General features: G+C 37.4%; 2 protein-coding genes and 1 pseudogene across 11 annotated transcripts in view; all 3 read right to left on the reverse strand.

Annotated features, from left to right (window-relative positions):
* Positions 1 to 6,916: 6,916 nt before the first annotated feature.
* On the reverse strand, positions 6,917 to 93,444 carry IPO8 (importin 8). 2 transcript variants are annotated; one of them, XM_030322090.2, is made up of 25 exons: positions 93,085 to 93,444; positions 86,787 to 86,868; positions 79,732 to 79,888; positions 76,280 to 76,438; positions 75,127 to 75,283; positions 71,594 to 71,683; positions 69,944 to 70,038; positions 69,007 to 69,091; positions 66,580 to 66,714; positions 64,666 to 64,765; positions 61,579 to 61,655; positions 61,175 to 61,291; positions 60,654 to 60,743; positions 59,048 to 59,213; positions 57,714 to 57,874; positions 56,755 to 56,880; positions 53,247 to 53,313; positions 49,407 to 49,532; positions 48,634 to 48,731; positions 45,562 to 45,657; positions 26,685 to 26,905; positions 22,403 to 22,608; positions 19,141 to 19,344; positions 18,463 to 18,579; positions 6,917 to 8,863 (listed from the first exon to the last, which is right to left on the reverse strand). In XM_030322090.2, the coding sequence occupies exons 1-25, from the start codon at positions 93,166 to 93,168 to the stop codon at positions 8,766 to 8,768; spliced, it is 3,114 nt and encodes a 1,037-aa protein (XP_030177950.1). In that variant the 5' UTR covers positions 93,169 to 93,444; the 3' UTR covers positions 6,917 to 8,765. The 2 variants fall into 2 exon arrangements, with proteins under 2 accessions (XP_030177950.1, XP_030177951.1); XM_030322091.1 differs by lacking the exon at positions 71,594 to 71,683 and having other exon boundaries at positions 93,085 to 93,366.
* LOC115518550 lies at positions 23,180 to 25,687 on the reverse strand (annotated as a pseudogene).
* Positions 93,445 to 104,982: 11,538 nt separating the features above from the next.
* The window catches only part of CAPRIN2 (caprin family member 2), a 45,379-nt gene continuing 6,182 nt past the window's right edge, over positions 104,983 to 144,179 (reverse strand). The window contains exons 4-19 of one of the 9 annotated variants that reach the window (XM_030322096.1): positions 137,518 to 137,604; positions 132,798 to 133,036; positions 131,214 to 131,296; positions 128,862 to 129,029; positions 127,530 to 127,573; positions 125,947 to 126,621; positions 123,341 to 123,463; positions 121,439 to 121,520; positions 120,367 to 120,422; positions 117,269 to 117,373; positions 114,791 to 114,937; positions 112,111 to 112,279; positions 110,528 to 110,710; positions 109,664 to 109,764; positions 107,072 to 107,135; positions 104,983 to 105,902 (exon numbers count right to left, since the gene is read on the reverse strand). In XM_030322096.1, coding sequence (XP_030177956.1) covers positions 105,334 to 105,902; positions 107,072 to 107,135; positions 109,664 to 109,764; positions 110,528 to 110,710; positions 112,111 to 112,279; positions 114,791 to 114,937; positions 117,269 to 117,373; positions 120,367 to 120,422; positions 121,439 to 121,520; positions 123,341 to 123,463; positions 125,947 to 126,621; positions 127,530 to 127,573; positions 128,862 to 129,029; positions 131,214 to 131,296; positions 132,798 to 133,036; positions 137,518 to 137,604 — 2,895 coding nt within the window. In that variant the 3' untranslated portion in view covers positions 104,983 to 105,333. Of the gene's footprint in view, positions 105,947 to 107,071; positions 107,136 to 109,663; positions 109,765 to 110,527; positions 110,711 to 112,110; positions 112,280 to 114,790; positions 114,938 to 117,268; positions 117,374 to 120,366; positions 120,423 to 121,438; positions 121,521 to 123,340; positions 123,464 to 125,946; positions 126,622 to 127,529; positions 127,574 to 128,861; positions 129,030 to 131,213; positions 131,297 to 132,797; positions 133,037 to 137,517; positions 137,605 to 144,179 lie in introns of all 9 variants that reach the window. The other 8 variants (XM_030322093.1, XM_036064190.1, XM_032593943.1 and 5 more) reach the window with 8 other exon arrangements.

Below are 144,179 nucleotides of genomic sequence, written 5' to 3' on the forward strand. Positions count from 1 at the left end.
TGAATTGCTTTCATGTATTTAGCTCTTGTAAATAATGGTGCAATAAACACAGGAGTCCATGTATCTTTTCAGATTATTGCTTTCATATTAACTGGGTCAATACCCAGTCGTGAAATTACTGGATCATATGGTTATTTTATTTTCAATTTTTTGAGGAACCTCCATACTGCTTTCTACAGTGACTGCACCAGTTTGCATTCCTACCAACAGTGCATGAGGGTACCTTTCTCTACTCATCCTTACCAGCACTAGTTGTTTCTTCTGTGTTTTGTTTTGTTTTGTTTTGCTTTGTTCTGTTTTGTTTTAGCCATTCTGATAGATATGAGGTGATATCTCATTGTGGTTTTTATTTGCATTTCTCTGATGATGAGTGATATTGAGCATGTTTTCATGTGTCTATTGGCTATTTGGATGTCTTCTTTGGATAAATGTCTGTTATGTCTTCTGCCCATTTTTTAATTGAGTTGTTTGGTTTTGAGGTGTTGAGTTGTAGACTTTTTTTATATATTTTTTACACTAAACTCTTGTCAGATATATCATTTACAAATCTCTTCGTCCATTCAGTAGGTTGTCTTTTAGTTTTGTTGGTTGTTTCCTTTGCTGTACAGAAACTTTTTATTTTGATGAGCTCTTAATAGTTTATTTTTGCTTTCATTTTCCTTGCCATAAGACACATGTCTAGAAAAATATCGTTACAGCCAATGTCAGAGAAATTATTGTCTGTGCTCTCTTTGAGCAGTTTTATGGTTTCAGGACTCACATTTAGGTCTTTAATCCATGTTGAGGTTATCTTTGTGTGTGATACAAGAAAATGGTCCAGGGTGCCTGGGTGGCTCAGTCAGTTAAGCTTCCAACTCTTGATTTCAGCTCAGGTCATGATCTCATGGAGCCTGCTTGGGATTCTTTCTTTCCCTGTCTCTCTGCCCCTCTTCCCCCGCAAAAATAAATAAACTTGAAAAAAAAAATGGTCCCATTTCGTTCTTCTGCATTTAGCTGTCCAGTTTTCCCAACACCATTTCCCATCGCATATTCTTGCCACCTTTGTAGTAGATCAATTGACCATATAATCATGGGTTTATTTCTGGACTCTCTATTCTGTTCTAGTGATTTATGTGTCTATTTTTGTGGTGATACCACACCATTTTGATTACTATAGCTTTCTAGTATGTCTTGGAAACTAGAATTGTGATGCCTCTAGTTTTGATTTAGCTATTAGTGGTCTTTTGTGTTTCCATACAAATTTTAGGATTCTTTGTTCTACTATTGTGAAAAATTTTATTGGTATTTTCATAGAGATTGCATTAAATTTCTGTAGATTACTTTGAGTATTAACAATATTTTAATATTTGTTTTCCCAATCCATGAGCATGGAATATCTTTCCATTTGTGTGTGTCATCTTCAATCTCTTTCATTAACGTTTTATACTTTTCAGAGTACAGATCTTTCACTTCCTTAGTTTAGTCTTAGGTATTTTACTCTTTTTAGTGCAATTATAAATGGGATGATTTTCTTAATTTCTTCTTCTGCTACTTCATTATTAGTGTACACAAATGCAATGAATTTCTGTATATTGATTTTGGATTCTGCAACCTTACTTAATTCATTTATCAGTTCTAGTAGTTTTTTGATGGAGTCCTTAGGGTTTTCTATATATAGTCTCCTGTCATCTGCAAATAGTGAAAGTTTTACTTCTTCCTCACCAGTTTCAATACATTTTATTCCTTTTTCTTAACCGACTGAGCCACCCAGGCACCCCGATTTTATTCCTTTTTCTTGTATGAATGCTGTGGCTAGAACCTCCAGCACTCTCCTGAATAAAAATAGTGAGAATGGACATTCTTGTCTTGTTCCTGATCTTAGGGGAAAAGCTCTCAATTTTTCACCATTGAGTATGATGTTAGCCGTGGGTTTTTCATATGTAGTCTTTATTATGTTGAGCTACTTTCCCTCTAAACCTACTTTGTTGAGGACTTCTATCTTAAATGGATGTTGTACTCTGTCAACTGCTGTTTCAGCATCTATTGAAATGATCATATGGTTTTTATCATCTCTTATTGATGATGTATCATGTTGATAGATTTGCAAATATTGAATTACACTTGTATCCCAGAAATAAATCCCACTTGATCATAGTGAATGATTTAGTGTATTATTGGATTTGGTATGCTAATATTTTGTTGAGGATGTTTGCATCAATGTTGATCAGAGATATTGGCCTATAGTTCTTTTTTTTTAATAGTGTCTTTAGTTGGTTTTGGTATCAAAGTAATGCTGGCCTCATAGAATGAATTTGGAAGCTGCCCTTCCTCTTATATTTTTTGGAATAGTTTGAGAAGAAAAGGTATTAACTCTTTTTTAGATGTTCAGTAGAATTAATCTGTGAAGCCATCTGGTCCTGGACTGTTGCTTGTTGGGAATTTTCTTATTACTAACTCAATTTCATTCTGGTAATCAGTCTGTTCACATATTCTATCTCTTCCTGTTTCAGGAAGGTTGTTTGGGAGGTTGTATGTTTCTAGAAATTTATCCATTTCTTGTAAGTTGTCCAGTTTGTTGCCATTTTTCATAATAGTCTCTTAAAATTCTTTGTATTTCTGTAGTGTTAGGTGATATTTCTCCTCTTTAATTTCTGATTTTGTTTATTTTAGTTCTCTCTCTCTCTCTTTTTTTGGATGAGTTTGGCTGAAGTTGTTTCAATTTTGTTGATCCTTTCAAAGAACCAGCCCCTGGCTCCGTTGATTAGTTCTATTGGGTGTTGTTGTTGTTGTTTCTATTTCATTTATTTCTGCCCAACCTATTATTTCCTTCCTTCTGCTTGTTTGGGGACTTGTTTGCTCTTTTTCTTGTTCCCTCAGGTGTAAGATTAGGTTGTTTATTTAAGATTTTTCTTCTTTCTTGAGATATTGTTATAATCTCTCTTAGAAAAGCTTTTACTGCATCCTGAATGAATGAATGTGGACCATTGTGTTTTCATTTTCATTTGTTTCCATGTATTTTTTCATTTCCTCTTTGATTTTTTTTGGTTGACCCATTTATTGTTTAATAGCATGATATTTAACCTCCATGTATTTGTGTTCTTTCCAGATTTTTTGTTTGGTCAATTTCTAGTTTCATAGCATTGTGTTCAGAAGAGATGCATGGTATAACTTCTATCTTTTAAAATTTGTTGAGACTTGCTTTGTGGCCTAATACATGATCTATTGTGGAGAATGTTTCATGTACACTTGAAAAGAATGTGTATTCTATTGTTTAGGATGGAATGTTCTGAATATATGTTAAATCCATCTGGTCCAGTGTGTCATTTAAAGGCATTGTTTCCTTGTTGATTTTCTGTTTGGATGATCTGTCCATTGTTGTAAGTGGAGTGTTAAAGTCCCCTACTATTACTTACTTTGTTTGTTAATAGCTGCTTTATATATTTGGGAGCTTTCATGTTGGGTGCATAAATATTTGAAATTGTTATATCCTCTTGTTGGATTAGTGCCTTTATGATTATGTAGGGTTCTTCTTTGTCTCTTGTAAAGGTCTTTGTTTTAAGGTCTATTTTCTCCAATATAAGTATTGCTACCCTTGCTTTCTTTTCACTTCCATTTGCACGAGAATTGTTTTTCCATCTCTTCACTTTCAGTCTGCATGTATGTTTAGGTCTGAAATGAGTCTCTTGTAGGCAGCATATATATGGGTCTTGCTTTTTTATCCGCTCAGTCACCCTTTGTCTTTTGATATGAGCATTTATTTGATCCATTTACATTCAAAGTAATTATTGAGAGGCATGTACTTATTACCATTTTGTTACTTTAAGTTGTTTTTGTAGTTCTTCTTCTCTTCTCTTGCCCTCTTCTCTTGTGGTTTGCTGGCATTCTTTAGTGGTATACTTGGATTCCTTTCTCTTTATTTTTTGCATATCTATTACTGGTTTTTGATTTCTGGTTTCCATTAGGTTTATATATAATATCTTATACATATAGGTGTCTATGCTAAGCTAATGGTCACTTAAGTTTGAACTCATTCTAAAAGCACATAAAGTTTTACTCCTCTCTCTCTCTCTCTCTCTCTCTCTCTCTCTCTCTCTCTGTCTCTCATGTTTTAGGCACATCATGTCATACTTTAAATCCTTTTATTTTATGAATCCTTGACTGATTTTTATAGATATACTTGATTTTACTGATTGGACTTGTGCTTTCTATTTTTCCTACTCCTGCCTATGGTCTTCCCTTTCCACTCAAAGAATCCCCTTTCAGATTTCCTCTAAGGTTTACTGGCGGTGAATTCCTTTAACTTTTGTTTTTGTAGAAAACTCTTGATCTCTCCTTCCATTCTGAATTATAGCCTTGCCAGATAAGGTATTCTTGGTTGTAGGTTATTTTCTTTCAACACTTCGAATAAATCATGCCACTCCCATCTGGTCAGCAAAGTTTCTGCTGAAAAACCACCTGATAGTCCTTAAGGGGTTTTCTTTCCTGTAACTGTTTTCTCCTGCTGCTTTTAAAATTCTCTTTATCACTACTTTTTGCCATTTTAATTACTATGTGTCATGGTGTGGACCTCCTTGGGTTGATTTTGTTGGGTGCTCTCTGTGCCTCCTGGATCTGAATTTCTGTTTCCCTCCCCAGATTGACGAAGTTTTTAGCTCTTAGTTCTTCAAATAAATTTTCTGCCCCTTTCCCTCTCTTCTTCTGGGATCCCTATAATGTAAATGTTATGCTAGATAGTGTCATTGAGTCCCCTTAATCTAGTCCCATTTTTTCTTTTTTCTTCCTCCTGTTCATCATGATTGCTCTCCATCCATTACTCTGTTCTCCAGGTCATTGATCCGTTCTGCTTTCTCTGGTCTTATTCCAATTTTTCATTTCAGTTATTGAGATTTTCATCTCTGTTTGGTTCTCTTTTATGTTTTCTGTCTCTTCGTTGAGGGTGTCACTGAGGTCCTCCACTCTTTCCTCAAATCTGATGAGAATCTTTATGGCCACTACTTTAAATTCTCTATCAGGCATATTACTTATTTCTGTTTGTGTAGCTTTCTTGCTGTGATTTTGTCCTATTCTTTCATTTGGAACAAATCATCTGTCTCATTTTGTCTAACTCTCTGGGTCTGTTTCTGGGTGTTAGAAAAATTAGCTATGTCTCCTACTCCTCAAAGTATTGCCCTTATGAAAAAGAGGCCCTGTGGTGCCCTGCAGTGCAGAGACCCCACTTACAGAAACAGGTGCTTCAGGGGCGGCGTCTCCTATATGCGTTGCATGCACCCTATTGTGGCTGAGCTGCATTTGCTTTCAGTCTAGTCCGCAATGGCTGTCACTGACTATTGTGGGTAGGGTTTGGTCCCTGTGTCAATGGGCCAGTACGGGGAATACCTTGGGCTTGAGTTGAGCCAGACCAGGTGTTTGCCAGAGCTGCAGTAGCACCCAATTGCAGGGCACTCTCCCTATGTTGAACCCTGAGATGTTCACTGCTGGGTAGGGCCTGCAGTCAGACCACATATCTTCACACAGTCACTGCTGGCACATTTGGACTGGTATGTATGGTTTTCCTCACCCTTCCTCAGGGCAGGAGTCATTTCGGAGTGGTGCTGGCCGGGGCTGCTTTCATACTATCAAGCTTGTGGCACTGCTTCGGATGGACTTCTGAGTGTGGTTTGGGGGGAGATGGGTGCACTTGTTAGCAAAGCTAGATGGAGAGTGTCCAACCTGCTACGCTGGTTGCTGCAGGTATCTAGCCTAGGGGGCAGAAGAGAGAAATGGTGCTTGCTAGCTCTTTTGTTCTTGGAGAAATGTAAGATCCCTGCCCCTCCAGCACACATTCTGAGATTAGTAAATATATCTTCCTGTATATCCCAGGCATTTTTAAAACTGCTGCTTCTATGCCATATCTCAGTAGGGTTGTTTGCTATGCTGTCTCTTTAAGGGTGAGGACTCAGTTTCCTCTTGCCCTCTTGCTCTGAGCAAAGCCTGATGATTTTTAAAGTTCCCAGTGTCGGGGCGCCTGGGTGGCTCAGTCGGTTAAGCGTACAACTTCAGCTCAGGTCACAATCTCAAGGTCTGTGAGTTCGACCCCCGCGTCAGGCTCTGGGCTGATGATGGCCCAGAGCCTGGAGCCTGCTTCCGATTCTGTGTCTCCCTCTCTCTCTGCCCCTCCCCCGTTCATGCTCTGTCTCTGTCTCAAAAATAAACATTAAAAAAAAAATTTTTTTTAAGGTTCCCAGTGTTGAGCCCCATTGATCATAAAAACTCATAAAGTCCTTCTGGCTTTCAAAGGCAAAAATTATGGGGATTCATCTTCCCATGGTGGATCCCCCCATGCCTGGGGTGCTGGATGTAGAGTCTGCTAGTCTCTTCTATCCATGCCTGAGGTGTGCCTCCCTCCCCTCCTCAGTTTTGAGGGGGGGGTTTTGTTTCTAACTGCATTGCTGCCTTTCCTACACTCTGAAGTGGCCTCTTCTCTACATTAAGCAGTGAAAGTCTGTTCTGCGAGTCTTTGGGTCATTTTCTGGGTTTACACTGATGGGGATTTTAAGTGTATTCATGGTAGTAAGTGAGGTAAGGATCTTTCTACTCTGCCATCTTCCCTGGAAGTCCCCGTTCCGCTCAACTTTGACCTCTCCTAATCTGATGACAGTCTATCAGAAAATGGCTCTCTTTCCAGCACCTTTTTTCTTTTCCTTCAAAGTCCTGCTGTGGCTTAATGGCCTTAGCTTTTTCAGAGTTTGTATCTTTCTCCCCGGGATACCACAATTTATGAGATGGGCTCTAGCTCCCAACCGCTCCCCAGGCTCCCCAGCCTCGCCGCTCCTGATGAGCCCTTGTTACCCTCCCAGGCCAACAGTTACCTTGCTCCACCTGCCCCCAAATAAGGATTTTTATCACCTGCTTAAAGCACCTCCACATTTCAGAAGATTTCACACAGAGGGGTTCAGAATCCTGGGAATCAGTCCATGTTTTATTTTACAGTACATTCATATAAGTTCCTGCATTTCCAAGGTAACCAGATCACATTCAGGTTAGCACTGCTGGTAACAAAATTATACAACTACCCTGGCTTCAAAAACAAGATAGGATGATACACATTAATATCTGTTTCCCTTTAATACTGTAGAAGACAATACCTCACAAAAATAAAATCACATGCCTTTTACAATCCAGTGTGAAGGCATATTTATGTTAAAAGAAACCATTTTAGACATGTGGAGAAGAGTTTCAAAGCTTAAGATATCTAAAATGTCCCCCCAGTGCCATCTGTCTCTTCTGTCAGCTGGCACATTCAATATCAATGCCTTGGGAAGAGAGGGACAGAGGAAAGCAAGGGACCATTTAGCTCTGAAACTCATGGCTTCTTAGGCTACTTCTGTAAAAACTACTTAAATAACCTAAAATGCTAAAAAGAGTTAATATTAACAAGGGATGGTAATATAGGAAGCACCTGGAGAAAATTCCTCCAGTAACTGAGGGGAAATAGAAGCTGCAGACATTTCACAAAAATGGAAAACTGTATCACATCCAGTAATACATTAAGTTTGGAAAATACACTTTCACTTTACTGTACGAAAAGACTATGATCCATGTTCTAGTCTTGAATCTGTTCATAAAAAGAGCCACAGCCTCCATCTGCAATATTTTCTGTAGGCATCATTACCATCGAAGAGTGACCAATATCCCAACCCTTGAAGAATATAACAAGCCAAACTGAGCTATAATAAAGGCTAGAATGAATTAGGTAGGAGAAAATTCAGATGTGTGAGAAGTAGAAGTTAAATTCATTTGGGTCATTTTTTCTAGATAAAAAAGGTTAGAAAATGTTTTGGACCCAGGTCCAACATAGCTGGAATGATAAGTTGTTGAAAATGCAAGCCCCCATCCAGAAACCACGTGCTTAATGTAGCACCCTTCTCCCAGAAGTTCAATGTGCTTTTGTATTACCAATTCATTACATAATGAAGTACATGATTCAGAATATACTTGGACTTATTGTTAATTCCAGTGACTAAAGAGTTCCTGCCACTTGCTGCCAAGAAATTTTTGAGTCCTTCACTTATTAGGTTATAAATGGAATTTATACTCATATTTTCTGACCCCAATAGAAACACCACCCCTTTCAAGGCTCAAATATATGATGGAAGAGGGAATAAGACAGTAAGAAAGCCTCAAAACATACAATGAAAAACCAGAGCCAGTGCATGTTACAACCCCTGAAGACAGCCCCCAGCAGCAGGGTGAGCAAGGGGAGCAGTGATGTTTTTGAAACCAGAGTGACTTGTAACTAACTGCCTAACAGTAAAATCACACAGTAAAATGCAGAATAAGTCAACAAATAGCCAAGGTTTACATTATATCTAGAAATATGTTTTATGCTTTAAAAAAAATTGCAATGCACTCCAAAAAAATTTTTCAGATAATTCATGTACAACAGAAGGCACTGTTATCCGCATAAATCCATTGATTCTGCATGGCAAAAACCTGAGACGTGCAATTCAATCCTTTAAATCCACCTTGGTCATTCATCCTTTGGAGAATATGATTTGTCCTTTTCAGTCCACTGATTTTGTTCTTCTTTAATTTCATACATTACAGTAGCTGCTTAGAATATATATTTCAGGGTGAGAAAGGTCAAAGGGGAAGAGGGAGTGGATAAATGTGCTGCCCAATGTCAGTTATCCGGCACAGCAGCAGGGTGCTGAAAAGCAGCTCACTGTCTTCCTCCCCTTGACCTTCACATTCCCCCGGTGAAGGAAAATATAGTGATGACATTCGGTAGGCTGATGTTCCTTCTTTCAGTTGTTGCTGGGCACAGTCCCAAAGTTAAATGCGGAGAGGACTCCTTTGTTTTCAAACGTGAAGCCTCCCTGTTGTTCAATCTTCTTCTTGGCCTCTAGTATTTGTCAAGAGAAAGGGAGGGGACAAAATTAGAGTATTTAAGGTGACAAAGTTGGAAATAACCTAAAATGAGCTAGATTTATTTATACTTAGCATTGTGAAGGACTGTGACTTACGATATTAGTTATCCTGCCCAACCAAGCATTAGCCTTTTTTGGTTTTAATTCTAGTGTAGTTAATATACAGTGTTATATTAGTTTCCGGTGTATAATATGGTGATTTAACACTTCCACACAACACTCACTGCTCATCAAGGTAAGTATATTCCTGAACTCTTTCACCTATTTTGCCCACTCCCCCCCCTTCCCCCCCCCCCCGCACCTCCCCTCTGGTAACCATCTGTTTGTTCTCTTTAGTTACGAGTGGGTTTTTTGGTTTGTCTTTTTTTCCCCTTTGTCCATGTGTTTCTTAAATTTCGCATATGAGTGAAATCATATGGCATTTATCCTTCTCTGACTGGCTTATCTTGCTTGGCATTATACTCTCTAGATCCATCCGTATTGTTGCAAATGACAGAATTTCATTCTTATTTATAGCTGAATAATATTCCATTGTACATATACACAATTTCTTTATCCATTCACCTATTGATGGACACCTGGGCTGCTTCTATCAATTGGCTATTGTAAATAATAATAGCAATAAACACAGGGATGTGTGTGTGTGTGTGTATATATATATACACATACATATATACATATATATACACTCATACATATATACACACATACATATATATACACACATACATGTACACATACATGTACATATACATATCTTTGATTAGTGTTTTTGTGTTCCTTATAGCTAACTACCCAGTAGTGCAATTACTGGATCATATGGTAGTTCTATTTTTCACTTTTTGAGGAACCTCCATACTGTCTCCCACAGTGGCTGCACCAATTTGCATTCCCATCAACAGTGCACAGGGTTTCCTTTTTCTCTATATCCTTGACAACACTTGTTGTTTCTTGTGTTTTTTATTCTAGCCAGTCTAATAGGTGTAAGGTGATCTCTCATCATGCTTTTGATTTGCATTTCTCTGATGATGAGTGATGTTGAGCATCTTTTTACATTGTCTGTTGGCCATCTGGATATCTTCTTTGGACAAATGTCTGTTCAAGTGTTCTGACCATTTTTTAAATGGATTGTTTTCTGGGTGTTATGTTGTATGAATAATTTACACTAACCATTTACTGGACTGTCATTTGCAAATCTCTTTCCCATTCAGTAGGCTTTTAGTTTTGTTGGTTGTTTCCTTTGCTGTGCAGAAGTTTTTATCATGATGTAATCCCAACAGTTTATTTTTGCTTTTGTTTCCCTTACCTCAGGAAACTGATCTAGAGAGACGTTGGTATAGCTGATGTCAGAAAAATTACTGCCTGTGCTCTCTTCTGTAAGTTTATGGTTCCAGGTCTCCCATTTATGTCCTTAATATATTTTGAGTTTATTTTTGTATATGGTGTAAGAAAGTGGTCCACTTCTCCCAAAACCATTGAAGAGACTCTGTTCTATTGCATATTCTTGCCTCCTTTGTCACAGATTTACTGGCCATATAATTATGCGTTTATTTATGAGCTTTCCGTTCTTCATCTTGATCTGTGTGTCTATTTTTGTGCCAGTACCATACTGTCTTGATTACTACAGCTTTGTAATATACCTTGGAATCTAGGATTGTGATACCTCCAGTTTTTTCTTTTTCAAGACTGCTTTATTTGGGGTCTTCTGTGGTTCCACACAAATTTTAAGACTGTTTGTTCTAGGGGCACATGGGTGGCTCATTTGGTAAGCGTCTGACTTCAGCTCCGGTCATGATCTCACAGTTCACAAGATTGAGCCCTGCATCGGGCTCTATGCTGACAACTCAGAGCCTGGAGCCTGCTTCAGATTCTGCGTCTCCCTCTCTTTCTGCACCTCCCCTGCTCCCTTTCTCTCAAAAATAAATATAACATTAAAAATAATTTTAAAAAAAGATGGTTCTAGTTCTGTGAAAACTACTGTTGGTACTTTGATAGGGATTGCCTTAAATCTGTAGATTGCTTTGAGTAGTATGGACTTTTTAACAACATTCTTCCAATGTTTTATACTTTTCAAACTATAGGTCTTTTACCTTCTTGGTTAAGTTTATTCCTAGGTATTTTACTCTTTTTGGTGTGATTGTAAATGGGATTGTTTTAATTTCTCTGACATTTCATTATTAGTGTATACAAATGCATGTTGATTTTGTATCCCACGACCTTAATGAACTCATTTATCAGTTCTAGTAGTTCTTCAATGGAGTCTTTAAGTTTTCTATGTATACAATCCCATGTTATCTGCAAATAGTGAAAGTTTTACTACCTCCTTATGAATTTGGATGCCTTTATCCCTTTTTGTCTCAAGCTGTGGCTAGAACTTCCAGTACTATGTTGAATAAAAGTGGTGAGAGTGGACATCCTTGTCTTGTTCCTGATCTTAGAAGAAAAACTGTTTTTCACCATTCAGTCTGATGTTAGCTGTGGGTTTTTCACATGTAGTCTTTATTATATTGAGCTATGTTCCATCTACCACTTTGTTGAATGTTATTATCATGAATGGATGTTGTACTTTGTCAAATGTTTTTTCTGCATCTACTGAAATGATCATATGGTTTTTATACTTTATCTTATTAATGTGATATATCACATTGGTTGATTTGCAAGTATCGAACCACTCTTGCATCCTGGGAATAAATCTCACTTGATTGTGATGAATGATTTTTTTTTAACATAGTGTTGGATTTAGTGTGCTAATATTTTGTTGAGGATTGTTGAAATCTGTCTTCACCAGAGATATTGGCCTGGTAGTTCTTTTTGTGGTATCTTTATCTGGTTTTGGTATCAAAGTAATGCTGGCCTCATGGAATGAATTTGGAAGTTTTGCCTCCTCATTTCTTTGAAAAGTTTAAGAAGAATAGGTATTAACTCTTCTTTAAATGTGTGGTAGAATTCACCTGTGAAGTCATGTGGTCCTGGACTTTTGTTTGCTGGGAGTCTTTTGATTGCTGATTCAATTTCATTGCCAGTAACTGATCTGTTCAAATAGTCTATCTCTTCCTGGTTCAGTTTTGGGAGAACTGGTTCAGTACTGGCAATGTTTCTAAGAAGTTACCCATTTCTTATAGGTTGTCCAATTCATTGGCATATAATTTTTCACAATATTCTCTTACAATCCTTTGTATTTCTGTGGTGTTACTTCTCCTCTTTCATTTCTGATTTTGAGTCCTTTCTCTCTCTGATGGGTACAGCTAAAGGTTTGTTAATTTTTGTTGATCTTTTCACAGAACCAGCTCCTGGTTTTATTGATCTATTGTTTTTCAGTTTCTATATCATTTATTTCTGCTCTAATCATTATTATTTCCTTCCTTCTGCTAGTTTGGGGATTTGTTATTTTTTTTTTCTTGTTTCCTCGGGTGTAAGGTTAAGATTTTTCTTGTTTCTTAAAGTAGATTGGTATCATGATTATCTTCTCTGTTGAGAATGACGTTTGCTGCTCCCAACAATCTTTGACCACTGTGTTTTCATTTTCATTTGTCTCCATGTATCTTTTTATTTCTTCTTTGATTTCTTGGTTGACTCATTCATTATTTAGTAGCATGTTATTTAATCTCCATGTACTTGTGTTCTTTCCAGGTTTTTTCTTGTGGTTCATTTCTACTTTCATAGCATACTGCTCAGAAAAGATGCATATGACTTCAATCTTTTTGAATTTGTCAAAACTTGTTTTGTGGCCTGATACGTGATCTACTGTGGAGAATGTTTGATGTGCAGTTGAAAAAATGTGTATTCTGCCGTTTTAGGACAGAAGGTTCTGAATATATCTGTTAAATCCATCTGATCCAGTATGTCCTTCAAAGCCATTATTTCCATCTTGATTTCCTGTTTGGATATCTCTTCTTTGATATGGGGGGGGGGGGGTCTTGGAGTCCCTTCCTATTACTGTATTACTATCAGTTAATAACAAATAAAGGAACTAATTGTTTCATGTATTTGTGTGTTCCCATGTTGAGTGCATAAATATTTACAACTGTTTTATCTTCTTATTGTTCCCTTTAAAATTATGTAGGGTCCTTTCTTTGTCTCTTGTTAAGTCTTTGTTTTAACATCTATTTTGCCCAATATAAATATTGCTACCCTGGCTTTCTTTTTGCTTCCATTTGCATGATAACTGTTTTTCCTTCAGTCTGCACATGCCTTTGGGTCTGAAATGAGTCTCTTGAAGGCAATATATAGATGGGTCTTGTTTTTTCATCTGTTCCATCACTCTCAGTCTTTGACTAGAGAATTTATTCCATTTATTTTTTTAGGGTTTTTTTTAATGTTTTATTTTTGAGACAGAGACAGAGCATGAGCAGGGGAGGGGCAGAGAGAGAGCAAGACACAGAATCCGAAGCAGGCTCCAGGCCCTGGGCTCTCAGCACAGAGCCCGATGCAAGGCTCAAACTCACAAACCACGAGATCATGACCTGAGCCGAAGTCGGACACTTAACCGACTGAGCCACCCAGGTGCCCCTAGTCCATTTGAAGTAATTATTTATAGGTATGTATTTATTGCCATTTTGTGACTTGTTTTGTGGTTATTTTTGTAGTTCTTCTCCATTCCTTTCTTCCCTTGCTCTCTTCCCTCCCCATAAGCTGGCTTTCTTTAGTGATATACTTGGATTCCTTTCTCTTTATTTTTTGCATATTACTGGTTTTGATTTGTGGTTACCATTAGGTTTGTATATAACATCTGCTATATATAGCAGTCTATGTTAAGTTGATGGTCACTTAAGTTTGAAACCATTCTTTAGTCCTGTCCTTCCCCCCCCCCCACCCGCATATATTAGGTATATGGTGTCATACTTTATATCCTTTTGTGAGTCTTTTACTGGTATTTACAGATATAGTTATTTTTACTTCTTTTGTGTGCTTTCTACTTTTATTACTCATGGTTTTTGTTTTCCACTAAAAGAGTCCCCTTTAACATTTCTTGTAGTGCTGGTTTAGTGGTCATGAATTTCTTTAACTTTTGTTTGGGAACCTCTTTATCTCGCCTTCTATTCTGCATGATAGCCTTGCTGGATAGAATATTATTGGTGGCAGATTTTTTTCCTTCCAGCACTCTAAATATATCTTGTCGCTCGCATCTGGCCCGCAAAATTTCTGCTGAAAAATCCACTGATAGCCTTGTACATAACTTTCTCCTTCTCTGTTCCTGCTTTTAAAATTCTCTTTGTCACTACTTTTTGCCATCTTAATTACTATGTATCTTGGAATGGACCTCCTTTGGTTGTTTTTGTTGGGAAATCTCTGTACCTCCTGGATCTGGATTTGTTTTCTTCCCCAGATTGGGGAAGCTTTCAGCTATTATTTCTTCAAATGAACTTTCTGCCCCCTTTTCTCTCTTCTTCTGGCATCCCTATTAATGTGAATGTTATCAAACCTGATGGAGTCACTGAGTTCCCTAAATCTATTCTCATTTTGCATAATTTGTCTTCCTCTCACCCGCTCACCTTAATTTCCATTATTCTGTCCTCCAGGTCACCGATCCATTCTGTTTCCTCTAGTCTACTATTTATTCCACTTACTGTAATTTTAATTTCAATTATCATGTTCTTCATCTCTGGTTCTTTTTCACTGTTTTCTCTTTGTTAAAAATCCTCCACTGTTACTTCAAGTCCAGCAAGTATCTTTATGACCATTACTTTAATTTCTCTATCAAGCATATTACTTATCTGTTTGGCTTAGGTGTCTTGCTATTGTTTTTTCCTTTTCTTTCATTTGGGACATATTTCTCTGTCTCATTTTGTGTAACTTTCTGTGTTTCTCTGTGTTAGGAAATTCAGCTACATCTCTTGCTCTTGAAAGTAGTGGGTAGAGCATGGCATGCAGTTTTAACAAGGTGGTGCTGGTCCTCTGCCAGAGGGGATGTGTCTCTGCCCCGGAGACCATGGCTGGCCAGACCGATCTGCAAAGCATGCAAAGGCAGGGTGCACAGTGTGTGTGTGTTAGTTTTTTTTAAATTTACATCTAAGTTAGTTAGCACATAGCACAACGATTTCAGGGGTAGATTCCTTAATGCCTCTTACCCATTTAGCCCATCCCCCCTCCCACAACCCCTCCAGTAACCCTCTGTTTGTTCTCCATATTTAAGAGTCTCTTATGTTGTGTCCCCCTCCCTGTTTTTATATTATTTTTGCTTCTCTTCCCTTGTGTTCATCTGTTTTGCATCTTAAAGTCTTCATATGAATGAAGTCATATGATATTTGTCTTTCTCTAATTTCGCCTAGCATAATACCCTCTAGTTCCATCCACGTAGTTGCAATTGGCAAGATTTCATTCTTCTTGATTGCTGAGTAATACTCCATTGTGTGTGTGTGTGTGTGTGTGTGTACACACACACACACACACACACACACACACACCCCTCATCTTCTTTATCCATTTATCCATCGATGGACATTTGGGCTCTTTCCGTACTTCGGTTTTTGTCAATAGTGCTGCTATAAACAGTGGGGTGCATGCGTCCCTTCGAAACAGCACACCTGTATCCCTTGGATAAATACCTAGCAGTGCAATTTCTGGGTTGTAGGGTAGTTCTATTTTTGGATTTTTGAGGAACCTCCATCCTGTTTTCCAGGGTGGCTGCACCAGTTTGCATTCCCACCAGCAGTGCAAAAGAAATCCTCTTTCTCTGCATCCTTGCCAATATATGATGTTGCCTGAGTTGTTAATGTTAGCCATTCTGACAGGTGTGAGGTGGTATCTCATGGTGGTTTTGATCTGTATTTCCCGGATGATGAGTGATGTTGAGCATTTTTTCATGTGTCTGGATGTCTCTGGAGAAGTGTCTATTCATGCCTTTTGCCCATTTCTTCACTGGATTGTTTTTGGGGTGTTGAGTTTGATAAGTTCTTTATAGATTTTGGACACTGGGGCGCCTGGGTGGCTCAGTCAGTTAAGCGTCTGACTTCGGCTCAGGTCATGGTTTCACGGTTTGTGGGTTCGAATCCTGCACCGGGCTCTGTGCTGACAGCTCAGAGCCTACAGCCTGCTTCGAATTCTGTGTCTCCCTCTCTCTCTGCCCCTCCCCTGCTCATACTCTGTTTCTGTCTCTCAAAAATAAATATTTTAAAAAATTATAGATTTTGGATGCTAACCCTTTGTCTGATATGTCCTTTGCAAATATCTTCTCCCATTCCATTGGTTGCCTTTTAGTTTTGATGATTGTTTCCTTCGCTGTGCAGAAGCTTTTTATTTTGATGAGGTTCCAATAGTTCATTTTTGCTTTTGTTTTCCTTTGCTCTGGAGACGTGTTGAGTAAGAAGTTGCTGTGGCCAAGATCAAAGAGGCTTTTGCCTGCTTTCTCCTCAAGGATTTTCCTGTCTTACATTTAGGTCTTTTATCCCCTTAGTTTGAGTTTATTTTTGTGTATGGTGTAAAAAAGTGGTCCAGGTTCACTTAACAGCATGTTGCTGTCCAGTTTCCCCAGCAACATTTGCTGAAGTGACAGTCTTTTTTTCCATTGGATATTCTTTCCTGCTTTGTCAAAGATTAGTTAGCCATACATTTGTGGGTCCATTTCTGGGTTTTCTATTCTGTTCCATTGATCTGAGTGTCTGCTTTTGTGCCAGATCTGTTCGTGTTATCTTGATGATTACAGCTTTATAATACAGCTTAAAGTCCGGGATTGTGATGCCTCCTGCTTTGGTTTTCTTTTATCAAGATTGCTTTGGCTATTCAGGGTCTTTTCTGGTTCCATACAAATTTTAGGATTGTTTGTTCTAGCTCTGTGAAGAATGCTGGTGTTATTTTGATAGGTATTGCAATGAATATGTAGATTGCTTTGGGTAGTGTTAACATTTTAACAATATTTGTTCTTCCTATCCAGGAACATGGAATCTTTTTCCATTTTTTTGTGTCTTCTTCAATTTCTTTCATAAGCTTTCTATAGTTTTCAGTGTATAGATTTTTCACCTCTTTGGTTAGATTCCTAGGTATTTTATAGTTTTTGGTGCAGGGTGCACAATTTTAATAAGGTTCTTGCGTCCTCCACAGGTAACCAGCTGCCACTGCTGGGACTGAGACCCCACAATGCGCACAGTAGAGAGGCATGGTGTTGGCAGTTTGCAATGGTCTTCTAGGGAAGGGGGCCCACAGCACCAGAACTGAGGCAGGCCCAGCTAAAAAGGGTGGGGCATAGTATAAACAAGTTAGGTAGTGAATGCCGGCTCCAGGCTGGTTCCTGCAGGTGTCTGAGTGTTTATGCCGGAAGGCAAGGAAGGGAAATGGCACCCACCAGCTCCTTGTTCCTGGAGGAGTCTTCCAGCAATCTCAGTCTCTCTGGGACACACAAATGCCCTCTTGTATGCCCTGGGCATTTTTCAAAGTACTGCTTCTATGCTGTGTTTCTGCAGGCTGTTGGCTGTGCTGTGTCTTTAAAGGGATGAGGACTCAGTTTCCTATCACCCTCCAGACTCTCCCAGAACTGAACCTGCTGACTGTCAGAACTCATGAAATTTGGTCCCTCTGGTTTCCAAAGCCAAACGTTATAGGGATTCATCTTCCCATGTAAGCTCGAACCATGATGGTCTGTTCTCTCTCTTCTCCACACCTGCGGATCCCTCCCTCCAGTGGACAGACCCGTAGTCCATTTAGCTTCCCACTGCATCTCCACTCTTCTATCCTCTCTGATGTGGACTCTTCTCTACATTTAGTTGTAGAGTTTGTGCTGCCGTCTCTGGGTCATTTTCTGGGTTATTTACCCTGATGTGAGCGTTACCTAGTTGTATCTGTGGGGTGACGTGAGCTCAGGATCCACCCATTCCACCACCTTCCCTGGAAGTCCCTGAGTATCAGCTTTTAATAGGGCTATGTCAGTAAGTAGTTATGTTACTATTACAGAAAAACTGCTAAAAATGAACAAAATGGAAAAACTTTACCTCCCCCAACTTCCAGGAAAAATGACAAAATGAAAAGGTGCAAAGTGGTTTTTTTAATAGTTCTATAGGCTACTGCTGACAGTGTACCCAGAATTCTCCTGATACCGACTCTGTGCAGGGCTGACAAGAGAACTCTATGCAGAAGAACTTAGGTTCTAAATTCCAGGTGCCTATTCCATGTTTTGCACTAAAGTATTTTTGTAATTACAATTTTTTTTCCACTGATTTTCTAGGAGTGACCATAATAATGTCTGCATAGAACAATTTCTCCAAGTCAAAAACTGAAAATCAACAATCACTACCACGTAAATCCCAGCAAAAGAAATGAAGAGTGTTTCTTTTCCAGGAAGACAAGCTCCTTATAAGAATTCATGAAGCGAACTGGCTCCAAAACAGAGGGTAAGTACATGAATACCACCACCACTAAAAGACACCTATTAATGCACAGGGTTTTGCAGAGCTAAGATATCATGATCAGTGATTTAAAAAAAAAATCATACAATAATAATTATCTTGAAAGGCTGGCCTCTAACAATTTTTAAAACAGTCTTTATGTGCCACAAGGCTCATTAAGAAGGTAAGAAGGTTGCTCATTAATAAGACTGACTACTGGCACGCTGATGCCCTCCAATCTGGGAATGCAGCTGGCTGACCTGCTACTGTCCTCCGGTGCTCTGCCAGGGTATACACCTCCTGCAGCGCCCTCCTCTGGTCCTCACTGAGCGGTGCCATCAGCAGCTGGTACCAGGCAGCATCCCGATTCTGCACAGCTGTTGCATTTGGGGAGTGTGTAGAAGAAGAAAAAGATAAGAGTCTAGTGAAAATTATCATTACAGAGAACAAAAGTACAGGATCAAATTACGATGAAATGATTGCAGAAAGTAAGAGACAAACTTATTCCAGCAAGGATTATTTCTGAGTACCCACTCCATATCTAACCATGTGTGGCTATCAGAGGAAGGTTAGGACATTGCAAATCTCTGTGTTGCCCCAGTTCTCGACCTCCTTCACCATCTCTTCCTCCTGGGGTTTTACTATGCTCCCTAAAATCCAGATCTTGGCAAACACCTCTATTCACATGCTACCATGTTCCGCCAGATTTTCCCCGTACCTGCAGTTTCGGCTTCACTCCCACACCAAGAACTCAAGTTAGTGCTTGAGGAAAAACCATGCTCTAAGCCTCCCAGATTTTTCCATTTGGACATCTCACCACAACTAAAACCAAACTTAACATCTAAACTGATTTTGGACAATTCCCAAAACAATTTTTAAACCGAAGGAAATAAAGAATTTAGAGAAAATATCTAAAAATTTAGGGAGTAAAGACATACTTAGCAGAGCTTGTGTAAAAATTTGATATTCATCCACACTATTGTCAAGGTCAAGTGGAGTGCTGAATCCCTCAAGGGCAGTTTCTTCCAACACTTCTTCATCCCAATCATCCTCCTCCTCCTCCTCATCTTCACCTCTTCCGTTATTCGACTGCATAGCTTGAGCGGTTACATTCGTCTCCTCTTCATCACTTGAAATCTCCTCTGGCAATCCATTAATTATTTAAAAAGAATCAGAACACAAAAGGACAAAACATAAAATTCTACAGAACAAAAATTATAAAATGACATTCTGGAAATGGAAAAACTACTGCCTATTTTTACATGAAATTCTAAAAATAAAACTTTATAGCTTGTTAAATTGAAAATGACTTTAGAGGCACCTGGGTGGCTCAGTCAGTTAAGCATCCAACTTCAACTCAGGTCATGATCTCATAGTTCATGAGTTCTAGCCCCGCATCAGGCTCTGTGCTGACAGCTCAGAGCCTGCAGCCTGCTTCAGATTCTTTGTCTCCTCCTCTCTCTGCCCCTCCCTGCTCGCACTCTCTCTCTCTCTCAAAACTAAATAAACATTTAAAAAAAAAATGACTTTATACTCCTCACTGAAAACAATTTCCAAGTAACCCTAAATCTATAGTCCACTGGACATTACTGTTTTGCTATGGCTGTCTCATATTCATTTATATAAAGATGCTAATTAATCAGAGTCCCAAGTTTTTTGTCAAAAAAAAAAAATTGTGCAGTCAGTACATTTTTTTTAATGTTTATTTTTGAGAGATTGAGAGTGCAGGCGGGGGAGAGGCAGAGAGAGAGGGAGATACAGCATCCAAAGCAGGCTCCAGGCTCTAAGCTGTCAGCACACAGCCTGATACAGGGCTCCAACTCACGAACCGCAAGATCATGACCTGAGCCGAAGTCGGACACTTAACTGACTGGGCCCCCGGTGCCCCAGTGCATGTGTTTTAAGTAACAATGAGTTCCCATTGAGAATTTGGGTCTCTCAACAGTTAATTCAGTTGATTACAAACTACTCAGAAGTGTTCAAATGAGGTCATTTCTGCTAATAGAAACATAAAAATACAGAAATAAAGAAAAAATAGCTACATGTGTGTTGAAAAGTGGAAAGCTGAATTGCATATCACCATGGATTCTATTTTCAGGGCTGATCTGTTCTAAGCAGTTAGCCCAATATTATAAATAACTGGAAGATAGTAAATGCAGAACAAAATCAACCCAAGACAGAAAAACCTAGAGTAAAACCCAAACCAGGCAGTATTATTCCAAAACTATTTCTATAAAACATACCACACTAAAGCACCTGAATTAAATGGCAAAGTAGTTTTAGGGATAAGGCAAGAAACAGAAGTTTTGATCATGCATACACACGTATATATATGTATATATGACACATATATATGACAAAAATAGCAAGAAATACCTTTCCTAATTAGTCATTCTATACTTCAGCACAAATTGAACAGGAAAGTCTGGAAAATTACCAGAAATTTTTTCTCACGTCATATTAGTTATAAGCCAACAGTTTACAAAACAAAAAATTAGAACTGAAAAAAAGAATTCTATAATTGTTGGCCTATACTTAGCAAAAGAATAAAAACCCTTCTAGTAAAGAAGTCCTACATAGAATTCAGGAAAGCAAATTAGATCAGAAGTTGTGCTCTATGTTAGGAGTTAGAGAAGAGTACCATTCCTCATACCCAAACTAGGATGATGCGAATTAAATGCAAAATGTTTAAATCTACACTTGTATGTTTTACATGAAACATTCTGATTTTTCTCATTTAAAGAAATTCTGGTTTTTTTAATTTTTATTTTATTTTATTTTATTTTTTTAACGTTTATTTTTGAGACAGAGACAGAGCATGAATGGGGGAGGGTCAGAGAGAGGGAGACACAGAATCTGAAACAGGCTCCAGGCTCTGAGCCATCAGCACAGAGCCCGACGCGGGGCTCGAACTCACGGACCGCGAGATCATGACCCGAGCCGAAGTTGGCCGCTTAACCGACTGAGCCACCCAGGCGCCCCTAAAGAAATTCTGTTTTTAACAGATATTGTAAGTTTCTCAAATTCCACATATGAGTGAAAACATAATAGAAGACCATGGGGGAAGGGAAGGAAACAAAAAAAAGTTACAAATGGAGAGGGAGACAAACATAAGAGACTCCTAAATACAGAGCACAAACTGAAGGTTGATGGAAGCAGGGGAATGGGGAAAATGGGTGATGGGCACTGAAGAGGGCACTTGTTGGGATGAGCACAGGGTGTTGTATGTAAGAGATGAATCAAGGGAATCTACTCGTGAAGCCAAGAGCACACTGCTAGCTAATTTGACAGTAAATTATATGAAGGAAGGGAGGGGAAGGGAAGGGGAAGAAATTCTGCTTTTAACTGGAAGAGGGAAAAAAAACTCCATTTGGAGTTGGATTAGGTTACTTCCTGCACCCAAGCAAGTAGTTTTGCAATTATCATCAAATAAAGATCTAATATCCTTGACTCTAACAATCTTATTCTGTCAATTAAGCAAATAACCTTCATTTATGTACTTTACTCCAAATTTAATAATACGTAAACCATAAGTTTCTCCCAATTACAATTTTTAAGAACCATTAAAAAAAAACATCAGGCATTCTATTAATCTGTTATACTGATACTTCCCTTAACTAATGGTTCATTGAATTCATGCTGCCGACTTCACAGAGACTATTGGCACAAACAAGAAAATGAAATACTGGTTCCTAACTCATTGTCAAAACTATTTGATTCTGTTATAAATGTATCTGAATTTCTCAGAGTTTAACAACATTCATTAAGCTCAATAATTATTTAAATGTCAAAAAATTAACAGATTTAAATTTACATTACAGGATATGTCAACCAAACCCAAAATATTTGTTAAATGTGCAACAAGCCAAAGAATGTAACTGAATGATTCCAAATAGACTAAAATTCAGAGAAAATGCATGCTCAAATCAAAATCAATTCTAGGGGCGCCTGGGTGGCGTAGTCGGTTAAGCGTCCGACTTCAGCCAGGTCACGATCTCGCGGTCCGTGAGTTCGAGCCCCGCGTCAGGCTCTGGGCTGATGGCTCAGAGCCTGGAGCCTGTTTCCGATTCTGTGTCTCCCTCTCTCTCTGCCCCTCCCCCCGTTCATGCTCTGTCTCTCTCTGTCTCAAAAATAAATAAACGTTAAAAAAAAAAAAATTCAAAATCAATTCTAGCATTCATTACAATTAGAAGACTTTACCGTTTTCTTCCATATCAGCCTTCTCTGCTTTTGAGCGATCTTCCTGGTTTACCAGTTGTCTGGTAGCACAAACCTGCTTTAGGCCAAGGAAAAGGAAAAGAATTGAGGGTACAATCTGTCCCACCACAGCATCTACTGCAGGAGGTCGATTTTGCAATTCCAAAAGGATACTCAGTCCTATTATACACATCTTCCGGTCATGATGCCTACAAATCACAAAGAAAAAAATGTACTCATGAGAAATGGGGACAACTGAAGATTCTACAAGAACAAATGGCCAAGGTGATTTTTAAGGTTCACTCAATGGAATTATACAGAGGGATCCCCCATCTTGTACTACGTGAAATCCTATATAAACCAAGTTTTGTAAACCAACTATCATCAAAGAGCTATAAAAGTCTGTAATCAATATGGTGAATCTTACTATAGTATCAATTTCTAACTGATTTAAATGCTTTATCTGTGCCTTGGCATAACAAGTTCTATTAAAGCAGGAATACCTGTATTTGACAGCATAAAATTGCTATCCAATGGAAAAAAGGAAAAATTCAGACTGTGTCTTCATTAGATTGGTCTACAAGGTTTCTCAGCACACACACTCTACCCCCAGTGCCAAAAGCTATTCAGAAACTCAGCATATAATAAGCAAGCTAAACTTAATGACTATAAGTACATCAATTAAATATACTCTGCTATAACATAGCATAAGGAAAATTTGATTCTGAAGGGAAAAAAAATTTTTAATGTTTATTTTTGAGAGAGAGGGAGAGACAAAGCACGAGCAGGGGAGGGGCAGAGGGAGAGAGGGAGGCTGAATCCAAAGCAGATGAAATGATGAATATATTATAAGCTACTATTATTCGCATTGCTCTTTTTTTTCCCCCCAAGCTGGGCGAACACCTCTATTAAGATCCTGAGCAAACACATGGCCTGGCCCCTCAGGAAACAGGGTGGCTTAGGTGAAGAGGCAGACGGTGCCATTGGCCCCTGAGAAAACCCACAGCTGGGGCCAGGGCGGAAAGCCACATCCAGTACACCCAGGTCTTGGCTCAGCACGTGTCCCCACAGCACCTTCACAGGCACCAGCAGTTGGTTCTGCAGCAGGTCACTGGCAGACAATGACACTCCCGTGGTCAGAGCTAGATGTGAAGACCTGGTACCAGGTGTGGAAGGCCACAGCCCTTGGGTCCTCCTGTGGTGCCTCACCACCCTGTACGGCTCACCAGAAAGGTCCAGATCAAACCACACCAGCTTGCTGTCATAGCTCCCACAGATGACCTTGTCCCCTGCAGGGTGCACTGCCAGGCTGGACACCCACTTACAGTTCGGTCTCAGCTTCTGGGTGAGCTCCTGGCACAGGAGATAGTAAAGGCAGATGCTGCACTGGAAAGTCACTAACACAAAGGACGGGACAGAGTAGAAGGCCACCCACGGTACTTGGTCATGGCTGCAGAAGGGGGTCTGCCTGCAGCGCCAGCTCAGCTAGTGGATCAGCACCTGTGTGTGGCCTGCAGGGGCCAGGACCACAGCCAAGAAGTCCCCACACCCATGCCAGGTCAACAGAGTCACAGGCTTCCCATGGCGGATGTGCAGCCACAGGTCCCCCCTGGCGTTTCTCCTCTGGGGCCTCCAGCCAGTAGGCAGGCTGAACGGCCGGCATCTCAGGTGGGATGAAGGCACACAGCAGCTGGTCCTCGCTGCCCACCACCAGCTGGGCCCCCAAGGCCAGGATCAGTAGCAGCACCAAGTCCTCTACAGCCCCAGCCACCAGGCAGATGGTGGGGTGAGTGTTCCGGCCAATACTCCTCAGCATACCCACAACGGGCACGGTCCTCGTGCAGCGGGCGGCAGCCACCTCCCAGAGTCATAGTAAGCCATCGTCGGAGCCTGAAGCCAGCCACTGGCCCTCTCCAGGATGACACTAAGGTGGTGGACAAGGTTGCTGGGGCCTCTAGAGACCAGGACCTGACAGGCGAGGAAAGGCTGCGGGTCCTGCGGCTGGGACAGTTTGGGGACGAGGTCTTCAGGGTTCACATTCACCCTCACCTTGCACTGCCGTGGACACAGTAGAGGTCAAGGCAGCATGTGAAGCATTCCTGAAAGAAACAGCTATACACAGGCACACCCCGCAGGTTTGGAAATTTGCGTGGCAGGAAGGTGGGCTTCCTCTCACCTGGCTCCCATTGCTCCCACACCTCTTCGCTGGGCAGATACGCAGGAGGTGGGCCGTAGAACTCAGTGTGACCCTGAGGACCAGCTTGGGAGTGTGTATGCGTATCTTGTGCCCATCTGGCCCAACATCGGGGTCTTCCACACCCACAGATTACTGAAGCTAGGGGTGGGGTTCTGGGGCCCGTGAAGCTGCATCTGGCCCATCTTAATGGCATATGCCCCAAGTGAGAGACCCTCTCCTTCTCCACCAGGGATGGGATGAAGCTGTGCTTGTCAGCAGGTCAGCTGGTTACTGAGTGGAGCACCAGGTCCCCAGTGAAGAAGTCCATAGCCAGCTCATACAGATCGAAGCTCATGTCCCCCAACTGGCCCCTCTGCAGCCACCATGCCAGGGCCACCTGCTCATCGGTCAGCCATAAGTTGTGCCCTGTCATCCAGTCCTGCACCATGCACTGGTAGTCACGATCATCCATTTTGTGCAGAACCTGGTCCAGCTTGCCACGAGTACGCAGGGACTTGTAGCTGTGCCTGCCATCCATGCCCAATGCCCATGCCCACCATGTTCCAGATGTCCTCTGTCCTTGGGGAAGAGGTCCCGGCCTGCACCTGTGGCCCAGTGGTCTTCTCCATCACTGCTGATCCTATCTTCTCCCTCTGCCGAGTCATCTTCACTCCTGTCACTGCTAGAATCTTCCAAGCCTGAGAACGTGCTCTCTGTCAGAGAAGTGACAATCTCTGCCATCCTGGAGGCTAGGAGGAGGGGCACAGATCAAAGAGAACTCCACCAGCTCCAACTCCAGCTCTGGCTCCAGTGGCCGCTTCCCAGGCCGTGCCTGTGTCACCGCCACACGCCTGCCACACTACCCAGCCGGTCCCAGCCCACTGCATTGCCTGACTCAAGTTACTAAAGCCAAAGGAGTATATCATAACAGGAACTGCACTGGACCTGAGGATGCCCCCCAATAGGGGTGCACATTAGGTGTCAAGAGGATCACAGCAGGAAAGATGATTATCAAGTAGGACTCTAAAGAATCCAAGGAAGCATAAGCCAAGCCTGTCCAGTCTGTGCAATAGTAGAAATGGCGTTTCTATCTTTGGAAAACTGCTTCTAGATGCTAATAAAGAGAGAAGCATTCCAACTGCATAACTGTGAGTGACAAAGCCTCTGCTCCCTAAATCTTTGTCAGAGAAAACTTCAAGCACAATTTTTTAAAGTATGTTCTTCCCTTCAAGTCTTTAATAAAAAATCTAAATCAATGACAAATTCCAGTATCCTACAAGTAGAAAAACTAGAATACACGCAGCAGCTTGTTAGTATCTTCCCCCACACCTGTTCTGCCATGCTAATTCACACCTCTATCACTTGGCAGTGTCCTGACTACTCCTACTGGAATTCTCCTTCCTCAGCATTTCTCAATGATATCATTTCTAAATGTTCTCTTACAAAACTTAAAAAACAAAACACTAGTTGTATCTAATGTTTTAAACAAATTAATTGCAATCTAGCTCAAATTCTAGCATAACAATCACTAATAGGTGTGGGGTCACTTGAGGTGGGCAGGTACCTACTACTCGGCATCTCATTTTGCTTATGTTTGAGAAGTAGGAGAGTGCTTCACATGAAGACAAACTCTCGCACCAGGGAAGCACCCAAGCTACAACGAACAATCCTTCTTTCTGACCTCACATTTGAGAACAAGCTCCCTTGAGATCTGCAGAGTTCCAATATCCAATAACCTGCGCCAGTATATCTTTACCAGACTGGCATTTTCCTTAGAAACCTGACCCCATTTAGAATGTTTTTACCTATACACACTTAATAGTCATGGAACCTGATGGACACTTAGTTCTCATTGCCTAAAGATCTAATGCTATCACGCAAGTAAAAAACAACTAGGGACAGACTATACCTAATTTTCAGAGCCTGCATTCTTTCCACTAGATTATACTACTGAAACACAGTTTAATTCTCTAAAAATTAAAATTTATGTTTACAATGCACTAAAAATAATCCTTAAAAATGAAAATTACCTCTTTATATGCTATTTTACATTTTTAAAATCAATGTTCCAGAAACAGAAATGTAGAGTAAAATCCAAAAGACACATACCCAAGAAAACAATCCGTATCGTTCATCCACTGATTTATAAACTGTACAGTTAACGGTCCAGGATTGTGAGGCAACTGAATTTGTTCTAAAGTATGTAGCAGCAAATCAGGGTTGTAGTACAAGGCAGCAATGGCAACCTGAAGACACATGGTGCGGAGCTCACTAGTTTTCACTCCTCGGGTTAGTCTCTCCAAAACAAGTTGAACAAAGAGAGGAATGCACTAGAGAAAACAATAAAGAAGAGAGTCAGCCATACACAGAGAAACCAGGTAACTTTTATAGAAAGCAGTATGTTGGTAGAGAGTATTCTCAAATAAGATACCCTTAAGGACAATTAAACCTTTGCTTACCTTGTTCTTATGGTATTAAACAAATTTATATTCTCATAAAGCCCAGAGATTAAATGGCCAAAAAGAGGTCCTAGAGCAGTGAGAGGAAGTCTCCTTCCCTTCTCTTTTTTAATGTTTATTTATTTATTTTGAAAGACAGAGTGAAGGAAGGGCAGAGGGAAAGGGAAAATCACAAGCAGTCTCCGTGCTGTCAGCGCAGAGCCTGATATGGGGCTCAATCTCACAAACTATGATCGTGACCTGAGCCTAAACCGAGTCAGACACTTAATCAACTGGGCCACCCAGATGCCCCAACAAGTCTCCTTCCTTTTTGAGTGCAGATTACAGTGAAGACTATCCCACAAGAATCCACACTCAAACGATGGCAACAATCCAAATATAGACCCAGCCACTTCCACATTTAAGGTAAAATGACTAGGTTGGAATTTTTGTGAAATCAGATTAAATGGGACTTAGAAAATAAATAAGCATGACATGACCAGAATTTCTCTTGAGAAAGAAAATTCCTAAGTCACAGAATGTAAAGTACAGCATGGTGACTACATTTTCATAATGCTGTATTACAGCCACCTGGGTGGCTCAGTCAGTTAAGCATCTGACTTCAGCTCAGGTCATGATCTCACAGTTCATGAGTTTGAGCCCTGCTTTGGTTGAGCCCTGCTTCTCTCTCTCTCTCTCTCTCTCTGCCCCTTGTGGGATTCTCTCCCCCCCCCCACCCCTCCCTCACTTGCTCGCTCTCTCTCAAAAAACAATAGTAATGCTGTATTACATATTTGAAAGTTGCTAAGAGTAGATATTAACAGATCTTACCACAAAGAAAAACAATTTGTAACTGTGTATGGTGCTGGATATAACTAGACTTATGTGATCATTTTACAACATATATAAATATCAAATCATTGTGTTATATTATCTCAATAAAATAAAAATAAGAAAATTCCTATTAATAGAAGACTGAAGAAAAAATGGTAGACTTCGCATTTGAAAATGAAGGCAATTCTACCATTGATGAACCACTTTCATTAGAAGTATTTCCTTTTTTTTAAAAATTTTTAATGTTTTTATTTATTCTTGAGAGAGAGAGAGAGAGAGAGAGAGAGAGAGAGGGAAAGAGTGTGAGTGGTGGAGGGGCAGAGAGGGAAACACAGAATCTGAAGCAGGTTTCGGGCTCCAAGCTGTCAGCACAGAGCCCACTTCAGATCCTCTGTCCTCTCTCTCTCTCTACCCCTCCACCACTCACACGCTCTCTCTTGCTCACTCTCAAAAAAAATAAATACACAAAAAAAAATTTTTTTAAACTAGTTCCTAATAGTTATTTTCACTAAAAGGGATGGGCTGAAATGATTTGTGTAAAATAAAATCCTGAGGTGTTAATTAAGCTCATTTTAAAATTAAACTTCAGCAGAAAAAAATAAAAAATAAAAAATAAATAAAATTAAACTTTAATCCTCAGGGAGGATTGGAGGACTAGGCAGAGCACAGAGGTGGTTGAGGGCAGTGAAGACACTCTGTATGTTACTAGAATGGCGGTTACATATCATTATACATCTGTCCAAACCCATGAAATATACAACACCAAGAATGAAGCCTAGTGTCCAGCGTGGGCTCTGGGTGATAACGATGCATTATCAACGTAGGCACATCGACCATAACCAATGTACCACCCTCGTGTATATGTTGATAATGGAGGACACTATGCATGTGTGGGTAAGGGGTATATGGGATATCTCTGTTCCATCTGCTCAATTTTGCTGTGAACCTGTAACTGCTCTAAATAATACTCTATTAAACAACAAAGTTTCACATAGAAATTTACGAGTTAAATTTAATTTTTTTTTGTGGTCCAAGTTATAAATATATTAGGAGCAGCAGAATACTAACTAGCCTTATTTAGGAGGATACATAAAAGTACCATGTATAGTTATGTGTTTTAGGTTTTTTTTTTTTTTTCTTAATTTTTTTTTTTTTCTAACGTTTTTATTTATTTTTGGGACAGAGAGAGACCGAGCATGAACGGGGGAGGGGCAGAGAGAGAGGGAGACACAGAATCGGAAACAGGCTCCAGGCTCCGAGCCATCAGCCCAGAGCCCGACGCGGGGCTCGAACTCACAGACCGCGAGATCGTGACCTGGCTGAAGTCGGACGCTTAACCGACTGCGCCACCCAGGCGCCCCTGTGTTTTAGTTTTAAGATTGAGATTTTAGGGACGCCTGGGTGGCTCAGTCTAGGTTAAGTGTCCAACTCCCGATTTTGGTTCAGGTCATGATCCCACAGTCGTGACATCAAGCCCCATGTTTGGCTCCCCACTGATTGTGGAGCCTGCTTGGGATTCTCTCTCCCTATCTGCCCCTCCCCTGCTCATTCTCATTCTCTCTCTCTCAAAATAAATAAACGTTAAAAAAAAAATTGAGATTTTATAAAGGGATGACTAGTTTGATGTTTGATTAACCCTACTGGTTTCTTCTCAAATTCCAATACAGAGCATTCAAATAGCACAACACATGTAGGATGTAGGCTACATTAAAAATTATTACTATGGGAGAAAGGGGAACCCTCTTACAGTGTTGGTGGGAATGAAAACTGGTGCAGCCACTTGTGGAAAACAGTATGAAGGTTCCCCAAAAAGTTAAAAATACAATTACTCTATGATCTAGTAATCATACTACTGGGTATTTACCCAAAAAACAAAAACACTAATTCAAAGGGATACATGCACCCCTGCTTATTGCACCATTATTTACAATAGCCAAATTATGGAAGCAGCCCAAGTGTCTATCAGTTGATGAATGGATAAAGATGTGGTGTGTGTATATATATGTATACATACATACACATACACACACACACACACACACACACACACACACAAATAGAATATTCTGCCATAAAAAAGAATGAAATCTTGCCACTTGTAATGACATAGATGGAACTAGAGAGTATAATGCTCAGCAAAATAAGTCAGTAAGAGAAAGACAAATACCATATGATTTCACTCATAGTGGAATTTAAGAAACAAAACAAATGAGCAAAGGAAAAAGGGAGAGAGGCAAACCAAGAACAGAGTCAAATATAGAGAACAAACTGATGGTTACCAGAGGGGAGGTGAGTGGGGGGATGGGTTAAACAGGTGATGGGAATTAAGGAGGGCACTTTTTTTTTTTTTGTCCAATAACTCTTTATTTTTTTTTTCACTATATGAAATTTATTGTCAAATTGGTTTCCATACAACACCCAGTGCTCATCCCAAAAGGTGCCCTCCTCAATACCCATCACCCAAACTCCCCTCCCTCCCACCCCCCATCAACCCTCAGTTTGTTCTCAGTTTTTAAGAGTCTCTTATGCTTTGGCTCTCTCCCACTCTAACCTCTTTTTTTTTTTTTTCCTTCCCCTCCCCCATGGGTTTCTGTTAAGTTTCTCAGGATCCACATAAGAGTGAAACCATATGGTATCTGTCTTTCTCTGTACGGCTTATTTCACTTAGCATCACACTCTCCAGTTCCATCCATGTTGCTACAAAGGGCCGTATTTCATTCTTTCTCATTGCCACGTAGTACTCCATTGTGTATATAAACCACAATTTCTTTATCCATTTATCAGTTGATGGACATTTAGGCTCTTTCCATAATTTGGCTATTGTTGAGAGTGCTGCTATAAACATTGGGGTACAAGTGCCCCTATGCATCAGTACTCCTGTATCCCTTGGGTAAATTCCTAGCAGTGCTACTGCTGGGTCATAGGGTAGGTCTATTCTTAATTTTTTGAGGAACTTCCACACTGTTTTCCAGAGTGGCTGTACCAGTTTGCATTCCCACCAACAGTGCAAGAGGGTAAGGAGGGCACTTGTAATGAGCACAGCGTGTTGCATGGAAGTGCTGAATCACTATATTGTACACCTGAAACTAACATTACGCTGTGAAAAATTTTAAATTAAAAAATTTTTAAATTATTATGGTAAAATAATTATAGTAAATCAATGAAGCCATAAGAAAATGTAAACTAAACTTGAAAAGCTCTTCTTGAGATACTTTAATAATAAAGTTTCATTTTAACAAATGTTTACTATTACTTGCAAAGCCATTAAGAATACAAAGAAACTCTGAGGTTTTAAAACTAATAAAACTAAAATTATCCTTTTCCACTAATACACCATCAATTGTGGGGACTGATTATGCAGAATACTTCTATATACTACTATGGAGTGATCTACAGGATGGATATATCATTATGTGAAGAAGGTAAGATGGGAAAAAAAATATGTACAGTATGCGGCTGTTTAAAAGGTGAGGAAAGAAAAAGGTGAGGAAGGAAGAATGAATACACCTCTTTGCTTACCTTTTATTTTATCTTAAATGTTTAGTTTTGAGAGAGAGAGACAGAGCACAAGCATAGCAGGGGCAGAGAGACAGGGAGACCCAGAATGCACAGCAGGCTTCAGGCTCTAAGCTCCGAGCTGTCAGCACAGAGCCCGACACAGGGCTCGAACCCACAAACCGTGAGATCATGACCTGAGCCAAACAAAGTCAGACACTTAACAGAGTGAGCCACCCAGGTGCCCCGGCTTACTTTTTAAAATGAAAGGATAACTAGACACTGGGGGTGGGCAGACAGGGAGAGAGAATAAGGGGAGAGGGGAGAGGGATGGAAGCCAGACTTCTCTGAATACACCTTGTTTCATAAATTAGATTTCAGAATTATGTACATGTTTTATATAGTTAGAAAAAAATTAAAGCAATTCCTAAAAGTTAAAATAAAATGAAATAAATGAATCAAACAGCGATTATTTTAAATGACTTTAAAATTTATGATCTGACTATATTTTGGCTATATATATTCCTAGCATCTGGACATACCCTGGAGATAAAAACAGCCAGTAAAAAATTTTAAACTGTTAATAATCATCATATGTTAGAGATAATGTTGGTATAATTACTCTGAGACTGTACGTCCATATTAGTGGGATAAAGAAAGTGAATACTTATGATGAGAACCAGGATTTCGGGTATGGCAGATACAGATTCAGATCAATCAGGTTAAGTAAAAATAACACAGTCCTGAATTTGAACTGGAAATGTCTGTGTGTGCTAATGATAAGTAAATCTTAAAATGATACAATATGTATTTCTTGGCTCTCTTTGGAAATAATGACCAACTCATTAACAATAAATATCCCTTGTGTTTATAGTCTTAAATACCATTTCCCAAGGTAGGGCAGGACATGTACAAGATGAACCTGGAACATCTAGTCATACCAGACAGCAAGAAAACTACTAAACACTACTGGAGTCACTTAAGGTGGGCATGTATGCTCCCAACTGGCCCAAGTTTAAGCAACTTTGTATACCTGAAATACATGGAAATACATCAAACAAATTTGAACCTGTAAGTTCATAATAATATTTAAAAAGAAAAAAAAAATCAAAACACCTCACTGGTCATCTTTGAAGAATGTTAGGAAACAAACTTATTATCTTGAATCATAGAAAATAAAAGGAAATACTCAAACTGTTCCTCAGAGTAACCCCAATAATTGACGAAAAAACATTTCATAGAAATATTTCAGCTAATAAATGAAAAAGAAATGACAGAATAATCACCACCAACAGCAGTAACATCATAAGATGAGAGACAACCAGACATTCTGTGCCTCCTGGTAGAAATAGAAACCACCATCTATGAAGCATTCTTCCCAAAAGTATCACAAATGCATCTGACCAAATCTCTAGATCTAACTACCAAGTTACAGGAAATAAGAAGAATGTAATTTCAAGGCAATACAGCCGTGCAGCTCTACTTAAGTGCACCAGAACTGTAGCTTCCCTAACATTCAAGATTCCCTAGTGACCCTAACTTTCTGACATAGGAATACCAACTTTCCAATCCCTCTGGAACCCAGTTTTAGGAGCAAAAACCCACTGTATTATACTAGAATTTTTTATTTGCTAACTTCAAATGGATCTATCCAGCTAAAAGCATTTTTCTTTCAGCTTCAGGTATACAATTTAGTGATTTAACACTTACATACAACATCCAGTGTTCATCACAAGTACCCTCCTTATTCCCCATCAACCATTTAACTTATCTCCCTACCCACCTCCCCTCTGGTAACCATCAGTTTGTTCTCTATATTCAGGAATCTGTTTCTTGGTTTGCTTCTCTTTTTTTCCCATGTTTATTTGTTTTGTTTCTTAAATTCCAAACATGAGTAAAATCATATGCTATTTGTCCTTCTCTTACTGACTTATTTTGCTTAGCATAACACTCTCTAGCCCCATCCATATCATTGCAAATGGCAAGATTTCACTCTTCTTTTTATGGCTAATATTCCATCATCATCATCATATATATATATGTATATGTATATATGTGTATATATATATGTGTATATATGTGTATATATATATGTATATATATATGTGTGTATATATGTGTATATATATATATGCGTGTGTATACACACACACACACACACACACACACACACACCACATCTTCTTTATCCATTCATCAGTCGATGGGAATTTGGAGTCGATGGGCATTTGGGCTCTTTCCATTGGGCTATTGTTGATAATGCTACTATAAACACTGGGGTGCATGTATCCTTGCTTCCAATTAGTATTTTTGGATCCTTTGTGTAAATACCTAGTAGAGCAATTGCTGGACCGTAGGGTAGTTCTATTTTCAATAAAAGCAATTCTTTAATTCAACTTTTTATTACCTATCAGACTCCTCCAAATGAAATTTCAACTTGTTCCACTTTCCACAACCTCTCCTACTTTACTGAAAAGATAAAGCTATTGGATTTAAGCTTCCACACCCCTTCTTTCTACCTCAAGACATCTCTCGAGCATTATTCAAACAGCACTTTCACAACATTAGATGTTCCTTGAGTTTGGAAAACAAAAACATTCCAGAGTTAAATTAATTTGGAATACACAGATACTAACACACTCTTAGACACATTTTCAGATAAAGGCACAAGAAGTCAAGCAATAATGAAATCTGTTGAATATTGTTTTATCTAGTATTTCCTAGACTTATCTGACCATTGAATACTTTTTTGTAATGAACACCTACTAATACCATTAAATGGTCACAGTTTGAGTAATATCATCACTCTATTCCCATCTACTGGTATCCATACAATCTGTAACTGTGGGAAAAGTCATCTTTATAACTTTCGAAGGAAAATCTGTGCTCTCAAGCTTTTCCCTGGCCTCCTCATCTAACACCTTGTTTTTTCAGGTGTTTTCTATGCAATGTTTGCAATGGCACCCACTATAAATCTTATTCTAGGTTTCTCTTTCCAATGCTTCTCACCTAGAACAGAAGTAGTACCCTCAGACTGCAAGTAGCAATAGCCTCCTTGCTCCTCTTCACAGCCAGTGTATGCAGAAGACCAGTTTAGATTAAGGCTACTGCTAGCAAACTCATTATTCTAAGTCCCTAACTTTGATCATGTCATTTCTCTGCTCAATGGATTCTCTGTTCAATTGCTTACAGCAAGGGTTGGTAAACTTACAGTAGATATTTAATAATACTTTCAACTTTGCAGGCTATATACAGTCTCTGTTGCCCACTTTTTTTTTCTTTAAACATCCCTTCAAAAATGTAAAAACCACTCTTCATTCCTAGGCCATACATACAGGTCACAGGCTGGATTTGGCCCACAGGCCATAGCTTCCCTACTTCTGGCTTAGAGGAGAGATTCTGAACTCTTTGGTATGGGTATATTCCACACCTTCCAGGCATGATTATATTCTACTGCTGAGGACTTTCCAAAAGCCAGTCAACAGAACTGAACCCTTCTCTACTTTCACTCAAGTTCCGTTCTTTACTATCTCCTTGTTCTGTTGACATCATAATGTCTTTCTACCTCACCTACATCACCTAAAACAGTACTCGTTGAAGGAGAAAATGAGCCTTCAAAAATACATGTAAAACTTTATCAACCCGGAAAGGAGGCTGGAGGGTCACTCTTCTCAAAAATAATGGAGAACTTGGTGGTAAGCAGCAAATAAGAGGAGGCTGGTGGTTCCTCCTAATTAAAATAAAAAGATAAACCATAAGCTAGAAGTTCACATGAGAAAAACAGGAAAGAGACAGTCAAGAAGAATCCTCCTGGGGTCAGAACTAACTCAAACATGGGCTTTGAAAACCTCAAAACAGCCATTATAAATGTTTAAAAAATAAAACATTTTCTTAATGTTTATTTATTTTTGAGAAAGAGAGCATGAGCAGGAGGAGGGTAGAGGGAATGGGAGACACAGAATCCAAAGCAGGTTTCAGGCTTGAACCCACAGACCACAAGATCATGACCTGAGCTGAAGTCGGATGCTAAACTGAGTCACCCAGACACTCCTAAAAGAAAACATCTTTATTTTTTTTTTTAATTTTTTTTTTAATTTTTTTTTTTAACATTTATTTATTTTTGAGACAGAGAGAGACAGAGCATGAACGGGGGAGGGTCAGAGAGAGGGAGACACAGAATCTGAAACAGGCTCCAGGCTCTGAGCTGTCAGCACAGAGCCCGACGCAGGGCTCGAACTCACGGACCGCGAGATCGTGACCTGAGCTGAAGTCGGACGCTTAACCGACTGAGCCACCCAGGTGCCCCAAGAAAACATCTTTAAAATATAGGAAGCTATGATGACCGTGTCTCATCAAAGAGAAAATATCTATTAGGACATGCAAATTGCAAAAAAGAATCAAATGGAAATTCTAGAGTTAAAAAATGCTATAGGGGCACTTGACTCAGACAGTAGAGTATGTAGCTCTTGATCATGGGGTTCTAAGTTCAAGCCCCACGTTGAGCATGGAGCTCACTTAAAAAAAAAAAATGAAAAATTAATTAGAAGGGCTCAACAATAGATCTGAACTGGCAGAAGAGAGAATAAGCAAACCTGAAGATAGATTGAAAAAGAGTATGTAATCCAAACACCAGAAAAAGACAGAATAAAGAAAAATTATCAGAGCCTCAAAGAAATGTGGAACACCATTAAGCACACCAATGTATATGTAGAGGGAGAATCAGAAGGAGAGAAGAGAGAAAAAGAAGAAAAAATACTTGAAGAAATAATGGCTGGAAACATTCCCAGTCTGATAAAAAACAATCTATATATCCAAGAAAGTCAACAAATCCAAGTAAGATAAATACAAAGACATTTCATAGTAAAAATGGTAAAAGACAAAGAGAAAACATTTATAGCAGCATGAGAAAAAACATACATAGCGACCAAGTACAAGATTAATCAATGTTAATCAATGTTTCTTATCAGAAACAATGGAGACCAGAAGGCAGGGTGATGGTATATTCAAATTGCTGAAAAAAAAAAAACCAAGAATTCAGTAAAACTGTCTATCAAAACTGAAAGTAAAATAAAATACTCTCAGAAAACAACAGAGAATTCACTGCTATCAGACCTTACCCTGAACTTACTAAAGGAAGTTCAAGCTAAAAGCAAGTGACCCAGAAGGTTATTCAAAGACACACACGCGCACACACACACACAAGCTCCCGTAAATGTAATTATGTAATTTTCAAAAATAGAAAAACACTATTTCTTTGACTTTCTCCTCTTAAATGTTTTAAAAATGAAATGCAATTAAAAAAAAAGAAAAATAGAAAAGAAAAAGCAATTGCATAAAATAACATTTTAAAATTGTATTGCTGGGACTATACAATATAGAAATGTAATATATTCAATATTAACAATACAAAGGAAATAGGAGAAACATTTTACTGGAGAAAGCAAATGACACCAGATGGTAACTCCAATCCAAAGGAACAAATGAAAAGAATTGAGAAATGGTAAATAAGAGAGTTAATATGACAAACTCTATAAACATATACTTGGCTTGCCTTTCTTAGCTTAACATAAAATTACAAAAAATAACTATTTCTAGGTTTATAACATATATAAATGTAATATATATAACAGTAATAGTATAAAAAGGAGGAAGAAGAGATAGAGCTATATAGGAGTAATGCATCTATTTCTCACTAAAATTATGTTAACCTAAATCTGAAGTAGATTCAAATAAGATGTATATAGTAAGCCCTAGAGCAACCACTAAGAAAAAAAAATTTTTTGAGAGAGAGAGCACATGTGCACACAAGCTGTGGAGAGCCAGGGGGAGAGGGAGAGAGAGAATCTTAAGCAAGCTACACGCCCAACAAGAAGCCTGATGCTGGGTCTGGTCTCACAACCAGGAGATCATGACCTGAGCTAAAATCAAGAATTGGATGCTTAACCGACTGAGCTTCCCAAGCACCCGGAAAATTTTTTAAATAGTGAAAAAAAAATTAAAGAAATTAAAATGTGACATTAGAAAATATTTACTTAGGGCACCTAAGTGGCTCAGTCAGTTAAGCATCTGCCTTCAGCTCAGCTCATGATCTCAAGGTTCGTGAGTTCAAGCCCCACATCAGGCTCTGTGCTAACAGCTCAGACCCTGGAGCCGGCTTCAGATTCTGTGTCTCCCTCTCTCTGTCCCTCCACTCAAGCTCTGTTTCTCAAAAATAAATTTTTTTAAAAAAAAATTTTTTTTAAGAAAATATTTAACTATTTCAAAAGAAAGCAGTAAAAAAAGAACAGGGGAAAAATGAGATATATAAAATAAAAAATGACAGACTAAATCCATGCATAACAATAACATTAAATACTAATAGATTAAACAATCAAAAGAGAATGTCAAATTGGATTTAAAAAAACAAGATTCATCTATATGCTATCTACAGGAAACACACTTTAGATTCAAAAATATAGGGGCGCCTGGGTGGCGCAGTCGGTTAAGTGTCCGACTTCAGCCAGGTCACGATCTCGCGGTCCGTGAGTTCGAGCCCCGCGTCGGGCTCTGGGCTGATGGCTCAGAGCCTGGAGCCTGTTTCCGATTCTGTGTCTCCCTCTCTCTCTGCCCCTCCCCCGTTCATGCTCTGTCTCTCTCTGTCCCAAAAATAAGTAAACGTTGAAAAAATATATATATATAAATAGCTTAAAAGTAAAAAGATGAAAAAAGATATGCAAACAGCAACCATAAGAAAGTCGGAGTGGCTATACTACTATTAGACAATATAGACATTAAAACAAAAAAAAATGTTACTAGAGACAAAGAGAAACATTTTTATTGAAAAAGGGGTGAACTCAGGAAGATATAGCATTTATAAACATACATGTACCTAAAAACAGAGCTCTAAAATATCTGAAGCAAAAACTGACAGAAAAAAAGGGAGAAATAGACAAATTCAACAACAGTTGGAGACTTAACTTTCAATGATGGATAGAACAATAATGGATGAGGGATACCTGGGTGACTCAGTCCATTAGGCATCTGACTCTTGGTTTCAGCTCAGGTCATGATCTCACAGTTCATGAATTCAAGCCCTCATTTAGGCTCTACCAACAGCGCAGAGTCTGCTTGGGATTCTCTCTCTCTGCCCCTCCCCCACTTGTGCTCTCGCTCGCTCGCTCTCTCTCTCTCAAAATAAACATGAAAAAAATTTTTTTTAAATAAAGAACAACGATGGATGAGTAGGCATGCCCAAGTGGCACAGTCGGTTGAGAAACCAACTCTTGATTTCAGCTCAGGTATGATCTCAGGATTGTGGGACTGAGAACCACATCAGGCTCCATACTTAGCATGGAGCCTACTTAAGATTCATTCATTCATTCATTCATTCATTCTCTCTCTCTCTCTCTCTCTCTCCCCCCTCTCCCTCACCCTCTCTAAAATAAAATAAAAATATTTTTTAAAAATAATGGATAAGTAGAAGATCAGCAAGTAGATAAGACACTTAAGCAACATTATAAATCAACTAGATCTAACAAAAATCTATACAACATTCCACCCAACAAAAGCAGAATACATATTATTCTTAAATGCAATGGAACAGTATCAGGACAAACTATATTTGGGGCCATAAAACAAGTCCCAATACATTTAAAAAGAATGAAATTATAGAAAGTATGTTCTCTAATCACAATGGAGTAAAATTAGAAATAATAACAGAGGGGTACTTGGGTGGCTCAGTCAACTGGTCAAACATCCAACTTTAGCTCAGGTTGTGATCTCACAGTTCATGAGTTCAAATCCCACACTGGACTCTCTGCTGTCAGCACAGAGATCAGATCCCCTGTCCCCTTCTGATCCCCTGTCCCCCTCTCTCTCTGCTCCCCACCAGCTTGTGAGCGTGCGCCCATGTGCTCTCTCTCTCAAAAATAAACATTAAAAAAAAAATCAATAACAGAATTTGGGAAATTCACAAATACTTGCAAATTAACACACTCCTAAATAACCAGTGGGTCCAGAATAAACCACCAAAAAAATGAGAACATATTTTGAGTTAAATGAATATAGCTAAAACAGCACTTAGAGGAAATTTTATAGTTGCAGATGTATTTAAAAAATAATTCAAGGGGCGCCTGGGTGGCGCAGTCGGTTAAGCGTCCGACTTCAGCCAGGTCACGATCTCGCGGTCCGTGAGTTCGAGCCCCGCGTCGGGCTCTGGGCTGATGGCTCGGAGCCTGGAGCCTGTTTCCGATTCTGTGTCTCCCTCTCTCTCTGCCCCTCCCTCGTTCATGCTCTGTCTCTCTCTGTCCCAAAAATAAATAAACGTTGAAAAAAAAAAAATTTAAAAAAAAAAAAAAATAATTCAAGGGGCGCCTGGGTGGCGCAGTCGGTTAAGCGTCCGACTTCAGCCAGGTCACGATCTCGCGGTCTGTGAGTTCGAGCCCCGCGTCAGGCTCTGGGCTGATGGCTCAGAGCCTGGAGCCTGTTTCCGATTCTGTGTCTCCTTCTCTCTCTGCCCCTCCCCCGTTCATGCTCTGTCTCTCTCTGTCCCAAAAATAAATAAACGTTGAAAAAAAAAATTTTTTTTTAAAAATAATTCAAATCATAACATAACCTTCCACCTTAAGATACTGGAAATAGGGATACCTGACCAGCTCAGTTGGTTAAGGGTCCAACTCTTGATCTTGGCTCAGGTCATGATCTCACAGTTTGTGAGTTTGAGCCCCAAGTGCAGAACCTGCTTAGGATTCTGTCTCTCCCTCTCTCTGTCCCTCCCCCACTTGTGCACACACATGTGTTCTCTCTCTCTCAAAATAAATAAATAAACTTAAAAAAATAAGATACTAGAAATAAAAGAGCAAACTAAACTCAAAGCAAATGGAAGAGAATAAATGGTAAAGATTAGACCAGAAACTAATGAAATAGAAAACAGAAAAACAATAGTGAGCAAAACCATAAATTGGTTCTTTGAAAAGATCGACAAAATTGGAAAACCTTTATTTAGCTCAACTGACCAAAAGATAAAAAAGAGAGAGAGAAGACACTAATTACCAAGACTGGGAACATACTACCAACCTACAGAAATAAAAAAAATATGAACTTCATGCCAACAAATTAGTTAACATAAATTACACCAACAAATTCCTAGAAAGATGCAAACTACTGAAATTAACTCAAAAATAAATAGAAATATGAATACACCTATAATAAAGGTGTAGAAAAAGCCATTTGACAAAATTCAACATGCTTCATGATAAAAATAGTCAACAAAGTACAAACAAACAGGAACTCCCTCAACCTGATAAAAAGCGTCTATGAAAAACCCACAGCTAACATCAGACTTAATGGTGAAAGGAATGTTTCCCCCTAAGATTAGGAACAACACCTCTCCTTTCACCACATCTGTTCAACATTGCACTAGAGGTTCTAGCCAAGGCAATTAGGCGAGAAAAAAAAAAAGCACCCAGACTGGTAATCCTAAAAAGTTTACTGAAACATTAATCTAATAAACAAGCTTGGCAAGGTTGCAGGATACACAATAAATACATATTTTTAAAATGTATTTCTAAACATGGGCAATTAAACTTGAAAATGAAATTAAGAAAATAATTCCATTTACAATAGCATTAAAAAGACTAAACTATGAATATTTTAACAAAAGAACTGCAAAACTTATACTGTGACAACTAAACATTTTTAGAAGAAATTTGACCTAAACATAAGGAAAGAGATCCCATGTTCAGGGGATAAAAGACTAAGTATTCTTAAAATGGCAATATTTCCCAGATCTACAATGATTCTACAGATTCAGCACAATGCCTCTCACAATACCAGCTGACTTCTTTGCTGAAATTGACAAGCTGCCCTAAATTTCACATGGAAACTCAAGGAACCCAGAATAGTCACAACAGTCTTGCAAAAGAACAAAACTGGAAGACTAGAACTTCCTAATTTCAAAATTTAATAAAGATAGTGTAGTCCTGGCTTAAAGAAAAAAAAAAAATCAATCAAATAGAATGAGAATACAGAAATGAACCCTCACCTTTATAGTCAATTCATTTGACAAGGGTGCTAAGACAATGCAATAGGAAAAGAATAGTTTTTTCAACAAATAGTACTGAGACAACTTGCTATCCACATGCAGAATAATCAATTAACTCCTTTCTCATACCACACAGAAAATTTAACTCAAAACGAATTAAAGAGCTAAATGTTGCAGCTAAAACCATAAAACTTTTCGAAGAGAACACAAGGAAATCTCTGTGAACTTATATTTAGCAACAGGTTCTTAAATATACCACCAACCACAAGCAACAAAAGAAAAATTAGATAAACTGGGCATCATCAAAATTAAAAACTGCTTCAAAGGACACCATCAAGAAAGTGGTAACACAACTGGGGTGCCTGGGGGGCTCAGTTGGTTGAGCTTCCAACTTCAGCTCAGGTCAGGATCTCACAGTTCGTGAGTTCAAGCCCCTCTGCGCTGACAGTGCAGTGCGTGGGATTCTCTCTTTCTCCCTCTCTTTCTGACTCTCCCCCACTTGCATGCTCTCTATCTCAAAATAAATCAAACTTAAAAAAAAAAGATTTAAGACAGTGGTAACACAATCCACAAATTGGGAGAAAATTTTTGCAAACTGTACATCTGACAATGGACTTGAATTTAGAATATTTAAATAACCCCCATAACTCAATAATAAACAAATAACCTAATTAAAATGGGCCAAGAATCTGAATAGACATTTCTCAAAAAAAAAAAAAAAAAAAAAAAAGATATACAAATGGCCATAGGAAAAGATACTCAACATCATTAGCCATCAAGCAAATGCAAATCAAAACTGTGATATACTACTTCACACCTACAAGGATGGCTATAAGAAAAAAAAAAAAACTGATCAAGAAAACAAGAGCAACAAAGCAAGAATTGATGAGGATACAGACAAATTGGAATCCTCCTCATTCACTGCTGGTAGGAATGGGAAATGATGCAGCTGCTTTGGAAAAAGTTTGGCAGTTCTTCAAACAATTAAACAAAGAACCGCCACTCCTAGATATATTCCAAGATAAATGAAAGTACGTCCACACAAAAATCTGCATAGAAATGTGCATACCATTATTCACAGTAGACAAAAAGTGGGAATAATCAGGGGCGCCTGGCTGGCTCAGTCAGTAGGGCATGTGACTTCTGATCTCAGAGTCATGACTTCAAGCCCCTCATTGGGGATGGAGCTGACTTAAAAAAAAAAAAAAAGTGGATATAATCCAAGAATCCACCAACTAATGAATGGCTAAAATAAATGTGATATATCCACACAATGGAATATTTGGCAATAAAAAGAAATGAAGTACTAGTACGCATGCTACCACATGGATGAACCTTTAAACCATTATGCTAAGTGAGAAAAGTCATTCACAAAGGACCACATGATTCTGTTTATATGAAATGTCTAGAATAGACAAATCTCTGAAATAAGAAAGCGGAAAAATGGTTGCCTAGGCTAGGGGGCGGGGGGGGGGGGGGTAGGTGTTAAGGGGAAATGAGGAGTTCTTTGGGAGATAGTGATGGAATGCTCTAAAACTGACCGAAGTAACCATAAAATACCTAGGAATAAACCTAACCAAAGAGGTGAAAAATCTATACACTGAAAAGTATAGAAAGCTTATGAAAGAAATTGAAGAAGACACAAAAAAATGGAAAAACATTCCATGCTCCTGGATAGGAAGAGCAAATATTGTTAAAATGTCAATACTACCCAAAGCAATCTACATATTCAATGCAATACGTATCAAAACAACACCAGCACTCTTCAAAGAGCTAGAATAAACAATTCTTAAATTTGTATGGAACCAGAAAAGACCCCAAATAGCCAAAGCAATCCTGAAAAAGAAAACCAAAGCTGGAGGCATCACAATTCCAGACTTCAAGCTGTATTGCAAAGCTGTAATCATCAAGACAGTATGATACTGGCACAAGAACAGACACTCAGATCAATGGAACAGAATAGAGAACCCAGAAATGGAACCACAAATGTATGGCCAACTAATCTTTGACAAAGCAGGAAAGAATATCCAATGGAATAAAGACAGTCTCTTCAGTAAGTGGTGCTGGGAAAACTGGACAGCGACACACAGAAAAATGAACCTGGACCACTTTCTCACACCATACACAAAAATAAACTCAAAATGGATGAAAGACCTAAATGTAAGACAGGAAAATCCTAGAGGAAAAATCAGGCAACAACCTCTTTGGCCTTGGCCACAGCAATTTTTTACTTGACATGTCTCTGGAGGCAAGGGAAAGAAAAGCAAAAATAAACTATTGGGACCTCATCAAGATAAAAAGCTTCTGCACGGCGAAGGAAATAATCAGCAAAACTAAAAGGCAACCAATGGAACAAGAGAAGATATTTGCAAATGACATATCAGATAAAAGGTTAGATCCAAAATCTATAAAGAACTTATCAAACTCAACACCCCAAAAACAAATAATCCAGTGAAAAAATGGGCAAAAGACATGAATAGACACCTTTCCAAAAAAGACATCCAGATGGCTGACACACACATGAAAAAATGCTCAACATCACTAATCATCAGGGAAATACAAATCAAAACCACAATGAGATACCACCTCACACCTGTCAGAATAGCTAACATTAACAGCTCAGGCAACAACAGATATTGGCAAGGATGCAGACAAAGAGGAACCCTTTTGCACCACTGGTGGGAATGCAAACTGGTGCAGCCACTCTAGAAAACATTATAGAGGTTCCTCAAAATATTAAAAATAGAACTACCCTACAATCAATCCAGCAATTACATTACTAGGTATTTATCCAAGGGATACAGGTATGCTGTTTCAAAAGGGCACATACACCAACGTTTATAGCAGCACTACTGACAATAGCCAAAGTATGGAAAGAGCTCAAATGTCCATAAACAGATGAAAAGATAAAGAAGATGTGGTATGTATATACACAGTGTATATTACTCAGCAGTCAAAAAAAGAATGAAATCTTGCCATTTGCAACAGTGTGGATGGAACTACAGTGTATTATGTTAAGCAAAATAAGTCAGAGAAAGACATAGCATATGATTTCACTCATATGTGGAACTTAAGATACAAAACAGACGAACATAAGGGAAGGGATGTAAAATAATATAAAAACAGAGAGGGGGACAAACCATAAGAGAACAAACTGAGGGTTGCTGGAGGGGTATTGGGGATGGGGATGGGCTAAATGGGCAAGGGGCATTAAGGAGGACAGTTGCTGGGATGAGCACTGGGTGTTATAAGTAAGTGATGAATCACTAAATTCTATTCTTGAAATCATTATTACACCATTTATATTAACTAACTTGGATTTAAATTTTAAAATTAATTAATTAAAAAATAAAACTGACTATATGAATAGTTGCATGATTCTGTGAATATATTAAAATACACTGAATCCACTGTAAATGAGTGAATTATACGGTATGTGAATTATAGCTCAGTAAAGCTGTTACCAAAAAATACATGGAGCAAACATTACAGAACTGAAAGAAAAAAAGACAACTCCACAATTTTACTTGAAGACTTTTTTTCTCAGTATCTATCATACCATGATTACACCAAATATCAAATTAATCTTTGTTGAAAATTTATAATACTTTTTTAAAAATTTTATTTTGAGGGAGAGAGAAAGAGAGCAGGGGAGGGGCAGAGAGAGAGAGAGAGAGGAGAATCCCAAGCAGGCTCAGTGCTGTCACCCCAGAGCCCAATGTGGGGCTCAAACTCACAAACCGAGCTGAAATCAAGAGTCGGACACTGAGCCACCGGGCGCCCCTATAATACTTTTTAAATCAGTAAAAGAAACTTTTTCTTTTTTGTACAGTATCTTCATTTCTGGTTAAAAGAACAAATCTGAGAATATTTCAATAGAATCTAAAAAAACAAAGGGAAAATGCAAATCTCTGGGAAACCAATTAAGTAGAATTTACATATTCATCTCCTTCATGATTCGCTTGATAGCCTCTTAAATTATTACATATTTTTCTGTTTATTTCTTTCTCTGCTAGAATGCAAGGTGCAATTTTCAAATTGCATGGGTATTTTTCCTTGCCATTTAAATAGGATTTGTACCAGGAAGCACAAACTTCAGGCTATCTTTTTAATTTTCCATCATATAATATAAACAAAATGTCAATCAGGTAAAATTTCAGTATAAACATCAAGTACAAACTTTCCATACATGTATTACCTGATCAATTCCCTTTCCTTTGCACTGAAGAATGATGACTTCAAGGAGTTTGGCTGCATGACATTCCGCATCTTCTCCTGCATCTCCACATAGTACCTACAGTAATCACAATTTAGCTTAGCAGTGAATGGCACTGCAGAGAATTTAATCAAGTGTACATGAAGCAAATAGCTCATAAAAATTCACACATTAGAATCGCAGCTTTGCTTTCTAAGTTTGCCCATCCAAAAGAAGGAAGGTCAAAATAAAGTACATCTATCTTCTTTATCTATTCTAATTCCTTTTAAGAAGAAAGAATTCACCTATTTAACTTTGGATTAATAAAGTGAAGCTATAGGAATTAACTTCAGATAAACGAAGCTTCCCTTAAAGGCAACAAAACAACAAACCAATAAAATGAAATGAAAAGAAATTTTAAAACCTTACTTTTAAACAATGAAACAAACCCTGTAGTTTCTGTTTCTTTTGAGTTCTTGTCCATATATACTCACTTTTTTCAAAATAATAACCATAATTTGATATCACACACCTTTTAATTTCTCCATTTGGACTTTAAACTACAAACATTTTCCATCGATGTTATAATCACTTAAGTATTACAGTAGATAAATGTAACAGTTTACTAGATATTCCTCTATTGTCAATGCTGTATTTTCACTATTATAAACAATTCTACAATGCACGTGTTCATACATAAAATTTGGAATATAATTGCCTTATAATAAGGTTCCCAGAAGAGACATTCGCAGAGTAGAGGCAAGCTTATGTTGGAAATTAAGAAATATAAAAAAATTAATAAATGTTAAAACACAAGCTATAAGAAAAAGAACAGACTTAACCCAAAGAAGAGGAGACAGAAATTAAAAATACAAACAATACAAATAACAGAAACAAAAAACAGATTCAATGAATAAAGACAACAAAGCAGACAGCTTTTGTCAAAATTATTCTTAAAAAGAACAAAATTTTAAAAATATTAGAAATGATAGTTGCAAACAAAATACTTAAGCTATTTGTTTAAACAAAAGACAAGAAAGACACAAATACAGATAAAGGAGAGATTAAAAATAAGTAAATATTATGGAGAACATTATATTCCTTATATATTTGAAAACTCAGGTTAATTGGATAATTTCCTAGGCAAATACAATTTAAGAAAACTGAATTAAAAAGAAATTCCAGGTAAAGAAGACAGATTGAACATTCCCATTTAATTTTATTACTTCCCAAAAGACTATTAAAATGACAGTAAAGAGATTTTAGAGGCATAAATCCACAAAGACAGAGAAAAGGAAAAAGTAGATAGCTATAAAATTTTGGAAGCTGGAAAACAGATGGATCAGTGAGCTGAATCCTAAGCAGGTAGCTGGCAACACCAAGAACCAACACTATTTACATAAAATTTAAAATTTACCTCTAGGGCAATGTATTGAGATCTAGATTCTAAATGTAAATGGGCTCTGGAACCAAAATGCTTGGTTCAAATTCCAGCACTGCCACTTATTATCTGTGTTTTCAAACAAACTTATTAACCTCTGTGTCTTACTGTTCCCATCATGGCGTACAATACAGAAAGAATAAATAAATCACTCCTTTTTCCCCAAATTGTATTTGCTTGGTTTTTTGTTTGTTGGTTGGCTGGTTGGTTGTTGGTTGGTTTTGGTCCCCACCTCCAAAAGGAGAAGAAACAAAATATGTTTAGTAATTTAAAAAATGGGCTCTGGAGCCAGACCACCTGGGTTCAAATATGGCTCCAACAAAGAGTAGCTCCGTGACTTAGGACAATGTACTAAACCTCAGGCACGATGCAAAAAATTATACCTTGGTCTCCTCTTTGACCAAAAGGTGATACCTTCCTCATAATATTGTAAAGATAAAATAAGTTAATATGTATAAAATGCTGAGGAAATACCTGGTATACAGGAAGAGTCCAGTAAGTATTAGTTATTACTAAAAACCAAGAATAGGACATATATTTTAACTAGTTGGTAAGTCTAAGGACATTACTGTGAGCATCACTTTTATCCCAGCAGCTATAATACAGAGCAGCTGTACTAATGGGTGTAGGACTGTAATGTTTTCTGCTTGCTGCTTTCTCTTTCCCTTTCCCTCAATAGCACTTGTCTACACTACTTAGGGGAAAATACTAAGCACTGCCAAGTGATTATGATTTAATAAGCTAGGTTATTACAGAGCTAAAGGAGTCTTTAAAAATCATGACTCTACTCCTTTCATTTATATGTGATGAAACTTAGTGACCTCCCAAAATCTCCCAGGCTCTTTACAACCGAACTGAGACTTTAATCAGATGTGCTGATTGTCAGCTCAGAGCTCTTAACATATCTTGGTACACATCTCTTTTAGTGAGAAAGACGGGTTGTAGACTAGATACTTTAGTCCCAACTCCAAGGCCAAACTTAGATATTTGGCAGCTTTATGCAACATAAAGTTTTATATTTATGTGTATACAAATATTCACCTAAAGGAGAAAGGAAAACATTATTTATACTCATCAATGATTCCTAGATACAACCAATAGAGGGCAAAATCTAACCTGTGACAAAGACAACACAGTAGACATGTTTGCATGTGAATCTAACAGTAGCCAGTATATGGCTGATAAATCAACCTGTATTGAGCTAAATGATGCTGTTTTTCCAACTATTCCAATTTTTTGTCTTATTTATAATCAAAATATATACATCTAGTTGTTTCCAATATACACATTCAATTTAAAAAAATCAAGACTGACAAACTGTGTGCTTATTTTCTTAGCACTTTTCTTTCATCAAGTAGTAAGTTTGCATTTTTGAAGGAAAAACAAACAAAATTATTTACCCTGACCATTATAAAGTACACAGCTATAAAAGTGGCAAGCATTCTTAAGCACAACACAAATATAAAATTTTCAAGTAATAATTCCAAGCTCTATTAGAAAATACAAAATGGCAAATATATGTTGATGAAGGCAATACAGAACTAAAGGTGTAAGAAACAAATTGAGAGCGACCAGCAGTAAAACACTCAAACATTACTAAGAACCACTACAACAACTGATTAGGACACGCTTACCTTTCTACACATTGTAAAAAGTATTTCTAAATGCTTTGGATTAGATAATAAAGTATTTGTATCTATTGTCACATAATTATGCAGGAGAGGCATCATATCTGGAAAAAAAGAATTCAAAATCCCAATGAGACTTGAGTAACAGGAGTAGAAATAAATGATCCCACGGAAGCTATATTTCTATAGCACCCACATATTACCATCTTCCTTCACAGCCACAAATGCTAGTAAGGAAAGTGACAGATCTGCCCTATTTATAGATGAGGAAAATGTGGATCAGGAAGATTAAAATGCTCACCATTTATTATAGTGATTGTTCTGAATGTTTGTCCTTTACTCTAAAGGACTCATCACCACTTCACAAAGTATGTATTTTCTTGCTTATCTGTGTGTTCCCCACCTTCCCTCTGGTTCCCCCCAACCAGAATGGAAGCGTCAAAAGAGCAATGCTGTCTATTTTGTTCACTGCTATACCGCTATACTTAGAACAGTGCTTGAAATATAGATAGTATTCAGAAAATACTAACTGAATTAATGTATGGACATTTGTTCTGACTGCAAACTAATTTGAGATACAACAGGAAACAGGCTCCTTCCTACTGCCTGTATCCCTAACTCTGGAAAACACTGCTCTAACAGCACCACCCTTTACTCCACAGAGAAATAACAACTGTTTTCTGATTAGTACCGGAATCGTATGTGTCTTTATGTCATGTGTCAAAGGAAATAATGTTCAGACACAGAAAAGAAAAAATGTTACATGGCCAAAGGCATACCTGTAAAGTATTCAAAACAATCCTGCTGAAACACCTCATATAATATACCTAGCAGCTGCCACATTTGAGGGGAAATGCCATGGCAGGTTAAACTGTAGGCCAGTGAAAGAATTTCTTCATAGAATTCTAGAAGGAAGAAAATCTCTAGTTAGAATGCTAGAAAACAGCAAAAATTAAAACACAAAGACGGGAGGATTGAGACTATCTACCTGCATACATTCCTCGGCACCTAACATACTTGAGCACCCCTTTCTCAGCATTCCCATATTTGCCACCTTCCATCTGACCCCTACCCAACAGGACAGGGCAAAGATTTGTTTTTACTAAATTTCCCTAGAATACTGGAAATACATATTTTCTTGATACTGTGTACTAAAATATAGTTATACTTCTAAAGCTATATTAGAAATGGGTACAAGAAGGAATTGTATACCTCTTGTGCACAGTACTGTTAACTTACAAATAATTAATGTTCTTTGGAAAGCTTAATTAAGCTAGGCTACAATATCTTCTGGTCTCACATATTTTTACAAACTATGTTCTGGACCGTATTTTGTCAATTTACAAATCATGTAATACTTGTGCAGTATTTTAAAATTTATCTCAAGTCAGTGATATCCACTATAAAGTAGAAGAGTCCAAAGAGAATATTGTATTTGCATATATATTGCAAATATATTTGCATATATATGTATATATGTATGTATTTGCATATATATTTCTTATTGCTCTCAGTCAAAAGTACATCATATCTAAACATACAATCAGAAAATGCAAATCTCAATAGAAAATTTTTCAAATAATTCCCACCATGTTCATCACTGAGCAAAAGTCTTTTAAGTTCAAAGATTTTTTCCCTCTTATTTATTTTAATTTTCAATGTTTATTTATTTTTGAGAAAGAGAGGCACAGCATGAGCAGAGAGAGAGGGAGACACAGATCCAAAGCAGGCTCCAGGCTCTGAGCTGTCAGCACAGAGCCTGACGTGGGGCTTGAATTCAGGAGCTGTGAGATTATGACCTGAGCCAAAGTAGGATGCTCAACCCACTGAGCCACACAGGCGCCCCTCCTATTTAAAAGGAACTAATATTCACTCTGGAAGCTTGGAGGTTTTTTCTGTAATATAATTTTTTTAATGTTTATTTTTGAGAGAGAGAGAGAGATGGGGACAGAGGATCCAAAGCAGGCTCCATGCTGACAGCAGCGAACCCAATGTGGGGCCCGAAACCACAAACCTAACACTGAGATCATAACCTAAGCAGAAGTCGGACATTCAACCAACTGAGCCAGCCAGGTGACCCTGTAGCATTATTTAAAACAATATACATGGGGAGCCTGGGTGGCTCAGTTAAGAGTCCAACTTCAGCTCAGGTCATGATTTCAAGGTTTGTGAGTTCAAGCCCTGCCTTGGGCTCTCCTCACCTGCTTCAGATCCTCTATCTTTCTCTGCCCCTCCCCCACTCGTTCTCTCTCTCTCTCTCTCTCTCTCTCTCAAAAAATAAATATTAAAAACAAACAAACAATATATTCAAAAGCTGATAAGACAGTTGCCTTACCAAGAACAAAATAAAATGTAATTACAGATATTGGGAAAGAACTTTTACATAAGACAATCACTTGAAAAACAGCATTATCTGAATATGAAACATCTGAAAGTTCTGTTCATCATTACCCCACACCTTGGAGAAAAGGAGAGCAAACGCCTCTTCCTAACTTTATAAAGGCTCAAGACAGAAAAGGAGCCCAATATTTCCTTGCACACGCTCAGCACGTGTGCACAACCCGATACTCAGATGCTGAAGACCAGGACTCTGAAACTTGACAGAGAAACTAGAAGGCACAAAGCTGTTGCTGATTACTTTTTGCAGCTGTGCTGGAGGCTGAACTGTGGTGGGCAGCAATCTAGGACCCAGTGTGGACAAAGACAGCACTGACTTTCTCAGCAGACCACTTCTATGGCACAATCATGCTGGCTCCAGCCAATTCCAGCCTTCCCACGGATTCAGTGAGCTACCAAACATCCTTCCACTACATTCCATTTATGCTTGAATTCGCCAAAAGTTATTTCAATCATTCTCAATCAAGAAGACTCTTAGGGTGGGATGATTATACTAACTTTCACTTCCGGCATAAGATAAAGCAGATAAAGCAGTAATAGCTAAACCTAGGTTTTAATAATAAATGAAATCTTATAAGTAAATTAGCAATGAAAACAGGCAATGGAGAAAAGGAAAGTAGGACAATGGAAAGAGACTGGACCACGGACACAAACAAAGTCAGGCTGCTGTGGTGGGGGTCCCAGAAAAACAGATTCGGCCCATGACATCTTACAGAACTATTTTTTTTAAATTTTTTTTAACGTTTTTATTTATTTTTGAGACAGAGAGAGAGCGTGAACAGGGGAGGGGCAGAGAGAGAGGGAGACACAGAATCTGAAACAGGCTCCAGGCTCTGAGCAGTCAGCACAGAGCCCGACACGGGGCTCGAACTCACGGACCGTGAGATCATGACTTGAGCCGAAGTCGGACGCTTAACCAACCAAGCCACCCAGGCGCCCCCTATTTTTTTTTTTTTTTTAATCTAAGATCCTGCATGGCCAAATATTGGTTCAAAAAGGGTCATTAACATTACATCACAACTAAAAACACAAGAAAAGACCACCTGTCACCTTAAAGCTAGGAATGAGATACTAGACAGGCAACTGGAGCCATGGCTTTCTCATCTGTTCACTACACCCAAAAATAGGCCCCTTTCCTTAACATCCTGACATTTCAATTGCTCAAATCAAATAGCTGGTATAGACAGATGAAAAAGTTAGTATAAACTATTTCTCTTTATCTTACTTCACAGTGTCACTCCTCCAGATCGCTTTACTTTAAATGGAGAATTTTTGGTTACAATCTCTTCCATGAATAAAGACATAAATGAATATGTTCTTTTTTTGCTTATCAGAATCTCTAGGGTTATGGTCCAGAAATCTTCATTTGAACTAGCTCCTTGGTGATTCTTATGCATACCAAAGTTTGAGAACTACAGCTTTATAGCAATGATTTCAAAAGTAAGGGGTATGTACCCTAGGCAGTGTACTGAAATGGGAAATAATACATAGATATATGTATATAATATATACATAGTATAAAAATGTGTGTGTATATATGTATATAATGTGTATTAGAACACTTTATATAGACATTTAATCCCATCCTTCTACATTTCTGTTTTTATATATGTAAATGTGGTTTCATAACATATATATTGCCTATAACTTGTATTCAAATATCATTCACATATATTAGAAATGCATGCTCAATTTTCTATCAATGGTGTGAGTGAGAAAAATTTTAGAGACAACTGCTCTTAAGCAGTAACACGCTTTTCTTTCAGCTTTCTGTCTGCACACTATATAGGCTGCAACACTCTCCAGGGAACAGGACTGGGGGCTGCCACCTGCAAAGTGCTTGGATACTGGAAAAACAGCCTCTTCTACAAATTCCCATCTAATGTAACATCCTGATTCTATTAGTTACTGGTTCTATTCAGAAGTTGGGCTCTATAATAGATAACGGAACAATAATTATTTCATACTTCTGAAAAGACATAGATCTATCATTTCACGTTTTTCAATTCCAAGACTAGGAATTAATTGGATGTATTAAATTTTTCTCTAAATGAAAATACAGATATATAATACTCGAAAGTACATCCAAAAAACAGAAGAAAATGAAAGCTTCTCTCCCTCAAAATTGTCCATACTGTTGAATCTGAAGGGCTAAAAATGCACTTTAAGTTTACCAAGTTAAAAAATATCAATTAACTTTTTTACTCTACCTTTGAACTTACCAATTACATGTTTCTGTAAAACGAGATCAATGATCCGCAGACAGATGTTCTCTAACTGCTGAGTAACCTAAAGACAAATTTAAACATTTAGTTTAAAATCCATCGTGATAACTGGGGTGCCTGGGTGGCTCAGCTGGTTGACCATCTGACTTCCGGTCAGGTCATGATCTCACAGTTTTTGAGTTCGAGCCCCACATCAAGCTTGCTGCTGTCGGCACACAGCCCGCTTAGGATCCTCTGCCCCCTGTCTTTGTCCCTCCCCAACTTGTGCTCTCTCAAAAATAAATAAACATTAAAATAAATAAAAATAAAATAAAAGATAAAATAAAATCCACCATGATAACTCTTACTCTATAAATACTAACCCAGTAAAAACATCAACAAAACTTTTTTGGAGGGTTAAGTTGACAATTCTGAATTTCAAGTGAAAAAAATAACCAAGAAATTCTGAAAAGTAGACAAATGATGGAAGTGAGAGTTAAATCCATAATAAAATTATAAATTAAATTAGTTCCTAACCTCATATTTTACAACAAAGTAAGTTCCTAGTGAATGAAAGATTTCAACGTGAAAACTTGGGCCACAGAAATACGAGAAGAAATGAAAAGAAGTTGTGTATAATCCTGAAGATGGAAAATGGCTCAAAGCCCAAAAATCAGAAACAAATATATTGAGCCATTTGATTTCAAAAATTAAAAATATCTGCATAGTGTAGGGAAAAGTCAAAGATGAATGAAAAATTGAGGGAATTATTTTCAAATGGTATCACAGACAAATATCAAATTGGCTCCCGTGAAATCAAGTCAAGAGGAAAAAAAGGCAAAGGTCATGAAAAAGAAATACAAACAGACTTTAAGCTTATAACAAGATATTAACTCTCATACATGAGAAAGGTACAAATTCTAAGCCCAAGATTACCATTTTTCACCTATCAAACTGGCAATGATCAAAAAGTATTAGCTGGGAAGAGAGGCACTGCTATACATTGATTTGAGCAGTGTAATGTGGCCAAGTTAGCAATTATCTCTCAAGATCCTTTGACCCAGCAAGTCCACTTCAAGGAATCTGTCCTCCAGACATATTATTACCTGTGCAAATGACATGTAACAGGCCATTCACTGCAGCAATGTTTGTGATTAGTAATAACCAAAGGTCCGTTTAGGAAGGGACAGTTAAATGATATTCATTAATGAGGGACTGGTTGAATAAACTGACACATAAAGAAAGATTATGCAACTACTAAAAATACTAACTTTAGTGGCTAATAATTATGGAAGGATCACCAAGACATAATTCAAAAATGGCAGATAAAAACTGTATACTATCATTTTCATAAAAGAAAAAAATACACGCTCATTTTTTTTTACTTAGACGTTATAAGAGAAAATATCTCTGGAAGGGTACAAAAACCTAGGAGAGGAACTACCTCCTCCACAGAGGAGAATGACATCTGCGGAGCTGAGTGAGAAGGTGAAATTTCACTGAATACCTTTTCATGTCTTTTGAATTTTTCAACACAGGTTGTACTAAATATTTTTTAAATAAGCAAAAATTAAACTCCATCATGGGTTACATTGTCCATCTAAGTATCCTATTTCAACTTTTGAGCATATTCTTTGAATATTCAGCTTTAAAGTACTCTGTTAAAGTTCAAATGATCCAAAATCTCCAGTTTGAAAATTTGTCAATATATTTAAATCATTAAAGAAAACTGCATATACGTAAACATCTGGTTTAGATTTCTAATTTTGTTCTGCATATACTCAGTGTGCATGTATTCATACACATGTGATTTTTCCTTTTAAGGAAAGACTTTTCTCAGAGTTTGCTTTTAATAAGCCAAAGTTCAAAATCCCAAGACAGGCAGTCAGGAGACCAAGATTCTACTCCTTGTTTTGCCTCTAATTATCTATGACCTTCGTAAAGCCACTCACTGAAGGCTTCACATTTTTTTCATAGGTAAGGAAGCTGGATTGGATTAGTGCTTCTCAATTTTAAACCATGCCTCCTTTGATAATCACAGTAAGTTCACATGCTCCTTTAACTTTATCTGAAATGCAAAATTAGTATCAAGAGTAAAAATATTAAAACAAAAAGGTAAAGTACTGTTTTGTTTTCAAACTAATCCTGCTGCTCATTTTACTACTGCCCATCTTCGACACACACATATTTTAGAAAACTGGATTAGGAGATTTCTAAGGTCTCCAAATTTAAAAATACAAGTTCTGCATATAAGGCAAAAGAATTATCCTTAAGTATGCTTGTTGTAATTTGAAACATCTCGCTGTTCCTGAATGGCCCATCCAGTTTTAACAAGAATACAAAAATAAAATAATGAATATGGGAATAAAAATTCACATTAAGCCTTTTTAGGTGAAGGAGGCCTGCCCAGGAGAAGAATATCGAACTGTTTTTAAGAATCCAGTAATTTTCCACTGGTGTGTGATAAACACAGGATAAATCAACAGCCACGGGGTTTAACAATGCTATTTAAAGAACCACCACCTGCTTCCTAAGTCCCACTGTATGAAACAGGAGCTGCCGCCATTGCTGAGCAAGTCAGCCTAAGCTCACAGAAGGAACCAACTCAAATCTGAGAGGCAATGTAATACTTGGGGAGGAGGGTGGCAGGTTTCAGGTGGAGATAAATGGATATATTATCAGAATAATCTGACTGCAAACCCAAAACTCTATGGCCATGAGCAAGACTCCTGATACTACATAAACTTGTTTTCCACTTCTGCAAAAGGACACTACCATTACCAGCTCTAGTGATCTCATGGTGACACTAGTAAAATCCTATCAGTGAACAGAGGGGAAAGCACCTAATAACTATCTGCACAAATTCTTCTCCCAATATTGTTCTGGAATTCAGTTTAAGAAAGATGATGTTTTAAGTTCTTCTTCCCTTCCATTCTCATGATGTTTGTTACATTTGAATTTTGTTCCACTACTTAATATCTGCCACTGTGATTGAATGGCTATCACTCTCTACAAGAAGACTAGACTGTGGGTTCCAAGAGGCAGAGTTCATGTCTTATTCAATTTGATATTCCCCCAAAATCTAGCCTGGAACATAGATGTGATGAACTAAACTCAGTTTAATAATACAGAAATGTCCTATATACCTTACAACAACATGTAATATTTCCCCCCTCAATCATTTTAATATGGCCTTTGAAAATTTGAAGGTAATTTTTAAAATCTAACAACATGTATAATAGCAATTTTAACGTTTATTTATTTTGAGAGAGAGAGAGAACAGAGAAGGCGCAGAGAGAGAGAGGGAGGCAGAGAATCCCAAGCAGGCTCTGCAGCTGTCAGCACAGCTGACATGGGGCTCGAACTCATGAACCATGGATCATGACCTGAGCCAAAACCAAGAGTCAGACACTTAATCAACTGAGCCACCCAGATGCCCCTAAATACCAACTTTAAAGTCATGCCCATTGATCATATAAATTTCAGTTAATGGTACTATAATGACATAATAAAACACAAATTCCACCTCTTTATGATCTTCTACAACTGTCAAGATAGTATCAATAGTATGTAAAATTCCCATCGCCATTACTGTTTTGTCTTCGATTTCTTCATATTCATCACTTTGAAGAACTTTGCCAAATATCTCAGCCTATGAACATAACATAAACATATTCAACAATTAGTAATGTTATACCTACCCCTCGTTGTTGTTGTAAGTTAATAAAAGGGCAGTGGCACTCATCTAGACGTCAGCATTGCTCAAACATAAGTTACACACTTTACCAAGTAAATCAATGATAGACTATCATGTTTTAAGTACAGCCAACTTTTCCTCATCTAGTCACTAGAGTGGAATATACATTAGTTATAACAATTAGCTATTATTTAACTTGTGGTTGTCATTAAACAAATAAACCCAAAGTCTAAGAAAACTGAAATCTAGCAATAGTCAAGTGAAAAATTTGATAGAAGGTAGAAGACAAAGTTAAGAAATCACCTAGAAAATGAAACAAAAAAGACAGACAGACATGGAAGACAAGAGGAAAAAAGGTAAGAAAATTAAAGACTCGGTCCTGATCCAATATTCCTTATCAGAACTATAGAATAGAAAAAAAAAAATGGTAGGGAGAAATTAATCAAATAAGTAATGCAAAAATTGCCCAAAACTGAAGGAAATGAGTTTCCAGATTCAAAACCCACAAAATGAAAATTTAAAAAGCTCACAAAGTACATCATTGTAAAATCTCAGAATATTACAGATGAAATGATCCCAATGTTATTAGATTTAAGTCTAATTAAATATAGAAATTAACAACTGTCAGAATTACTAGAGCAAACATTTTTATATTAACATTTCAATTACATATAAAACTGAACTCCAAATTTTGGAATTCAATTTACTTAGATTAGTCAAGGCTTTTATTTTTATTATTCAAGGCTGAATTTACTTTCAAACTAACATAAAACTTTGCCCATTCTTACCAAATGTTGGGTCATATCAACAGCAATTGAAGCTACTTCTTGACTATATTCACATATCATCTTCTGGATAACATTAGTAACATCATCATTTTCTGTCTCTCTAACAATGTGCAACAGCTCCTGCATGATAGGCCTTACGTGTGGCTTCATATATTCCTTAGCTAATGCAATAAAACAAACAAAATGAGTAAAAAAATTAGGTATTCAAAATTGGCGATAGGAATTAACTTGGTCACAAGGTTAAGTGACACAGGGTAATAGGCTCTTGACAGATACTTGCTTTATGGTATAAGATACAAAGCTGTACCAGGGCACCTGGGTGGTTCAGTCAGTTAAGCGTCTGACTCTTGGTTTCGGCTCAGGTCATGATCTCACAGTTTGTGAGTTCAAGTCCTGCATCAGGCTCTGCACTGAAGCACAGAGACTGCTTGGGATTCTTTGTCTCCCTCTCTCTCTGTCCCTCCCCACAGCACATTCTCTGTTTCTCTCAAAATAGAAAAAATTTTTTAAAAGCTATACCAAAATAATCTTCACTAACACATCCACTTCCCCTTAATTAGAGGTAATCAATCCTACAGAGGAAAGAACTGTCCTGCCCAAAATGCCAAGACCCTTCATTGAGAAATTCTAATTATACAAATGTTCTATCATCAGGATGACTTACAGAACATGTATATATCAAGATATAAGTATAAAAAATCATGTACATAAAAACTATGCCGAATACCTCCTCCCACACGTCCTTGTATAATATTCAGTCTTCCCACTGAAACACTGTTGAACAGAAGTAAATTAGATTCATGTACTTCATAAAACTGAATTTACTTCCCAAGGTTTACTTGAACTTTGAACAGAATATTCTTCTGAACAAACGAGTTATCTGTGTTATCACTCACCAGAAATTCCACTTGCTACTTTCAAAACTAGTAGAATCAGAGTCCTAGAGCTGAAAGGTTTCTTGAGGCCATTTAGTTCAATCCCCTGAATTTAAATATATGGAAAGCTAACCCTTGACAGATGGTATGCCTCTACACAGGCTTACACAGCAACCTAGTAGCACCATCAAAATTAGACACCAGGTCTCCTGATTCCCAGCCTACCCCAGCGGCCAATAACCATCAACTTATTTCCTAATCCAAAATTTTTCTGGAGACCAGTCAACAGGAACTCCTGAAAAGGGCAAGGATAAACTGCTATAAAATTCTGAGGGAACAAAAGCTCAGAAATCTAAACCTTGCACCTGAAGACTCAGAGAAATCATCCTTAAGGATAAGAAGAAAGGATTTCAAAAAATAAAATAACATAAACCCTTTAAAAGATATTTTTGGCTTTACCTTGTATCTGGTTAGAAATTAATGACTGAAGAGCAAGGGCAGCTTCAACTTTGACAGGCATCTCCTTATCTTCAATCAGGCTCTTCTTTGCCAGTTCGACTGCATTTCTCAGATTGAGCTCATTATGAAACTTCAAAGAACTAAACGCATGAAGTACCCAACAGGACTATAAGAAGAAATTAAGTAGGAAACTGTTAGGATTGTGGCATTCTATAATAAAGTCATGCACATAAGAACTTCTTAGTAAAATATCATTAACTCTACCAAGTACTGTTTGTTTTTGGAGGGTAGCATATTACCCATAGTTTTTAACTTCTGGACTTCCCACTCTTTTTATTTAAAAAGGCAGTTGTTACTTCTAAATTATCTATACGCAATTTTTCACAGGGAAAAGAAAATGGGCCTAACTGAAGCATCTCTGAAAAAAGAAATCCTGTTTATGCTTAATAAATATTATGAGTCATAACTAATGTGTTATTTATATGTAAGAGCTACTACAAACCAACGTTTAACTTTCATTTGCTGGTCTTCCCAGCAAACAAATGAAATATTATTTTCCCTTACTCATGTAAGGACTTAGCAAACTTTTTTGCTCATATAAGGTATGAAGAATTTTAAATCTTATATAGATTACCAAACTTTAAACTATTAGACCACAGAATCATATTATTACTTTAATTCTCCATGTACATAAAACACAATTAACGGTAATTTGTTTTACTGCTAAAAGACTTTTAGAAAGAGAATTACAATTCACACAGCCTGTCAAAGGTTACAGCCTACCTATAAAAACACTTGTATGCCCTCCATACCTCTAACCTACATGTGCCCAAATACTTCTCCAGTGAATGTTGCCATCTGTTTATAAAAAGGCTTTAGTGTGTAAGACATTGTTAACGTATGTTCTTTATAGCAAGACATTTTTTGTGTTGATGTAATTATAAAGATAAACACTAGGCTCTCGAATTAAAGTTCTATTTTTATTTCTCCATAAAAGATATTGATTCTAGAAGTCATATACACTTAGAACACAAATAAGTTTATGTGAATTATTATCTTCCCCATTTTTCTAAGGCATATCGACCTAATATACTATCTGTACTAATTAAGGTTTTAGCCAAACTAGAATTTCAGGCTGTTTTGGACACTGAAAATTAATCAGTTTACAAATTTACACTGTACTATTGCTATAACATTATCCCTCTCACTCCATGTTTTATGAATGCAGCAAGTGGGGCTAGAGTGAAAATTTAAAGCAGCTGGAATTAGAATCCATAAATCCTTTATTTATTAGTTTGTTCTTTATTCAGCTTATGTGACCATAAGGGACAGTCTGACTGACTTCATTTTGTTCCAATACATGGTAAAAGGTCAATTTATCCAAAAACATTTAGTTCAAAAAATATCTTACAAATGAACATTTTTTAAAGTTTATTTTTCTTAAAAAAAAAAAGAAAAGTTTATTTTTCTTAATAATCCCTATACCCATCGTGAAGCTCGATCTCACAACCCCAAGATCAAGAATCATATGCTCCTCTAACTAAGCCAGCCAGGTGTCCCACAAATGAACATTTTAAGAAACACAATGGAAATATGGAAAACTTACTCTAGCTCGAAGATATCCCAGGTTAGACAATAATAGTGGAAATACATGATTCTGTAGCAACAACTCCATTTGGTCCTTGAATAAACTCTTCTGTTAGGAGATAGATATGAAGTTTTAACTTATCAATGCCTTTTTCATATATAAAAATCACAACCAAATAAAGTGTTTATTATGACTTATGCTTAGTATACTTCTATGTGTAATTTTATAAAATTATTTGACCTACATATTGTATGTTTTAAAACAAGAAATAGTACCTTACAAAATAATTTGATACTGATTGACTTTTGCAGCAATAACACTAAAGTCATATTGCATCCTTTTTTAATTTAGCAACAGTTTCATGCTGAAAAACTGACAAAGTAAAATTTTTGTTTTAATCAAAGAAACAGGTGACAGAGAAAAGGATGTTTACAGTCAAATCAATTATGCAGAAGCAGTCACAAGTTTTAAATTATTCATAACTGTCATATCCTCTCATTTGCCTATGCTCAAGTAAATTATATTTTGAGTAGTTGAACCTTCAATAAAATATCAGCAAGGGAACCAATCACATGCAGGGCTCCATCTTTCTTCCTAGGGTCAAAGTTCGGGTCTGTCAGGATTTGATAACAGAATGCCATCATTTTTGGTAACACCTATAGAAACAGAAGAATCTGTTTTAGTCTACGTGAGCTTTCACTGCCCAACTTCTATAGTATTAAATAGGATGTACAAATTTTCAAAACTAAAGCCATTTTACTGTGTTTTATCAAGCAATTATAATTAAGAAAACAACCCTTTTCCCTTACTAGGACAGAAAAATATTCCTAAAGTGATAGGTTATAATGAATAATATAATTTGTCAAATACTAGGGGTATAACAGAGTGTCAAATCCACACAGTGCACCTCTCCATCTTGGATTTAAAAAGAATTACTGCATACCTCTTTTCTTTTCTTTGCAGCAGTATATAATAGAGTCTGGGCTGCTGTGGTGGGAGAAGCATAATCTTCAAAAATATCTAAGATTTTAAAAGGTTAAACCACATTAGTAAAAATATAATTACTTATTATAGATTTTAAACCTGACTGACCACTATTCCAAAACAAAAAAATAAAACAGTCCACATATGACACTGGTTTATAGCATAAAAAAAGTTAAAGGTGTATCGGTGCTCCCATGCACAACAATTATTTATCAAACTCTGTAGGCTGTCCTTTTAAACAAGCATATTAAAGAGGATAATACATGGCTGGCATATCTGTTTCACAGAAAAAGTGCTTTCTATCAAAAAACAACAACAGTTTATTTAGTGCTTACTATGTGCCAGCACTGTTCTAGGCTCTGGGGACACAAAGATCAAACAAACAGGGCCCTCACAGAGCTCACATGGTGGAAAAAAAAGAAACCAATTATACACATATACACACATACACACATAATAAGTCAGGCTCAGAACAAATTTACAACAGGATAAGGAGAAAGAGAGTGATGGAGTATGGAGAGTGAGGGAAATGGGGTGTCAGGGAAACCATCTTTAATTCTGTTAGGGCAACACTCAAGCAGAAATTGAATGAATGAGGGAGAAAACTCTACATGGAATTCTAAAGAGAAAGCTCTCCAAGCCAAGGAACCACAAGTGTAAAAGCCTTGATGGACTGCTAGGCCAGCGCTCAGCTCTGTCAACAGGTAGATTTAGCAGGTATTCAATGGGCATTTATTGAATACACACCTATTTAAAACACACTGTTTAATGTCAAGAAAAATTTCACAAATTTCAGAATAGGTAGTTATAGATAAAAATCTGAAAACTTGAAAAGTATCTTATATGCCCATATTTCAATATATAAAAAAAAAAATCTAAGTCTTTGCCAAAATATAAAATACAAATGTAATAATACTAATAACTATCACTTATTGAGTGCCAGGCACTATACCAATGAGATTACCTACTGTACCAGGCACTTACTTCTTTGGCAGGCACTATGCTAAGATTTTACAACCATCTAATATTCTACTCTAAGCAGTTAAATAAGTTAATAAACTATTATCCTGCTTAATCTTCCCAACACTATTAGCATTGCTGATTTTATAGCTGAAAACACTGCATCTCAGAGAGGGTAAGTAACTTGCCCACAGTCACACAATAAGTGGCCAAGTGGGGCACCTGGGTGGCTCAGTCGGTTAAGCGTCTGACTTTGGCTCAGGTCATGATCTCACAGCTCATGAGTTCCAGCCCGGCATCCGGCTCTGTGCTGACAGCTCAGAGCCTGGAGCCTGCTTCAGATTCTGTGTCTCCCTCTCTCTCTGCCCCTCCCCTGCTCATCCTCTGTCTCCTTCTCTCAAAAATAAATAAACATTAAAAAAATTTTTAATAAAATTTAGAAATAAGTGACCAAGCCAGCGTCACACCCATACTGTCGTAACATCAAGAACCTGTGAGCTCTCATAGTTTTTACCAAATCTAAAAACATTATTAGTATCAGTCAATGCATTTAGATAAGAATAATTTGTTCATGTAAATAACTATAAATGACAAAAATGTAAAAAGAAAATTACATGATTCTGTAATTATTCTTTCCTATAGCTATCCAAAAGTAAAATATATGTATCCAAAATATATGCATCCAATATATCCAAAAGTAAAAAAATAGTAGGCACTATGTTCTAGTACACAAAAGAAGATTATTTTTCAAAAAATACTTCAGTTAGTCTTGAATTGTCCATATTATTTTAATCAATAAAATGTAAATTCTATCAATCAACACTCACAGCTCTTAAGTATTATATTTCTAAAAACTGAGATACTATCTCATTCAACATGAAAAGTGAAATAATGATAGCTTCCTGAACACTAAACAAATACTCTGCACATTAGAAAAACACACAGGTATTAAAGAAAAACTAAACACTAAAAGAATATCTTGAAGAAGACAGAAGAAAGATAGGCTAATCACTCTGTTCCAGAAAACAAAAGCGTTAGGAAGGAGAAATAAATCATGCATATGTGAAATGACTTTCAAAAGGAAATGGTAGAATGGAGGGATAAAGCAGATGGTAAATACTGTTCCTCATTCATTTGTTTTTCCCATACTTTGTCTCCAAGACAAGAGGCACTCCCTCACTCAATAGACCAAACAATACTAAGTACAAAGCACTGTAAAAACAATATAACCCAATAATTTAGCATCTATACCAGCAGACTGAACTCAAGTAGCCAGAGACACCGGGCCGAACAAGGGAAAAGCACCGTGTTGTCACTATCTTCATCATGACTTGGGCAGGGCTAATTTTATCAATTATTTATTTCAACATTTACTGAAGGTAGACTAGAGCCAAATACTAGTAGAGGAATGGAGAGGTGTAGGAGGGATGGAGAATGCAACATAAAGCAAATAAACAAGATAAAGTCCCTGCCCTCAAATGGCTCTAAGCTGCAGGAGAAACAGGTATTCAAACAACATTTTTCTATGTTAAGTGACAGTGTTCCATGAAGCAACTCATTTAAACCAGGGTAAAAGGGAATGAACTCAGGCAACCTACACAACTCAATAACTTCCAGAAAGATCCAAGCAAAAAGAACCTCCAGAGAATGGGACCACACAGTGGTAATCTCACTCTCTTCTAGAATACTTAGCCACTAAGATAAAGAAGCATACTAAATTGGAATGCTCCTAAAATATGCAGAAATCCAAACGATCCAGACTAAGAACAACCCAATCTACAAATGGGTATTCCCAAAGGTAGAGATAGGGATGGTCCCTCCAGATCAGCATCAAAACAGAAAACGTTGTAGCTGGCTCCATGACTGCTTCAGCACCCCTAAGAGGGGTGAACAAAACAGTTCCATCTTCTACATGCAAAGGCCTCAAGTCCACTGGCTCAAGAGAACATCAAACTCCTCAGAGTTTATCATGTAAAGCAGAACTTTGGGAATTTAATACAGCAATAAAATCTGCTTAAAAATATAAATTAAGTTATATTACTCTACATATCAAGGGACTAATGAGGAATAAAATCATCTCGATTACCAAATTTCATTCTTATATATTCATATGGATCTTCTTGCCACAGTTCTTCATCCTCATCTTTATAACACATCACAGAAAAAATCACATCTTCAGAGATATTCTAAGAAGAGAAAAAAAAAAACAACAAATGGCTATAGGCTATTCAAATTTGGGGAATATTAATAATGTATTTACTGATAGCCTTTCTGATGTTCATTTTCCAAACTGTTAATCTTTGTGTTCAGCCTGTGTTGGCTGAGGGGAAAGCAGGAAAGCAAGAGCCTGGGGGTGTGGGGCAGACAGAATTAAACGTAAGATTGTTTTTAAACAACTGATTAAAATATAAAGAGATGAATGGAAATGCTATTCTTGGAAGCAAAAGCAGGGATAATAAAGTTTTACTAACAGATCAATATTAAACACACCTTAATTCTTTAAGGAAGAGAGATAATTATCAAGCCAAGATTATATTTATTATTGTATTTCTTATTGTGAACATTCTTACATTTCCATTTTGGTCCTAAATGTCAACATGTCAGCAATATTAAAATTTCTTTTCCTCTTCCACTTTCAAAAACCTAATTTCCTACTCTAGAAATGCAGGTTTCAGTCAGAAAAAAAAATCTTATCTGCTGCTAATGCTCTACTAAGCCCATTTAACAATTATATATGTAGAAATAGGATCATCTCTTCTCACTTATTCCAAATTAAATTCTGGGAGAAAAAAATTCAACCAAGAGACTGGACTTTTCTTATTCCTATACAATGGCTATGTAAAAATAAGGCCAAAGGCATCAAGAAAAAAAATCCACTCTTACTTTATAAGAACATAGTATATAAAATGAAATCAGTACCATTATTAACTGCAAAGAAATTATCACTATTTGATCAACAGGATTAGACAAATATTATTAAGAGGTCTACAGAAAACAAAAGATATTATATTTATAAAACCAGTAATAAGGTAATACTAAGCAAATTCCATCCTGGACACCAAAGGCAAAGTAAAGAAATGTGTTTTCCTTTTTAGGAACTATCACAGAGATTACAGAATTTAAGAATTCACAGTTTGAGAGAAAAAAAAAAATTCAGTTCCTAACATCCCTGAATTACCTAAAATTATCTACATACATATAAGAATTTATTCATTAATGGCTCATAATTTTTGATTCTCATTTGTTCTTTAAATAATGAGGCTGAATTCTATCTTTAAGTAAACAATTGATATAAAAACAGAAAACTATAACTTCTGCTACAGAACTTAAGCCAAAAAGAAAAATAAAAACCTCATTAGCTTCTATCTACAAAAGAAAATGATCATGCTTCAGGCTTCATCTACTGCAAAATAATACTACCTTAGTACAGCCCTGGTGACTCTTTTCAAAATGCTATTGCATACAATACCACATCTGATCCTAGTGACCTTTAGATGAGAGGGATAGAGGGGCGCCTGGGTGGCTCAGTCAGTTGAGTGTCTGACTTTGGCTCAGGTCATGATCTCATGGTTCGTGAGGTCAAGCCCCGCGTTGGGCTCTGTGCTGACAGCTCAGAGCCTGGAGCCTGCTTCAGATTCTATGTCTCCCCTCTCTCTCTCTGCCCCTCCTCCACTCATGCTGTCTCTCTTTCAAAAATAAATAAAAACATTAAAAAAAAGAAGATAAGAAGGATAGAAAAACACTAGCCAACTGAACAGAGGAGAAACTGAGGCCACATGAGACTCCAAGAAAGACCAAATGAATCCAGGTCTTAATTAAACTCGAAAGCTTCACTCTTCTCAAATACTTAAATTTCCAAGCCCTTCCTATCAAATATAAGACTGCACACATTTGAAATTAATAGAAATAAAAATATATTAAATATGACATACAGGATTAGTGTCTAGAAAACCTAACTTAACCAGAGAATAATTTTGGAGAGCTATTCCCTGACACTGACCTGTATGTGTGGCTTCATCTGCTTCCAGGTGACAGAATGAACAATCCCTTGATTGAGATAGTTGAATGCTTGCTGAAGAACACGGGGGGCTACATACTCTTTCTGTCTATATTGGTCTAAAATTTTTAGTAGTACCTACAGGTAAATGGGAAAGAAAGTATAGGAGAACATAAATAATTTTAAGGTTAAAGGGAGGGGCATTTTAGGCATGACATAAAACCCAGAATCCACAAAAATAAAAATAAACTGATTTTTAGAGAAACTAATATTTTGTGAGAAAACTTGTGGGCAGTTTTAATTAGATGGATCCAAGTTACACTGAACTAAAGGGTGTCTCACTGGGATTTCCAGCCTTTTGTCCTACTTCTAACCTGTGGAACAACGCAGAACAAGTCACAAGTCTATGCTCTATTCCATGTAACTAAGCTCTTCAAATAAGTTAAGACTCCGGTTAAGAGAAATAATAACAGACTTCACAAAATGAACACTGAAAACATCTGTACAGCAAGAGATACCATTAACAGATTTTAATTATTTGATAAAGCTGCATTTCAAATTGGAAGAGAAAACAGTAAGTTATCCAGAAAACAGTATCAGGACAACTGATTAGCCCGACGAAAAAAAAAACAAATTGGCTCCCTAACTAAACCCCATCCCAAAATTAATTCCAGATGGGGAACTATTTCAACAACAAAAACGAAAGCATAGAATGCCTAGAAGAAAATACCGAAGAATTTTATTTTATAATCCCACACCACAGAAAGTCTTTGCAAATATAACACAAAACTGAAAAGTTTTTGTTTTTTTTTTTTAAATTGTTTCTAAGGAAGGAACCATGCCCAAAGTGGCTTATGACTATCCCAAGGGCCTGCCCATCAGAGGTAGCACTACGACAAAATCCAAATCTTCCAATTCCTGGTCCCAGAGCACTTCAGGATAGCAAGCTTAAACCTAAAGTGCTAAATAAATAGAGTTCTTTCAAAACATGTACAGAATTGATGAACTCAGAACATAAATTCAGCTCAAGTTATGTAAAATTAGGTTTATAAGCATTGTAAGAAGTCCCACCATCGCCTAGATGCCCTTTCTGCAATGCAGGCCAAAAGGGGATGCTATGGAACACGGGTCTTCCTAGACAGTTTGGCTCACCCAAAGAAACAACAGCAAAGGAGACAACAGTTTTTAATAAGGAAATAATTTTTAAATACTAGGAATACACATCTTAAATAACCAACGTACAAATAGTTTATGACATGGATGCAGTGCCATCAAATCTGAATGTGTATGTACATACAAAACATACACCCATTTACATGACACTGGAAAAACTCGGCCAAACACACTTCAAGAAGGCATCAACTTCAAGATGGTTAATGAGTTTAACTGCAGTGGAAATAATAGAAGACAGAACTGCCTGGCTTCCTGATTATCCTAGTTTCCATACTGAACGGCTGAACAGATAATTTTATTCATTATTCACTAATATTCCCTACAGACTGTCTTGTGGGCCAACAAAATAATTTGTGAGAAAATTACAGCCATAGCTTTCCTGAATTGTTGCAAGGTACTTTTTAGAAATGATAATCTATAAAATGATAGTAGACAAAACGATCATCTATAAAAGGAAGTATTCCATCTATGATGACAGGTTTGAGGCAGTTAGCTTGATATCACTGACAATAAAGAAGACTAATATGCATAGATTTATAAAAATCTAGAAACACCCTCTATATCATTAAAGCCTTTTACTATGTCTGATTAATCTTTGCTTCCTCACTGTAGTCCTGAAACAGCCAGTGCTTGAATAGTTATTAAATTTTATTTGTTGAAATATAAACAAAAATGTGATTCAAATGGCAATACAGATCAACCAATCTTCATGCCCAAATGTCCTGTGTACGTTTTAAATATTAATATCAATTTGGATTATTTCTCAAGAACTCCTAATTTGCACTGTAGAGAATGGTTCCTCAACTTCCACAAAAATGTGTAAGTTCTCAACCAAAGATCTTAATTTCTGAACTCAAGCTCTCTTGAAATGAATCAATTCATTACATAAATCTTCTGATATAAAAGTTTAGAACAAAGAGGGGAGATCAAACGAACAGAGAATAAGAAACCCATAAGAGGTCCAAGAGTTAACAGAAGAACCCAATCTAAGCACTGGTCACTGTGACATCAGTATCAATAAACTTAAAAGCTTTGAATCTAGCATCTAGGAGTTTGGAAGGACACTTCTTATGGAAGCTGCCCTAGGACGTTTGGTTCTAAAACTGATTGCACTATATTAGATTCCCAGATCTGCCATTTTATCCCCTATAAATATATAATGTATTAATATGTTCATAATCTACTTTTAAATGAACAGAAATGACAACTATTTTCAGGAGTAACTGTCCTTCTATTTAAAAAGCATATGTTTATTACCTGCTGAATTCCCACTGCATAGGTTTTCAAAAAGAATTCAGAAAATTCAAAGTATTCTTTTGTGACATTTCCTGGGCTTCCATATCTTAAAACACAAAGAGAAAATGTTTAAATGCTGTAAATTTTTAAAACAAGAGCATGCTCACTAGTTTAAATACCATCCCTTGTTGAAAGATCTATGCTATGTGGGCAGAAAACTAACACTTGCCCCTTTTCCACAAGCCCCAAGATGAAATCATAATAAGCTTGTACTTGGATTCTGGGCCATACTTAAAATTTCAGACAGAAGCTTCCACCTACTTAACCAAGAGTTCCTAAAGGGCAAATATTACAAATAAAAATATTATATATGACTCTTTTTTCTTTTTCAAAAAATGCGTCAATAATTAAACTTCACTAACTTTCTTATGGAACTAAGTAGCCATGCACCTTCTTGTACAATTCCTAGGTATTTCCAATGAACTAAAAAAATGTCATGCCCATTCTTTTTTTACAGAAGAACAGAAAGACCAGAGAAGACTGCCCACATCATTATAATCTCAAAGCCAATAATCACAGTTAGGCCTACCTTAAAACAAACAAAGGGTGACTTCTTTTTGCCCACTGTGGCTTTAAAGACTAACAGAGAGGGGCACCTGGGTGACTCAGTTGGTTAAACATCTGACTTTGGCTCAGGTCATGATCTCATGGTTCTTGAGTTTCAGCCCTGAGTCGGGCTCTGTGCTGACAGCTTGGAGCCTGGAGCCTGCTTCAGATTCTGTATCCTGCCCTCTCTTTGCCCCTCCCCCTACTCGCTCGCTCACTCTCTCGCTCTCTCAAAAATAAAAAACAAGGCTAACAGTGATATACTGTGAAGCATCAAGGGACCTATCGAGCTTTATTATATTCAGTACTGAGGTATTGACCATAAGATCACAAATCTAGTAAACAGAATTACCGTTCAAAGAGACGAGCTACAATATGTAGTGCCCATTTCTTACACTTCCACCAGACTAGTTCTGGTCTATCATCCTCATCAATCTGCAGAGTCTCCTAAGGGGACAAAAACACCCAGATTAAATTCCTGCATGGTAAAGGGGTTTATGTAAATAACAAAAGCAAAATAAATCTTATTATAAATTAATATTATAGTGAGTTAAGGTTGCCATACAAATGCAAATTCTTACTTGCGGATTGCTAGGTAGGAATTAAATAAGCAAAGCAAATTTCAACTAACTAATGCTATTGTTCACATTTATCTCCTACCTTCAAAAGGCCCAAATAAATGTAAAACAAAATACACAACACCATGTCCCTTGAGGAAACTCTGGGATGACAGAAAGGTTTTATATCTTGATCTGGGAAATAGTGATGCAGGTAAATGTTTGTCAAAATTCACTGATCTGTTACCTAAATTTTGTATATTTTGTATATAAATTAAACCTCAATATAATCTGTCCCAAGATATGGATAAAAGAAAGAATATTGCATATTTGAAGACAAGCTTACGTTTAAAAATGTGTAATTTAATTTAGTTATTTTGACTAGTTATTAAGTTGACTAGTGAAATACAGCATCACTGTTATTACAGATAAAAATGATACACTGTCAATGTTAAAAAAAAAAAAAAAAGAACTAAAATAAAGAAAAAAAAGGGGGGGGGGGGGGCCTGGGGGGCTCAATTGGTTAAGCAGCTGACTTCGGCTCAGGTCATGATCTCAACAGTTCCTGGGTTCAATCCCCGCATCGGGTTCTGTGCTGACAGCTCAGAGCCTGGAGCCTGTTTCAGATTCTGTGTCTCCCTCTCTCTGACCCTCCCCCATTCATGCTCTCTCTCTGTCTCAAAAATAAATAAACGTTAAAATAAATAAACAAACAAACAAATAAATAAATAAATAAATGTTTAAAAAAAAAATTAAAAAAAAAGAGACACCATCTTTCATCTACCAAACTGGCAACCTTAGAATTTAACATGACAGACATTCTCAGTCCCTACTTAATCAAGTATAATCCAGGACAATGCTTCTAGAAAGCATTTTGTAAGATCTGTCAAAGTCTTAAACACTTCTAGGAGTTTATCCAAAGAAAATAATAGTGTATGTACATAAAAATTTAACTACATACATCCTTATAGTTAAAACACCAACACCCTAAAGCCACCTAAATGTCCAGCAAATGAAGCATTCAACAAAAATGACAATATAAAAACATTCATAATAAAAAATATTTACAAGAGATTTTAAATGAAAAATGAATTTCAAAACAGTACCTACCTATGCCATTTTTATAAATAAAATGTGGCCATATATAGATCCAGAGGGAAGAAAAGGCCGGAAAAATAAATACCAAGTTTTAAAAATGGTTTCTCTCCTTCAAAATAAACTTAATTTTAAAAATTAAAAAAAAAATGGTTCTTATCGTCTTTAGTAGGATTAAATATATTTTATTAATTTTGCTTATCTGAACTTTATAAAAATAAGTATTACTATTTTTATGAGAATAGTAATTGTTTTTACAAATAGCAGGCTAAGATAATCAATTGGCCCACCACAAATATCCCAAACCCAAGTTTTCCCAATTTTTCTGAAGAACAGAAGCCCTTCCTTACAGGAGGAACTGTCCTGTCAATAATAGTTCGAAAGATCTCCATCCACGCTGTCATGGTCTGGTTAGTCACCAGTTGAAGAGGCAATGCATACTGAAAGCAAAAGAATGATGTCATCAAACAATAATTCTTCCCCTCCGAAAAAAGCCACAATTTCACCTATATTGGAAGGCTGAAATACATCCAACGGTTAACATTTGACCATGAAAATGGTAATTTCATATGGTTCAACGTAAATTTAACTTAGATATAAGCATATATACATAAACTAAAATTTTGAAAATCTAGAAGTATACATGTCATGATTTGTTTCTCTGCAACCTTTTTAAATGAAAAAAAAAAAACTTTATTACAGTAAGGTCTCATTTATTCAGCATGAGATTCTAGATAAGTGATTTTTACCATTTGCCCCTTTGTGTATCAAGCTTTTCCTTTTAACCACTTTTTTCCCCAGCTTTATTGAGATATAATTGACATATACCATTGTGTAAGCTTAAGATACACAATGTGATTATCTGATGCACATATATATTTTTTTTTAATTGATTACCAAAATAAGGTTAACACCTCCATCACCTCACACAATTACCTTTTTTGTGGTGAGAACTCATTTTAACCACTTAAATGAAAATCTTTACCTCATGACACACTTTGTTCAATTACTTTCCTCTACGCTGCAGCATAACACCATAGCTACTCTATAACCACACTGTGAGTTACAGGAGGCAAGGCACAGTGCCTCTGCATCCATGCATTTTCGAAACCTCTACACGTTAAGAACACAGTGACAGGTAAGAGGCAGTCTCTGTCCTCACAATGCTTACACTCTAGTTAGGGAAAACACACATATAAACAAGGAATTACAATATGGTATGATATATAATCCAGATATAAAACAGTACAACATTGTTAAAGGCACACATGGAAGGATCGCCTCATCCAGGCTGGTGGGATCAGGGACATCTTTCTAGAAGTGATACACAAGCTGAGACCTGGAGAAAGAGCACAAACTGCCCAGGGCATAAAGGACAAGAGTGTTCCTGTATTTTTGTACAGCATTTCAGAGGCTGAAGGCATGACGTTCTCATGAAGCTGAAAGAAGTTCGGTATGGCTAGAGTGTAAAGTACAAAGGTAAGAATGGTAAAAGATAAGGTGGAGCCAGAAGGGTTTTATAAGCCATGTTAGGAAGTTCCCAGCTTAAGTGCAATGGGGAATGGTTTGGGCCTGAGATAGGGAGCAGAGGAGGAGCGGATTCAGCATTAGTGGGAGAGTGACGAGGAGTTCACTTCTGGACAAACTGAATTCTGAAGTATGTATGGAATATCCACATGCCCTGTACACAACGTTTAATAAATGCTACTTAGACAAAGTCAACTTAATTGTATCATACTCCTTAAAATAAATTTTTCTGCCTCTTCCCAAATTATCAGACATTAACTTTCTCCATACATTATCCTTGTATGGTACCTCTTAAAGCTGCCTGAATTTTTGCTTCCAGGATTCCCAGAGGGAGCATATTACTGTAGTAGCATAAAATAGATTACCAAAGTGATTAAAAATGTTGAGGGTTTGCATTGGTTTTTTTAGGTTTGTAGCAGCAAATGTTGAGAGAAAACATTCTAGACTTTGCCCTCTTAGCAAATCAAACAGAGGTGGAGGCTTTAGGAAAATCATTTCATCAGCCTCTTACTTCCTGATTCCTACTATGCTTCTTTAGATGGGAAAGGGAAGTCCAGCCTCTGTATAAATGGGATGTTCCTCTATCTAACAGCAGCACATCTCACAGAATAAAAAATATTTCCCTCAGAGTAGAGTGCTTCTCCCAAGGAAAATTTCTGAACAGTGTTTTAATAAATAGCCAAAGGTACCATATATCTTCCTTCTCTATTAGTTTTAAAAAAGGGCAGGGGTGGGGGGGGGCAGAATATAGTTTCCAAGTATCCTAGTTTCTTCTCTCTTTTCAGATACACTTCCTCCTCCCTTCCATCTCCCCACAAAAGGCTAAGCTGGGAAAAAAAAAAAAAAAAAAAAAAAACCTACATCAGATCATTCTCTATTAAAAGTTTAAGAGATGCTGGAGTGCCTGGGTGGCTCAGTCAGTTAAGCGACTCAGGTCATGATCTCACAGCTCGTGAGTTCAAGCCCCATGTTGGGCTCTGTGCTGACAGTTCAGAGCCTGGAGCTTGCTTCAGATTCTGTGTCTCCCTCTCTCTCTCTGCCCCTCCCTCACTCACTCTGTCTCTCTCTGAAAAATAAATAAAAACATTTAAAAAAATTTTTTAAGTTTAAAAGATTCATCTAAAAATATAAATTGTTATTAAAGTGAAATATTCTGAAATACTACAAAAGTACTTAATTAAGTGGCATATGGAGCCAAGAACAAAACCAACTATCTTGGCTCTCTAGCTCAACAACACTACCCTCTTGCCATGACTAACTAAAAAGTCATGTTAGAGGAGTCTAGGTGGCTCAGTTGGTCAAGCATATGATTCTTGATTTTGGCTCAGGTCATGATCTCAGTCATGAGATCAAGCCCTGTGTCGGGCTCCACGCTGAGTGTGGAGCCTGCTTAGGATTCTCTCTCTCTCTCTATGCCCCTTTTCCACCCCACGCTCACTCTCTCAAAATAAATAAACTTTAAAAAAAAAAAAAAAGGCATGTTAACAGAGATATGACTCATTCATCTTCAAACACTTTAGAGCCTGACAATTATTCTTCCTCCACCCAGATCTAAATAATTTATCTAAATCTTTCAAGGATTAAATTTAAAATATTTTTATATTTAAAACATTCCATCTCTGTCCCCTTCTAATTATGTTTTAGACTCTCATATTAATATTCTTTATAGCTTTCAGATAAGAAAAAGGAAGTAGTTTAAGTGAAGAAAAATGAGGTACTAAATCTTTTTTGTTAGCTTTAAATTGGGTCAAATTGCAAAGAAACTATCACCAGTATGATTTCCCAGTAAAAGAGGGACCCTCTTCTTTTCCTTCCTCTTCTCCCATAATCCTAATTTATCAGTAGGCAGAATGCTGACAGATTAAGCAAGTAATTTAGGGGCAGTTAATTACCCTGGTTCTTCCTTACCCAGCACTTCAGACACTGGAGTGAAAGGTATAGTCAGTGACTCTGAGCTCTGACACTAAGAAAACCTTGGATGACTAAGTTAATTTCTGTGAGCCTATTCTCTCATGAGGTTGTTTTTGTTTTTTGTTTTTTTAAGAAATAGATGTGAGGGGCACCAGGGTGACTCAGTCAGTTAAGGGTCCAACTCTTGATTTCGGATCAGGTCATGATCCCAGTTTTGTGAGATCAAGCCCTGCATCAGGCTCCATGCTGACAGTGCAGAGCTTGCTTGGGATTCTCTCTCTCCTCTCTCTGTTCCCCTCATCCCAACCTCAATAAATAAAACATTTTTAAAAAATAAATAAATACATGTGAGAATATATAATTTTTAATAACTGACACTTATTAAGCACTTTCCATATGTCATATTTACAAGACCCTATATTTTTCTTCTGCAGTAGAAACTTACCTGAACAAGTGCATAAAAGATTTTCAGAATCTGTTTCTGTAGTAAAACAGAATAATGTGAGGAATCAGGAAGGAGCTGCATGATTTGTTGCTGAATACGAGGCAGAAATATTTGCATTGCTGCTATAAGAGGCTCTCTTTCCTCTGCTTTCTTATATCTACATGAGCAAAGACAAAAAGACAAAAAAAATCATTTCCCCCCCTACAAAAGAGCTATAAATAATGAATAAAAAATATTTTTTAAACTAGATAAAGCTAACAAAACATTCCAAACACTGGCTAACATTTTGTTTGGACTGTTAGAATAAACTTGGAAGAAACTTTGAAAGAGCACATCCCTGTTTTAGGCAGCGAAACTAAAATCTTTCTAGAAAGATTTAAATGATTTAAAAGCATTCTAGACTATTTAGCAAATTTCCTAAATGAATTTTTCTACTATATTTTCATCATACCACAACTCTTCCTATAAAATACAAGTTGATATGCCTTTTTAAATGGACAATCCTATTATAATGTGGGGAAAAAACATTTCTTCTTATAATACATTAAATTGAGAAGCTAAAATAGCTTGCAAACTTAGGTGTTCTTAGATCATTTCAATTGCTCCCAATTTAAAATATCTTCTAAAGACTCTACAGAGTCTGAACTAACTAGTTTTTAACTATAGGACTCTGCATACCTAAGAAGGAAGCAATCCTCTTAGAAACCAGAAAGCAATGCTATTAAATGTGACACTAGTCTCCTATCTCCCAAGCAACTTTTATCGAAAAGAAGGTTACTAGCAAAGAAACTTCAACATCTTGCATCCAAAAAGTTAAATGTTTGGTTTACTTAACAATGCACTCACCTGAACACAAATGTTAAAGTACCTCTATATGAGAGTTTCCAAGGAAAGCTGTTAATAAATGGGCCTCTGAAACTGAAAATTCAAGAAACACTGCATATCTTATCACTGCCTTAGAGATTAGCAATGTACAATAGCAGATTAAAGGTTCTTTGAATAACTGTAGTAAATAAACATGTTTGTGCTTAACCTAACATTTCCCAAACTAACCTGATTCTGCAGAACACCCATAGAGCAGATCTCTCTATGCAATTTAATCCTTTCTAAGTAACACAAGACTGGTGTCTTCAGCCAACAGAAATCAACTTACTCATATGTCTTCACCAGTTGATACAGACATAATAAACTGCCAAGCCAGCTTCCACTGCTCTGTGATTGCAAGTAATAGTCTATCTTGTCGACTACCGCTGGCCAGTGACCAGGGAAATCATATTTAATGATGGCACGGAGACACATTGTTAACTGGACTCTATAAGGTGAGGGAAAAAAAGTCCAAAATCTAAGTAGTTATAAATATCAGGTTTCAAACACCTCTAATAATTTTCATAACAACACTCTAACTCCTATTTACCTATATTATATAGTTACATATCTGGGGTAGGGGGAAAAAAACAACAGTCCTATAAAGGAAAACCTCCTCAGTATCTTTACTTATGAAAACAAACAAAATAGGTAATTTCCTAAAATGAATGAAAACTTTCAAACAGGATTATCCTAAATACAGCTTTGGGGAAAAACAAGAAATTAAAAATAAAAATTCATTTAAATTTTTGCCAAAAAAAAAAAAAAACAGACAACAAATCCACCTCAGCTCTGCAAAATTTTCCAGCTTTTGGTTATTATATCCTAAGGGGAAAACAAAACGAAACAAATAAAGTATTGTATAATTTCAACTGGAAAAAGTCTAAAAATAGTCAAAGTAGGTAAAACAGAGGCCGTCATAACCATGGGAAGCATCTCTGTGAGCCAAAACCTTGAAGCATCCATTATCAGTTAATAGCCAACACAGTATGCTGCTCCTATCAAAGCTTCCTGAGATAATAATTTCTTTACTTTAAGAATAAGAAACTATTAGCAGGCAATTCTTGAAGATGAAAGCTAAGAGTTATTTGCAAAGAAATGAAGAAAAAGGCAGTAAGAAAGTCATGAAACAGAATTCTCTTTAATTTTTTTTTTAATGTTTTATTTATTTTTAAGAGAGAGACACAGAGTGTGAGTGAAGGAGAGGCAGAGAGAGGGAGACACAGAATCTGAAGCAATATCCAGGCTCTGAGCTGTCAACACAGAGCTTGATGCAGGGTTTGAACCCACGAACCATGAGATCATGACCTGAGCCGAAGGTGGACGCTCAACCCACTGAGCCACCCACGTGCCCCGAGAGAATTCTCTATAATAACACCACAAAGTTAAGTGATAAAAGATGTGACCTCATAACGTTTAAGTCAGTAATCATTTCTACAATGGGATCCCTACTGTATTGAGATTGAAAAAAAAAATAAGGAAAACATTTTTCTTCTACAAACAATCAATATGTCCTTATGTGGTCATTTGCAAATGGTTAGGAAAAAAAACTGTGTTCAGTTGAATAGCCAATAACTAGGATTCTCTGAAATGAAACCCACAAAATAATACCTTTACTTTATGTTACAAAATCCATTTGAAAAATTTCCTTTGCAATACTCTTAAACTTTGAAAACAGTTCTTCAAAAGTGATTACAATTAAGCTTTAAGGACATAAAGCAACTGCCTCATAACAAAGATAAAGGTCTCCTCTTGCACCACCAGCAGTTGTTCCCAAACAATAAACAGGTCATATTTGTGTGCAATAAAACTGAAACTTTTCATTTTTCTTTTTTTTTTTTTTTAATTTTTTTTCAACGTTTATTTATTTTTGGGACAGAGAGAGACAGAGCATGAGCGGGGGAGGGGCAGAGAGAGAGGGAGACACAGAATCGGAAACAGGCTCCAGGCTCTGAGCCATCAGCCCAGAGCCCGACGCGGGGCTCGAACTCCCGGACCGCGAGATAGTGACCTGGCTGAAGTCGGACGCCTAACCGACTGCGCCACCCAGGCGCCCCAAAACTTTTCATTTTTCTAAATTTCACCTTCAGGTGACCCTCCCCCGTCAACCCTTTCTTATTCCAACCACACCAAGAATGGCAGTGACAGCCATCCTTTCTTCCATTACTGTGTGGAAGGATCACACAATTCAGAGAGGAAATGTAAAGATCTGACAAGACACAAACACATGACAGTAGCATAGGGGAACCACTGCCAGACTGGTGTTTGGGCACCCCACTGAGAATAATGGTGATTGTCTTTAATCAATATGCCTACTTTCTCCTCTTAACTAACAAAATAACTACACAAAGAGGAGTTCAATGTTTATTCTCCTTCCTTTTGTTCTCCTCCCACGTTTTTCCCCTACTACTGCTTATGACATAATGTACATGAGACACTCGGGGATAAAGCTATATCTCATCTCTTAACATTAAACAGTTTCATTCCCCTACCTCAGGTTCACCTATTTCCCTCCTCCCTTTTCAACAGAAACTTAATTACAAGCTCACATTGAAAAAAAATCTATTTTTCCTTTTTTAAAATTGCAAAATTTTTATGACTCAAGAGCTCTGCTGTGCAATAGGGGAAGCCACTAGCTCTATGTTAACACTTTAACCAAAATTAGATGAAAAATTCAATTCCTCAGTTACAGTAGCCACATTTCAAGTACTCAATAGTCATGCCATGGCTATAGATTTCCATCATCACAAAAAGGTCTCTTGGACAGTGCTGCTCTATAGCATCCAATCTGAATTTTATTTTTTTTATGTTTGTTTGTTTATTTATTCTTTTGAGAGAGAGAGTGCACACACCACAGAGGGGCAGAGAGAGAGGGAGAGAGAGAATCCCAAGCAGGCTCCATGCCATCAACCTGGAGCCCAATGCAGGGCTCAATCCCACAAATTGCGAGGTCATGACCTGAACTGAGAAATCAAGAGCTGGACGCTCAACCCACTAAGCTACCCAGTTGCCCCTCTAACCTGAATTTTAAAAACCAGGGGCTCCTGGGTGGCTCAGTGGGTTGAGCATCTGACTTTTGATTTCAACTCAGGTCATGATCTCATGGTTCGTGAGTTTGAGCCCCACGTCGGGCTCTGCACTGACAGCATGGAGCCTGCTTGGGATTCTTCCTCTCTCCCCGCCCCACCCTTGCTCATGTTCTCTCTCAAATAAAAATTTTTTTTAAATAAAATAAATTTAAAAACAATAAAAAATAAAAACCAGAGCCAATCTTCTAGCTTATACCTACTCTATCCTGTCTTCTCCAAAGGAAAAGATACTTAGTTCATAAAAAATGAGTAAAAAGATAGGTAAAGTATAAAGAAAAGTGGTAGGTTAAAATTCCCAGAAGTCAATTTCCCTGTATCAGGGTGGGGGAAGTGGCAGAAACAGATAGTAAAACGTAAAGAAACCATAACTAAGAACACAGATTATTTAAATAGCAAGGATTTATACAATCTTAGTTAAGTATGATTTTTGCCTTAACTCTTTGTGGCTAATTATGGCAACTAAATCTTTTCCAAAATATTCTGAGGCAAATAATTACAAATGCAAAGACAAATAAGTAAAACAATATTTTTTGAGTGCCCACCTTCATTACTTTACCTCTTTAGAAATACGAACTTGAAGCTGATGATTAAATCCAACCTCTCCCATCCAAGTATTTTGTGCCTGCTACTAATCATATATAGTATAATGTACCTCACTAAATCTGGAGACCGAATTATTCCTTCCACAATGTTATCACGTATTTGCTGGCGATCATTTTCATGAATGTTGAATGGAAATACCGCTTCCCCTGGTGGAGGTTCTCGGTCAGGCCAGTACTGTGTCACCATGTTCTTCAAGTAAATGGCAGCTAAGATAGAGGAAAACAATGCTAATGTAGCAGTATTGAAAAGATGGCTTTAATTCAGCTTTACAGAGCATGCAAGGCTAAGCCCTTCACTGCTAAACATGACACTCAGCAAAAATGGAAAATCTTACAATTATAAATAGCAAACTGGGGAAGGGAAAATGTGTAAGAAATGTAAGTTTCTCTTTAACTCGTAAAGCAAATTTAAGCAGAAAACATTTCATTAAATCAAGCTTCCGAGTTTATATGACAGAAAAATGATCGAGGAATCAAGTATGCATCCTTAGACTAAATACCAGGTAGTCTAAATGAAACTATCTTAATGTACTTTAATATCATAAAAATCATACAGTTCATAATGCCTAATGCTGAGTTTACAACAGGTGAAATTCTGTCCTTCAGGTAGACTGCTTCTCCTGTTTATTTTCTTTCACTGGCTACTATCCTGCACATACTACCATATTTGAAATATTGCTAATCTTTGTCTAACCCTTCTAAAATAATTACCACTTATAAATACAATAATAGGGAAAAGGACATCAGCCTTCAAATATTTTTGTAAAACCTCAGGAAATTTCTCAGCTGTTTATTTCTATCAAAATACATAATTAATCATTTTGTTCCTATTCTTTCCAGCCATCTTCAATAGTTAGCAAAACGCTTCTGAAAGAAACAAGCTGACATACTACAACAGGGTTTTGATAGGGAAAGTGAAGCTGTCTAATTACCCCAGCTGAATACTGAATGTAAATACTCACTTATATGCTTATACATACATAATATATAATAAAGAAATGCGAACTACAAAGACGTGTAACTTTCTTCCCTTCAATTTCTCCTCTCCCTTTTTGCCCCACCATACCCTCCCTTCATCCCAGTTTTAACATAAAACTAAATTGGTTCACAGAAGCATTATAACACAAAGAATAAACCAACATGTTCTACACTGCCTATAATACAATTGAAATTTAATGAAGCCATGAACTTGACATACTATAAGCTCTTCTTTCATTAGTTTTGATTCAACAAAGGTCTGAAAAAGACAATTCCACTTAGGATTTCCATTTTTTTTTTTTTGATAAAAACAAAAATTATTTGAGAAAGAGAGACAGAAAGGGGGGGGGTATGCCTTGAGTTTTTGTCTTAACTTGTTTTTAATTAGGTTACACAAGCTCTGGACTAAGCACCATTTTTATCCCAGTCATTTATTATATTATTAGCCATAAAAATTTATAGACTGTTGAAAAACTGAATAAGTGATCTAAGAATATGGTCCAACCTGTCAGTAGTTCAGAATGATTTTATTAGACTAATCTTTGCAAAAAGAAAATCAGCTATATATTTTTAAACATTTATTTATTTATTTTAGAAAGAGAGAAAGAAAGAATGCAAGCAGGGGGAGGGGCGCAGACAGACAGAGACAAAATCCCCAGCAGGCTCTGCACTGTCAGCACAGAGCCCTATATGGGGCTCAAACCCATGAACCATGAGACCATGACCTGAGCCAAAATCAAGAGTCGGACACTTAGCCACCCAGGCACCCCAAAAATCAGCTATATTATACACAAGACCAAATTTTAATCTCTACAGAACTAGCCTTGAAAATAGCACCTTTCAGACAGCAAAGATACAGACATAGTAAAATAGTGGACTTACCTATAATTTAGTCTTTAGTGCTATTAATTTTACCACAAAAAAATATTTTTATTATAGGGCTCCATACAAGATGGCCTACATAAAAGGCACACCAATTTATGTATGTTAAAATAAATCCTGGGGCGCCTGGGTGGCTCAGTGGGTTGACTGTCCAACTCTCGATTTCGGCTCAGGTCATGATCCCAGGCTCATGTGATTGAGCCCCTTCTCAGGGCACCACACTGAGCATGGAGCCTGCTTAAGCTTCTCTCTCTCTCTCTCTCTCTCTCTCTCTCTCTCTCTCTCTCTCTCTCTGCCCTTCCCCACACCCTCTCTCTCCCTCAAATAAAAATTTTTAAAAATCGTAACATAAATCTTCAATTAGTTAAAACAAAATTTAACTTAATGTAATAATTTAAAAAGAGAATATTAATTTCTCTTATGGATAATCAAGAATTGCTAAGAATGATGAAGGAAAAGTACCAAAGATAATTCAAACTATCAATAACCTAAAAACCTCCCTTTAATTATTTAAAGTTATCTAACCATCTGCCAGACCTAAGAAACAAAATCAAAACAAAACAAATATCATCTTAATCCAGTCATAAAGAAATTATTAAACTTTATTTTTCTGCAAAATCTCCTTACCATTCCAAGCATCTTAAGTTTGAAATTAACTTTCTAAAGCATACACACAGTTCCCTTCTCAAGCATAATGAATCACCACTTACGCCCTACGCTCTGGACCCAGACCCACAACTACACAGGTCAGTCAGTCCCAGAATGTCAAAGGGGAAAGGATGCCACTATGAACGCATGGAAGCAAAATGCTGTGCTTTTTGAGTTGATGTTTCTAAGCTTTTCTATTTTCATTGTAATTTAGTAGCCACCCCCCCTCAGTTGAATCTGTTAATGGCTAGGAAATCAAATAAAGTGTGTAAATTATATCCAAAACAAAATCAAATAGATTCTAAGAACCAAGGAACTTCATACAAACAAGACCCATGAATTTTAATGGAAGAGTTTCTTGTAATGCTTTTGGACTGATAAGAGGCTTATTCCTGGTTTTTTCTAGGTTCTGTATTTTAGAACATTAAGGTTAAACTTAAAGAATCACCTGTGAATTGCTTAGCTATAAGCTGAATTTTTATATCCTCTCCCTATCCATCTTTTAGAAATATATACAAAAAGCCAGGAGAACAAAAAGCAAGCAACTGACAGAAAACAGAATCCATGCTATTCTTTAAATGACAGTCCCCGCACCAGACACTAACAATGCTTCTTTGGGTCTAATGTAACACCCACTCCTCAACTACCACTTTTTTTTTTAATCTTTTTTTTAAAGATTTTATTTTTAATCTTATTAATAAAGATTATTAATAAAGATTAATCTATTTATTTTAATTTTCACACCAAACATGGGTCTTGAATTCACAACCCCAAGATGAAGGGTCACAAATTTTAAATCCAAACTACTTTTCTGCTGACAGTAACTCCAAAATGTACTAAAGAAAAGACATTTCTTAACCTAAGTTTACATATATTAGAGGGTCTCCTCACAGGCAAGGAGTAAAAAACTGGAAGCAAAGTCACTTGAGAGATTCTTAATCATAACTGTACTAAATTTAAAATGGATTCCTTTCTCTGCATATTACATGATAATATTAATAATGCTATTATGCCTCTCAATACCTCAAAAGGAAACAAGAGAACATCCAAATTTATTTTATTTTGCTTACCAATATAGAAATGTTACATTTTTTTTTCCTATTTCTTTACAGTAAGGTAATATAAGGGACATTCACTAATGAGCTTGATTGATGGTAGTAAGAATATTTTAGTATTGCCCACAAACCAAAAAATCAAGAACTGAATATTCTGCAGGACTATGTCTTTCCAGTTAACACTAGCATAATTTTTTACAGTTTTATGCAGGCTTTTTTTTTTTTTTTTCAAAGCAAAGATCACATCATTCTTTTTTAAATGTCATGATAACACAAGTTACTTGTCTGGGCGTCACCATAAGGTTCTTAGAGCATCCTTGTATTTTAATCATAGATTAAATAGGACAGAAAATGTATAAGTAGCATTCAAATTTAGGACAGTTATAATGTAGAATTTTACACTGTGTATTTCAGATTCTATGATAAAATGGATGCTCTAGGATAGAAAATTACCTAATAAATTAAAAAATGAACCACCAAGATAAACTCTGTCCTGTGACTAACAGATTTGAAATCTACATAAATTATGAAGAAAAATTGCCTACAAATGCCATTTACATTTTATATCAAAACTTAATTACCTAAGTTATTAAGATTCAAAGTTGCATAGAGGATATGAGGAATCTAGCATTTAATGCAGTACTGATACAAAAAGTAAGCAAAAGCAACTTGGTGAGAAGATTCAAAATTCTAAATGTTGAGGAGCCTGGGTGGCTCAGTCAGTTGAACATCTGACTCTTGATTTCAGCTCAGGTCATGATCTCACGGTTCGTGAGTTCGAGCACAGCATTGGGCTTGCTGCTGTCAGCCCAGGGCCTGGAGCCTGCTTCAGATTCTGTGTCTCCCTCTCCCTCTGCCCCTCCTCTCCTCATGTTCTGTCTGTCTCTCTCTCAAAAAATAAAATAAACATTAAAAAAAAAAAAGATTTAAACTGAAGTACTCCCTGCTCACACTCTCTCTCAAATATGAATAAACATAAATATATATATATATATATATATATATATATATATATATATATATCAAATTGTTTAAATTAACTATAGTAGTGGGGTGCCTGGGTGGCTCAGTCAGTTAAGCATCCAACTTCAGTTCAGGTCATGATCTTGCAGTTCCTGGGTTCCAGTCCCGCGTTGGGCTCTGTGCTGACAGCTCAGAGCCTGCAGCCTGCTTCCAATTCTGTGTCTCCCTCTCTCTCTGCCCCTCCCTTACTCACACTGTCTCTCTCAAAAATAAATAAACATTAAAAAAAATTTTTTTTTTAAAAACCAACAGTTAGTTGATCATAGGTATCAATGGGGGTGGAATTAAGGGCAATCCAATGAGTTTTTGTAATGTTTATACGTCATGTAAAGAAGACATATTAAATTAACAAAATGCTTTAAGAGCTTTAAAAATACTATTTCTACAAAGCTTCACAGGAACTTCACAATGGCCCAATAAATACTTATTTAGGTTATTAAAATAGGTTCCATTCAGCAAAATTTTATTTCGGAACAGCCCTATTTTATGAAACAAAGATTAAACAACTGAGAGTTATGGTTTCAAAAAATCTACACAGAAGTCTTATAAACCTTATTAAAGTAACAAATAATTGTAATGCGTATGTTTCTCTATAGGTTTTCCTTTGTTTTCTTTTTTTAATGTTTATTTATTTTTTGAGAGAGAGAGAGACAGAGCACAAGCAGGGGAGGGGCAGAGAGAGAGGGAGACACAGAATCTGAAGCAGGCTCCAGGCTCTGAGCTGTCAGCACAGAGCCCGATGTGGGGCTCAAACCCACAAACGGATCATGACGTGAGCTGAAGACAAACACCTAATGAACTGAGTCACCCAGGCTCCCCTCTACAGGAAGTAATACATATTGCTGTTAAGTATTTTCCCAAAGCTAATGATTCCTTACCTTTTTCTTTGTTATGTTCAAGGAAAATTAAATACTTTCATCAGCATATGGAGTATAAACTCATCTCTATAAAACTGTTAATTTGTACTTCTACCTGAACATATGCAAAAATTAATGTTCACCTAATATTAACAATGGCCATTTCTGAGCAATGAAAATACTGGGCAATTTTTTTTACTTTCCTCTTTGTATTTTTCTGTATTGCCCAAATTATTTACAATGAGCATATAACAATAACATAATAAAAAAAGTCTTTTCAGATTTTTAGCATTTGTCATTTTACTCCTTTTATCTTGAAATTACTATCTTTTCAGGACTCATGACACTCCAAGGCTTTCACCAGTTTTTACTTTCTGGGCTTTAATGACCAGCTCATTAAAAAGGGAAAAAGAGGAATACACAGCATCATGGAACTACCATAAGGTCCCAGAGACTTCAAATTAAGTTTCATGTTTAAAACAAAAGTCCTGCTCCCCAAACATGTGTTTAGGATCATCTGTGCATATATTATCTCCATGATCTGACTTATGAATGGAGCTCAAACCCACATACATAAATTCATAGTCTTAAACTGTGGGACCAAAGAGTGGGCCACCAGGAATAAAAAAAAAAAAAAAAAAATTATGGAGATTAACCTATTAAAATTGTGAAAGCTGGGGCGCCTGGGTGGCGCAGTCGGTTAAGCGTCCGACTTCAGCCAGGTCACGATCTTGCGGTCCGTGAGTTCGAGCCCCGCGTCAGGCTCTGGGCTGATGGCTCAGAGCCTGGAGCCTGTTTCCGATTCTGTGTCTCCCTCTCTCTCTGCCCCTCCCCCGTTCATGCTCTGTCTCTCTCTGTCCCAAAAATAAATAAACGTTGAAAAAAAAAAAAATTAAAAAAAAAAAAAATAAAATTGTGAAAGCCAAGGGAAAAAATGGCTAAGTTACCAAGGAATCCACAGGTAAAAAGGAAAGAGGAAGAGGCAGGGGAGATGTAAGAGCTCAGTATCTACCTCTAAGTTTCCAGGGAAAAAGAAAGTGAGTTTCTAAGCCATTAGAAATGCTTTATGTGTGGGGCACCTGGGTGGCTCAGTTGGTTGAGCATCAGACTTTGGCTCAGGTCATGTTCTCGAGGTTTGTGAGTTTGGGCCCCACATCTGGCTCTGTGCTGACAGCTCAGAGCCTGGAGCTTGCTTCCGATTCTATGCCTCCCTCTCTCTCTCTGCCCCTCCCCCACACATACTCTGTCTCTCTCTGCCTCTCAAAAATAAAGAAAATTTTTAAAAAAAATTTTTTTTTTTATTTTTTTTTCCAACGTTTATTTATTTTTGGGACAGAGAGAGACAGAGCATGAACGGGGGAGGGGCAGAGAGAGAGGGAGACACAGAATCGGAAACAGGCTCCAGGCTCCGAGCCATCAGCCCAGAGCCTGACGCGGGGCTCGAACTCACGGACCGCAAGATCGTGACCTGGCTGAAGTCGGACGCTTAACCGACTGCGCCACCCAGGCGCCCCCAAAAGAATTTTTTTAAATAAAAAAAAAAGAAATGCTTTGTGTGTACTTCCATTTTTTAAAGAAATCACAGATACTTAGAATTAAAATAAAACTCTAGTTGTACTTTTACCTATAAATAATTTTATAAAAGATAAAAAACCTACTCACCTGCCTGGCGTACTGGGAATTCCACATGGTCAGAGACTATAATCCGAAGTAAACTGGGGGCAAAATTGATAATCTTGTAGGACTGAAATTACAAAGAAATATTTATAAAATAGGGCAATACAAACAAGTAACTGTTAACACTGTAACTGAATACATTACTATGCAAATAAAAGGAAAACTTTTAAAGTGAGAGAAATTCTCCAAGGCAAAATTAAGATTACCAAAATACTTCAAAATTGTAACAAATTGATGAATAAAGGAGTAAGAACATTTTTACAGTTTGTTTTAACATACATTGTCAAAAATGCTCTCTAGAAACTATGTAGCAATTTACACTCCCTAAAGTAGAATACCCCCATCTATCCAATACAAGGATTAGCATTATCATTCTTTCAAAACTTTAAAACCTTACTCTCATATCATTTCTGCTAGGTTGAAATTTTAATCAACAAAAAGGTTGGCTATTTGTTTTCTTCTACAAATTGAGTATTCCCTTTATCCTTTTTTAAACAAAATACTTGTTTTATTCTTTAAAAATCCTAAGAACTATTTGTGAATTTAAAATCTTAACCTTTTACTGCACCTATACATTCCAAGTGTTTCTTCCCAGCTTATTTGTGCTTCAATTTTGCTTGTATTATTTTTGACAAACAGAAACGTGGAAAACATGGGCTACAGAAAACAGGAGATCCAACGCAGGAAAACAGACAAGATAATGTTAATTATGGAGAGGAGAAGGTTATGGAGATTATGGAAGTTATGGAGAGGAACCAGTCCAGATTGGAACAATGTGCCTCACAAGACAGTGTTGAGAGGTATCATCACCATCTGCCCTCTGCTGGTGGAGCATCTTTTAAACTTGACACCCAGGGGCACCTGGGTGGCTCAATTGGTTAAGCATCTGACTTGGGCTCAGGTCATGATCTCATGGTTCATGAGTTCAAGCTCCACATCAGGCTCTGAGCTGTCAGCACAGCACAGGAGCCTGCTTGGATTCTCATCCTCTCTCTCTCTCTCTCTCTCTCTCTCTCTCTCTCTCTGCCCCTCTCCTGCTCACACTCTGTCTGTCTCTCTCAAAAACAAATAAACATTAAAAAAAAGTTTTTTAATAAAAAAAATAAAATAGACTTGATGCCCAAGTGAGCCTATACTGAATGCCTGCTGCCTAGGTCACTTCCCACACACATGTTCTACTTTGAACTACTCCTGAGTTTGGCCATGGTGACTTTAGAAGTTAAAAAATACAGGGGCACCTGGGTAGCTCAGTTGGTTAAGCGTCCAACTTCATCTCAGGTCATGACCTCACAGTTCATGAATGTGAGCCCCACATCGGGCTCTGTGCTGACAGCTCAGAGCCTGGAGCCTGCTTCAGGTTCTTTGTCTCCCTCTCTCCCTGCCCCTCCCCTGCTTGCTCTCTCTCTCAAAAATAAATAAGCATTAAAAAAATTTTTTAAAAAAAAGTTAAAAAGCACAGAGCAGCCCATTCCTTCTGACCATATTCCCTCCAGATGTCTACTACCTGGACCATGTTACCACCGTGCCACATTCCCAGAGCTTACAATTGGCCTTGCCCACAGACATTCCCAGAAAGGACTCAAATTCTCAGTGAGGCTAAAGCTGACAATGATGCAGAGAATCTGTTCAGTTTACCTTCTCCCAGGAGCCTGGATCTATGGTGGCATCCCTTTCAATTTGCCGTTAGGTTTATGTATGCCACTCAACTTATTAATTTATCACCTTTCTTATTCATTTATTCATAATAGCATTTATTAAGATAAGGATTTGACTAAAAAATCTGGAGAAAACCCGCATCTTTACAATATCAATCCTTTCCATCCAAGAACATTATGCTTTCCAAATCTTTCTATAAAATTTTGAATTATCTTATAATTGTTCTCCTTTTTATCCTGTATAAATCTCAGAATCTTCAATCTGTTGTATATAAAGTAAATTCTCTTTCATTTACCATTGAAACCACCATTTTAAAGTAGTTTTTTTTTTTTTTTAATTTTTTTTTTCAACGTTTATTTATTTTTGGGACAGAGAGAAACAGAGCATGAACAGGGGAGGGGCAGAGAGAGAGGGAGACACAGAATCGGAAACAGGCTCCAGGCTCTGAGCCATCAGCCCAGAGCCTGACGCGGGGCTCGAACTCACGGACCGCGAGATCGTGACCTGGCTGAAGTCGGACGCTTAACCGACTGCGCCACCCAGGCGCCCCTTAAAGTAGTTTTTAAGAAAATAGATTTAACAGCAGTTTACAGGAGTCAAAATTAATACAGATTTAACCCAATCTAACCTATGTTTACATTCTTATTAAACAATTCATGTTTATGATAATGAAAGATCCTTTAGTGAATCAAGATTAAAACTCTACTTGAGACACCTGGGTGGCTCAGTCGGTTAAGTGTCTGACTTCAGCTCAGGTCATGATCTCACAGTTTGTGGGTTTGAGCCTGGCATCATGCTCTGTTGCTAACAGCTCAGCCTAGAGCCTGTTTCAGATTCTGTGTCTCCCTCTCTCTCTACCCCTCCCCCACTCACACTCTGTCTCTCTCTTTCAAAAATAAACATAAAAAATTAAAAAAAAAAAAAAAAACTCTACAGTTTTACATGCCTGGGTGGCTTGGTTGTGTAAGTGGCCAACTCTTAATTTCAGCTCAGGTCATGATCTCACAGTTCAAGAGAGCGAGCTCCACACTGGGCTCTGCACAGACGACATGGCGCCTGCTTGAGATTCTCTCTCTCACCCTCTCTCTCTGCCCCTACCCTACTTGTACGCTCATCTCTCTGTTTCTCTCTCTCAAAATGAATAAAAAGAAAACAAAAAAACAAACATGTATAGTTCTAATTCATACAGTTAGATACTTAATATACAAAGTACAAAATCTTTACACTTGATTAATGGTATCTATTTAAGAAGACTTATTGTGGAGATTGCTTTTATTTCAACACTATTGCCTTTATACACATTTTGGAACTCCTCTTTTTGCAAATGCTTGCCATTTCAATGAACTTGTACAACTTTTTCTCTTCTCCTTTCAGCCCTGATTCAGCCTATGTTAATCTGGCCAGCTAAAACATTCAAGGGTAAATTCAGATAGAGTCTCATACTACTTTCCTCACAAATATTTCTCCCATTTCTTTTTCCACCTTGGGCTTCAAGTTTCTAAGAAAAAAAAAAATTTCTTGATATTTACTTTGTATCTGTGAAGCTTTCTGAAAACAAAAGTTTGCTTACTGGAGCACCTGGGTAGTGCAGTCAGTTAAGCCTGATCTCAGGTCAGGTCATGATCTCATGGTTCATGAGTTCAAGCCCTGCATCCGGCTCTCTGCTGTCAGCACAGAGCCTGCTTCAGGTCCTCTATCTCCCTCCCACCTCTGCCCCTCCCCTGTTCATGCTCTCTCTCTCAAAAATAAATAAGCATTTAAAAAATTAAATAAATAGATATATAAATAGATAAATAAATAAATAAATAAGAGTTTGCTTACTTACCTAAATTCTGCATCTGATGAGAACTCATTTAAAGCAACGATCTGATGTTTCCCATTCTCTGCCTCACTGTTCCCATTACATTAACTTTTCTAGTCCTCCAACATCCAAGTTGAAGTCCTTTACTGGACTTGCTCTTCCCTCTGTTGCCTTCCCAGTCCTTCAGTTGCTTCACTCCTTCACAACATCTACGTCTCTACTCAGGAGAATGACCACCCTATTTGTACACCCCAACACTGTCTCTCCAGGACTTTATTATCTATAGCACTAATGACCTGAAATTATATTATTTACTTGTCTGTAAACCCCACTAGAATGCAACCTCCGTGAAAGCAGAGCCTTGTATTAGTGCCTGCATTATAACTCAATAAATATGTTATTCATATAAGCAATCTCTCTTAAAGGGCAACAGAAATGATATAGATAGATGCACGGAAAAGCGGGGATTCCAAAGCTTGGCAATAAAAGTAATTATCTTTATTTCCCTATTAAGGCCATGTGGAGAATGCTTTTTTAGAAAAAGATACTTTTCTATATGAGTTACTGGAGCAAGATATCTACCCATTTCTACTTTCCTTTGCTGCTGCTAAAGGGACTTCTGGGTCTACAGACAAGGAGGAATATATTCAGGATGCATTCTTAATATCATGAGAGAAAATGAAAATCCGTTTTCCCATATATACAACATCATACACGGCAATCAAGAAACCAGTCACTGGTAACAGATATATGTTGGCTACAGAAAAATATAGCTTCAAACAAGAATTTACCCTCCAGATCACAGGCTGTTGTTTTGAAACTGCCTACTCTTCTACCTAACAATTGACAAATCATCAATACACTGCTCCCATTTCCTCAGCCTATTTGCTGAGGGGGGACCTAGACTAAAATAAATGAACTGGACCCGAATCACTTATGGTAGATGACCCACCCATTTATCCAACAAAGCAAGATGTTACAGTGGCGATAAAGGATAAGCATACAAAACCCAACATTATAACCATATTTTACTATAAGGTTATGCAACATTATACTTGTCTTCTACTTACAGACAATTCAAAACAAAACACAACTCAGAGCATATTACAATCCAAAGCATTACACAAAATATAAATACTAAACGAGTGGCACAGCAATAAGCTAGTTTTAGAAGCTGCAGAGGAAATTATGGTCTGTGATGAAATGGGTGGATATGGGGCAGGGCAGAGTCAGGACGAAATGGTTTTGGATTGAAATACCATGAAGAAAAATGCAGAACTGGGCCCCAAGTGTCTCTCCTAGTTCTGCAGGCTTTCCCACCAACCTTCTCCTTCTATACAGTCTGCACTTAAATACTGATGAATCAGAAACAAAGCAAGGATAGGCTAACAGAGGCAGGAAGGTATAACATGACATCAAAGATACGATCCCTACTGACACTATCAAAGTAACATCTGGCCTCATTGTGAAGAGAAGGGGGTCACAAACAGGCCAACTCCCCTGTTCATACTAGTAGACTGCAAGTTCAGCTCTTGCTTTGTTCCTTCTAACCAACCCCTGGATTGCTATTCTTCTGGCCAATCAACATATAGTACCTCTACTCTGCAAAGCCTGGGACAGGTACTGACTTTAACTTTCCACTAGTGAGCAAGAGTCCTTTTCTTTTTGAGGTACTAACACATTCTTTTAGGCTTCAGTTTAACTCAACCAGTGTTTTCACTCTCCCTTTTATCTCTTCAGAATCCTGAATTCACACTTACTCCAAGCACCACTCAGATTTCCCACTGGATTTCAAAGATTCAAAACACATAGCTGCACTTTGAAGTCAATTCCAACCAGGGAAAACTTGAGAGAACTCCTACAGAAACTTTTACTTAAGTTGCTCTCAAACTTCAGGAAGCACGGAATCACCTAGCCAGCTAATTAAAACATAATTAGGCCCCACCCCAGAGTTTCTGATTCTCTAAATGTGAAGCCCCATAACTTCCATTTCCAACAAGTTCCCAGGTGATGTTGATTCCTTTACATTTTAAAGAGTACCCCCCAAAACCAACCAGCTGTCACTCTTAATTCGTGAGAGGTCTATCATTATTTACAGGTGAGGAGGGAAAACATAAGGTAGATTTTGGGATCATTACAATTTCTAAATGTCAGTGGTAACGCTGGAACAAGATCAGGGCTAGTAAGAACAGAGAAGATAAAAGAAAGTCTTACACATTTTAGCGTTTATAAGACATCCCTCCAAACACAAATTACTCGACGTGTCTTTTGTAAAGTAGTACCACCATGAAAATTGCCTGTTGTTCCCCCAGCACTCTCCCGGCAGCGTTTCCCAGCAGTCCAACAAAACTCTGCCAATCAGTGTCAAAAACAGTCCTACCAAGCCCACAGAAGCAGGCGCTGGGCAGGGTTTCCCACCGCAACACCTAAAAAGGGCTGGTCTGGAGTAAAGCCGAACTCAGATTTGAATTTTAAGTGAATTTTCCCACCCGTGTCCCTAAATCAGCGAACTTAGGGAAATCACACCCTGCAAACACTAGCAAAGCTTGCCAAAGCCTCTTTCTCCGGACCAAACGGGCTAAACAAACTGCACCGTGGAAGGAAAATGACACGAAAAGATGCAAAGGTGGCCAACAGGTGCGCGAGTTGTTCAGAAAAGATCCAGGGAGTGCCGCTAAACTGGACCCCGGGGCGGGGGGCGAGCCGGGCCGAGACCAGCGCCAGGGTCCGAAGCCCCCGTTGGGGTGGAGATCAGGGGCGCCGAGGAGGGAAAGCCGGGCGAGACCGCGGGGGGTGCCAGGGGGGCGCCGCAGGCCCGCTCCTCACCTGGTTGAGCTCATTCTCAGCTGCAATTCGCAGCTTCGGGTCGATGGTGCCCTTCAGCGCCTGGATGATTCGGTTGAGGTCCATCTCCCCGGGTGGGGGCTCCGCGGCCCCCGGACCAGTAGGCCAGACTGCAGCTTTAGTTTTTCTTTTGACCCACTCAGCCTCCTCCTCCGCGACCCCTGGACTACCTCACTCCCCACCCCCCGCCACCGTCGCCACCTGCAGCCACTTGCTGCGCCACTCTGACTCCGCGCCCCCTGTCCTCCCTTTCTACCCCCCACAACTCGCTCTCCATTCACCCTTTTACGACAGCCGGTGGGAGGCGGGAGAAGGGAGAAGAGGAAGCGGCGCTTCCTTTACGGCGGCCTCTTCCCCAGGGCGTGATTCTATGGCCGCTCCCACAGGCGGCCTCCATGCTGCTGTACGAAAAAACAGTAGTGGCTTCTCTCCGGGAGGGAAACGGCACTTACTGGCTCCGGCAGGCGGCCGCCATGCTGCCTTACGGAAAACAGTCTGCCGCTTCCCAGATGAGGAAACCAGCGGGCTCGGTGTCTCTTTACAGCTGCTTCGTAATTAAGCATATACAGATGGAATGGCACTTTTTCTTAGTACGAAAACTGGGCATCACAACTGAACCTGTTCCAGGGCAGACTTGTTGGGACCTTAAGATCATCTAGCCCACACGAGGACAGGGTTCCCTTGGTTTGTAGAAACCATCATTCATTCATTCATTCATTCACTCACTGAACATTTGTTAAACATATGTTTTTGAACCAGAGTACTGAGATATTTAGGTACCACATTACAACAAGATGAATGAGATGCAGGTTATTATGAAGGAAATTACAATCTGATAGAAGAGACAGATGTACAAACATTTGAAGTAATTGGAAATAAAGAGATCTGAGAAACTATGTGCCTGAGGGTTTCTGAAAAATGTCCTACCTTCTCAGAAAAGTAGTAAAAGGCAAGAAGGGTTATACAATTTCCACCCACTGTGGCCATACTTGACCTGATAAATTCAATGGCATAGTGGGTGGCGATATGTCTCTAACCGCTTCCAGTTTTGCCCTTCTTTAATCCATTCTCCACACTGCCATCAGAGCATTTCTTAAAGATTAATACTGTCATGTCCCTTCCTTGATGATTTCCATCAATTTCAAGATAAAATATAAACTCCTTACCACTCCAGGGTCTTAGGAAACCTAGTGCCTTTCAACTGTTCCAACCCTCAAGACTCTTCTCAAATTCCCTACCTTGTCTCATAGAGCCCTGCAAAGATGAGCAAAGCCATCAGGCTCAACTCACTCAAACACAAATTAATCTCTGCTTACCCCTCTTCACATCCTTACCTCCAATACAAATCCAATCCTTTCCCATCTCTTCTGGGAACTTGTTCCATAAGTTTCTCTCTTTTCTATAGATTTTTCATTAAAATAAACGTTTAGTATTAGTACATGCCTGCACTTGACAATTTTGTAAAACTTTTTCCTATATTTTCAACCCCTTTCTCTCCACGGATTCAACCTCAGCCTAAAAATATCTCCCCAGGTTAAAAGACAATCTTTCTCCAGTAATGCTCTCTAATTATTATTCATTCTTTTTCATTTTTCATTCCAAAGAATGGTCTTCACTTCTTGTCTCTACTTCCTTACTTTCCACTCATGCTTCAATCAGCCATCCCCAGGCTTCTGACCTCATTTCCCCCACTGAAACTGCCAAGCAAAAATCAACACTGATCCTTTAGATACCAAATGCAAGAGACATTTTCAGTTCTTTTCCTAAAACATCTCTTTCTTTGGTATCTGGCACTATATTACGTGCCCTTCTTCTTCTTTTTTATAGGTTTCCTTATTTTCTCTTAAAGAATATATTTGTAATGTTTTGATTACTGACTTGATCACCCAACTGTTAAACACTGGTGCTTCTCAGGACTCTGTCTTCAGCCCTCTTTGTCTTCAACCTATTCTGCTTTTGTCATTTCATCCTCTTATATGCTTATATCCACAAAACTGCTCCTAACCAAAATCTCTTTTCTTAAACTAGATATTGCAAATACCTACCATGTTTCTACCCAGATATACCCAAATCCTTTAAGGCACATGTCTAAAACTGAACTCTGGTAGCACTGAAGATGATTTGGAGTAGGGAGAGACTTGATGCAGTTATTTCAATAGCATAAGAAGAGAGAAAAGACTTTAAAAAAAATGCTGGCAAGGATGCAGAGAAACTGGATCACTCATATGTTGTTGGGGGCGGTTTAAAAGGATACCACCTCTCAGAAAACAGTGGTCAAATAAACTGGCACACCTATACCATGGAATACTACTGAGCAATAAAAAGGAATGATACATTTAACAACCAGGATGGACCTTCGGAGAAGTGAAAAAAGCCAATTCCAAAAGGTTACATACTATCTGATTCCATTTATATAACTTTTTAAATATAACATTCTTAAAATAACAAATTACAGAAAGAACAGATCAGTGGTTGTGAGGGCTTAAATGGGGCTGGGGACAAAAGGGAAGTGGGCATTATTATAAAAGGGCAACATGAGGGATCCTTCTGGTGATGGATATGTTCTTATCTCCGCTGTACCAATCTCAATATCCTGGTTGTAATATTGTATCATCGTTTTGCAAGATGTTACCATGGAGGAAATTAAAGGGTACACAGGCTCCATCTGTATTATTTCTTATAACTGCATGAGAATCTACAATTATCTCAAATAAAAAATTTGACAAAATACATAATTAAAGAGAATTGATGCTCCCATTAAACCTCTGCAGACATTGGAAAGACTCAGTGAAGATAAATTACTAAAAAACAATGTTGTCAAATTAGCAGTGTCTAAGGCAACAGGAAAAAAAAAAACATAAGTATCTATGATTCTGCTCTCAGATTTCTTTGCAAGTATTTTAAAATAGCTTTCCCTAAACTATAACTCATATTTAAATTCTATATGGCTCATTGTTTATGAGTCCCTTTTTTTTATTACTTTACATGAGAGGATGTCTTTATTTCTTGATACACTCACATTATTTATGGTAGAATTTGAGCCAGCTATATTGTCTTGGACCATCATGGTTTGCATATGCCTCTCCTCTTTGTACCTCTGTTTCCTCATCTGCTTCCAAGAGCTGTTGTGAAGACTAAATGAAATAGGCACGTTGCCCATGGTACATGCTCAGTATTAACTATCTTTGTATTCTATTTAAAAGAGAGGAGAGACCTTGTTCAACCTTTGTTGAAAGAGACATAGTGAGACCTAGTCTCACACTATGCATGGTACATAAAAAGTAATCGATAAATGGTTGAACGAATAAGTAAATGCATGTGAGAGAGGTAAGGGTTCTGAAACGGGATATCTACAATAGAAATTAAGAAAGTAAGACAGATATGAGACATTTCACAGGTTGAATCAACAGGAATTTGTGACTTACACAACATATAAAGTAACAATGGGAAGTCAAGAGTGATTCTGAAGTTTCAAGCTTTGATGACCTATGGAAGTCATTAACCAGGGAAAACAGGAATATTAAGTTTTGGAGAGAAGATCAGTTTGCCTTTCAACATGTTGAACTAGAAGCGCTTATGAGTTCTACAGCTAGAGGTTTCCAGTGACAACTGGAAATTCACATCTAGCTCTCCCTAAAGAGCTGGGTGAGGAGGTAGGAAACTATGGCAGGGATTAGAGGAAGGAATGCAGGGATGCTGTTAGAGAACTAGGAATCATCTGTCTATATAGGTTACTTGGCACAGAAACATGGACATTACCCAAGAAATACAGCATAGAGAATCACTGGCATGATTACAACTCAAATTACAGGAAGTAGTTTTTACTCCAAGCACTGCCACTGTAGCCTTTGAGATTTAATATGTTTAGTCCTCAAAATGGAATATCACACAGCTGTCCTCCCCATCTGCTGGTCTATGTTAGTAGACTTGAATCTAGTCCATACCGTAAAGAGAAAATGGGAGTAAAAATTCAACACACAAAAATCCTGATCTGTAAGTTTAATAACATCTTTTAAACCATGATAATCTGTAAGTGAATACCTCTACCCCAAAAGTATCTACAATGGCATGGTTCTACATCATAGCATCTGAAATATATGCAAGAGTATATACACACATTTTCTAAATATAAGACCCTTAGTATTTGGGTAATAAAAGTCAATGACAGTCTCCTTTAAAATGTCACATGTAACCAAAGGTCCTAAATGGACTTTTCTAAAAGAATGTGACAGACCTCTCAGTTTTAAAAATAAAAAATCAGGGAAGCCTGGCTCAGTCGGTTAAGCATCTGACTCTTGATTTTGGTTCAGGTCATGGTCCCACAGTTTGTGAGATCAAGCCCCACATTGTCAGGCTTTGCACTGACAGCACAGAGAGCCTGCTTAGGATTCTTTCTCTCTCTCTCTCTCTCTCTCTCTCTCTCTCTCTCTCTTTCTGCCCCTCCTCCTGCTCACTTGCTTTCTCTTTCTCTCTCAAAATAAATACACATAAAAAATAAATTTTAAAAATAAAAATAAGAAATCAGTGATAAATAAGCTAAAGCAATAAGGGATTAGGAAATTTCTGAAAGAAGCCAGAAACTTCCTTCTCCAAGAGACTGAAACAGTAGTGGTATGGGGAGGGATAAAGGCTAAAGATAGTAGTATTAACTAGAACTAAAGAAGAAATATTTAGTTTCAAATCAGGCATTTTTCTCAAAATGTCATTTCTTTACTTCCTCAGGCTTTCCACATTTCGCACTGGAAAAGGAGTCATCCTGTCTCAGCTTCAGAACCTACTGGAGTTACAACTTAGGACAGTCTCAACTGAGTCCACTTTATCCGGTTCACAAAGTGTTTAATTAATTATAGCAAAACTGAGTAGTGCACCCAAAACGTGTGAGTTCAAAATGATGGGTAAAATATGGTAAAAGCAATAGCACCTGAGAAATGAAGACAAGGAAAAAATACTGTAGAAATTCTAGGCTGGGGCACCTGGGTAGCTCAGCCAGCTAGGTGTCCAACTTCAGCTCAGGTCATGATCTCATAGTCTGTGAGTTCGAGCCCTGCATCAGGCTCTGTGCTGACAGCTCAGAGCCTGGAGCCTGCTTTGGATTCTGTGTCTCCCTCTCTCTCTGCCCTTCTTCCGCTTGCACTCTGCCTCTCTCTCTCTCTCTCTCTCTCTCTCTCTCTCTCTCTCTCTCTCACAGTCAAAAATAAATAAACATTTTGAAAAAAGAAAATGCTAGGCTGAATTTGGACTTGAGAGAGCGAAGTCTGGCCCCAGCACTTCTGCTAGTGGCCTTAGAAAGTCAATCTCCAAAAGACTCAATCTTCTTATCCCAAAGCAGTGTCTACCTCACCAGGGCCACTGTGAGGATCCAATAATATCATACATGAGGGAAATGCAAATATTAGTGGGAAGTGAAGGTAGTTAGGTTTTTACAGTAAAACTCTTCCATGTGCTGCCCCGGGCTTAATGATATAAAAACAAACCCTCAACTTCTATCCAAGACAAGGTGGTATAAGAACCATGAAACCTACCACTTTTTAACAGGGGCTTCTGGGTGGCTCAGTTGGTTAAGCATCCAACTCTTAATTTCTGCTCAGGTCATGACTTCATGGCTCATGGGTTCAAGTCCCCACTTCAGGTTCTGCATGCTAAGAGTGCAGAGCCTGCTTGGGATTCTCTTTCTTAGTCTCTCTCTGCCCCTCTCCCACTCACACTCTCTCAAACTTTAAAAAAAAATTTTAACAAGTGATATGTACATTTCAAACTCTACAGCAAGGTTCAGAATGAAAAGTAAAAGTCTTCTTCCCTCTTACAACCCCCTTTCCTTAGAGGCAACATTATTAAATTTCTTGTACATACTACCAGAAAAACTGATCCAAGTAATCATACATACATTCTTTTGGAAATGTTTACAGGAACAATATTGCACTCCATAACTTCCCTACTGGCGGGCATCTAGGTTGTTTCTCCAGATTTTGCTTTAATCGTTCATACTATACAGAATATCTATAGGCATGTATCATGGCATAATTCCAAAACTATCTGTAAGATTCCAACAGTGGAATTTCTGGGTCAAAAAGTATATGCTTTCTTATCTTGAAAGCTATTGCCAAGTTACTCTCCCAAAATACCAATTTTATTCCCATCTATAGTGTGAGTGTCCATTTCCCCAAATGCTTGCCAAAATATGCCCTTCAAAACTTTATGTATGCTTATTTCTCTGTGTATGTTTGTACAAACTGCCTCTCCACACATGTTGCCCTTTTTGGGGGGCCATCTTTTCCTTGATTTCCTCTGATTGCAGGTGGTCATTTGTCTTTTGACATTATTTCCACCAAACAGAAGTTTTGGAGAATAAATTCTATGTGTAAAATTTGTTCATCTTTTATGGCTTCTGGGTTTTGTGTCCCATTTAGAAAGCTCTTCATTCCCCCACATTAGTGCCCCCATCCTCCGCTCCAAATCACACTACCATGAAGCCCAAAGTCAACTAGTCCCACCACTGTATTCAAAGCTTCCAATTAAATTTTTGGTGCCCCACTCTTAAATATGAACAGTCAACCAATTATCACAAGGTTCTAAGCAAATATAACAACACAGATAAGAAACTAGAACCAACAGAAAAAGCGTAGGGAATAAACTACACAGGGAAGAAAACTTTATCCTTAGAGTTAGAAAATAATGCAATCGTGAAACAAGAACAGAATACATACATGTAAGGAACATCCAGATAAAAGAAGTGTACTTATAAATTTTAAATGTAGCAGAAATTTAAAACTCTGTGAACAGACAGGAAGATAAAATCAAGGAAATCTCCCAGAAAGTGAAACTTGAGAGACAAAAGATGAGAAGATTAAAGAACTGGTCCAAGGAGGTCTAGCTTTTTTTTTTTTTTTTTAATGTTTATATATTTTCGACAGAGAGAGAGAGAGAGAGAGAGAGAGAGAGAGAGAGCGCGCGAGCATGAGCAGGGGAGGGGCAGAGAGAGAGGGAGACACAGAATCCAAAGCAAGCTCCAGGTTCTGAGCTGTCAGCACAGAGCCCAACGCGTGGCTCGAACTCACAGACCACGAGATCATGATCTGAGCTGAAGTCAGACACTCAACTGACTGAGCCACCCAGGTGCCCCAAGGAGGTCTAGCTTCTATAGTTAAGAGTTCCAGATGTAGGGGCGCCTGGGTGGCGCAGTCGGTTAAGCGTCCGACTTCAGCCAGGTCACGATCTCGCGGTCCGTGAGTTCGAGCCCCGCGTTGGGCTCTGTGCTGACCGCTCAGAGCCTGGAGCCTGTTTCCGATTCTGTGTCTCCCTCTCTCTCTGCCCCTCCCCCGTTCATGCTCTGTCTCTCTCTGTCCCAAAAATAAATAAACGTTGAAAAAAAAAAAAAATTTAAAAAAAAAAAAAAAAAAAAGAGTTCCAGATGTAAAACAGGGAAAAAAAAAAAAAAAAGTGTAACAGAATCAAAGAAATAATTCGAGATTCTCCTTTGACAATATTTATAATAGCCAAGATGCAGAAGCAATCTAAGTACCCACTGATAGAGTAATAGACATATAAGTGATGTGTATTTATACCATGGAATATTACTCAGCCATAAAAAGGATGACATCTTGCCATTTGCAACAACATGGATGAACCTAGAAGGCACTATGCTAAGTGGCATAAGTCAGAGAAAGACAAATACCATATGATTGCAATTATATGTGGAATCTAAAAAACAAAATGAAAACAGAAACAGACCCATAAATACAGAGAACTGGTGGTTGCCTGAGGGGAGGGAGTGGGAGGATCAAAGAAACGAGTGAAAGAGAGTGGGAGATACCGGCTTCCAGTTACAAAATAAGTAAGTCATGAGATGAAAGGCACAGCAGAGGGAATAGTCAATGGTATTTTAACAACATCGTATGGTGGCAGATGGCAGCTACACTTGTGATGAGCACGGCATCATGCAAAAGAGTGATTTGCTCTCAGCAAATGAAATGGATGAAATTGATACACCTGATGTGTCTGAACATCAGAATGTCATTCATCTTTGTAGCCCCAGGGCCAGGTACAAATTACATAACCCACATACTTGAAAGATTAATCATTTATTTCAAAAAAAGAAGCCACTGAAATAAAATGAATAAAGAAATAATGTTTGGAAAATCTAGAATGAGTGAGCCTAAGGCCTCCTGGTATCGATAATGGGTTAACAGTTTATAATCTGACATTCAGCATCTTGCACTGATCACAACTGTGATATACCTATCAGTTGTCAACAGTTGCCCAAAAGCTGAAAAATGGGGACAAAGCTATTGGCTAATCATTAAAGTGGTGATTAAGAATAACCCTGAGATAAATTATCAAGTAGAGGACCTAGGGAGACAAATCTAAGGTTTTCATCAAAATGAAGTGTATGGCAGGGAAGCAGAGTGGAAACCCTATGGAAAAACTTTGATGTCTATATGCCAACAATTATTTCACTTCATAAAATACATCAACTATCATTCTTCCTATCACGAGAATCACAATAGAACATTAGCCATTAGAGCTAAGGAATTAAAATTTGTAATCAGGAAAGATTAAAGTATAAAAACACAGTATGTGATATCAAAGCAGTGTAAAAATATAGTGATTATGGAGTTGAGAAAGTTAAAACAATCAGGTGGTTGACAAATAATTGGTACAGGAAGCAAATATGCAAATCTGCCAAAAAAACATTTCCTGCTTTAAATACCTGAACTTATTCATTAAACCATTATAGAGAAGATAACAGTAGCTCACAATTCTTGGGGGACAGTTCATTCACAAAAGACTAAAAAATTTAAAGTCAAAGAAGAAAACTCCAGGGAGAATTCAGTACATAGAAAAACTTTCTCAAAGTCCCTGGGTGGCTCAGTCAGTTGGGTGTCTGACTGGCTCAGGTCATGATCTCAGTTTGTGAGTTCGAGCCCTGCGTTGGGCTCTGTGCTGACAGCTCAGAGCCTGGAACCTGCTTTGGATTCTGTGTCTCCCTCTCTCTCTGTCCCTCCCCTGTTCACACTGTCTCTCACTCTCTCAATAAATTAACATTAAATTAAAAAAAAAAAAGAAAACTTTCTCTCTCCCACAGTAAGAGAGCTAAAAATCTATATATATTCAGGGACTACATGGTAACTATATGGAATGCTTTTCCTCTTGTATCTACAAGAGTTTCCCAGTAAAATATAAGTTCTTTACATGAGGTCCACAAATAGGCTTTACATATCTTTCTATAAAGATATCTGGACTTTTACTAAAACCTTCCAGAAGAACTTCCGAAAGTTATATTATTTCAGAATGAAAGATCTTTTCCATTCATTCTCAGAAGTCTAAGAATTGTCCATTTCTAATCCATTGTCTTTACACTTGGGGAAAATAGTATTCCATTTAGAATACTCTCTAAAACATGACTATCATCATAAGGGGATACCCTAATGAATCTCTTTGTCAGATACTTTCAAAAATATAAAAAAGGAGTTACTCACAATATTTTAAATAAATTAACAAAAATGGTCCCGATTGTGTGCAGGAGAAAAGACTAAGCTTAAGATCCTAATGTGGTAGAAAACAAAATGGCTAAAAAAAGCTGAGAAAGGCCTTGTTGAACTTGATCCACAACTCTTCTTAAACATCAAGTTTTCCAAAAAAACCAAAAACACATCGTTTTCCCCTTAGTCATTTAATATTTGTTTTTCCATATATTTCTTGGTTTGTATTCTGTATATAAGAGCCACCAATTTATTTAACTGGAATCCTAACATCCCTAACCCACAAAATACCTACCATGAGTTTAAAAAATTCTGTTAAATAGTTAATGACATTACATCCTCCATCTTGAGAACATTATACTAACATGGAGAGTTAAAAGTGGCCTAAGGGTTTAATTGATGAACCCACGCCCAGATAAAAAATATTGATTACAGGGGCCCCTGGGTGGCTCAGTCAGTTAAGTGTCTCTGACTCTTGATTTCAGCTTAGGTCATGATCTCACGGTTCATGATTTCGAGCCCCACACTGATAGTGTGGAGCCTAGGTGGGATTCTCTCTCTCCCTCTCTCTCTGCTCCTTCCTTACTCACACTGTCTCCCTCTCTCAAATAAATAAAATATATTGACTATAAGAGGGGCGCCTGGGTGGCTCAGTCGGTTAAGTGGCCGACTTCAGCTCAGGTCATGATCTTGTGGTCCGTTAGTTTGAGCCCCACATCGGGCTCTGTGCTGACAGCTCAGAGCCTGGAGCCTGCTTCCGATTCTGTGTCTCCCTCTCTCTCTGCCCCTCCCCCGCTTGTGCTCTGTCTCTCTCGCTCTCAAAAATAAACAAACATAAAAAATTATTTTTAATATATTGACTATAATAATTTAATGCTCTTATACCATCTCCTTGAGATTACTTACCACCTCAGAGTGAGATTACTTACCACCTCAGAGTGAGATTACTTACCACCTCAGAGTGAGAGGTGTTTAACAGAAAACTTTCAAAACAAGATCAAAACGAGAAATTTCTGCCTTAGCTAGTAACTTGCCTTGGTTGCAGGTTAACAATGCCCTTCTCCAACCCTTCCTATATTCCAGAATACAAAATGCTTACTTTTATTTTTTTTTAATTTTTTTTAATGTTTATTATTTGAGAAAGAGACAGAGAGCAAGCAGGGGAGGGGCAGAGAGAGAGGGAGACACAGAATCGGAAGCAGGCTCCAGGCTCTGAGCTGCCAGCACAGAGCCCAACGCAGGGCTCGAACCCACAGACCGCAAAATCATAACCTGGGCTGAAGTCAGCAGCCTAACCGACTGAGCCACCCAGGCGCCCCTAAAAATGCTTACTTTTAAAAACTATGCTTTAGGGGCGCCTGGGTGGCTCAGTCGGTTGAGCGTCCAACTTTGGCTCAGGTCATGATCTCACAGCTCGTGAGTTCAAGCCCCGCGCTGGGCTCTGTGCTGACAGCTCAGAGCCTGGAGCCTGCTTGGGATTCTGTCTCCCTCTCTCTGCCCCTCCCCCGCTTGTGCTATCTCTGTTTCTCAAAAATGAATAAATGTAAAAAAAAAAAAAATTAAAAAAACACTATGCTTTAATTAATAAAATTATTAAGCTCTTATTCATGAGAAACATAAATAAGCTTAAATTGTGAAGTGTGAGAATATATGCCTAAAATGGTTACTAAACTCTGTCAATGCCTGCTATACTAATACTACATCACACACACACACACACACACAATTCTGTAAGTATGTGGAATGAAAAAAAAATCATAGCACCTAACATTTATTAAATGCTTACGTGCCAGGCACTGTGTTAAGTCTTTTAGATATTCTTAGTTGAACTTCACATTTGCCCTAGGAGGTCGTGGAAATGGTCTATTAAAAAAAAAGAGAGAGAGAGAGAAAGAAAGAGAAGGTAGGGGGGATCTTAGAGGTAAAATAACTTGCCCAAGATCAGTAACTAAGTGGCAAAATCAGGACTCAAACACAGCACTGCCTGACCAGAAATCTTTTAAACACTCTACCTACTTAAATTGAGAATCCACTAGAAGGTATAAGCTTCACTGATGTCAGACCAGTAGTATTAGCTATGTACCTATCTACTATTGTATCCTGTATTATTATACAAGTAGTAGGTACTTAAAAATAGCTAACAGATAATAGCATGTCCTAATGCAAAATAGCTTCAAAAAGAAATGTTATTTAGCCAAAGGAAAACAGAGGATATCTTCTGATGAATGACAGCTGTAACATCAGAGAAAACTCTAAAAAGAGCTATTATATATAGTCTTACTTTAAAATAATAGTATGAACCATGAATTAACACCCATCCGAAAGTTATCAGTGATGCATAGCAAAAAATTCAATACTTTACCCCTTAACTAAATGTTTAATCAAATAAGAACACTGAAGGTGCATGTAACTTTTTTATTGAGGCACAACAAGGCATTATAACTTGCCTGAACTTGAGGCAGTCAGTTTAGTAAGCTGAACGTTAATACAGTTAAGGATTAAGTGCAAACAATATACATTCACAGCTTGACTAGCGAGGCTACATCACAATTTATAAAGTGCCAGATTAGTGCTAATTGTCATTCAGCTTGAAATTTTTCACCTTGGGGAGGAAAACAAAAAAAGTAAGGACCTCCACCTTCCTCTAGGAAAGAAAACATTTTCCTAAACCAGTCACAAGGGCAAAGACTACTTCTCCTTTAACCCTACTAATTAGAACACCATTCTTTTACTGTCAATTCTGTACTGACTTTCAATCTTGATAAAGAAGATAGCCTGAAAATGTAGAATATTTCCAACTACTTCCATAAATTGCTCCCCTGTGCAAACGTAACCATATCTGGTCTCCCTGGAAGAGCTGAAGAATTGCATGATTGCTAGCAGTTTCATGGTCTGGAGCACCATCATTGGCATAGGCAGATACCAAGACCTCTTCATTCTTCATGAGGTTGACATATAGTGGCACATTCACTGCCAGCTTTAGCATGTGAAAAATGAAAACATAAGTGCCATTCACCGGGCAATTAAATCTACCAAGCTGAAGATCAAAAGTTTCTCCCAAGTTGTTTAGAAGAAGATCAAACACGATAGGTTGGTCTAAAGTTCCAGGGGCGAGATTAGAGGTTCTGGCTGCTGAGAAGGCAACGCGCATCTGCTGAGGCAGGGGATAGACGTGTACTGGCAGTATGGTGGCTGCTGGATTTGTCACGGGCACATCCACAGGGGTCATGCTACGGGAGTCTCCTTGTCCAGAGTCACCACTGTTAAACGTTTCGTTGTCTCTTTCTGGGCTGCTCACCTGAGAAGAATCACTCCACCCTGCTGTTTTATTAGCAACAGTGAGTTTCTCATAATGAAGCAGTTAGCTTTGAACACAATATTTAACATTAGTCGGCTACTGAAATACAGATAAAAATACATTTTATAGTAAATTCTAAAACAAAAACAACAAAGTATAGCTACCGTATATTTTTCTAAAGTTTTCTAGCAATAGGCTTTCATATTACTATTAAGCCAAAAAGGACCTAGATGATCTTATCTAGTGGGCCTCATTGTTTTTTTAAGATTTTTTTTTTTTTAAGAAAATAAGCCTCCAGGAAATGCTAAGTTACTAGTTAAAGATTAGCAAAGTCTGAAACCCAGGTTTGAACACTCTTTTTACTTCTTTTATCTTTCTTCTGTAATTCTCACTCAGTTCTTTATTCCTCAGTGATAAATCTACTCAAACTATCTAATGTACAAGGACTCAAGAAAACTGAGATTACATAAAAGAACCAACTTTTAGAACTACTTGCCACTCAAAGATACTCTGTTATGATACTAAGCCCCATGATGAATGCCTGTTCTTCATTTCCAAGTTAATGTGATATCATGAAATCTTAACGTTTTAAGTACTACACAAAAACATAGCTCAGATAGAAGGCCAAGGCAGTGTGAATACTGATTGCTTTCTTAAAAGGAAAAGATTGTTTTTCTGTGATAAAGTTAGTTAATCTTCAGTAATTCTTGATTTTCTCAGTTACACTGAATCTTTTCTACTAAAGGTCCTATTAAACCTTCACATTTTAAAAAGTATTATAATATCTTCTTAAATTTCAAGTCATGGTGTCTTAATTGCTGCTTTTTCCTATCTTTCAATGTAGTGACACTAGAGTATCTAGAAATGCCCATTATTATAAGAAACATCATCCTGAATCATCACATGAAACTATTTGAAGTATGCAAGATGAATACATATCATAGGCTGAATTATGCTGTGGTGTCAATCAAACTGAAAAAGCACACACATACACTTTTAATCTAAATGGACAACTGGTTTCCACAGCCATTCCAGTAGTCTAGTATTTCCCTCAGGTCTTCAGTACTACATTTATGCAAAATGAAAACTTTAAAAGCTAAATGGTGAAAACAATGTACTCTGGGGAGAACTTCACAGAAGACAAAGAAAGATCTAGAGGTATGTTCTGTGCAACCCAGTTAATCATCCTTACCTCTTGAATTTGTCCGAGGACCACCAGATGTCCCTCCTCGCTTGTAACACTGCTGGAAATTATCCTGAAACGAACACGTAATATTTAACCTTGGCACCAAAAATGCAAGATGATAGTCCTTTCCCAGTGTTATTGGCTGGTAAATTTGTAAGATTAAAGTCCTCTTAGCCTTTTCTCTACCCCTCCCCAGCAGCCACAGAGGCTCAGATGTTTCCAAACACCAAGAAAGGCAAAAAGGGCAACAATAGCAATACTTGCTTCATCTGTGAATTAACCTGACCAACTAGGTATGCTAATAATTGCAAAAACAAGAAGGCATCCAGGAAACACTATGTAAAAGATACAATGTGAGGTAATGAGGGAAATTCAGAAATATGGCCTGGTCCTCTATCCCTTATCACAAGATAAAGGGAAATAATAAGGCAAGAACACAGACTATTTCAATTTTGCTCTATTTATAGATCAAACTGTGAAGACAATTATGAACTACGTCAGGATTTTGTTTTATTTTGACAGAGAGATTGGTAAGAATTATACCATATGAATGTACTATTGCCTGAAAACATAATTTAATATCCTCAAGAAAAAAATGTTCACGAGGCAACATTTCAAACAGACTCCCAGGTATGTTGAAAGTCCGCCTCCAGACAACGCATGAAAAGAATGATCAGTGGCATGATCAAATTAGCACATACAATAAAAATAAACACATGCAATAAAAAATTTAAACAGGACAAGAAGGCACACAATAATTAAGTCTCCTACCCCAAACTCCTAATCCTTTTCCCAGTAGCAACAACTATCTCATGTTTTCTCAGCAAGAAATTGACTTTCTTTTTTTTTTTTTTTTTTAATGTAACCTCTATGCCTAATGTGGGGCTTGACCTCATGACCCTGAGGATCAAAAGTCACATGCTATACTTGACTGAGCCAGCCAGGCATCCCAGCAAGACATTTAAAGCAGCACAAAAAATCCCAGAATATTGGTGTTAACAACAGCTCCATTACAGGCACCTGGGTGGCTCAGTCAGTTGAGCGTCCAACTTCAGTTCACGTTATGATCTCACGATTCCTGAGTTCAAGCCCCACAGCAGACTGGCTGCTGTCAGCCTGTCAGTGCAGAGCCTGCTTCAGATCCTGTCTCTCTCTTTGCCTCTCCCTCCTTACACTCAAAAAATAAATAAAATATTTTAAAAAAAAAATTTTTTTTTAAAGGAGCTGTTCATTACTGTCTGACATTACCGTGCTAAGCCTTCATGTATGTTAATTCACTTAATCCTCAGGATATCTCAGAAAGAAATCCTCACAACACTTCAGAGTAAGATGAGTCTTCATCCAACAGATGAGGAACCACAGATCAGAAAGTTTACTCAACATACCCAAGGTCACAAAGGAAGTGATGAAATCAGGAATCAAACCCAAGTCATTTAAGTGATTTGGTGTGTTCTTCGAGGTGTGTTCTTAACCCCCTTTTCAATACTGTCTCTGTATAGACATCTACTTTACCTCATTTAACTAACTGTAAGCTCCTCAAAAACAGGTACTTTATATCACAACAGAATTCAGTGGGAAACCACATACTTAAAAACTTGTAGAACTTCAAAACTGAAAATTCTGACGTATTCAGTCATATCCATAGATGATCAACGACAAAGAGGTCCCACGGTTTGTTAAAGTAGAATGTCTAACCTCTTACCAGTCTTTTATCATATGTAGTAAAGAAAATCTGAGCTATTCAAATAAAAATAAAAAAAATAAATTTTTGAAAAATACTTTTGCTACACCAGGTACCTAGAAAAGTTAAACTGAAAGCAACATAATGAAGTTGGGGCGCCTAGGTGGCTCAGTCGGCTAAGCACCCAAATCTTGATTTCAGTTCAGGTCATGATCCCAGAATCGTGGGATCAAGCCCCATGTCGGGCTCCACATGGAGCATGGGGACTGTGTGAGATTCTCTCTCTCCCCTTCAAAAAAAAAAGGAAAAGAAAATAATAAAGTTAAGCTCATAGGGTCTGGAGTTAGGAAACATGCAGTCTCATGTTAATTCTACCATTCATTTGCTGAGTGACCTCAGATAAGTAATTTGTTTCTGAACCCCAGTTTCTCTCAAAAGGTGGAGGAGTGAATGAGTTAATGCAAACAACATGATAAATAAAGTTCTTAAGACCTTCTAAGTTCTGTGTAACAGACAATTGTCATTTATCTTCTGTGGGTTACTTGAAAAGCTTCCAACTCAACTCTCCACAGTACTGACAAGTAGTTCTAAAACAAAGAGTGCCTTGGGGTGTCTGGGTGGCTCAGTCAGTTAAGTGTTGGACTCCAGCTCAGGTCATGATCTCACGGTTTGTGGGTTGAAGCCCCGTGTCAGACTCTGTGCTGACAGCTAAGAGCCTGAAGCCTGCTTTGGATTCTGTCTGTCTCTGCCCCTCCCCTGCTCACATTCTATCTCTCTCTCAAAAATAAACATTTCAAAAATTTAAAAAAAAAACAAAGAGTGCCTTATACCAAATACACTGTGACTCGGCTATAGTTTAATCACAGCTTAACATCAACAACTGTACTATATTATTCAACTATGACAGCTATTCTTACCCTTTGGGAATAAGGTGTTCCAGGATACTCTCTAGCTTGGAACTGTAGCTGGCTATAATTTCCATTGGTAATTGAAGGTGGTCCTCTATAAGTATCAAAACCTAATAAACAAACAACTTAAATAAAATTACGGGCAAAATTATACTAAACTTTTAAATCGTCTAATTCTATACCACTTTAAAAGTTAAACTGATCCTATAATACCATCATTAGATTTATGCCTTCTTTAAGCAAACTCTACTAATATTGCTTCCACAGGAAAACACGTATTTATAAAATACTGCTAACTTCAAATAAGCCAAGGGCAGAGATTTACTACTGCTGCAATGCAGATGGGGTTCAAAAAGGTGCATGGTTAAGGCCTGTCTAGCGCAATTCTGCTAATACCAAGAGAATAACATGTGGAACCATATCTAAGACTTAAGAAAATATCACTATTATAGTCTCAAAATTTATATTTTTATGTATAGTATCCTCTCATAGAAAAATAACTAGAAAATGGGCACTGATTATGACACATTTTGAGACATATTTTTATTTGACATAGTTTGACTTGGGGCAGTCAAGTCAATTAAAAAAAAGTAAGTATTCAAATATGAAAACCCAAATTCATCCCCGGAAAAGAAAGATGCTCAACCTTTCACTGCAGCAAGTCACAGGATCAATCTGCTTTTCATACAAAAAGTTCCTCTGTTATATAGGCAACAGGTATATTAGAAAAGCTATATTTTACAGAAATAGGGAATTTTCTACCACAATATGGAGGGCAACTAAAAAAGGAACAAGGTAAAGTAAAAATAGTTTGAGTTAAGTAAATATATAAACAAAATAATTCAGTATAATTAAATTTTGTTCAGAGCATACCTTTATAACCACCAGGGGACCGATACGAATTGGTTAGTAATCTCCCACCACGAGTACATCCTCTAACAGATCCCCGGCTATTGACAAATGGTTGAGAGGGTCTGGGAAATACATTCGTCTGTGCTGGGTAAAAGGCAAGGCTACCATTGCTTACTTGAATAGTTCCATCAGGATAACTTGCTGCTTAAGGAAACAGTTTTAAGTCCAAGAGTTAAATGGTAACAAAGATTTAATATTCTTTATACTTAAAAGTCACTGTATATCAAAACCTTTAATATAATTTTCTCCCTTTGAAAAAAAAAAAAAACAGGTGCTATATATACATGTACGTATATATAGAGATCCTGGTATCTATACATATATTTAGGTAATAGAATATTATTCAGCCTTAAAAAGGTAAGAAATTCTGACACATGCTACAACATGGATGAAATCTTGAAGACATTATGCTGAACGAAATAGGCCAGTCACAAAAGGACAAATACTGTCTGTTTCCACTTACTCTAGGTAAGTACCTAGAGTAGTCAATTCATAGAGTAGAATGGTAGTTGCCAGGGGGCAGTAGGAAGAGGGGGAATGGAGAGTTAGTGTTAAATGGGTACAGAGTTCATTTGGGAAAGATGAAAAAGTCCTTAGAGATGAATGGTGGTGATGGCTACACAACCATCTGGCCATACACTTAAAAATGGTTAAAATGGTAAATTTTATGTTATGTATATTTGGCCACAATTAAAGGAAAAAAGGCTAAACACCCCAGATCAAGGAGTAAAAGACAATGAATTTTAATTAATACTATACCTAAGAAGGCACAGGACAAATATCCCTTATGTAAATCATGTACACTATGTTTTCACTCAGTACAAGTGAGAACAGAATGAGGTCATTGGTGGCTAGGCCCAAGGATTTACATTTAGTATCTCTTGTGAGTAACCAAATACCTCTAATGTTCAACTCATTTACTCAGGCTTAAGTTTTAGAAAACTCAATGGGGATCTGAAACACCAACACTAAAAATCTACAGGTGTTTATCAAATTAGGAAATAACTACAAAGTTGCCTATTCTTTCATGTATTTGGATAGCATAAAAGAGCAAAACAGTTTTTCATCTCTAAGCAAACAATGGAAAAGCATACTAAATTATACCTTTGCATTAATCAATGCTTTATTGTAAGAGGGAAAAAGAGAGAAAAGGCCAGATAGCTATCTGTCTGTGCTAAAAGATTTAACGGAGTGATTTCAAAACTCTTCTAGTAGAAGAAGGGCACTTCTATAGAAGGGCACTATATATATATCGCCCTATCTACTTCTATTACTGTCCATGGTAATCAAAGCAATCAGATTTAAAAATATGAACCTACTTCAAGGTTTAATCAACCATCTAGGTTCTACCTCTACAAAAGTTAAAATTAATAGGTGAACTTAATTAATAGAAGAAAGGCATTTAAGTGTTTCTCAACACTTGAACATGCGAAGAAATAATGCTTACTAGTCAAGAAAGAACCCTTAAAGTATCACTACTGAATTGCTTTCCATTCTACTAGCTGTCATCTAAGTCTTCAAAATATCATATGCAAAGATCTTACCAGTCTCTTGAGAAAGGACAGTTTGTTCTACATGTATAGCTGGCAGTTGGCACTGGGGTGGTGTTTGTGTACTTGCTGTAGTAAAACTTTGATTGTAGCCAGGTGAATAAGGGGATTCTTTTACTTCTTGTTCTTTCCGTGGAGGCAGAGGTGCATTAACATTAAACACCTTAAGAGACAAAGGGTACACTAAGTCCTGTGTAATGTTTCATAGAAAAGGATTAAGGATGACATCCAACAAAATTCTCCAACATTCAAAAAGGCAAAGGACTTGAATGGACATTTCTCCAAAGAAGAGAAATGGCCAATAAACACATGAAAAGATGCTCAGCATCACAGTCATTAGGGAAATACAAATCAAAACCACAATAATATACCACTTCATACTCATTAGGATGGCTGTTACCAAAAGAAAAAAAAAAAAGGGAAAATCTAAGTGTTGGCAAAGATGTGGTGTAATTTGAGCCTTGTGCATTACTGGTAGGAATGTAAAATGATGCAACCAACTGTAGAAACAGTGTGGTTGTTCCTCAAAAAGTTAAACATGCAATTACCATATGATCCAGCAAATCCACTTCTAAAATATAACCAAAAGTACTGAAAGCAGAGGCTCACATTTTGTACATCAATGTTCATAGCAGCATTATTCACAATAGGCAAAAGGGGGGCGCCTGGGTGGCTCAGTCGGTTAAGCGTCCGACTTCAGCTCAGGTCACAATCTCACAGACCGTGAGTTCGAGCCCCGCGTTGGGCTCTGGGCTGATGGCTCAGAGTCTGGAGCCTGCTTCCGGTTCTGTGTCTCCCTCTCTCTCTGCCCCTCCCCCGTTCATGCTCTGTCTCTGTCTCAAAAATAAACGTTAAAAAAAAAAAAATTAAAAAAAAAAAATAGGCAAAAGGTGGAAACAATCCAAATGTCCAACAGCTGAATGGATAAACAAAATGTGGTATAGACATACAATAGAATATTACTTAGCTATAAAAAAATGAAATTCTGATCCATAATACAACATGAATAAACCTTGAAAATATTTTGCTAAATGAAATAAGTCATATACAAAAGGGCAAATAATGTGATTCCACTTATCTGAGTACTTAGAACAGGTAATGAGGCAAAAAGAAGATAGGTTACTAGAAGCTGGAGACAGGGAGGAATAAAAAGCTATTATTTAATGAGTATAGTTTAATGGTTTGGATGATGAAAATGTTTTGGAAACAGTGGAAATGGTTGTACAACACTGTAGATGTACTAAACATCACTGAATTATACACTTAAAAATGGTTAAAATGGTAAATTTTATGTCATACGTATTTTACTATGGCAAAAAAAAAACCTATTTGGTTTCTAGTAGATCTAAACTCAAATACAAAAATTAATCTTCCTGCTATTATGATATAATAATGCTTACTGAGCATGAAAGCTACACAGGCCAAGACAGTACTTTTTCAAAAATTAAAGATGAAAAAAATCTGCCACCTACCAAATTTCTACCACATGGCAGGCAAATGACCTGTCCAGACTCTGGCCATTGTCTATAAAATAGCACTTCCATTACTCTCCAGCTCCCTTACCCTGCTCCATTTTTCCCCATGACACAGGTGACATTTCGCCATGACACAGGTGACATTTCCCCATATGTATATACATATATATATATGTATACGTATACACATATATATGTGTGTGTGTATATTTTTCTCTCTAGCCCTCTCACCTCCATTATCACATGTAAGCTTCTTGAGCACAAAGACTTGTCTCTTTTTCACTGCCAATACCCAACCCCAGTGATTAAGAACAGTATCTGATTTCATTAACGAGAAAAACTTAATAAAACCAATGTGGCAATACTGTGCAGGAGGGACTGACAGGGTAAGAGGGAAAACAAAGAAACTAATCAGTTCTAAGAGGCCAAGCATGAAGTGATAAAACTAGTGAATTTAGGTGCCTGAATTCAAAAGCTTATCTCCCTGCATTGCATCTGCTTTCCATTGCCACTCCACTGGCCCCACCCTACCACCATCACTGAAAAGTATCCAGAGTGGGGCATTAAGCATCATCAGATACTTACTGGCTAAGACTTTTTTTCTTAAGAACTGTTCTATACTATTCTGTTTTAGAGAGTAAACATATAAACCTAGTTTTATTACCTTGAAAAACGTTTTAAGTTTAAACAATTTGCAGAGGAATGTGTAATTCAGAATACCACACAAATCGGAACAATTATCCAAAATCAGCATAAGATCAAAATAAAATCAAATGAAAGTTTCCAGAATGACAGAACACCCAAGTATGTGCCCTATATTTCAGGCTATTGATGCTATGGAACATCACTAGTGTGGTATTAGTAATGGTTAGTATTATTAAGCTGTTCACAGAAAATTATGTTTCTCACCCACACTTTTTTTTTAATTAATATGAACCCTCAGCTTTGCCTGCTACTAATTTTCTGAGTGGGGAAAATGTTCTGATAAAATATCCATTCAAAATTCTCAAGGCTTTGGATTTAATACTCTTTTACCACAAACAATATTTGCATTGGACAAAGCAAGGATCAACCCAAATAAGAGCAATACAAAAGGCAAAGTTTTTCACATAGTAAGTACCCAATAATGGACGTAAGAGAAACAATGGCTTTTTAACAGGAACAATGAACTGTAATCACCATTCACGTTTCATACTCACTGTCTGCATGGCTTGAAAGGGCGCTGTGTTAATCGTTACTGAACTACTACTTGCTGGAGGTGACTGGAAGCCCTGTTCAGAGCCCTTTGACATGGGAGGATTTGAAGAAGCTAGTGAAGATGGTTGCTTGCTTGGGGGAACTGCTGCCTGGGAAGGAGAAATGCAGCATCAGCCAATCACCTGCCATATAACAAGCAGTTAACTTACACTAAACCCCAGACTGGCCTAAGTCAGCAAGTTCTATAGGATGACATTCAGACACAGGAATGCAAAAGAATAGCTTCTGCTTACAATTTCAAATCACAACTGCTGAGGATGCACACTAGCATTTGCTGTGCACAGCTTGCTGACTAAGTGAAAGAGTCTTACTATTAATCAGTCTAACAGATGAGATACTGAACTTTTTATGAGTACCTAGTCAAACCCTGAAACGGTAGTTTCCAACTAAGAATCTAATATTATTCCAAATCTATACAGAAGAATTAAGAAAAATCTTGGGTTAGTTGCTTAGTCAATGTTAATTTTTCTGAATTTTAAAGTCTTATTCCTGGATTTCTAAGTCAGCTGCCTTTAAAAAAGAAAATCAAACCTGATCTAATTTAAATAATACTTATCTATGGTAATAAGCAAATCCTTGATGTAACAGATTACAAATCCAAAGGCTTAAAAAGATACCAAAAACCAGTCCTAATCAGATTATGAAACAGAGCTGTGACTCACTTGGTCACACCTTCCTCTTCTTAAAATGAGGAACGAAGTAATTTTAATTTAGACCAAGTCTACACCATAAAAATTAATGTGTTATCTATATATTCTTATATTCTGTAATGAATACATTATCTTGTATAATAGCGAACCAAAAATAGTAAAATCTAAGAGCTGCTAAATTAATCTAAAAAAATCATGCTATCTTGCTATACCTATTTCAAGGATTTGCTCAAACTTAGCAAAAACTATCATTTTAGAATTGAAAACACAAACATAATATAGTTGACCCTTGAAAAACACACAGGTTAGGAGTGCTGAACCCCAAAGTCAAAAATCCACATATAACTCTTGACTCCCCAAAAACTTAACTACTAATAGCTTATAGAGATGGAAAGGAAGCCTTACCAATAATATAAACAGTCGATTAACACATATTTTGTAAGGTATATGTATTATATATTGTATTCTTACAACAAAGTAACCTAGAGAAAAGACAATGTTAAGAAAAGCATAAGGCCCAGTGTCTATCAGTAGATGAATGGATAAAGATGTGGTGTGTGCATGCGTGTGTGTGTGTAATGAAATATTATTCAGCCATAAAAAAGAATGAAATCTTGCCATTTGCAACAACAGGGATAAGCTAGAGAGGATAATGCTAAGCAAAAGAAGTCAGCCAGAGAAAGATAAATACTGTAAGATTTTACTCATATATGGAATTTAAGAAACAAAACAAATGAGCAAAGTGGGGGGAAGGAGAGGAAAAAAAGAGAGAGAGACAAACCAAGAAACAAGACTCTTAACTACGCAGAACCAACTGATGGTTACCAGAGGGGAAATGGGTTAAATACATGATGGGGATTTAAGGAGTACATTTATTGTGAGGAGCACAGGGTGATTTAAGGAAGTGTTGAGTCACAATATCGTACACCTGAAACTAATATTACACTGCATGTTAACTAAATGGAATTAAAATTAAAACCTAATTTTAAAAAAAAGAAAATCATAAGAACATACATTTACAGTATTGTAGTTATCAAAAAACTAAAACGGGGGCGCCTGGGTGGCGCAGTCGGTTAAGCGTCCGACTTCAGCCAGGTCACGATCTCGCGGTCCGGGAGTTCGAGCCCCGCGTCAGGCTCTGGGCTGATGGCTCAGAGCCTGAAGCCTGCTTCCGATTCTGTGTCTCCCTCTCTCTCTGCCCCTCCCCCGTTCATGCTCTGTCTCTCTCTGTCCCAAAAATAAATAAACGTTGAAAAAAAAAAAAAAAAAAAAAAAAACTAAAACGTATAAGTGGACCTTCACAGTTCAAGACCATATTGTTCAAGGGTCAACTGTGCTATCAAAATGCTTTTGATAAAATTAGCCAAAAGAAAATGTAATTCATTCCTATGGAGGTAGTGCTAATATTAACACTATAAATTTATTGAGTCTCAGTTATATAAGTAGATTTTTCTGCTAAGGATTCCATCAATATAATATATATAGTGAGAAACTTGACTCACTCCTACCTAGAACTTTTCATCTTTTTTGACAACAGCAATTTAGACATATTTATTGTATGTGATAAGGCATTACACTACTAAGTTTACTTATATGGCAAAGTCACAGCAAAGTTACCTGTAATTCCAGGACAATATCTACAGAAAGCAATACATTAGTCAAGTATAAATGTTAAATAATTCAACTGATCATGCCTGTAACGCATAAGGTAAGCTGGTTCTGCTATTATTTTAGACAGAAAAGAAATTAACACAATTGGCCTCTTATTACCTCAGGAGTCTCTGAGGTCATAAACTCTGTTTCAGATCCCGAAGAAGCCTGATCAGTAGTAACCAAGCAAGCATTTGAGCTACAAGTAACTGAAGAAGAAGCAGCCTAGACACAGGAAGATATAAAACATGATAAAAGGCACATTTTGTTCACTTTATATTTCTTGAGTCCTGAGCTTCATAACATGTAACTCTTACCAAGCACTCACTAGTGCCAAATACTATGCTAAACACTTTATACATATTCACGTGTTTAGTCCTAACAATAACCCTGTGAGGTAGATACAACCATCCCCATTTTATAGACAATAAGGCATAGGCAAAGATAAGTTAAGTAATGGATCCAATATCACACAAAAATTAAGTTAGTGGTGAGAGTCAAACCCAAGCAGTCAGCTAAATTGCCTTTCCAGGCCTGGTCACCAAAGCTACACATCTAATCCCATCCTCATTTATCAAGATTCTTGGCCCTAGAAACCTGGGCCTCAACAGCAGATGGAACACCTGGCCCTCAACAGCAGTTCAATGGAAGCAGCTCAGGGCACATTCAACACTGTGGGCACAGCTCTGCCAGGGATCACAGTAACTGTGGTTTGGCTCTCTGTGCTCCCACTGTCTTAAAGAGGTAGGCAGAAGTACAAATAGAAATGATAAGCTTAGGGCGCCTGGGTGGCTTAGTCGGTTAAGCGTCCAACTTCGGCTCAGGTCATGATCTCATGGCTTGTGAGTTTGAGCCCCACATCGGGCTCTGTGCTGACAGCTCAGAGCCTGGAGCTTGTTTCAGATTCTGTGTCTCCCTCTCTCTCTGCTCCTCCCCCATTCACACTCTGTCTCTCTCTCCCTCAAGAATAAACAGAAAGAGAAAGAAAGAAAGAAAGAAAGAAAGAAAGAAAGAAAGAAAGAAAGAAAGAAAGAAAGAAAGAAAGAAAGAAAGGGAGAGAGAGAAAGAAAGAAAGAGAAATGATAAGCTCTACATAAATTACAGAGGCACCAAAATTCTAACATAATGTTAAAGCTAATAACATAAAACAAAAACTGGAAGAAAGCAAGCACAGGAAAAACTAAGGCTGTGACAACTGTAACCAATAAAAAACTAAGAAAGTGGCTACAAAAGAATTCTATGGCACAAAGATATTAGAACATAACAGGGAGAGATCTATAAAAATCCAGCAATCACAAGTTCTGAAGTGTCCATGACATGAATCTACTCCTTTTATCTCAATCTCAGAAGCCCAAGTAATAAAATGGGTTAATTGGAAACTAATTAATGGCAACCAAATATCCAGAGCAGTTACATTTCAGTGACCTTCTAGAGAGGGTCATCATAATAGGCCACTTCTTGGGAAGGAGATGGGGACCAAGTTTTAAAAGAGATCTTAAGAAAAAAAAATTTTAAATCCTTTTGAAATTTTATTAGATTTAGATCCGACTAAAACATTAGAACTATTATGATACTGTAGTGTTTCTAAAACTAGGTCTTTCTTCTGGTCCTCTTTTTAAAATAACAAGACAACTGCCCAAAATAATTGGAACTGGGTATTGTGGGGACAGAAGTTTCCTGCTGCGGAAAGATTTACAAATGTTAAGCTAAGACATTGATACCTGAGCTTTTGAATTTAAAAGGTTCACTTGACAACAACAACAAAAAATAAAGATAAATTCTTCACATTAGTATTTCTTTAGAAGTTATGGCAATTCTTGCTTCCAAATTACTGCTCTTTAAGCAGACCAGCTGAAAGCAGTTTTAGGTATTGGTGAGTAAACATGATGCTGGGGACCTGTGATTCCCAAACAATGCAGGTGCAGATTCACCCAGGAAGCTTATTACAAATATAGATGTCTAGATAACGCCCCTGGAAATTCTGATCCATTAGGTCTAAGGTGATATCTAGATATATATATCTTTAGGGGCACCTGGGTGGTTCAGTCAGTTAAGCCTCTGACTTCGGTTCACGTCATGATCTCGTGGTTCATGAGTTCAAGCCCTGCATCAGGCTCTGTGCTGATGGCTTGGAGCCTGAAGCCTGCTTCTGTGTCTCCCTCTCTCTCTGCCCCTCCCCCACTTCTGCTGTCTCTCTCAAAAAAAAAAAAAATTAAAAAACCTTACAGATAGATATATAGATATATATACAGAGATATATATAGATACCTTTATTAAAGTGATCAAGTGCTTCTGATGCAGCCATCCACAGACCTGCCCCTGAGAACTACTAAACTAGACCAACAGCTTTTTGAAAACCTTTAACTTATCCATTGAAAGCCTCATGTAGAACCCTAACAGCTAGAACAGGTAACATGGAACCCTTAAACCAGTGAGTAGGGTGAGGGACTCAGCTCAATAAATACATTTTGAAAACTGAGCCATACCTTATCAAACTAAATATAAACCATTGTAAACAAATGGTATTTACTCAGAAGTTTTTGGACAGGAAGGCAACAACTGTTGAGCCATCTGGTCAAAATACTTAACCTATCAGGGATGCTACTGTTAAGAAAATTGCCATAAAGTTTTCAGAGGGATCCTGATAATTTTTTTTAAAGGTAATGACCAGAAAACTATCAAACCTTGTACTTTTTTTTTTTCTTGAACTTACTATTGATAGAAGTGCAATGTGGCATCAGAGATCTCAATGATCTGGTTCCTTTGTAAATCTAAGGTGTTCTGTGAAAATCAGTTCCTCAGAATGTCAACTCTTATGTGTGAAGGGAGGCAGGAGATTAGCTAACCATGTGCTAAACAAAATTAGTATCTTTCTTTAGACTCTTGACTATGCTGCTCTACCAAAGTGACTTAAGTAGCCAATGGCAGAGTAAGATTCCCAGACAAGGTATCTCTGAATTCTTCAGGCTTGCTCTTTCCTTATTAAAGTCTGCCAGCCTTCTCTATTTTAACAGATGTCTTCCCCATGATCATTAGGTAACCTTTGGAGGGCCAGTTGTACTTAATCTAAAAAACTAGATATCCTTAGAACATTTTCAATAATTTAGTTAGGTATATTAGAATCAGCAAGTCTGATCTATCTTACCAAAGCAAGAGTTTCTTCCCTGAATAACAAAGAAATTAAAAGTAGCAAAGAAAGATTACTTTGGAGAAGTTACCTGTAATGGCTCTTGAAGAAAATCACTTTGACTGGAAAGATTTTGTTCTGTAGATGCTGCAGAGAGTGAAATCAACAGTAAACTATTGAGGGAGGAGAAAAGTTTATGCATATCAACTGGGTGGAAACTAAAAGTTTATACTTTACAAAATAAGCCATAGCTAGAAAAACTAGGTCTCAAGGCCATCATGAATTTTCTGTGAGAGCTCTAAAGAGTCAGAGAGGATTTGGGAGACACTAGTCCCATCTGTGACACTAATGATGTTTTAAGGTTAAAAGGGCAAAAGCAGCATTTCAAAGCTTCCAAAAATCTATTACTTTAAAAAATGACTAGTAATAGTAAACTGGAAGATAAAATCTAAGCTATCATGAATAGTAATCAAGTGATACACTCAAATTCCAAGTTTCAAAATAACTCTTAGCTGGGTCATATGTCTTTTCAGGTTTTTTTTTCCCCCTTTGGTCATGTATATTAATATGCTTTTCAATTATATAGTTTCGGTTTGGTTTTTTCTTGTTAATGTCTATCACTTTTGTTAATTACTCTTTATTCTCCTTACTTCATCCAGGAATTACTACACCCATCTTCTAGTTGGTGTCTGCTCACTACAACTGGACTGTGGCTTCAAATACCTCATTCCTCCCCTGAAATAAATGAGTGTAGAGCAAAAATCCTAACATCAGGCCAGATTCAATTCTAGGTTCCGTCATTAGGTACTGTGTTAATCGATGTACTTAAATATCACTGATGTAATTTCACTCATAATTGGGATCAAAAAGTTTCAATACTAGATTTATAGAGTCAAAAGGACCCCAATCACTTCAAAATTTGCAAAACCAGCTTGTGTTTCTCCATTTAACCATCTGGAGACCTTCTATAAAAGGCAAACAGGTCAGGTGAGCACACTAATGTCTTAATGGTAATTTACCCATATATAACTGATGACACATAGATACATTTAGAATTAACACAGAGACACACTTTAACCCTTAAGATATCTAGGGTAAAATTATTTGTAAGAGGTAACAAATGTTAGACCTATGCATGTTTACTCTCAGTTATGATTACATACCTACTGGGCTACCTGGAGTAGTTGAAGGCGGCTGTGACGATGGAATTGCACTTGAAGGTTTGTCAAAATCCAGAATAGATTCCTAAAGACAAGATTTTTTAAATCATGACTAGAAACAATTATTCATTTAAAAGCTATTACCATTGGGGCACCTGGGTGGCTCAGTCAGTTGAGTGTCTGACTCTTGATATTGGTTCGGGTCATGATCTCACAGTTGATGACATCAAGCCCCATGTTGGGCTCTGTGCTGATGGTGTGGAGCTTGCTTGGATTTCTCTCTCTCTGCCCCTCCTGTGCTCTCTCTCAAAAATAAACTTAAAAAAAAAATAAACTGTTTAAAAGCTATTACCATTGCATTATTCACAACACTGTCCATAGCTATTAGCTATAAGAATCTAGCTAATAACTATCTCAAAATGTTGATAACTTACTCTTTATTTAAAAAAAAAAAAAAGTGTTTATTATGAGAGAGAGCACTCATGAGCAGGGCAGAGGCAGAGAGAGAGGAATAGAGAGAGAATCCCAAGCAGGCTCCATGCTATCAGCGGAGCCTGATGCAGGGCTCAATCCCATAAACTGTGAGATCATGACCTAAGCCAAAATAGAGAATTGGACGCTTAACCAACTGAGCCACCCAGATACTCCAACAACTTAGTCTTCATAAGAGAAAGAGTTAAGAGTTAAAATCTAAAGTAACTGTCAAACCTTAAAATTATGTCAAGTAATTCCAAGGCTTAACTATGAAAAAAAAAAAAAAAACCTCCTGACTTAAGCTCTTAAACACAAGCATTAATTCTGTAACCTTGCTTTTATTATGTCCAACAACTGAGGGTTTAACAGTCTCATCTCAACCACTAATCTAGCTCATTCATGCTCTCTGATCTTTCATAATGAGTAACGATTCTCTCTCCCATCTGCCTATCTTAGTTTTCAAATGTTTCCAACATTTTGAATAATTAAGCTACCCTTGTAGTAATCACTTTTCATCTTCAAATAACCTAAATGGGTAAGGAATTCCCTCATTTTATAAGTAGAGGATTACAGGCTAAATAACTTGCCATGGATTTTATAGCCAGTAAATAGCAGAACCGGGATTTAAACACAAGTCTAATTCCAAAGCTCAAGATCTTTTTACTACACAAAAAGATCTTATTTGTCTACTTCCTCCTTCAATAATATTGTACTATTCTGAAATTCTGTAAGACTCTGTATGACACAGTTTAGCACTTAACTATTGCCACAAGTTAAAATCTTATACAACTGGAATATAAACTCCTTGAAGGCAATAAATGTCTCATGATTTTCTACATACAATAGCACCTACCAGAATGCCAAGCACAGAGTAGGTTCTCACAGTCTGAGTGGAAACTACCAATGATCTACAGTAGAAAATATATTTGAACACTTATACTTTTTACATGTTTAATTCATTTCATTACTCACAACAAACTTAGGAATAAGAATTATTATCCTCATTTTTCAAAAAAAGAACCAAGGCAAAGAGTAAAGTAACTTGCCTGAACTGTGAGACCTAGGAAGTGGCCAGAATTCCCATGCATTCTGAACACCAGAACCTAACCTCTTAGCAACTTCATTACAGGAGCGCCTGGGTGGCTTAGTCAGTTAAGCATCTGACTTTGGTTCGGGTCAGATCTCACGGTTTGTGAGTTCAAGTCCTGCATCAGGCTTTGTGCTGACAGCTCAGAGCCTGGAGCCTGCTTCAGATTCTATGTCTCCCACTCTCTCTGCCCTTCCTCTGCTCACACCCTGTGTCTCTGCCTCTCTCTCTCTAAAAATAAATAAACATTAAAAAAAAACAAAAACACTTCACTGTAATACTTCTGATTAGAAGCGAGTAGCCCCAGGAATATCATTTAAGATTCATTTAAGAATGGCTCATACTTGCATAAAGTTACAAGTTCCTTGAATCTGGGTCATCAGATCCTGCAGTTTTTCTTTCCTCAATACTGGATCCTTTGGAAGGGTCGAGGAAGAACCTACAGGCTGATGCATAGGCTTAGGCACCTACAAAATAAACCCACAATGTATAAGAGCGAAATTCACATTCAACAGCCTAATTCAGGAAACTCACCTTATCACTACATCTTAATGAAAGCAGAACACATAGCAAAGCCCATTTATCAGATCTATGTCAGGTAAAGAATTTCCACAACGATACATTTTCTAAATAATTTAAGCAAACTTTATAAACACTTTTTCCCTTTCACAATACCTCTAATGGATATCTTTCTAAAACAACCTCTTTTCAAAGGGAAGACCCAGAGTAACAAAACTTCCTTGACAGAAAGTTTTTTCATTATGGACAATCAGCTGATGATATTCTTTATAAGATACCACTAACTGTAAGACACGCAAATGATTTTTTTTCCCCAGAGAAAAAGTTACTATCACCACATTCCACTTTTAAATGTCTGCTTTCAGAAACATTAAGAAGTAAATATGTATACAAACACATCCAAGGTTGAAGAAATACACTACTATATTTTGTTATCAGATTAAGTACTTCGGGGGACTAATGATGTTTATAAAGTGGTTAGTCCTCACGCTAAGTTGCTTATGAAAGCTGCATACCCTGAATTAGACCTAATGCTGATATGGTTAACATCTTACAGCTGCCAGTATGTCTCCACCAGCTCCTCTTCTCCACCTTCTAATTCACTGGGAAGTCACACAGCTAAGCTTGTCAAAAGTGCCATACAAAATAAGAGTTAATAAATCCTAAGTAAATATACGAAAGACTCTTTTAGGAGAAAAGTATGAGCTTTAGTGATTAATTTCACATTATCTAGTCTTTTAGCTTTGAACTCTATTTTGTCCTTGACTGTACTTAGTCATGTTCTAGAAAGCTGATACTGCAAGACAGTGTACTATATAGAGAAGTGTCCTCTCAGTCACTGAAAGGCCCTGCAAATTCAATATAATGCAGTCTGTACCATAAAGACAAATTAAATGAGTTTTGGCCTTTCCAACTAATTCTACATACTATCCAACATATACTATAATATTCTGGTAAGGTAAAGGCTCAGTACTACTATACTTAATGGAATTTTAAATTGGGTTTCTTAAAACAGCTTTACTGAAATATTAAATTGGGTTTTTTAAGTAAGTTTCTCAAAATAGTTGTCATATTACAATTACTGTTGTGTGATACCTGGTTAATGAAATAAGGCTATCAATCTTCTGTAGGGTCAGGAAGAAGCTAAAATTGATATTAGCACTTGAAGAAAAGAGGAAAAAAGGTGAGCAAAGGGAGACAAGTAACTCTGAAGTTCTCTTCCCGTAAGGCAAAACTGAAACAGTGGCAGGTTTTTTTAATTTTTTTTAATGTTTATTTATTATTGAGAGACAGAGAGAGACAGCACATGAGCATGAGAGGGGCCGAGAGACGGGGAGACACAGAATCTGAGGCAGGCTCCAGGCTCTGAGCTGTTAGCACAGAGCCCGATGCAGGGCTCGAACTCACAAACCGTGAGATCATGACCTGAACCGAAGTCGGATGCTTAACCGACTGAGCAACCCAGGCGCCCCTTTGGCAGTTTATTTATAAAAAGCAATGCTTTGATTTCTCCAAGCAAAAGTTTTTCACACTGTTAGGGGACCAAAGATTTATCAGAGAGCCTCTGGCTAAAATGGCATGAAGTGCAGGGAACACTACTAGACATAGATGGAAAACACTGGGAAGATAAGTTCACATTTCTTAGCAAACAAGGTAGTAACAAGTTCATATTTAAATAGAAGTAAATAACTTGTAATTTAATAACCTTAATAGCAGTGTATCCAAGGCTTATTCATTATAAGCCTTCTTATCTTCCTGAAATAGGTTATCATTAACAGAATGAGGTCTTCTATTTGAACTAAATCTCATATTCCAAACTTAGTTACAGAATATTTAAAGCCTATAGTTTCCACTTCCAGAAAAATTCTCATTTTGAAACAGAAATGGAGAACTAATTCAGATCCTACCCGACCTACTGGAATATCTGCAACCACCATGTACCTTCTTCAAAGAGTGCAGGCTAACCTGAGTGATTACAAAGAGTGAAAGAAACTCAAGAGAATACAGAAAAATGTAACTTCTGTCAGAAAAGGTCATCCATGTGCCAGGCGGAAGATGATGAATGAAACACAGTAAAACAAGCCCCTCGTCTTGTGACATGCATTTACATTTCTCATGTGTTCACACTAAGGTCTTGTCTGAGCTATTCACTATTTTCATATCATATCATGTCATTAAAATTTTGGCATTCAAACAATAGTTTCTAACTGTGGAAATTTCACCTCAGCTTAGGCTTAAAACACAGACTAGGTCTACTTCCAGTTTCAAGGGGAAAACCAATTACGTATTAAGGAGTTAAGTGAAATACTTTATACATGAATTTAACACAGATTTCGGAGATTCTTTTTAAAGAGGACTAAAAAGTTATGACTACCACCAGTCCTTATTTATGCCTACATTGACCAGAGCAGACTGATAAAAACAAACTCACATCTTTGGGTTCAGTATTAAACTTCCTGGGCAGGAGCTGGTCATTTGGTATGAGGCTTGCTGGAGCTACCCCCCAGGACTTTGGAGAAATCTGTGATTGTGGTGTTAAAGGGCGTTTTTGACTCTCAACATTATTTTCCCAGGATTTTGGAGTCTCTGGCTGTCTTGAATCCTGGTCTTCACACATGGGAGTGGTCCATGACTTGGTGATGTCCTGTTCATTCTGCACAGAAGGTGTCCAAGACTTTGGAGATTGCTTCTTTGGATCCTGTTCTTTCTGCAGCTGAACTGGCCAAGGTTTTGGTGTCTCCTGCTTCTTCTGTTCTTCTTGAGTATATCCCGTTTTGGATTTAGGAGTTTCTTGCTTCCACTGGCTAGGAGCTGGCTTAGGTTTAGAGACATCCTGCTTCTTCTGCTCTTCCTGCAGAGTAGACCTGAGTTTTGGATCTTGTTTCCTCTGTTCTAAGGAAACTGCAGGCTTTGATACCTCCTGGTGCTTAACAGAAGGCTCCCAAGACTTGAAGGATTCCTGTTTCTTCTCCTGACCATCGGGTTCAGTAAGCATATCCCAACATTTGGGGAGATTTGGTTTTCTAGCATAATCTGCTTCCCAAGATTGCTCTTCATCTTGTTTGCTTGAATAATCTACTTCTGTCATGTAACGTCTGTTAAGAAACTAGACCAGAGGAAAATACGTGCTTGAGTCACAAGATTTATAAAAGACCTTGAGAGACCTTGAGGGGAACACTGAACTCTATTAGTATTCCTATGTCCATTGGTCTGAGTCACTATACTAAACTAACAGGAAATTTCTGTACTTATCCTACTTGAAAAGACCATCCTATGTTTTTGTCCATTCCTTTTCCCTCAGTTAACAGAAATACAACCTTTGATACTTCAACAGTAGCAATGTATACTTGACCTACCTAAGAACTGCACATCACCGTGCCACGTTTGCTTGATTCAGGCTCTTTGACCAAGGTTATTCTGCCTCTGCCAACCTTAGACCACTCTACTACCCGACTCCCTAAAATGTTAAGGCAGAGGATATAGTTCAACTACACACATTTACACTATTTAACCTTAAGCCTTATGTTTCCTGAATTAGCAGCCTTTTCTTTATTTCTCTATCAGTCATACTGTGACTTTGACTCTTTGGTTTTTTTCAGCTTCCATGAATTTCAATGTCACTTCAAAAAGAGAACAAATACTTTATTACCAACGTGAGTAAATTCTAACGAGAGCAAAATCCTACCCATCTTTAAAGGGCCAAGAACAGTAGCTAACGCTTGAGCAGTTTACTGTGCACCAGGTCAAATTCAAATTCTAAGTAATTTAGAATTTGACTCCTTTCATCCTCACAAGATGCCTCATAAGGCAGGCATTACTATTATCCCTATTCTATATACATGAGGAGAGCAGACACAGCTGGGCTAGACATCTTAGCCAAAGTCACTAAGCTCATAAGCTATAAAACTAGGATTCAAGTTTAAGAAACCTAGTTCCAGAGCCTCAGCTCCTAAATGCAACACAATACAAAAGTCTCAAAAACCAAAATCAGCAAATTACCTTTCAGAAACTTACCTCTTGTGGTTGTATCTCTGGCTGTGCAAGTTCCATAAGAGACTCTGAAAAGATAAAAGGAGTATTAAGCAAATACTAAACTACATTTTTAGACTTATTACAACTGTAATTCATTCTAGTAACATATTTTTTAAAAAAAGGGACAGTACAATGAAATATATTAATGGCAGGAGTAATTCTCACTATTGCTTGTTGGTCAAAAGCATGTGGTCTGAGACTAGCTAAAGCTAGTAGTTCTCCTTATATATATAACACTTTTCTAAAGTCAAGTTGCAGTTAAAAACTGACTGAAAATAAGACTATCTCCTCTTACACACAAATACAGCTTCTTTCAAGTTGAAATTATACCTCTAGTCCCATGGGGTAAAAATTAGTCATTGAAACAGGCCTTAAAGGTCTCCTATGAGCCAGTTTAAGGTTGGAAGGTAGTAAGGGAATGGAAACCCTAAAGCATTAGATGAAGTGTTAAGAACTAATAGAAAGTAGACATAAGAAATGACTTGAATCATGCTAGTAGTGGCCATTGGAACTCTGCCTTCTCTACCCCCATAGAAATGACTTTTTTTTTTTTTTTTAATAAATTGAGCTTCAACAGACAGGAGCAAAACTGCCATTCACTCAAAATATTTCTTCCCTTAAGAAAGGTGGAATTTTGAAAAGTACATTTACTGATTTTGGCAAACATTTTCCAAATATGTTAACCTTAGATTCTTTACATTCTCATTCTACTACCATATTGGATTCTACTATAAACATTTTAAGTGACAATTTTAAATGGAATTATCCTACTAACAATTTAACAAAGAGGTTCATTCAAATTCCATAAGGGCCTCATTTGAGCAGGGTATTCTCTTTTTAGAGTTGTTTTTTTTTTTTTTTTTTTTTAACGTTTATTTATTTTTGAGACAGAGAGAGACAGAGCATGAATGGGGGAGGGTCAGAGAGAGAGGGAGACACAGAATCCGAAACAGGCTCCAGGCTCTGAGCGGTCAGCACAGAGCCCGACGCGGGGCTCGAACTCACCGACCGCGAGATCATGACCTGAGCCGAAGTCGGACGCTTAACCGACTGAGCCACCCAGGCGCCCCAAGCAGGGTATTCTCTTGTAACAAAGGATAACCGATGTTTCTGTTAGCATTCATTCTGTAAATCACAGTAATAAAACCTAGAGACCTATTCTAAACCTAAGTTTATCCTGCAGCAAGTAAAGATTTCCATGCGTGTAGAAATTAACAAATTAAAATAAGGCAATCCTTTTACAATGATTTCACTCATTCTATGTAAATATTAAAATTGCAACTACTATAAAGAATTTCCGAGATCACAACAAACCTGACTCTTTGACAGCTTCAGTTTTCAATAATTGTTTTTTCTTCTCTGATTTTATTAGCATTTCTTCCTCCAATGATACTTCTTTCTCCTTAGCATTTTTTGGGACTGGGATACTTTCAAAATAGCCTGAGTTCAGCAATTTAGACAGCAGATCTTTCATGTGTTTGTCTAAGAAAGAGTGATTAAGACTTAGTTATCACATAACCTAATAGTTCATGGAAAATTATTTGGAATAGAAATCCTAATATAATTTTATCCTAGTTAAAGTATGTCAACACCCCACATTGGGGGGATTCAAAGAACTGGTCAGTATCATGAACAGCAAATGTGCAAGCCATATTTCTGTCATGCTGAATCAATATAAATTTTAAAGATCAGAATCCCAAAGTTTAGCAAGTCACTTAAGTTTCTCTGGGGCTCCATTTCCACCATTTGAAAAATGGCTAAAATCAGAGACCCTAATCAAAGGCTATGTTACAAAAGCACACATCTGTTCCCTGAACTGAGAGAAAAGCCATTTTTCCTATCTGTCCCAAAGACATCACAACCAGCAATTATTCTACCTTCCAAGTAATTAAGGCTTTATAGAAGTAAAAGTTCCTCAAACATAACCATTAGAAAACCCTAGCTTGGACCATCTCTAAAGGATTTTTAAACTCCAAAATCCCATGATAAACATTTTACTCTTGAATTATGCTGTGACTCTTAGCATATCACCATTTGATGAACAAGAAAAATCTTAAAATGATGTTAAAGTAGCTGCACCATAAACAGATCTAAAGTCTATTTCACTTTTAATATCCCCTAAAAACATAATTCCCAAATTACGTTTGGGTGCCCATACTTGATTTGGGTCTATTATTCCTTTCATAGGAGTACTATGACAGGTTTTTAATATATTTTTTTTAATATTCACTTATTTTTGATAGAGAGACAGAGCACGAGCAGGGCAGGGGCAGAGAGAGGGAGACACAGAAATCGAAGCGGGCTCCACTTACAAACCATGAGATCATGATGCAAGCTGAAGTCAGATGCTTAACCAATTGAGCCACCCAGCTGCCCTGTTTATTATTTTTTTAATAAACTTTGAGGTATAATTTTAGTTCATTCATTTTAGTTCAGTCATTTTAAGTGTACAGTTTTAGCAGGTACATAGTCATGTTACTTCCACCAGAACCATGATATAAAACATTTTCATCAAAAGTTCCCTCGTGTCCCTTTTATATCAATCCCCTCCTCCCACTCCCTGGCAACAACTGACCTGCTATCATTCTAGTTATGTCTTTTCTAAAATTCCATATAAATGGGATCCATTTATCCATATAAATAAGTATCCATTTTTTGGTCTGGCTTCTTTCACTCAGCATAATTATTTTGAGATTCATCCATGTTGTTGCATGTATCAACAGTTTATCCTTTCTTTATTCCTGAGTAGATTCTATTGTATGAACATACCATATTTTGTGTATCAATTATCAGTTGATGTACATCTAAGTTGTGTTCAGTTTGGGGCTATCATGAATGAAGCTGGTATGAACATTCATGTCAAGTACTTACGTGAACATGTGTATATAATTCTCTTGGGTACTGGCAGTATAATCGCTTGGTCATTTGGTAAGCGTACACTTGTAAGAAACTGTCAAACTATGTCCCAAAGTTATTTGTATCATTTCGCATTCTAACCAAGAAAAAAATTTCTATAATTTAAACTTGAAAGGACATAGAAATTTTGAAAGCATTATACTACAAATATATTTCCAAAAAAGGAAGCATTCACTACTAACAAAAATGTTTACCAGCTTGTAGTGTTCTCATTATCCTAAGCCAGTACACAAAACTATGTACTTAATGTTCATTTGTACTTGGTCATTTGGCTGAAGTCTATTTAGGAAGCCAAAAGCCTCTTTCTCTCCAGATCATTTCCAGATTGACAGACAACAATGTTTCAATAGACTATGTAGCCAAGCCATCCCCATTTTCTTAGGCAGGTCCGATACATAACAATGTATGTATTTAAGATTCTTAAATAGAACTAGTACGGTACTGCTATGCAGAGAACTGAACCCCAAAATGGTCAAGCCGGTGTTGAAGCCAGCACTAGTCTTTAGCTCTTATTCTCAAATCATAGTGACTTGCCACTTAAAAACTCTCCCGAGGTTCCATTTAGTGAGTATGATTATACAGTAGCTGCTTTTAACCAAACTAAACAGAGATCTTTTTCCCTATGAATATAGCATTGTCAGACATGTAAGTTCTAATGAACTGACACAGTTTCAGCCCTCAATATCATACTAAACTTCTAAACATAAAGTCTAGTATTTACTGCATAAGTCCAGAGTAGAAAAAACTCACATGTCGTTCCTACCACTGCTTTTTCACTACCTTCCAAAAGGTCCCAAAAGTACAAGGATGACTGCTCCATCTGGTCTTCAACACTGACAAGGAAAAGCAGAGCAGAACGAAGTAGCTTTAGAGGTACACACATACACACGTGGAGCAGTACAACTTATACGGTAGAACTCGTCAACAATCAGGACATTCAAGGTTAATTTTGTCTTTTTACTCTCTCAAAAAGTTAAAATTTTGTAAAAGACGACTAAATGCCTATTTATGGATATCAAACGTAAGCATTTTCTCTTAAAAACAACTAAAATATTGTACCAAATAGACCCACTAAGGAACAGACCAAAAAGAGTTTGAGGCTGTCAATGCAGTGTCATTAATTATCAAGTGTATGTCCTAGAAGGAAGAACAGTGGAATGGCAATATTAAGAGCTGCATTTGACTTTAAAGAGAGCAGCTTATTTTTCAAATTATGTTTCACTTACACATATTAAAGTAAGCTACACTCCCTAAATTCATCAAAGTGAAGAGAAGGAAACAACCACATAGGTGATGATGATGGGCTACACTATCAGAATGGGAATTAAAAAAAAATACATATGACTATAGAGATAATTGAGAGTTTTACTAGATTTTTTTCCTGATATAGGGCTGATTTCCAGTAATGGTTGAAATCTGACCCTGCTTTAGCATGGCCAAAGACACAACATTGGAAGGACCCCATATCTAACAAAGCAGAAGCACAGAGATCTGCTCATTAGATGATTTCCCCCATCAAAGCAAAAACAGCAAACGGATAACTGGGAAAAACTAGGTAGCCTCAAGTTGCTGGGTTTGTATTTGAAATTATCAGATTTGCTTCTCAGTATTTATTCACAGTATAAGAAGACCACCAAATAATTCTCACTTTGAAAGTTTTTTGTTTTGTTTTTTTTTAACGTTTATTTATTTTTGGGACAGAGAGAGACAGAGCATGAACGGGGGAGGGGCAGAGAGAGAGAGGGAGACACAGAATCGGAAGCAGGCTCCAGGCTCTGAGCCATCAGCCCAGAGCCTGACGCGGGGCTCAAACTCACGGACCGCGAGATCGTGACCGGAGCTGAAGTCGGACGCTTAACCAACTGAGCCACCCAGGCGCCCCTATCCCACTTTGAAAGTTTAATGATACTGGCCAAGTTAAATTTTATTAACCTCCACTTAAGTACAGCAGTAGTAAGAAGACAAAGACTCTCAGGTAATACAATAGCCTGAGACAATTACAAAAAAACCTTTAAGCATATACATAATTAATACTTGTATAGGGGCAAAACTTGATGAGACATCATTTTTAAAATCAATGTTACAATAAAAAAAGCACATTAATGAGATCATTCAAATTGACTTTCCTTCTAGACAGCCTATCAACCCTATCACAGTCTGGTCTGGCCAACGTTTCCCATTGTGAATCACAATAATGTTTTCTTAATTATTATATACGTATATATGTGTGTGTACATGTGTGTGTATGTATAAATACTATAAAATATATAAAACTAAAAAACTAGGCTAAAATGTTATGTGTTCTCTTTTAGGAAAATATTTTCTTCGGCTTACCTCAGACTTTCATTTCTTTCAGGGCAGGTCAGTTTTGAAAATTTAATGAGGTAGTCAAGTTCTTTTAAAGGCAAATACACTGCACCATTCAAGCCCCCTTTGAAATCCTTCTGTACGTGTTCCTGTGTCAAGTTCTGTAATACATACTGAACTTGAAGTATAGTACGAAGCTTTTTCTTCTCAGCCTCGAGCTTTAGCATGTGTTCCCTTCTCTGGGCCTTCTTCTGCGCTTTAAGTAGCTGTTAAAAAAAAAATTCTAATTAAAATTGGCAACTTTCTACCATCTCATATTAGCAATTCATAGTGCACAAAAATCTAATGCCAAAGAGCTGAGATTAGATGATGAATCTTATTTTATATATATATGTATATATATGTATGTATGTGTGTGTGTATATATATATATATATATATGCACACATATATACACATATATAACACTGACTGTGAAATTGACAGGTTCATTTATCCTCTTTTCTTTTTCAGTTGAGGAAGGGACTGAGTAATAAACTAGTATGTCTCAGGTAACCAAAGCTAAGAAAGTCAAACTATCTGACTCCCAACTCTAGGCTATATCTAGTACCTCTGATATCACTATGATAAGAAATAAGTACCTATCACTGATGCACATATTAATCCCCAAATTTAACTTTTCCATATTTATGTATATAAGCCTTTTTAAGCCAAAGATTTTAAGAAAATGCTCCAGTTTAGTTTTGAAGTTTTTGTTTTTGCTTTTTAAATTCTTGTTCCAGGGGAAGAGTATTTAAACTAAAAAGGTCATGGGGTGCCTGGGTGGCTCAGTCGGTTAAGTGTCTGACTTCAGCTCGGGTCACGATCTCGCGGTCCGTGAGTTCGAGCCCCGCGTCAGGCTCTGGGCAGATGGCTCAGAGCCTGGAGCCTGCTTCTGATTCTGTGTCTCCCTCTCTCTCTGCCCCTCCCCCATTCATGCTCTGTCTCTCTCTGTCCCCAAAATAAATAAACATTAAAAAAAAAAATTTAAACTAAAAAGGTCAATTTTCAACCAAAGAATACTGGCTAAAGCATAAGGAATTGAAAACCAAACAGAAATAAAATGTCTTACCAATGTAATGCTAAAATACATACACAGCAAATAGTTTTGTTTTTGTTTTTGTTTTTTTAAGTAAAACTAAGATATTTTCACAATAGTTTGTCAGTCTGGATGGAGTTTTATTTTTCAATATTCAGCTGACAAAACATATAGTTAGCAAAACATAAATTTCCCCTCAAATAAATGTGTATGTAGATTGAGCAGACTGAATCTACTCTAAAGCTCAGAACTATAATACCTTAAAGTCTGACATAACACGTGGGTCCCAGAAGTGGCTTCCCATTTATAAAATACCAATTAATAAAAAGTACCATCTATTTCCAGTAAGAAACCTAAAAGGTCTTTTCTCCCCATAGTTGCTTTTCTGATTGTAATGTTTCCATCATACTGGACATTTTCCAAGTATGAAGATTAAGAGAATAAAACAAAAATCTAAAAGAGTTTTCCTATATGTAAGTTAAAGTACTTTGATACACCATCATATTTAGGACTCTACAAAAGACATGTTCATAAATCCTAATAGATTAAGAAGGGGGGAATCTCTGGAAAAGATTCATTATGGCATTATTAATTCCTTTCTAGGAGGTATGAAGATCACTTAATAAATTTAACTTGTGCTACTATCAGGGACAAGAGATCATAGGTGAAGGTAAAATTTCAAGAATGAGAAATGGACTGGCTGGAGCTTACAAGGGCAAGGATACTTTCAGGACAGCAAAGGCTCAGAAAAGCTTTTACCAAGATCTCAATATGGACTTACACCAATAACATTTACCAAAACTGCATTATCCTCAGTTTCTGTTTGAGGACGATGGAGAATAGAGGTGGCAATTCTAGCTCTCCAAGACAGTGGGATTCTCTTGGACGGTTTCATGATGGTACAGAGAAAGGCAACTGACAAACTTATATCCCAGGATTAACGCAGATCTGTCTTTAGCCATTCCCAAGGCTGGATTAAGTGTTCTTATGGGCTTAAGACACCCTGAACTCCCCCTATCAAAGTACCTATTACATTAAAAGGCTATCTTTTTATTTACCTGCATCCCCATAGGTTTCAGCTTTGTGATGACTAGATCTCTGTTGTTTACCAATATATCACTAATGCCCAAAATAAAGCCTGACAGATGACTATCACGTATCAAGTAAGAACGTACAGTCTCCTAGATCATAATCAGAAAACTACTGACAACACGCTATTTCTTCTTATTTATATAGAAACTAAGAAGTCAGGTTACATTTTCCTCTCTTCTACCAGTTGAGGACTGGTTTGTAAAGAAGCAGAAGATACAGGCACCTGGGTGGCTCTGTCAGTTAAGCTTCTGACTTCACCTCAGGTCATAATCTCACAGTTCATGTTGGGTGAGCTCCAGGCCCACTTCTCTCTCTCTCCCTCTCTCTGCACATCGATCACTTGCACCCACTTTCTCTCTCTCTCAAAAAAAAAAAAAAAAAAAAAGCGGGGGTGGCAGAAGATATGAAATCAACCACTATCAACAAATCACACTGAATAATAAAATTTATTTTCTGATCCCTGTCTTAGAATGATAAATCCCCACCAAGGGAAAGAGCTTATGTCATGAAGACAAAGAGAGATGTAATTGAGATGAACAGAAAGGCTTCCAACTTTAGTTTGTAAGTAAAGAAAATGTTACACCCTATAAAACTGACTCTCATTAAAAGAGGTTTGACAAAAGAAAGGCTTTAATAAAAGGAAACTCAAAAAATTACTAGGCTGGAAGGTATTTGGCAAGCACCTTCGGGGTCTTTATTCATTAAGGCATGTTCCAAAGTACCTTAATATCTCACCTAAAGTGAAAGTAAATCCACAGTACAAATTAGAAAAAATAACCTCATGGATAGCAACAAAATTTGGTGAATTGTTAACTACCTCTAGACAACAGCAGTGGAAAAGCATGGAAATAGATAGATACTATATACTTGTATAAAGAACACAGTTTTTACAGATAAAGAGTAGTTAGGGTCCTACCCTCACTCTACCACTTACTGGCTATATGATTTTGAAGAAGTTCCTTTTGTTCTGAGCATTGGATTCCTTATCTGTAAAATGGGGCTATATACATCTATTTCCTGGATTGCTGTAAAAACCAAGTTGACTTACAGAAGTACCTGGCACTTGGAAGGTGTTTAAAAAAAGATTTAAATATAAAAAGAAGGATAAAAGAAACAAAACATACTTTGAAAAAATAAACACCTGAATGAAAAACTAAAATAAATATCAAATAATTAAATAAATATCAAATAACTAAAATATCAAATAATTTTGAGTAAAAAAAGTTAATAGAAAATTTTAAGTATTATAGAAGTATACTTCCAAACATCCAACCAGAAAGAAGATATGAAATATCTTTTTATAAAGTGGGTCAAAACTAAATAAATTTAACAAATGGGGGAGTGATTAATCATAAGGAAAAAAATCAATTTAAAAGTATCTAAAATAGCCTAGAAATATTTAACAACTGTGAAATTCACAGAAAGCACTAAAATTAAGTGATAAATGAGTAAACATGAGTTAAAATATACTATGGTTGACAAAAAGAGCTCATGTCATCTTAGAGTTGCATTAACAGAATTTTCTAGAAAACAGAAGATAATGACTCTATACTAGGCTATTTCAGATTTACACACTACCTTTTAAGAGTTAAGTAAGTCAAACATCCAGAGAAAGCAATGATATTATAAAAAGATGATAGATGTCCTCAGCCTAGAAATGATGTGTTGGGTTTGTTTGTTTTTGGAGGTTTTTTGATGCCACAGGAATGGAGAAGAGAATTTTAGTTCACTATACAAGAAAATACCCAAAAAGTGAAAGAGACTATTTTATGAAGCATGCTCCCCATCCCAGAAATGAATTTACAAAAATATTTCTTAATTGTTAAAAGATGATCTTTAAAGGGCCTTCTAATACAATTCTAAAACAGGGAAGGATATTTCATTAGTGAATGCTTAAGGCTTCATATTAATTACTGACTAAATCTGTCAGAGACAGAAGTTTGGACTGCCAACATAGAGACCCTAACAAGCTGTGAAACCAGACTTAACTCTATTTACCATGAATCACAAATCTTCCTGGTAATAACTGCCATGGTCTCAAGAAAAAGAGTCTACCAATTCTGTTTCTTTATACGTTAAATAATGCTAAACTTACAAGTCTGTGTTATACAAATTTACAAGCCTATATTCTATTTTTATTTTATTTTTTTCAACGTTTATTTATTTTTGGGACAGAGAGAGACAGAGCATGAACGGGGGAGGGGCAGAGAGAGAGGGAGACACAGAATCGGAAACCTACAAGCCTATATTCTAAAAAATCTTTTGTAAACTGTGTCCATCAAAATAGTTTTTATTCCCCTTCTCAATGATTTCTAAAACTCCACAGCGAATACACATTGGACAACTAATACTTTATTCATAGTGTCTCATGTTCGGACACCATTTGTGCTCTCTTGAGACTCCAGAAATCTGAAAACACTAGTTCTTCAATAGCTATTGTCAACCCCCTCACCCCCAATAAAATATCAGCAGGAATGAGATGGATGGTAATAACTGAACACCATTAATGAACGCTAATATTTTCTTCCAGATCCGTGGCTAAAGTGGTTTCAGGAATAGCAAAGAAAACGTACTCACATCTTGGCTCAGTCCAGAAAAGGTTTTCTGAAGTTCCTTGGCAAATTCTAAGTTATGTAATACTTCTTCATATTTCTCCACCGCTTCCTACCAAATAGGATAAGAAAACATCAATTCTGTTAACTTCTAAATATAAATATGTCAAAATAAGTGTTCCTATAAAAAGAGTAGAAAAGACTTAAGACTTTATGGACTAGCCATACTCAAAAAACGTAGGAAGAGAGAGCATTTAATAGAAGTTATATAAATTTTAAGATTCAATTTTTATGCTAGAAATCTGAGCCATAACAACAGACTTGAGTTCCTAACTATGAAGTGTACAGTATAAGATCAGAGAGACCTGTGTTTTTTTCTTTTTTTAATGTTTATTTGTGAGAGACAGAGGGAGAGAGAGCATGAGCAGGGAAGGGTCAGAGAGAGAGAAACAGAATCAGAAGCAGGCTCCAGGCTCTGAGCTGTCAGCACAGAGCCCAATGTGGGGCTTGAACACATGAACCATGAGATCATGACCTGAGCCAAAGTTGGACACTTAACAGACTAAGCCACCCAGGCACCCCAGACTTGTGGTTTTTAAAAATTTTTTTTAATGTTTTATTTTACTTTTGAAAGAGAGAGACACACACACAGAACATGAGTGGGGGAGAGGCAGACACAGAATCCGAAGCAGGCTCCAGACTCTGAGCTGTCAGCACAGAGCCCCAATGTAGGGCTCGAACTCACAGACTGCAAGATCATGACCAAAAGTCGGATGTTTTACTGACTGAGCCACCCAGGCACCCCTAGAGCCTGTGGTTTTCAAGAGCAATGAGCCAATAGTATTCCTCTGTCAACATTCATTCACTACTCAAATATAGTACACAAGTAGCAGAATGAGGATCACAAATACGCAACTTCAAGAAATTTATACTATGGTAGAAAAGACTTGTAAACAATTACCTATAACAGACAAAATTAAGTATTATAACAAAAATATTGTAAAATGTTTAATGTTTATTTATTTTTGAGAGAGAGAGAAAGAGCGAGCATGAGTGGAGAAGGAGCAGAGAGGGAGACACAGAATCTGAAGCAGGCTCCAGGCTCTGAGCTGGCAGCACAGAGCCCGATGTGGGACTGAAACCCATGAGCAGCAAGATCATGACCTGAGCCAAAGTCAGACACTAAACAGACTGAGCCACCCAGGAGCCCCCATATTGTAAATTTTTTTAAGTAGGCTCCACGCCGGGCATGGAACCCAACACAGGGCTTGAACTCATGACCCTGAGATCAAGACCTGAACTGACTGAGCCACCCAGACACCCCCAAAATATTGTAAATTCAAGGGGCATTTTTTTTTTAAGATTTCACAGATTAACAAAGTTGGTAATTAGGAAAGGCATAGATTTTTTTTTAATGGGACTTTAATCTGTTTGGAAAAACAAAGGGCTAACATGAAACAGACCAAGGTGGGAAACTTGTCTAACCACATAAAGATATACAGTAGTTTAAAGTCTCTATATTTAAAGTAATATAGTATCCCACTTCTAGGTACCTACCCAAAAGAAATGAAAACATATATCCACATAAAGACTTATATGCAAATTTGTATGGCAGCATATTCATTATGGCCCCAAATAAAAACAATCCAAATATCCAGCAATTGGTAAATAAACAAAATGTGGTATAATCATTCAAAGGAACACTCATCAGCAATAAAAAGGAATGAATTAATGATACATACTACACCAAGGATGAACCTCAAAAACATAATCATAACTCGAAGAAGCCATATGGGAAAGACTATCTTACGTGACATATCCAGAAAAGACAAACTTATAGAGATAGAAAGCAAATAAGGAGACAAAAAGGAATTTGGAAGGGTTACAGAAATGTTTGAAAACTAGATTGTCATGGAAGCTGCATAACTCTACGAATTGACTACAAATCATTGTCTTATATACTTAAAATGGGTTAATTTTATGATCTATATATGATACTTGAAAAAAGCTGTTTTAAAAACAATCTGATAACATAAGCTTTTACAAAAGTATAGAGTCTACCTATATACTGCTATATAACTACGTACTACCAGCATTAGCATAAATTAGTATAATAATTTTGGAAAAGTTTGGCATTTTTACCTATGAAGTTAACTATGGGCATACCATACAGCCCATGATAGGTAATTTTTCAGGTGCACCCTGAAAAATTTCACACTTGTGTCTCAATAACACATATAAGATTGCTCTAAGTAGGACATCATCTACTCACAAACTACTACTAAGTAGAGAAAAACAAATAAAATATAACTACTTTCCTTAATATAAAAATCCTAAACATAATGAGTGAAAGACAAACTGCAGAACACAGTATGATAACATTTATTATAAGGTACGAAAAAGCAACTCTAACAGATTCAAGGGCAACAAACAAGTGCTATTAAAATAAAGCAAGGAAATGGCAGTGGGCAGCTCAGAGTCAGGTTACAGTAAAGAGAAAGAACTGGGAAGGAGCTTTGGTGGTGTTGGTAATGTACTACTGGAGTTGAATGGTGGATTCTGATGCTTGCTTTATTATGCAGTATAACCTAGAAGCGACACTTAGTTGCAGCTGTATTATTTCATAATAAAAAAGACGAAGAGGTTTTCCAACTATAGAACCTTGCACAGATGACATAATCATAGTATACAGCCCTCAGAGGTATATAAAACCAGAAGGGAATACTCCCTCATATTTACTCCCAAATGGTATTAACTTTAATTCAAGAAAAGCAGCATCAAATGGGAACTACCTTAACCTCCCATCATCCAATGTGAATACATCCTTTCTTCCTCCCTTTTTTTGCTTACTGGAGGAAATATCCTTCTACTTTCTATCCTTTTCAATTACGTCTTCATAAAAAATCTTACTCTATGACTCCCTCTTAAAAATCTTGAATTTCTCACTCTCTGTTGATGCTTAAACTAGTACTTAACAAGTTCAAGTCTTGGGAGTCTGGGTGGCTCAGTTGTTAAGCATATGACTTTGGCTCAGGTCATGATCTCACAGTTTGTGAGTTCGAGTCCCACATCAGGTGAGCTCAAGCTCTGCTTCAGGTGAACACCAGCCCCGCTTCTAGTAAAACACGAGCCCCAGGTGAGCCCCACTTCTCTCTGTATATCTCTCTGTCCCTTGTGGGATTCTCTCTCTGTCCTTCGCTCACTTGCGCCCTCTCTCTCAAAAACATAAATATAAATAAATATAATATATAAATAAATACAAGTTCAAGTCTCCCCCAATCTAAATAAGAAAAATAAAAAGCGCCTTTCTGGCAACCCCCTCCTTTCAGTCTCAAAGTTTCAAAAATGGCTACACAGTCTCCATTTCCTCTTCAGACCTTATCAACCTGGATTCTGTTTCCATCATTCCACCAGAACTATCCTGGCTAAAGTAAGCATGTCAATACCACCTTTTAAATCCATAGATCTTTTATAACTCTCATTCTGGTTTCTCAGAAGACTTCCACACAAAGGCAACTTCTGGCTCTACAAACATCTCTTTGTTTTTAGTAACACTAAACTTCCATTTTTCTCCCATTTCTCCAGCTTTTTACTTACCAGTAATTTTTCCATAAACTTCTCTCACCCCAGTTTTTAGCATTTACAAAATAAGCAGGACCTACATCACAGAGATGTTGGCCAATTCAAATCACTCAAAATGATACCTGACCCTAAAGTTGGCTATAAATATTTTTAGCCTTTATTATCCAAACATTAAATGTCAAAGTTCCTCTGTCCTAGGCTTTTCTCCTTTCTATATTCTCATCCAACATAGTCTCATCTTTTCTTATGGTTTCAATTAGCAACCACACAGATGAGCTTAACTGTAGACTAAACTTCTTTGTGCTCCAGACCTGTAACTCAAACACTTATTCGATATTACCCACCCCTTAATGTTTCACAGCCACATTAAAAAATCAGTGGTCCTGGGGCACCTGGGTAGCTCAGTGGGTTAAGTATCTGACCTTGGCTCAGGTTATGATCTCACGGCCCATGAGTTTGAGCCCCGCGTCAGGCTGTGTGCTGACAGCTCAGAGCCTGGAGCCCACTTCGGATTCTGTGTCTCCCTCTCTATCTGCCCCTGCCCCGTTCATGCTCTCACATGCACTATCTGTCTCTCTCAAAAATAAGCAAACATTAAAAAAAAATTTTTTTTGATCAGTGGTCCAAAATTGAGCTTTTTATCCTCTCCTCCCAAAACCATCTTCTCCTCCAGGGTTTTCAGGCCCAATAAATGGTTCTGCCACCCATCCAAGTGTTCAAGCCAGAAACCTGGAACCCATTCTTGGCTCTTCCTTCTACTAGATCCTATCACCAAGCTATGCTAATTCTATCTCTTGAATCTACTTTACCCAAACTCCTTTGCTGCTACTTTGGTACCAGCAAGATATCTATAACCTCTGACCAAGACTACAGCCAACCATTATCTAGTCTTCTTACACCCACACTTACCACCTCCAAACCATCACTCACCCTTAAAAGTGATTTTATTACAAATCTAGTTATTTTCTGCTTAAAACTTATCTGTATCATTTATGATGACCTTAAGAAAAAACACAGTCTTTAAACGGGAAATAAGGATGTACATGTAGCTTTCCCATTCCAACTACATCACTCCATCGAGACTGGCTTTCTTTCCAGTTTCCTCTTTGTAAAAACATTCTTTCCCTACTCAGGACTTTTACACATACTAGCATCTGCCTAGCCTGCTCTTCTTCCTCCTTCCCCATTTTAACTTGCTAAGTCCTTCTCATTTTTTAGGTCTGAACTGAAGCACTTCTTTCTCAAGGAAGCTGTCCTCAATTCTCCAAACTAGGTTAAATTCCTCATTACAATCCATTATCACTCTGTACCTCACCCTAACACCATCACATTTTTATTTACTTATTTCCTACCTCTTTCTCATCACACTGTATCTTTGAGGGCAAGGATCACATTTGTCCCTTACATCATAACCCTAGCATTTAAGCCCAGAATCCCCCAGTGTAAGTACTTAATATATTATGGTTGAATTAATAAAACACAGTTCAGAACATGATTTTAGGCTCAAATATGCTAAAGATTCTTGGGGCACCTAGGAGGCTTAGTCAGTTAAGTGTCCAACTCTTGATTTCAGCTCAGGTCATGATCTCACAGTTTGTGAGATCAAGCCCCAAGTCAGGCTCTACGCTGACAGCACAGAGCCTGCTTGGGATTTTCTCTCTCCCACTCTCTGCACCTCCCCTACTGGCATGCACATGCACATGCTCTTTCTCTCTCAAAACAAATATGCTTTTAAAAAAAAAGTTTTAAGAAAACATGTTAAAATTCTCAATAGAATTTTTAAACTTTTGATTAGAATCCTATACTGAGATTTCCGTTTCAAAAAAAGAACACTAGAGGGAGTAGGGCTGATGAACTGAAAAGGAAGGTCTCAAAACAAGGATATTAATTAGGAAGCCCATGTAACATTTGAGTGGTTTGCCTTGACAAGGCCAACTGCTATGGGACTACAAAGCAGAAAAGATTTCATATTATTTAATAAAAGAGTTTTGTATTATGCATTAAATATAACATAGGGTCAGAGTTTAGCAACTAGAGATGGCTGCCAAATCTTAATTTTTTAAAACTAAAAGTTTCACTGAAGCTGAAAGTACCCATTTGCCTTTTGCTCAAGCACTCACTTGAATCTCAGTTCTCTATTTCAAATCCAGATCTGAACAAAAATAAATATTAAAATTATAAATGGGACTCTAAAAAAACTTCATTAAACAATCTTACTATTTCAAAGGAAAAAAATCTAGGTTTATATTAGAAATCTCAATGAAATCTTATTAGTCTTTAGCTTAGTCTTGACAGGTTACTTAAGAGTTACCATTAAAAGGATTACAATAGCCATGCAGATCATAGAAAGTTTTATTTACAATATTAAGAATATCTGTTGGGTTAAAGAAGATTTACAAACTGAAATTACAAAATTTTCAGCCAACAATATTGAAAATACAGTATCAAATGTATAGCTAAAGCAGTACTTGAAGGAAAATTCACAGCCTTAAATGCAAACCAATGGGGGGGAGAAAAGAAAACAAATGAATTAAACACTTAATTCAAAGTTAGAAAGTGAAGCAAATAAAACAAAGGACAGCAGAAAAAGAGAAAAACTAAAACAAACCCAGAAGCTAAAAAAAATTAAAAAAAAAAAAAAAAAAAGAAGCACTAGCTAACTTAATTAAAAGTAAACTGGGAAAATACAACCACACAAAATTAGAAATAAACAGAAAGTGGGGCACCCAGGTGGCTCAGTCATTTGAGCATCCAACTCTTGATTTCAGCTCAGATCATAATCCCAGGGCCTTACTTTGTAAGATAAGAACTGAACAGAGGAAGGACAAGGTGAAAGAAAAACTGTCTTTTAAACTATTGCCTAATTTCTGAACTATGTGAATTATTACCAGCTTTAAAAACTAAACTTAGATTTTTCTAATTAAATACTACACTACTAATGACAGTTCTGAGGGATCAGATTACAGATTTTTTTTTCTTCCAATTTATCTGCATTTTCTGAATTTCTACCTTAAATATATATTGCTTATATGAAGAGATGTTCATTCCCATAAGAACCACAAACTAAGGGTGCCTGGGTGGCTCAGTCAGGTAAGCATCCAACTC

This window comes from Lynx canadensis, chromosome B4, assembly GCF_007474595.2.
Source record: "Lynx canadensis isolate LIC74 chromosome B4, mLynCan4.pri.v2, whole genome shotgun sequence".
Classification (NCBI taxonomy): domain Eukaryota; kingdom Metazoa; phylum Chordata; class Mammalia; order Carnivora; family Felidae; genus Lynx; species Lynx canadensis.

Bases quoted from the DNA above. Each gene is read 5' to 3' on its own strand.
- IPO8 (XM_030322090.2), bottom strand. From the start codon at position 93,168: ATGGACCTCAACCGAATCATCCAGGCGCTGAAGGGCACCATCGACCCG. The intron at 86,869-93,084 runs GTGAGGAGCGGG...TTGTAATTTCAG, and splicing joins CTGAGAATGAGCTCAACCAG to TCCTACAAGATTATCAATTT. The intron at 26,906-45,561 runs GTAATACATGTA...TGTTTTCTCTAG, and splicing joins AAGGAAAGGGAATTGATCAG to TGCATTCCTCTCTTTGTTCA.